General features: G+C 35.1%; 14 protein-coding genes and 1 pseudogene across 21 annotated transcripts; 7 read left to right on the top strand and 8 right to left on the bottom strand.

The window, feature by feature from the left end:
* Positions 1 to 2,008: 2,008 nt before the first annotated feature.
* Positions 2,009 to 4,140, bottom strand: LOC142543343 (vesicle-associated membrane protein 724-like). Of its 2 annotated transcripts, XM_075650549.1 has the most exons (6): positions 4,079 to 4,140; positions 3,638 to 3,829; positions 2,885 to 3,026; positions 2,693 to 2,813; positions 2,509 to 2,571; positions 2,009 to 2,410 (listed from the first exon to the last, which is right to left on the bottom strand). In XM_075650549.1, exons 2-6 carry the CDS (start codon positions 3,825 to 3,827, stop codon positions 2,261 to 2,263), a joined length of 666 nt encoding a protein of 221 aa, XP_075506664.1. In that variant the 5' UTR covers positions 3,828 to 3,829; positions 4,079 to 4,140; the 3' UTR covers positions 2,009 to 2,260. The 2 variants fall into 2 exon arrangements, with proteins under 2 accessions (XP_075506664.1, XP_075506663.1); XM_075650548.1 differs by lacking the exon at positions 4,079 to 4,140 and having other exon boundaries at positions 3,638 to 3,996.
* Positions 4,141 to 5,286: 1,146 nt separating this feature from the next.
* LOC142543342 (putative protein phosphatase 2C 40) lies at positions 5,287 to 9,214 on the bottom strand. The gene is made up of 4 exons (XM_075650547.1): positions 8,838 to 9,214; positions 6,579 to 7,600; positions 6,184 to 6,448; positions 5,287 to 5,611 (listed from the first exon to the last, which is right to left on the bottom strand). The coding sequence occupies exons 2-4, from the start codon at positions 7,590 to 7,592 to the stop codon at positions 5,484 to 5,486; spliced, it is 1,407 nt and encodes a 468-aa protein (XP_075506662.1). The 5' UTR covers positions 7,593 to 7,600; positions 8,838 to 9,214; the 3' UTR covers positions 5,287 to 5,483.
* A 32,931-nt stretch (positions 9,215 to 42,145) lies between these two features.
* LOC142543344 (heat shock factor-binding protein-like) lies at positions 42,146 to 44,141 on the bottom strand. The gene is made up of 5 exons (XM_075650551.1): positions 44,031 to 44,141; positions 43,210 to 43,263; positions 42,930 to 42,953; positions 42,801 to 42,843; positions 42,146 to 42,428 (listed from the first exon to the last, which is right to left on the bottom strand). Exons 1-5 carry the CDS (start codon positions 44,031 to 44,033, stop codon positions 42,292 to 42,294), a joined length of 261 nt encoding a protein of 86 aa, XP_075506666.1. The 5' UTR covers positions 44,034 to 44,141; the 3' UTR covers positions 42,146 to 42,291.
* A 12,124-nt stretch (positions 44,142 to 56,265) lies between these two features.
* Positions 56,266 to 58,126, top strand: LOC142543341 (xyloglucan 6-xylosyltransferase 1-like). The gene has a single exon (XM_075650546.1). It carries the CDS (start codon positions 56,557 to 56,559, stop codon positions 57,919 to 57,921), a length of 1,365 nt encoding a protein of 454 aa, XP_075506661.1. The 5' UTR covers positions 56,266 to 56,556; the 3' UTR covers positions 57,922 to 58,126.
* A 1,075-nt stretch (positions 58,127 to 59,201) lies between these two features.
* LOC142543340 (putative histone-arginine methyltransferase 1.3) lies at positions 59,202 to 65,882 on the top strand. Its single transcript, XM_075650545.1, has 15 exons — positions 59,202 to 59,568; positions 59,909 to 59,971; positions 60,271 to 60,373; positions 61,331 to 61,471; positions 61,698 to 61,801; positions 61,903 to 62,001; positions 62,087 to 62,156; positions 62,360 to 62,456; positions 63,210 to 63,264; positions 63,500 to 63,583; positions 63,870 to 63,947; positions 64,596 to 64,699; positions 64,781 to 64,953; positions 65,059 to 65,210; positions 65,589 to 65,882. Exons 1-15 carry the CDS (start codon positions 59,395 to 59,397, stop codon positions 65,637 to 65,639), a joined length of 1,548 nt encoding a protein of 515 aa, XP_075506660.1. The 5' UTR covers positions 59,202 to 59,394; the 3' UTR covers positions 65,640 to 65,882.
* A 667-nt stretch (positions 65,883 to 66,549) lies between these two features.
* LOC142542031 (translocase of chloroplast 159, chloroplastic-like) lies at positions 66,550 to 68,434 on the bottom strand (annotated as a pseudogene).
* Positions 68,431 to 70,053, bottom strand: LOC142543339 (uncharacterized). Its single transcript, XM_075650544.1, has one exon. The coding sequence runs from the start codon at positions 69,835 to 69,837 to the stop codon at positions 68,431 to 68,433; it is 1,407 nt and encodes a 468-aa protein (XP_075506659.1). The 5' UTR covers positions 69,838 to 70,053.
* A 2,291-nt stretch (positions 70,054 to 72,344) lies between these two features.
* LOC142543338 (GTP-binding protein At2g22870-like) lies at positions 72,345 to 75,314 on the top strand. The gene is made up of 4 exons (XM_075650543.1): positions 72,345 to 72,835; positions 72,923 to 72,992; positions 74,701 to 74,863; positions 74,957 to 75,314. The coding sequence occupies exons 1-4, from the start codon at positions 72,373 to 72,375 to the stop codon at positions 75,167 to 75,169; spliced, it is 909 nt and encodes a 302-aa protein (XP_075506658.1). The 5' UTR covers positions 72,345 to 72,372; the 3' UTR covers positions 75,170 to 75,314.
* Positions 75,315 to 75,739: 425 nt separating this feature from the next.
* On the bottom strand, positions 75,740 to 77,279 carry LOC142541668 (uncharacterized). The gene is made up of 5 exons (XM_075648142.1): positions 76,940 to 77,279; positions 76,756 to 76,862; positions 76,509 to 76,656; positions 76,221 to 76,415; positions 75,740 to 76,129 (listed from the first exon to the last, which is right to left on the bottom strand). The coding sequence occupies exons 1-5, from the start codon at positions 77,168 to 77,170 to the stop codon at positions 75,899 to 75,901; spliced, it is 912 nt and encodes a 303-aa protein (XP_075504257.1). The 5' UTR covers positions 77,171 to 77,279; the 3' UTR covers positions 75,740 to 75,898.
* A 7,332-nt stretch (positions 77,280 to 84,611) lies between these two features.
* Positions 84,612 to 89,632, bottom strand: LOC142543337 (uncharacterized). Its single transcript, XM_075650541.1, has 5 exons — positions 89,232 to 89,632; positions 88,680 to 88,817; positions 88,533 to 88,579; positions 85,343 to 88,323; positions 84,612 to 85,009 (listed from the first exon to the last, which is right to left on the bottom strand). Exons 3-4 carry the CDS (start codon positions 88,555 to 88,557, stop codon positions 85,592 to 85,594), a joined length of 2,757 nt encoding a protein of 918 aa, XP_075506656.1. The 5' UTR covers positions 88,558 to 88,579; positions 88,680 to 88,817; positions 89,232 to 89,632; the 3' UTR covers positions 84,612 to 85,009; positions 85,343 to 85,591.
* A 5,698-nt stretch (positions 89,633 to 95,330) lies between these two features.
* Positions 95,331 to 103,536, top strand: LOC142542029 (uncharacterized). The gene is made up of 7 exons (XM_075648478.1): positions 95,331 to 96,035; positions 101,130 to 101,576; positions 101,677 to 101,788; positions 102,810 to 102,926; positions 103,012 to 103,172; positions 103,245 to 103,365; positions 103,447 to 103,536. The coding sequence occupies exons 3-7, from the start codon at positions 101,774 to 101,776 to the stop codon at positions 103,534 to 103,536; spliced, it is 504 nt and encodes a 167-aa protein (XP_075504593.1). The 5' UTR covers positions 95,331 to 96,035; positions 101,130 to 101,576; positions 101,677 to 101,773.
* LOC142542030 (uncharacterized) lies at positions 99,703 to 100,770 on the top strand. The gene has a single exon (XM_075648479.1). The coding sequence runs from the start codon at positions 99,703 to 99,705 to the stop codon at positions 100,768 to 100,770; it is 1,068 nt and encodes a 355-aa protein (XP_075504594.1).
* Positions 103,537 to 106,915: 3,379 nt separating the features above from the next.
* Positions 106,916 to 116,433, top strand: LOC142543336 (ubiquitin-like-specific protease ESD4). Its single transcript, XM_075650540.1, has 9 exons — positions 106,916 to 108,041; positions 108,157 to 108,236; positions 108,316 to 108,409; positions 108,510 to 108,608; positions 109,480 to 109,572; positions 109,688 to 109,807; positions 113,688 to 113,791; positions 114,732 to 114,804; positions 115,930 to 116,433. Exons 1-9 carry the CDS (start codon positions 107,196 to 107,198, stop codon positions 115,990 to 115,992), a joined length of 1,572 nt encoding a protein of 523 aa, XP_075506655.1. The 5' UTR covers positions 106,916 to 107,195; the 3' UTR covers positions 115,993 to 116,433.
* Positions 116,434 to 116,672: 239 nt separating this feature from the next.
* On the bottom strand, positions 116,673 to 136,333 carry LOC142543335 (kinesin-like protein KIN-13A). Of its 7 annotated transcripts, none has more exons than XM_075650534.1 (14): positions 136,138 to 136,312; positions 135,921 to 136,042; positions 135,466 to 135,706; positions 134,888 to 135,109; positions 134,597 to 134,788; positions 134,377 to 134,481; positions 134,162 to 134,239; positions 133,737 to 133,818; positions 119,863 to 120,025; positions 119,255 to 119,584; positions 118,158 to 118,376; positions 117,455 to 118,052; positions 117,300 to 117,365; positions 116,673 to 117,123 (listed from the first exon to the last, which is right to left on the bottom strand). In XM_075650534.1, the coding sequence occupies exons 3-14, from the start codon at positions 135,673 to 135,675 to the stop codon at positions 116,941 to 116,943; spliced, it is 2,448 nt and encodes an 815-aa protein (XP_075506649.1). In that variant the 5' UTR covers positions 135,676 to 135,706; positions 135,921 to 136,042; positions 136,138 to 136,312; the 3' UTR covers positions 116,673 to 116,940. The 7 variants fall into 7 exon arrangements, with proteins under 7 accessions (XP_075506649.1, XP_075506651.1, XP_075506652.1 ...); XM_075650536.1 differs by having other exon boundaries at positions 135,976 to 136,042; XM_075650537.1 differs by having other exon boundaries at positions 135,466 to 135,720; positions 135,986 to 136,042.
* A 5,741-nt stretch (positions 136,334 to 142,074) lies between these two features.
* Positions 142,075 to 142,582, top strand: LOC142542028 (uncharacterized protein At2g29880-like). Its single transcript, XM_075648477.1, has 2 exons — positions 142,075 to 142,380; positions 142,493 to 142,582. The coding sequence occupies exons 1-2, from the start codon at positions 142,075 to 142,077 to the stop codon at positions 142,580 to 142,582; spliced, it is 396 nt and encodes a 131-aa protein (XP_075504592.1).
* The last annotated feature ends 935 nt before the right edge of the window (positions 142,583 to 143,517 follow it).

Here is a 143,517-nt window from a genome sequence, read left to right as displayed (position 1 = left end):
TTGGTTGTCCATAATTGAAGATTAGTACGCAGATTTTCAAAGGCAACTGGACTAGCACACTGAACTACGCTTACAATCAGTTACTACAATCAGTTGTGAGCTTATCAGCTACATCCTATAAGTTGATATTTCAGCAGTACACGTTATCAGTTAAGGAAAAGGACGTTCAACCGACAACTATACAAAAGCTGACTGCAACAAGTATTGGGATCACCACATTTCAGAAAAGCTGCAGTATACGACTGTCAGAAGAATGTTGACGTGGCAAACAACAGATAGAAAGTTTCAAATCGTATTCAATATTACCGTTGGAGGCAAAGCCTATAAATAACAGAGAAGAGCAGCTGAGAAACTATCTGAATCAACCTGATCGATATACTATTCTATCAACTGAGCTGTTACTCTGCTGAAATATTTGCAAATTTCAAACTTCACGCTTATTGTATACATTCATAGCATTCAAGGCTATACTTCGAGCTTACAAGTACAAACTGTTATTATTATAATATTTGATCTTGAAGAGATCAGTTGTGCTAAATTATTTCAGTCCAATTGAATACTGTAAACTGGTTCGTAATTAAGAGTTTCAGTTTGACATTGTTAAGTCCAAAACTGAAGTGGGTCTGTACAACTCTTTTATCGATCAAAGTGTTTTAGTGAATATCTTATCTTTGTGATAGAAGGGGTGACATACGAGTGTTTGAAATCTCCGAACATCCATAAAATCTTGTGTCTTCTTATTTCAGTTTTATTGTATCTATCAGTCAGTTATTTCCGCACTTCTATTGTTAACTGATTGATATCGACTTACAAGATTGCCGAGTATCAGTATATTACTAAACTGACTCATAAAAAGAGAAAAATGTTGTGAAAATTGTTAGTGTTTATTCAACCCCCTTCTAAACATTCTTTCACCTTTACCCGATCCTATCAGTCATATCCCTAACTGAGATAATATTATCCGTTAAGATCTGACGTCACTTTTTTACGACACATCTGGCCAACCAAATCAAGCAGAGCAACGTCAGTAGCTTGACATACGAGAACTTCTCAGGAGGTCACTCATCTCAATACTACTCTCACTCATACACACTTAATCCAACAAACCTAATTGTAATTTTTTTTTTATCTAAATAAACTATCCGAACACAATATTTGATGTTTTGTTTAGATAGTTATTATGTACTCCATTCTTGTCTTGCAGTGTCCATCACGTATAAAAAGGGACTTCGAATTTTAATTTTGGATTAATATTAAAATATTAAAAACAAAAATAAAGATAAAGAAAGATAAAAGAGGTATTCAGTAAGGAGAGTTTATATGACAATTATGAGTGACGTCGGGCATTGCTAGCGTTGTCTCGGACATTGCTAACGTGTCCGATATCACTTGAATATTCTGATGGACAATGATCAAAATTGAGAAAAATGTTCAAGTGAGTGGACTAAAACTATGAATTGACCGAAAAATGACCAAAAATAAAAATAAGTAAGTTACATAACAAAAATGTTGGTTTCCCATTTAGTAATTTAAAAATTTTGGAGAATAAATGAGATATAACATTTATAGGTGAACTTCAAATTCACAAGCTAAAATATGCTTTTATAATATTTTATTAATATAAATGAAGTATTTTTTACTTCCGTATTCTAAAATTTTCGTACAATATAATTAAATTAAATTATCTAATCTTCTCATATTTCATAATATAAAATAATATCGAAAGTATATAGAATAGAGAATATAGTATAATTTGTTCATTTTTCATTTTACTTCTAAAACTTCCCATTTATAGTTTTAGTTCAATATGTTGGTTCTTGCTTCACATTTAATCTTTTTCCGTTGGAGTCGATTTTTGTCAGCAATTATGATGCCACATTATCAATTTTCGGTTATACGTCGCCATTTTGGTGAAAAAACTAAAATAAAAACAATGACTCACTTGCTGTACTAAAACTGTAACATGAAAATAATTTGTACAAAAAATGTAAAATTCGACAAGTACAAGACTAAACTTGTAATTTCCTAATAGTACAGATATCCACGATAAAAACTAAACTCAAATCATTACAAGGAAATCATCTCTAAATGATGCAATATGATGATTCTCACGTCTCTAAACAATGTAGTTTCTATCAAATAACAAAAGAAACAACGAAGATTTTACACTGAAAAACCAACATATTTGACACATAAATGACTCATCTGTGTATTCAGAACCAAGTTTACATATATTGTTCAAATGGAAACAAGATCCATTCTAATTTGAGCAGTTAAAACCGCGACAAATAGAAAGCCAGATTATGAGTGCTAAGAGGATAAGGATTCCAAGGACAATTAACTTAATTTTCATATTCTGATACCACATCTTTCGTTTGATCTGTTCCCCCCTTTTCTTGAATTCTTTAGCCTGAAATCATGAAACATGGTGTTAAAAAGTGTATTTGAATCTGATTTCAAGATTTCAGAGCAAAGAAAAGTACGCATCATGCAGCATTAACATCTTACATTGTCACGTAAATCTTCAGCCTTGTTGCTAAGATCATCTATTGCTCCTCCTCTTTGAATTGTCTGTAAAAGTACATGATATGATCATACACATTTATGTCACCACTCGAGATCGAGAGATCAAAGAAAAAGTTGAAATGCAATCAAAAGCAACAAACAAGTGCAAATTGAGTATTATATATACCTTGTCTATATTCTCCCTCATAATATTTTGGACTTGGGTAACTTGAGCCTGTACTTTTGAAAGTTTATCGATCTCTTCGGTGTGCTCAGTTACATATTTCATTTGCTCTTTCATAAGCGGCCTGCATTTTACATGCTTTCAGTTTCTTGCATTTCATGCAGTGCTAACTAATGATTTATATTTGGTTTTTACCCGAATTCTTTGCTGAGGCTTTTGGCAACTGCAGTATCTGCTTTACCAGCACTATATTTTCTCAAGAAATCAGATCTTATACGTTCCAGAAGAGCAATTGAAATCGGTTGTCGAACAGATTCATTGGCAACTACGCAATAAGCTGTAAAAATTTTTAAACACAGCGTCAAGTTGATTGATGCAGAATTATACAAAAACAGGTCTACTTGACACAAAATGTTCTTTAAACATGACCCCATGAGTGCTGATATTATCTCGATAATTACGACAATTTTAGCTACTAATGCACATTTCTTATTCTTCTGCGATGAAAATATCAAGTGAGGACCAGAAGAACTCAACCATATCAAGGGACCATGAACTTTTGAAGTTGCTAGCAGATAATATTGGCATATATGATTTCATTCTAAATATAATTAAATTCTTACTTATGAAGTCGTCCTCGAGTTAAATGTTTATTAAAATTTTCATCCTGTAGGAGACCTAAAACTAGCCCAAAAATTAGAGAACCAAATTCAAGTATAGCTATAAACAGTCTTGAGAACTCTTTTCATTATGAAAAAGATTGGCAGATTGCTTCAACTGCTGGTCCGTGTAAAGAACTGATCAGGAAGTTAAAGACTCCAACTTTTCATCATCTAACCAAGATCCAGGAAAACCCATTTCAAAATCAACTCCGATTTCCCAACAAAATCAATCATGAAGATCAACAAACAAAAACATGGAGCCATAAAAATGAGAAGAAACAATTACCATAGCCATCTGCAACTAGGTAGTTAAACGTATGTTGATCATACTGGTAAATGAATTTGTTGCTTGATGAAGGCAACTTCTGCAAGCACTGCTCCGCCACCGCTGCAAAGTTCCCGGTGATCTCGGAGTACTCAGCCAATATCACCGTGCCGCGTGCCACGAAGCTGTATACAAACGATTCTTGACCCATGGCTGCTAAAAAAAATTTAGTCACGCACAGAACCTACCACCAAGTAAATAAAGATCGAGCTTCTCTGTTTAACGTTCAAGGATTTATGTTACTTGCTGTTTCTTGAAAATATTACAAATAATAAACCTCTATTCTCGGTTACATCTTACATGTTTCGTTTCTTTTTAATATAAAAAACAAGAACCCAGTATTTGAAACCAAAAATTCAAGTCAACGAGTTTGAAAAGTATAAGTTCTAGCGAGACGCGTACTTTTAAGAAGGGTTTAATTTCCGCATGGATGAGCTGCGAGTTCTTTTGCTTTGCAACTAAGGTTTCTAGTTTTCTTATTAATATTTTCAACTTTAATAGATGGGAAGTGTTGGAGACCGTCTTACGGCGTTGTTTGAAAATGAATGGGTCATAAAATCAAAATCGTCCTTAATTAAAATGCCACGTGTTCGTGTAATATTCTTGCAAGAGTTTGTGGACCAAATCTGATTTCGAGAGGTTGTGTACTTGTGACTCAACCTAAGACCAGCATACATTTGCTTGAATGGTATATGGAAAGTATTTGTGCCTTTCTCGCTTGTGTGAATGCATGCACTAATACATGAGATTTTTGTTTATTTCTATTGAATGAATTCATTGTAAATATGTAAAATCCTTGGAGGTTCATTGTAAATATGTAAAATCCTTGGAGGTTCAAGAACTTGGGATGTGTATTGGAGATTCAAGTGAAATAGTTTATACTGTACAAACTCGAGCTCGATTCTCTCAAATTCTTTAGCATGTGTAAGGTGTCTCTTGCCGCAGTTTGTCTGCTTTCGTAGATAGTTCCAAGTATGTTGATTGTGGATAATTGATGTATGACCCGTTTATTTTCATGCGCAAAAAGTTTATGCAGTAAGCATCGATGCAGAAACCTTGATCAAGAAACTGATGAGGTCTGGAAAATTAAAGCGTGCAAAAATTGTGCTCAGATAAGCCTACAAGTAGAAGCTTAGAGAACATAGTGAGAATGAGGATGAAGAAATTACAGCAGAGAATAGTGTTTATGGCAACAGAAAACTTCTAGCTAGTGTCATCTCTCCAAGTTTGTCCCTTCAGTCTCTTATTAGTGTGATTCAAAAAAGAAAAAAGAAACAACTGATTACCAGTATGCGAAATTGGATATCGACAACTTCCCAGCATAATAAGTTCATATTCATATTAAGAGTTTCACATGATGAGGTTCTGGAAGTAACTAAAGAGCCACACATTTGTTTAGCAGAGATTTTTACTGAAAGTGATTAGTTTATGTGGAACAGACCCATCTTTTGGGTATTATCCTGTTTTTATAAGGAAGAGTTTCCAGCAATCAATTGACTTCATCACCAAGCCTCATAACAAGAAACAAATTAAACGACCGCAGCGGAATGTTCTATACTTAATTTGAAGATGGCACACAAGATACTATAATCTGTGAATAGAGATATTAGTAACAGATAAAAAGATCGAATCTTTCGCTAAATATAACACGACATAACATATAATATGGTTTTAAGACAGTAAGCCAAAAACTTAATCTGTCTGAAGGAATTTAATGCTAACAGGCTGCAAAAACAATGCGGGTATTTAATATTTATACCCTTCAAGAATTGAGATTATTGTTTTAAAAAATATTTGACTCGGCTACTCATAGACATGTTGATGCCTTTGAAGTTCGTTTGTCCATGCCTAGAACGATTACAATAACTGTAACATCGTCGTGATATTTCCGCCTTCTGCCAGCAGGAATACTCATCAGCTCTTCCATACTAAAACCTGAAAATATGCATGAAACAAGATTGAATAAATATGCTGACCAGCCGCAAAAACTTGTATAAACTAATAATTCAAACTTATATTTTGTTATGTTCAAGTAGATTGTCTCTAATGGTGTGACGTATATTACTTATTTCCTCTTTAAATAATTCACTTAACAACAAATCATTGATGAGACAGAATGCAAGTGGACAATATGAAAAGTTAAACTACTACTACTATGATGAGTTATTTAATCTGGTCCACTCCGAAATTGTCCAAATGCAGCCAAAGATACCAACCGAAGAGCAGTAAATTATATAAAATTATCAAATTGTTAAATAAGCAATATTAACAGCACAAAAGAGAATCAGATTTTTCTTTTTAAGTCAAACTTAATATGATGCACAATGTAATAACTACGCAGCGTCTAAGATTTCAAACTTACAGATGATCTGGCATACTTCTTCTGATATTAAGTATTGTTCAAAGAAATCATCAAACATGATCATAATCTATAAAACGTAGGAAAACGACCTTCTACTGTTGCATTTCAGGACAGAAAATTAAAGACAAGAGAATTGGTGGTGTACCAGCTGACTCTGCTGCTCTTGCAGCAAGCTGTTCGACGAGAAATTTAGCTGGATCACCTGAAGGGTTCCTGAATATATATGAATTTACAAGCTTTACGACTTCATTGTTGCTGAAGAAGTCGAACAAGCCGTCACTCCCTAGTACGACAAAATGATCAGACTTTGAAACCTCATGTACCACTAGTGATGGTTCTGTGGATACATACGGGGGACTTATGAGATTACGGACACGAAGAATACCCATCAAAGCATCATTCATGTCTTTCTGCATAACAGAAGCGACATGATTAGATTTCGTATAAAGAGCAAAAGAATGCTTGTCACATATAAACACCAAATATGAACAAATGTTATGATTTCAGACCCTGCAAGAAAACTTCAAAACATTCTTGTACCTTCTTCAAGTAACCAACTCCAAAGGCCCTTGTAACCTTTAGCTTCCCCTTGACTTTACCGGCCACAATTGTTGAAGGGTCATCAAGATGATCATTCATAAGTCTGGTTCTTTCCACCACATTGTCGACGGTATGGCTATCAGTGAGCTGGATGGTTTGCAGCCTTGCTGTTCTGTTCATGTCACCTCCTTCGTCATATGAAGCCAACACGGCTCGACTATCACCCACGTTAAGTAGGTACAAATCCTTTCCATGTAGTAGCACTAGTAAAACACAAGATCCTATAGATACTAAATCGGGACGGTCTTCCATTTCTTGTTCGACCATGTGTAGGAATTCGTTCTCTGCCTGACTAAGTGCAAGGTGAAGGCTGTTAAGAACACTCTGCTTAAACGAAGAATCAGAAGACTCATGCACGATATCCCAGTCTAGTAAGCTCAGATGAAACACAACCGTTTCGTACAAAGTTCCAGCCAGGAAATCAGCCGCATCCCGTCCATTGAACCCATCATAGATAGCACAGAAAAGCCAGCCGTTCTCTTCGGAACAAACAGCTTGAACTCTATCTTCACCAGCGGCGCCTCCAGCCACTTGTACTTCCTCTGCATTGAGGAAACTCGATGAAAATGGATCATTATCGAGTGTCTCATTTGGTGAAGATGGACTTATACTCATATTCGATATGCTACTCTGCAGAGAAGATGATAAAAACTCCATTTTTCCCAGGGACGGCGAAGAAGGGATTCTGCGGAATGAATTAGGAGAGTCCATAGTTGGCAAAATTTCTGTCCCGATTATCCCATTACACATATTCGTATTAGCTAACGTAGCATTGCCACTCAATGCCGCACCGGAGAGACAAGAGAAGGAGCTGTTTGCTCTTCGGAGCTTCCCTGGAGATGGAATATCGATACCATGTGGGATACCCCAAGAATTATCATTCTTGGTGTCACATTGATAGCCAAAACTAACTTTGATCTCTCCAGCTGGATCCTTTATGATTTCCCTTTGCATCTTTGTAGCTTAGAAAAACAAGAAGAGTTTGGTCACTAACTAATCCTTTAGTATTTGTGTTGATTCCCAGATAATACCTCACGCCAAGACGTTCAAGAAATGAAATACGACACCTCTGGGACAACTATTAATTGCATTGGAGGTGATGGATTTGGAATCCATGGATTTCGATTATGATTTTATTGTTAACAACGAAACAATATATCAAATCTTGATTCTATATTGAGTGATCGGGTTAGACAAAATAGAATGTATTTCAAATGACACTTTTATTTAATTTAAAATAAATCCTGATTAACATGAAACACTATATAAACATGCAAAGAGTGAATTTGAAATTCATGATATTGCTTATCTAAAACAACAAAAGTACAATTGAATACTTTGAAATCCATACATTTGAAATCCATCAATCCAAATGGAACCTTAAATATTCAAGTGATGGATTTTCTTAGCCAACATACTGCCATTCACAATTTCTACAGCTCAAGTTGACAGGATTATAAGACAAATAAATAAGCTTTTCTTAGACATGATATAGGAAGAGTCAGAGACAAGGACATTTACACTCGATGACAATGCTTATCCAAATGCTCTATCCTGTGAGACGATTAAATTTTCTGCAAGACTACTAGCAGATAAAATTTAATGCACCAATTAGAATTGTATACCAGAGATCATGGGCACCATACTGCCAGCAGCACACCCTATCTACAAGAAAATAAATTTGGGCAGAGTCTCCTTTCTTTTTTCGTAAAAACATTCTTCTTTTTTAATAAACATATAAAATTAACGGAGTGATCTTTAGTGATTACTGTATATTTTCCCAGAGCAGTAACACTAAATTACATATTCTGAGGTTTTGCCAATGCATCGAGTAAACAAGATCCTACCTTTTTTCAAGAATTTCTTCACAAGTTCAAAAGAGGAGAAAGATCTAAATTGTAAGAAATACCAAAAAGTAAAACCATAGCATGGTCAATTATAGCAATACATGGTACCCAACACACCGATCGCATTTTAAGGTTCATAACTGGTTTTTCCAATCACGTATATCAGCACAAAATATCTCATTACAAAGATTACACCATTCAACAGTTCAAAACAAGAACTTTTTCAATACTGAACCGAAATCATTAAAAGATCATCTTTATTCGTGTACTGCTCCAAACCACAAAAAGAACAGAAACATGGCCAGAAACACCAAGAAAGATTGAAAATGGAACAACCCAACCTAATACTCACCTTCCTGACAACAACCAAGATCCCTTAAAACCTCGAATATGTATCATGCACAAATACACACCTGGGGGGAACAAAAACACAGAAAATGATAAGGGCAGGAATAATATGACAAGTGTGGGCAGCACACGCGCATACACACACAGATGCAAAACAAGCGTTGAAAGAAGAATCTTGAAACAGGAAAAGGAGAAGACGATGAGAAAAGACTTTGCTAATTATAGAGGAATTGAATTTAATGGGAACGAAGGGGGCCAAACTTGTCTTGAGATTCACCAATTTACCAGTTAAAATTTATTAAAATAATATATATATAATAAATATATATACATATATATATTCAAGTGCTCTTATGCAGAGGGAAGGGTCCTGATTGTTGGCTCTCTCTCTGTGCGTAGAGTTTTCTTGTATGGAATCTGACTATACTTTTCTTTTACGTAGATGAGAAATATTTTCCGCTCTTTTCTCTGTTTTATTTTTTTGTGCAATTTTTCTCACTTTACTTTTTTTGAAGAATAGGTGAGCCAGGAACATGGCTCTACCGGGATTAAAATTTTAAACTCTAAAATTTTTTAATATTTTAAATTGATCTATCCGGACTAATACCGTATTAATTCAAAATTATACAAAATTTACATATAAATTTTTTTTAAAAAAATTGGACCACCCGGGCTTTAACTGTGGATCCATCCGTGGGGTCAACCTTGCCGATACTCACAATAAAAAGTAATACTCTTAGCATAAAAAATAATATTTTTTCATGGATGATCCAAATAAGAGATCTGTCTCACAAAATACGACCGGTGAGACCGTCTCATACAAATTTTTGTCTTGTTTGAAATGTCCACATTTTTTCTCTTTGTTTTATTTTATAAATACTTCCCTCCCTTAAGTATATTTTATCATTTTATATTATAATTATAATATATCATATGTTATTGGCCTTTCATGTAAACTATTATATATATTTTAATCATATTAAATTAGTATATATTAAGTTAAAAGACATGGAGACTGAGGACACAAGTTTGCAAATTTTGTCGTTGTATTACAGCTTGCATCATTATATTTTAAATTTCGGGGTGGGGGAAGGTTGCATCATCATTTGCATGCTACAAATTTTGGTTTTTAGTTTTTCAATGCATTTTTTTATTTGATGTGGGGTTTATGATTTTGATTTTGATGTATATTAGTTTAATTAGTATTTTGTTTAATGATGCGACTTTGATTAATGTATATTAGTTTAATTAGTATTTTGTTTAATGATGTCATTTTGATAGTTGCATAGGTTGTTCATAAGTAATATATTTCGATGAGTCCGAATATCGTATTCATATGGAAGTTAAGTTAATTACAAATTCACTATAATGTTCTTTTGTTTTGTCTTTTTTATTTTAATTGATAATTTTTAATTGTTCAAATTTTAGTTCAAATAATTGAGATTAGAGAATTCACTCTTTGTATTTTAATAAAGTTAATATTAATTATTGAAATCCAATTAATAAAATAGTTTCAATATATTAAATAATCATATTTATATTATGTTATATATTATTATCTTATAAGTATTTAATATATACCAAAACTCATAAATGTTGTCAAGTATTTATTGTGTTATATATATATTTGTAAACACTAAATCAAGATTCTCACATTAAATGGTTGATAAAAACTATACAAACATTTAAATAGTATCAAAAAATTAATATTATGATATTTTCATATATAATAAATCAAGGGATCCACTTTAAATGATTGGTAATGTCAAACTAACATTTAAATGGTTTCAAGAATTTAGTGTAACATATAGCAACAATAAATCAAAATTCCTACTTATAAATAGGGAATAATAATGCTTAAAGAATTAAATATAACATAAACAATAAATAATGATTAAATAATATAAAACATATATTATTACATTTTAATAACCTTATTATCATACCAAGAGTTTCATATTTTAATCTCAACTTTGGAAAGCTAAATACTCATTATTCAAAGTATAAAACTTTGAATATGAAATTAACATGCTAATTATATTTAAATGAATAAATAAAAGAAAAACAAACAGAAAAATATTATGAACTCAAAGGTTTGTTCATAGAATGAGAGATATCTCAATACATTACAATACACCCTATTTATAGCCAAATTTGGGGAGACAACCACAAATAAAATATTATTTTTTACACATAAATCTTTATTAGTGTTCCAAGAAAATATGTCATCATACACATCACTTTTGAAAATCTTCACATCCGATTTTGCTTTTTCACATAAAACAAAACATATAAATAATTGAGTTGTTTAAATTTTAGTATTTTCTTGTTACCATTTGACAAAATAATTTGAGAGATATGGTCAAAATGCAAGCATGGTAAAACTGTCACTCATTTTTTAACTTTATTTTTTGCTTAATTTGATCTCAATTGTGAGAAGATTTTTATCTCATGCTTGCTACCAATATTGTAGATATTAAAATCAACTTTCTACATGTCCAAGAATCATCTTAATCTCATTTGCAAACCCAAGGTTATTCTTGTTTTATCGAACCTGTAAAAATAATAAAAACTTATAATTACACAACAACTTATATTTTATACAATTTATTATAAAACTTATAATATTTAAACAATTAATAAAACAAAAAATATAAATTTATATTATAAAACATTTCATTAATGTACAATTTTTATGTTTATCACACCCCCAACCAGCTTATTGCTAGTCTCTAGCAATTTAATCGTTAATAGCAATACAAACATATTGATTAATTTAAATAGAAAAGTAATCAAAATTATTCAAGTGTTTTGATGGATCGTTTCGGGCACCTTTGAAGGTGCTTCAAACACAATATTCTCACTTAGCTGCAATAGATCGTGTTCTAAGAATGTAAACACCGATGAATTAGATCGAGTTTGGTTTTAAATCAAAGGAAAATACTCGAAATAATCCTTCGTTAAGAAAGCTAATCAGTTTAAATATTTTAACTTGTGTAAACTGATTAACTGATATAACTGGTATCAGTTCTTGCATTTATCAGTTCAGTTATGGTAAGAACTGAACTGATAACAGCTCGAACTGATCAAATCAGTTTGAAAACAAATGTTAAACAGTTAAGTACACAATATATTTTTATGAATGTTCAGAGACTTCAACTGCTCCTACGTCACCCTTTCTACCATCTCGGGTAGGTTTCACTAGGAAGCTTTGATTTATACAATATCTTGTACAAACCCACTCAGCTTAGGACTTACCCTACTGCCTAACTGAACTCCTAACATAGACTGAAGGCATCACCTTCTAGCCAACACTTTTTAATGTCTATATGTCAAAGACTACATACACAAGTTTTACGTCTTTGTGCAAGACTCACTCAGCTATTCAATAAGCTCAACTCTCTGTATATGTGAGTGATTGTGTGTGTGTGTGTCAGAACTGAACTATAAATACAACACGAAAGTGTTCTCAAACACTGAGAATTTTGCTTCTAGGCTAAGCAATTGACATGTCTTTTTTCTCTTCTTTTCTGATCTTCACACACTTGTGTATTGATGATCTTGGTCTGGTATTTATAGAAGCAATGAGACTGTACACCAAGACTCATCAAATATGAATGTTGCAGTTTGAATTTGTTCCTCGATATTGTCTTGTACTTTCCGACTGCCATTCTGGAACGTTTTGGCTTTAAGTACTACTGCAACGTCTATTATTGCCCTTCCTAGAACAGTTAGCTCTGATACCAATTGATGGATCGAAGGTGCCCGAACCGATCTATCATGTTTAAATTAAAGTTGAAAACTGTCAAAGTTATATCAAGATCATCATAAATATAATTTATGAAATAATCTGAGATGATCAATTCAAAGTTTATTTTCAGGTAATTAAATGAACATGGCCTTCAAATTTTTTAAGTAAAATCTCAACTTCATATCTCACAGATTAATAAATGTTACAATTCATGGGAGCGATTTCTCTCATGGAGTTGGAATACATATAAATGCTCAAGAAAATGGTTTATAGAATGCAGACATACAAACGAGCTAAATTAATCAAAATATAGGAAATCCATTGATTAAAAATCTAGTTATTCTTATTATATATATATTTTTTCCTGATCTTCTTTTGAGAATTTTTTTCTTTCATAACATCATAGAAGCAGACTAAGTTTATGCTTCTTCATCACATATTTATTTATTTTGTATAATATATTTCTCTCTTTTTATTTTTTTTCTTTCTTTTTTTCTTTTTTATGAGAGATAAATTGGTCGTAGCATGTAACTTTAAAAATACATAGATCTTCAACATCTCTTTTTTTTCTTTTTTTTTTCAGGAAATATCAGATATTTTTTTCAAAATAAGAACTCAAGATCTAAACAATAGATAGCCTCTCTCATGATCTATAAATGCTCGAAAGTTATTTTTTCAATCCTCTCCACTCACTCACAAAATATGTATGCGTTTAAAATTTTAGGCACTCTTATCAGGTATATCTTGGACCATATACTTTTATAATTGATCTTATCACAATGGTTAATCACTCAAAAAGATTTCATAAATCATATTTTTATAGTGATCAGAATATTAAAATTGACATTTTTCAATTAAAAATTTAAATATCCTTAGATAGATTAATACATTTTCTAATTTAAACCTTTCAAACATGTAATGTATGATATTTTTGCAAAAATTACTAAGATACAAACAATAAACATGGTTATTGTAAGGCCCGAGAAATTTATCATGTTAATCTGAAATGATTTAGTTATTAATTGATGTGATTATAGACGGAATGAATCAGACCGGGAAAGACTAGAAAAGACGCGAAATATGTGCGAGGGAGATGCCATCCGCGCACATGCGCGATCTGGTGCGCACACATGCGCGGGTTTGGCAGAAGACCCCGCGCATATGCACGGCGTGAGGGCGCGCATATGTCGCGCATATGCGCGAGGTGTCCAGTAGCCAAGGAGCTATAACAGAACATTGCGCGCACATGCGCGACGTGAGCCGGGCACATGCGCGAGGTAGGCAGAGAGTTGGGCGCACATGCGCGGGGTGAAGTCACGCATATGCGCAAGTGGTAGAATGCCGAGATAGTAGGTCTCGCACATATGCGCGAGTATAGGACGCGCATATGCACGAGCTGATAAATATTCAGACAGAACTCTCGGTGCATATGCGCGGGACTTGGGCGCGCATATGCGCGAGTCATGCAGAATGAAAAATCGACACTTGGTTCATCAATGCAACGTGTATGTATATACATATATATATATATATATACATATGTATATATATATAAATCCTTCCTTCCTCAGCAACAAAGAGAAGGGAAACGAGGAAAGAAGAAGAAGCTTCAAGTCCCGTACGTAGAAGTGTGAGTTACGTGAAATCCAACCGTATGATTTTCAATCCGAGTACAGTGCCGAGTTCCTAGCGACGACAGCTACAGCAGGACGTAAGTTTTATTGAATTCAGATATCGTTTGAAATTATGATATTGGGGGAATTATGATTTGACTGATATATTGTGTTCTGGGTATACTAATAAGTATATAATTGAAGTCAGATTGAAGAACAGACTGTGTATGTATTTTTTATGATTTTCGGAGTTGATTTGATTGAGATTCGATATCAGAACTGTATTGTTATTGATTATGAGTCTGGTATTATATCTGTGATGTTGAGATTGACTGGGATATCGAGACTTAATTGTTATACCGTCGAAACCTCAGTAAATTGTTATTGATCAGATTCAGTAGTGATTTCGATTATATCGTGATATCGTCGATATGGATTAGATTGTATCTTGATTCGATATTGATCAGATTATGTTTGATTTGAGTATTGATCAGAATAGATTTTGAATTGAGTTGCATATTGAGATTGTGCCTATGCGATATTGTATTTCAGATTGATATGGACAGATTTGACTTCGAGACTTCGATTTCGTCGGACCGCGAAGACAAAGGTATAAATTTATGTTGATGTGGGATTGTACAACTCGAGTCCGATTGACTTGAGTTTCCCAAAATCACATACTTTACTTTATTGCATCGATATTTGCAATTGTATGAAGTTGATACATTTGATTTATTGATTTATGTACTGAGTCATTAAGCAGATACGCCTAATTGTGAATGAGTAATCTTGTGACAGTAGCGCCGGATAGTGATGGAATCGTCACCGGCACATTGCACATTGTCACAGGATAGGATATTGGTGAAAATGCCAAAGTCTGTGACGGTTAGGTCAAGACACCGGACGTTTGGCTATATCGGAGTGGATAGAATTGGAGTTTCTTCTATTACTGGTGTTCGATATGGAAAGAGCCAAAGTCCGTGAATAAGAACATACTACCACCCCGATCGGGAGTGTAGGTGGGTGTATGTTCTTATTCCGATCGGGATCCCTAGATTAGGACTGAATCGAGTCTGAGAATCACGGAGAGTGATTCATTGCTTGATATGAAATTATGTTCCTGATGATGATATATGTTTAGAATATAATTTATTCTTGATATTGATTCATGTTTAGAATTATAATACATGTGATGAATATTTGATTCATGTTCGGATTTTGATACATGTTATAAATGTTTATTTCATGCTTTTATATTGTTTATATGAAAGGCATGTATACATGATTTATACTGGGAATGTAATTCTCACCGGAGTTATCCGGCTGTTGTCTTGTTTGTATGTGTGCATGACAACATGTGGGACAGGATCAGGGTCAAGACAAGAAGAGAGAGAGATCATGATTAGAGTGGAGACTACGGACTTGGATTAAAGATAGGGTTGGACACTTGATAATTAGTTGTTAAACCTTAGTTTTTATTGAATGTAGATTATACAGGACTTGTACTTTATTTATACGAATCTGTATATTAGTTAGATTCCATTACGTTCCGCAATTAAAGAAATTTTTTTTATGACCCAAATTACTTGAATTAATAAATTTATCCTAATGATGATTAAGAATTGAATTAGCGTCCGGGTCCCCACAACAGGTGGTATCAGAGCATTAGGTTCCAGAACAGTAGGTTCTAGAACTGTAGGTTCTTGAGACTGAGATAGAAGCTAGTGAGCGGGGTAGAATGTGTTTTCTTTCCTTGCATGTGATTGCTAGCATGTGATTTATTATAATGTTGAATTACATTGTATATGTTAATATTGCAGTATGTTTTACTATTTTGGAAGATACATGTTACCTGAATATCTGAGTTGATTTGGTAATATGTATTATTTGAAAATGGATCAGAACCAATTCTTGATCAGAGGTAAGCTGATCAGAAAGGGGCTGAGATGGATTTATCTCATGTGATTGCTAACTCTTGTGATTATCAGATATACCTCCGAGAAGAATTCGAGAATTGGGTAGTACTTCGAGTAATCAGATGGATGTGTCAGAAACTCCGATGGAAACAGTGATGACGAGGTTTCAGTCGTTTCAACCGCCGATTCTAAAGGGTACTGAGACACCAGTCGATTGTGAGAATTGGTTAGAGGATATAGAAATGCTGTTTGAATTTCTGGGTTTCACAGATGATTGTAGAGTTAAACTGATTGGGCACCAGTTACGGGAAATCGCAAAGAGTTGGTGGCTGGTAACCAAAGAAGCTTTAGAACAGCGTGGTCCAGTGATTACGTGGAAAGTTTTTAAAGTTGAATTCTATCAAAGATTCTTCCCCGTATCATATAGACAGGATAAAAGTGCAGAGTTCGTAAATCTGAGACAGGGTCAGTTGAATGTTGATGAGTATTTGGCCCAGTTTTTCACCTTGCTACGCTTTGCCCCCACGTGGCTAGGAACGATGTAGTTGTATTTGATCAGTTCATCCAGGGATTGAATCCAGAGATACGTACATTGGTGAATGTGAAGCAACCGAATAATTTTGCTGACACTCTGAACAGAGTTAGAAGAGTAGAAACAGTTCTGATGAGACAAAAAGAAGCTTCGTATGTTATTTCAACCCCGAAACCACTTCAACTACCTCCTAGAATCGAGATTGGTGGCAGCAGTAGTGAAAAGAAAGAACAGTTGAAAGCTCGAAAGAAGCAGTTCAAGAAGTTAGGGAGCGGTTTATCTAGCTCCAGTAGTTCTAGCCCAAGTTATACAGGAGTTTATTGTAGTGGAGGAAGACATTCCACAGAGCAATGCCGAGGTGTGTCTGGAAATTGCCACATCTGTCGTCAGCCAGGACATTTTGCTAGAGTATGTCCACTGAGAGATTTCCGAAGATCTCAGGGAGCAGAATCATCTGGTTATGGTGACCGAGGAACAGACCCAGGATGCACTTGATGATATAATGACAGGTAATTGTTCTTTTGCGATTAGTTTGCATATGTATTGATAAATACTAAGGCATGCCCTACGATTATTTTTGAATGAATTGTATTGATAGATGCTTGATCTGTTGGGTCTGTATGTACTGTAGTATTGATTTCTTTATCTTTTGGGGGAAAGATTGACATCATTGAATTCTGTAAATATCGTATACTGCAGTGAAGTGAGAATGAGATTGAGTTATACTGTGTTGTACTTGTGTTGTCTGATTTTGACTGCATTATTGATATTGATGTGTTGACAAGTACAGAACTATTATAGATTATTACCAGGAGATGGTAAGATTCGGACCTGAAATGGTCGAAGAATGAATAATATACGGTAAGGATTTTCGATTTAAAATTCCTTTGATATATGTATTATTTATGACTCGATGATTATCGAAAGGAATGGAGTTATTCCTTATGCATTCAGTTGATTACTGAAATTGGGCATACCATGAGCTGAATTGCTAGTAGCAGGAGAATGTTAAAGTCTTTCCTGATAAGATTCCGGGTTTGCCTTATATCATAGAGAGTGAATTCCGCCTTGAATTGATACCAGGTATTGGTTTTATTTTAGAACTCCTTACAGAATGATACTGATTGAATTGAAGAGAATTGAAATATCAGTTAGAAGATTTACTGTCTGAGAGTTACATCTAAGTGAGTGTTTTTCTGTGAGATATTTCAGTTCAGTTATGGGTTGATGAATCCTGTATTCAGAGGTATTCTGACGATTTTATGCTCGTTGTATATATGATATTTTGATTACTCGCAGCATATGACTGAGTGAATCGCATATTTTGTATTGAATTCTCTGAGAACTGAGATTGTGGTATACAGAAATTGTTCAGATATGAGTTTTGACTGAAACAGATTGTATTTGTGGGATGTAATATCCGATTATAGTATACCGATTGATCTTGACACAGTTGAGGCCGTGATCAGTGACTGAGGACGACACCGATGGCAGAAAAGTTAGAAATTCATATTTGTCTGCGGTTAGCAAATTATGATATGTGACTGTTGTTGTGAAATTGCTTGAGAATTGTTATTGTTATAAAACAGTATTAAAGACAGATTATATTTTTTGGGGGACATTACATCCGAAGATGATATAGCAATTGATCTAAACAAAGTCGAAGATGTGATACAGATTATTGGGAACCGTTGAGAGTATATACAGTTCAAGCCGAATCAGAGCTAAACTCGCGAATTAAAGCAGTTCAGAAGTTTGATCAGAATGTTCAGAACTCGGTTTCGATAATCAGAACAGGGTATTGATCAGAATATCAGGTAGGTGATACTGTATTGTATGTGAATAACCGACTTGTTTGTGCCGAATATTTCGAATCTGAAACGACAGGTATGATCAGAAATGTGCCATCTTTAATTCAACATTTATTCTGATGATAGAAAAATGTAGACTGACTTGAACTGACTGATGTTAGGGAAACAGATGAAATCAGTTGTAGCAGAATTTGTACTGAAATTTCTAAATTGCAACAGGGGAAACCAGGAGGTTGGTTATATAGATTATCGATACTTGAATAGAAATGGGAGTACATTTCTATGGATTGTGTGACGACACTACTGAAATCTGGATAAGATTGTGCTATGATGTAATTATGATTGACAGATTGCTTGAATCTGCTTATATGATGTTGTACAGGATGACGTACAGATACGATCAGACGACTGAGATTTATGTCGGAAAAAGGGGTCAGATTGTACTGAATGCCAAAGTTGATTATATCAGAATGTGATTTTCGTTTGATTTTGTACTTTTGGCAGAGTATACAATAAACTCTTTCACTTATCGTCTATATATCAACAGATAGTTGGAGCAACTATCCTGGAACTGGAGGATATCCAGGAACTGTAGTGCTGGATGTTAGCACTGGTTGACATGATGTATTGTCACTTGTAAATTATTGTATAACGATAGTTATCAAATGAGTATGGAGATAAGCATCATTCGAGGCATTGTACAGTGAAAACTGCAGATTGTCTTCGTATGGGGATTATATCTCGGTGATACCTGAGATTGGATTTGATAGGATCACAGATATGAAAAAGAAATTGAAACTGATTCAGAAGAGAATAAAGACAGCTCAGAATAAATAGACTGAATATGTCAACGTCGGATGATGACTGTTGATATTTAAGGTTGAAGATTGAATATAACCCTGATTAAAATTACCAGATTTATAGGAGATGATAGTATTGATTTGTTATAAGTTGTTAATTGGTATATACGGATGTTGTATAGCCAGTATTGTAAGATTGATTCTATCATCAGTTATTCGAGTGGTATTATGAGATTATACTTCTTGAAGCATTATTCCAGATTGAAATCAGAATTAGCAGAAGAAAGATGATTCAGGATAAAACTATTCCGTTGTTGGAAGTTCAAAGGAATGGGTAGTGTAGGGAAGAAGCTATTTTCTGAGTGGAATCTGAAATGAGATAAAGATTCTGGAAGTAGTTCATTAAAGTGAGTTTTCTGATTAACTTCCGGTATACATTTCTTCCGGGTTGATATGATTACCTGTGATATGATCTGATTGCCTATGATTTCGAGGACGAAATCGAATCTTAGGGGGGGAGAAATGTAAGGCCCGAGAAATTTATCCTGTTAATCTGAAATGATTTAGTGATTAATTGATGTGATTATAGACGGAAGGAATCAGACCAGGAAAGACGAGAAAAGACGCGAAATATGTGCGAGGGAGATGCCATCCGCGCACATGCGCGATCTGGTGCGCACACATGCGCGGGTTTGGCAGAAGACCCCGCGCATATGCACGGCGTGAGGGCGCGCATATGCCGCGCATATGCGCGAGGTGTCCAGTAGCCAAGGAGCTATAACAGAACATTGCGCGACGTGAGCCGCGCACATGCGCGAGGTAGGCAGAGAGTTGGGCGCACATGCGCGGGGTGAAGTCACGCATATGCGCAAGTGGTAGAATGCCGAGATAGTAGGTCTCGCACATATGCGCGAGTATAGGACGCGCATATGCGCGAGCTGATAAATATTCGGACAGAACTCTCGGCGCATATGCGCGGGACTTGGGCGCGCATATGCGCGAGTCATGCAGAATGAAAAATCGACACTTGGTTCATCAATGCAACGTGTATGTATATACATATATATATATATATATATATATATATATATAAATCCTTCCTTCCTCAGCAACAAAGAGAAGGGAAATGAGGAAAGAAGAAGAAGCTTCAAGTCCCGTACGTAGAAGTGTGAGTTACGTGAAATCCAACCGTATGATTTTCAATCCGAGTACAGTGCCGAGTTCCTAGCGACGACAGCTACAGCAGGACGTAAGTTTTATTGAATTCAGATATCGTTTGAAATTATGATATTGGGGGAATTATGATTTGACTGATATATTGTGTTCTGGGTATACTAATAAGTATATAATTGAAGTCAGATTGAAGAACAGACTGTGTATGTATTTTTTATGATTTTCGGAGTTGATTTGATTGAGATTCGATATCAGAACTGTATTGTTATTGATTATGAGTGGTACCGATATTGATTATGAGTCTGGTATTATATCTGTGATGTTGAGATTGACGGGGATATCGAGACTGTATTGTTATACCGTCGAAACCTCAGTAAATTGTTATTGATCAGATTCAGTAGTGATTTCGATTATATCGTGATATCGTCGATATGGATTAGATTGTATCTTGATTCGATATTGATCAGATTATGTTTGATTTGAGTATTGATCAGAATAGATTTTGAATTGAGTTGCATATTGAGATTGTGCCTATGCGATATTGTATTTCAGATTGATATGGATAGATTTGACTTCGAGACTTCGATTTCGTCGGACCGCGAAGACAAAGGTATAAATTTATGTTGATGTGGGATTGTACAACTCGAGTCCGATTGACTTGAGTTTTCCAAAATCACATACTTTACTTTATTGCATCGATATTTGCAATTGTATGAAGTTGATACATTTGATTTATTGATTTATGTACTGAGTCATTAAGAGGATACGCCTAATTGTGAATGAGTAATCTTGTGACAGTAGCGCCGGATAGTGATGGAATCGTCACCGGCACATTGCACATTGTCACAGGATAGGATATTGGTGAAAATGCCAAAGTCTGTGACGGTTAGGTCAAGACACCGGACGTTTGGCTATATCGGAGTGGATAGAATTGGAGTTTCTTCTATTACTGGTGTTCGATATGGAAAGAGCCAAAGTCCGTGAATAAGAACATACTACCACCCCGATCAGGAGTGTAGGTGGGTGTATGTTCTTATTCCGATCGGGATCCCTAGATTAGGACTGAGTCGAGTCTGAGTCTGAGAATCACGGAGAGTGATTCATTGCTTGATATGGAATTATGTTCCTGATGATGGTATAAGTTTAGAATATAATTTATTCTTGATATTGATTCATGTTTAGAATTATAATACATGTGATGAATATTTGATTCATGTTCGGATTTTGATACATGTTATAAATGTTTATTTCATGCTTTTATATTGTTTATATGAAAGGCATGTATACATGATTTATACTGGGAATGTAATTCTCACCGGAGTTATCCGGCTGTTGTCTTGTTTGTATGTGTGCATGACAACATGTGGGACAGGATCAGGGTCAAGACAAGAAGAGAGAGAGATCATGATTAGAGTGGAGACTACGGACTTGGATTAAACATAGGGTTGAACACTTGATAATTAGTTGTTAAACCTTAGTTTTTATTGAATGTAGATTATACAGGACTTGTACTTTATTTATACGAATCTGTATATTAGTTAGATTCCATTACGTTCCGCAATTAAAGAAATTTTTTTTTATGCCCAAATTACTTGAATTAATAAATTGATCCTAATGATGATTAAGAATTGAATTAGCGTCCGGGTCTCCACAGTTATATTTTAAAATAATATTTTTTTAATATATTGTTTAAATTTTTTTAAAGTTTGTTTTATTTAAAAAAAAGTATGTTTTCCTTCCAATTAAAATATAACATTGTCCCTAATGTCAAAATAACTATTAATAAAGAGTACATAATGTAAGAAATATCACCTGGAATTTTATTGAAGATAATAAATTGAAACAAACACAAATCAATCCACGATTTTTGAATCAATGATCTAATTTTCTTTTCTTACTGCTTGATTGCGACCAATTGATCTTTGTTATCATCGGATCAGGCTTATGAACAAAAGCTTCCAAATCATCAATTAATTGGTCGGAAATCGAAGCAGAGATGAGCATCCGTCGTGAATTTTCTGAAATGAAATTAAGTTATACAGTTTTATCAAGAATTGTCAACAAACTGTCATAATAATTATTGATATTCAACAAGCCTACAGGTTTATTATAGATATTAAGTTGTACCCAAGAAATAGTGTGAAAAATTTCTTATAATGTACCAAAACCACCTGATAGTGCGATAAAAACATCAGGATTTTCAATCATTTTAGTTTTAATTTATCCACAATTGTAACACATGAAATATTTCCTTCAGCTAAAGTTGTAGGAATAATACACAAAATCTAACTATCTCCAAAATGAGCAAATGTTGAAACAGATCTCATTAACCTAATATTACATCCTCCATATACCAAGTGAATTTTTCTGTCATCCATTATATTTTCAAGATTATTAACTTCTTCCACAAACGTTTCATTTTTTCTAAGACTCGACCCACAAAATATACAAATATGTTTCAATGTTTGTGCAGAGAATCCAACCATGTTTTTACTTTTTTTTTATCTGCAAAAATAGAGAGAAAGATGAGAGATTTTATAGGGGTAATATGTTATCATGACAAAACTATGGGTCACAGCTGTAAGCAGAATAAACAGTAAAAACAATAATGAAACACATACATATAGACAATAGTGTGATTGTGGCTCGCAATTTTCCTCTGATTTTTACGTCCAGAAACGACTTCAACGCCTTCTATGAGTTGAAGATATGCTTTCAATCCAATTTTCTTATAAATTAGCAAACACAAGGTCTTTTTGGTCTGATTCCTAAGACTATTATGATGGCGCTCATCTTGCAATTGTTTCCATAAACAGAGAAGTTCAATATGCACGTGTCCACTAGAATGCATCTCAAGAGTCAATAAGATGTTATCTAAAGACTTTGTACTCAGCTCATTTTTAATAAAACCAATTTTATCTTCTGTGTTATTGGAAACACATCACAAAGATCTGCATCGTTTGTCACAAATCCATCTTGCACAATTATGACAAACCCCTAACCTTTTGGTCCTTAGTTTTTTCGCATAAATGTTTTTTCCCAATCCAGGCACATACCGAATGAGCAGTGACTGTGGAACATTTCCTCCTAATCGGACCTTAGCTTCTATTACAAGACGAATATGTTCTGGAATTCCTTTTTGTATTAGCAATCTCAATCTTTCACACCTACCTGCATAAATTTTTCTTTGAACATTTTTAGAATCAGAGAGAAAATATTTACAATTTTTTGAGAGAATTTCATCCATTTTGAAAAAAAAATTTTAATTTTTGTATCAGGAATTGTGGGAAACTGATTTAACCGACTATGAGAGCCACGAAATACCCTTATCCGCCATTTAACCGAGAAAATAAAAAGATTAAGGAAAACTCAAATAAAACAAACAAAATTAAATGCAACACAAAAAATCAAGGATCGAAAAGGGAAATAAACTCTTTTTTAATTGAAACGACCTCGAATTTTTGAATTTTTTTTACTAATAAACTCGAAAATTGATAAACATAATAACTTAACATAATCATAAATCATAATAAATTAACAACTAAAATCTCAAGAGCGTAAAATAAATCTCTAAATCGTGAACTATCCAAACATCCTAAATCGACCTTTAAAAAGATCAACTAAGAATAACATAAAGCGCAAAAATATCTCTAATAAAATCATTAATATAAATATTTGAAATCTTTCTATCTAACAAGCTAGTGCGGAAAACAAGGGTCCCTCGGGAGTGTACTGCCGCACTCGATCCACTCAATTGTCAGCGCCTCCCATAATATCATCAAATCATGCATCATACAAATCTAGTGAGTCTAATGACTCAGCACGTTCTAAACATGAGTAGCAAATAATACATATACAATCACATGCATTGAAAATCATATTTTTACTTAAAATAATCTTTTGAACATAAATAAACCGTTTAAAATAAGTTTAAGCTTAAATAAATTGTATATCATAAAATCATTTTAATTGTAAAGCTTTCAATCCTTTATCATTTTGGGTGAAGTTTGATCCTCGAAAGTGACTAGCTTTTATCTTTTGATCGACTGATCAGTCTTCAGCTCCACATGACCCATGGGGGCGGGCACTAGGCTCCGCCGTGAAAATACGATCGTCGGGGTCCCTCTAGGGCCTTTTCCCGTAACCGGGGTCCCTCTAGGGCCTTGTCCCTCACGATATCCCCACAAAATTGTAAGTTCACCGTTCCTTCTTAAAACGGATCTCTCACATATCATATATCATTTGTCACAGTCAATTCACATCCCTCAAAATATTTTTTTCCTTTTCTTTTAAAAGCATAAAATATCATAGATTTCCAAACATAGCATTTTAACAGTAAAATTGACAGCTTTACCATAAATCATAAAATATCATATTTTCATCAAAATAATCATTTTAAATCATTTAACATGCATTATGATCCTTCGGGACGCTGTCAAGCTTTTACGTATTACCCAAGTGTAAAATGACCATTTTGTCCCTAGACGTAAAAATTCTCGATTTTGGCTTTTTCTTACTTTTATTGACTCAAGCCTATACAAAATTATCATATAAGCTTAAATTTGACTTCTAATATTTTTTTCTTAGACGTAAACTCGAGCCTTTTGATTTAATAACTTAATGACTAAACCATGAAGCGTTTTAATCCCGCATAAATTCCAATCATAATATTTTCTTACCTAATTTTAAACATAGACTTTTTATTACCTAAAATACCCTTGTGAGCCATTAACCACCCCTGTGGACCCATGGTTCAAGACTTTGTTCTTTAACTCTCGTTTTTGACCCATTATCAAGACCACCGAGCCATCTCTCGATTCCACCGAGCCACAGTCAAGCCACCCCAATCCAAACCCTATCCAACCCACCTAGGCACCCTACTGACCAACCCTGACCCTTATAACCATGTCCTATCTTGCGCAAATCACCCTGGACTGAAGACACAAAGCTGCGGGAGTTGCCTTCCCTCACTAGGACTCATATTCGAACTAGGACTCCTCTTGCTCGAGCCACCACCAAGCACACCTGACCCTTACCAACCCTGGACCACGCCTAGACACAACCAATCCCAGCCCAAGCCCCTGAACCCACGCACGAAGCCCTGCAATTTAGAACAAGCTGCACAATTTGCTTCCTAGTCTTTCTAGGATTCTATTCGAACTAGGACCCTTCTACTCCGGTAACCACCGATCAAACCCTCTCCTAACAGTCCCTGGAAAGCCTCAGAACCATCCTGTCCCAGCCCCGAGCCCCTAATCCACGCTGTGAGCCTTGCCATCAGAACAAGGGCCGTGCGCACCACCTACGGCTGTTGCTGCCATCTTTGCGTGGAGGTTTCTACCCAGGCCACCACCGAGCCCAGCCCTTCCTAACACTCGTTGGACCATCCTAAGGCATCGTCTTGACCATCTAGCCCAGCCCCATACCGAGCCGTGATCCCCTTTGCCCGAGGCTTCCCTGAATGCGCATGGGGAAAAGTCCCAACTCTTGTGGACTCTTCCCTAGCGTTTCCCTCGAGTCCTAGCCATGCTAGGACTCTTCCTAAGACCTAACCATGACCAGAATGAACCCTCCACAAGACCTAGTCGAGCCCCAACACCCCATGCATCCTTGCCGAGCCTTCAATCACACTAGTGCACAAGGAAAAATTCTCAAAACCCCAGGACTCACCTCCTTAGCCTTCCCCTCGATTTCCAGCATTTATTTCCTTCAAATTTGTTCGTGTTTTATTCAAAAATCATCCCTAGTTGGCAACGTGTCTGTTGGATTCATAACGTTTTTTCATATAAGCGTAAAATCATCGTATTTTTGAAAATATTCGTTCTACCATAAAAATAATCGATCACCAATATTTTTCATGCATAAAGAATTAAAACATGCATAATATGATTTGAATGATGCGTAAAAAAGTTTAGAAAACGTGCATTTGCGTTTATAACGCTCGAATATTCAATCGTTGGCGAGGGTGCGAAGTTGGACGATCGGACGACGAAGAACCCTATCTTTGCTTCCCAACCTTTTTTCAAAAATTAGTGTGTGCAAGTGTGTGTTTTTCGGCTGCTATAAGGTGAATTATGGGGTGGAAGAAGCCCTAGGCACTTATTTATGATTTTAATCAACATGTTAAAGGGCTTGAGTTTTGGGCTTACAAGCTTAGGAGAAATTGGGCCTACTTTAAATAATTAAATTGGGCTCAATAACACTTATTTAATTAAAACATAAGATTTTATAAAATTTATTTTTCAAAAATAATAATTTTGATTTTTTAAAAACTCATTGTTTGCCCAAAACCGGCTTCCCGATAAAAACTGAGCTCGACTCGTAAAATAATTCGAACTCTACCATTTTTAGAAAAATTAAATCAATTTTAATCATATTAGGAAGCCTTGAAAATATTTAATGAAAAAAATATTCTTGTCTTGGTCGTCCTCGGTCTCCTTTCCCCTGCTATTATCGAATATTCGGGTAAAATCCTTCAATTTCATGAAATCATATCATACAACCATTTAATCATGCAAACATATCTTTAATTATTTAATAAATATCATGCAAGCATTTAAAATCAATTAAATAAAACAATTATGCAATTAAAATAATTTGCATGCATGTGGTTTACGTAGGTTTGATTTTTCGGAAGTTACATTGAAAGATTTCATTTTTAAAAATGGTTTAACCTTTTGTCCATTTACTTTAAAAACATCACCATTTTTAGGACTTTCAATGTCCACAGCTCCATAAGAATACACATATTTTACAACATATGGCCTTGTCCATACTTTAAAAACATCAGGATTTTCAATTATTTTAGTTTTAATTTATCCACAATTGTAACACATGAAATATTTCCTTCAGCTAAAGTTGTAGGAATAATACACAAAATCTAACTATCTCCAAAATGAGCAAATGTTGAAACAGATCTCATTAACCTAATATTACATCCTCCATATACCAAGTGAATTTTTCTGTCATCCATTATATTTTCAAGATTATTAACTTCTTCCACAAACGTTTCATTTTTTCTAAGACTCGACCCACAAAATATACAAATATGTTTCAATGTTTGTGCAGAGAATCCAACCATGTTTTTACTTTTTTTTTATCTGCAAAAATAGAGAGAAAGATGAGAGATTTTATAGGGGTAATATGTTATCATGACAAAACTATGGGTCACAGCTGTAAGCAGAATAAACAGTAAAAACAATAATGAAACACATACATATAGACAATAGTGTGATTGTGGCTCGCAATTTTCCTCTGATTTTTACGTCCAGAAACGACTTCAACGCCTTCTATGAGTTGAAGATATGCTTTCAATCCAATTTTCTTATAAATTAGCAAACACAAGGTCTTTTTGGTCTGATTCCTAAGACTATTATGATGGCGCTCATCTTGCAATTGTTTCCATAAACAGAGAAGTTCAATATGCACGTGTCCACTAGAATGCATCTCAAGAGTCAATAAGATGTTATCTAAAGACTTTGTACTCAGCTCATTTTTAATAAAACCAATTTTATCTTCTGTGTTATTGGAAACACATCACAAAGATCTGCATCGTTTGTCACAAATCCATCTTGCACAATTATGACAAACCCCTAACCTTTTGGTCCTTAGTTTTTTCGCATAAATGTTTTTTCCCAATCCAGGCACATACCGAATGAGCAGTGACTGTGGAACATTTCCTCCTAATCGGACCTTAGCTTCTATTACAAGACGAATATGTTCTGGAATTCCTTTTTGTATTAGCAATCTCAATCTTTCACACCTACCTGCATAAATTTTTCTTTGAACATTTTTAGAATCAGAGAGAAAATATTTACAATTTTTTGAGAGAATTTCATCCATTTTGAAAAAAAAATTTTAATTTTTGTATCAGGAATTGTGGGAAACTGATTTAACCGACTATGAGAGCCACGAAATACCCTTATCCGCCATTTAACCGAGAAAATAAAAAGATTAAGGAAAACTCAAATAAAAACAAACAAAATTAAATGCAACACAAAAAATCAAGGATCGAAAAGGGAAATAAACTCTTTTTTAATTGAAACGACCTCGAATTTTTGAATTTTTTTTACTAATAAACTCGAAAATTGATAAACATAATAACTTAACATAATCATAAATCATAATAAATTAACAACTAAAATCTCAAGAGCGTAAAATAAATCTCTAAATCGTGAACTATCCAAACATCCTAAATCGACCTTTAAAAAGATCAACTAAGAATAACATAAAGCGCAAAAATATCTCTAATAAAATCATTAATATAAATATTTGAAATCTTTCTATCTAACAAGCTAGTGCGGAAAACAAGGGTCCCTCGGGAGTGTACTGCCGCACTCGATCCACTCAATTGTCAGCGCCTCCCATAATATCATCAAATCATGCATCATACAAATCTAGTGAGTCTAATGACTCAGCACGTTCTAAACATGAGTAGCAAATAATACATATACAATCACATGCATTGAAAATCATATTTTTACTTAAAATAATCTTTTGAACATAAATAAACCGTTTAAAATAAGTTTAAGCTTAAATAAATTGTATATCATAAAATCATTTTAATTGTAAAGCTTTCAATCCTTTATCATTTTGGGTGAAGTTTGATCCTCGAAAGTGACTAGCTTTTATCTTTTGATCGACTGATCAGTCTTCAGCTCCACATGACCCATGGGGGCGGGCACTAGGCTCCGCCGTGAAAATACGATCGTCGGGGTCCCTCTAGGGCCTTTTCCCGTAACCGGGGTCCCTCTAGGGCCTTGTCCCTCACGATATCCCCACAAAATTGTAAGTTCACCGTTCCTTCTTAAAACGGATCTCTCACATATCATATATCATTTGTCACAGTCAATTCACATCCCTCAAAATATTTTTTTCCTTTTCTTTTAAAAGCATAAAATATCATAGATTTCCAAACATAGCATTTTAACAGTAAAATTGACAGCTTTACCATAAATCATAAAATATCATATTTTCATCAAAATAATCATTTTAAATCATTTAACATGCATTATGATCCTTCGGGACGCTGTCAAGCTTTTACGTATTACCCAAGTGTAAAATGACCATTTTGTCCCTAGACGTAAAAATTCTCGATTTTGGCTTTTTCTTACTTTTATTGACTCAAGCCTATACAAAATTATCATATAAGCTTAAATTTGACTTCTAATATTTTTTTCTTAGACGTAAACTCGAGCCTTTTGATTTAATAACTTAATGACTAAACCATGAAGCGTTTTAATCCCGCATAAATTCCAATCATAATATTTTCTTACCTAATTTTAAACATAGACTTTTTATTACCTAAAATACCCTTGTGAGCCATTAACCACCCCTGTGGACCCATGGTTCAAGACTTTGTTCTTTAACTCTCGTTTTTGACCCATTATCAAGACCACCGAGCCATCTCTCGATTCCACCGAGCCACAGTCAAGCCACCCCAATCCAAACCCTATCCAACCCACCTAGGCACCCTACTGACCAACCCTGACCCTTATAACCATGTCCTATCTTGCGCAAATCACCCTGGACTGAAGACACAAAGCTGCGGGAGTTGCCTTCCCTCACTAGGACTCATATTCGAACTAGGACTCCTCTTGCTCGAGCCACCACCAAGCACACCTGACCCTTACCAACCCTGGACCACGCCTAGACACAACCAATCCCAGCCCAAGCCCCTGAACCCACGCACGAAGCCCTGCAATTTAGAACAAGCTGCACAATTTGCTTCCTAGTCTTTCTAGGATTCTATTCGAACTAGGACCCTTCTACTCCGGTAACCACCGATCAAACCCTCTCCTAACAGTCCCTGGAAAGCCTCAGAACCATCCTGTCCCAGCCCCGAGCCCCTAATCCACGCTGTGAGCCTTGCCATCAGAACAAGGGCCGTGCGCACCACCTACGGCTGTTGCTGCCATCTTTGCGTGGAGGTTTCTACCCAGGCCACCACCGAGCCCAGCCCTTCCTAACACTCGTTGGACCATCCTAAGGCATCGTCTTGACCATCTAGCCCAGCCCCATACCGAGCCGTGATCCCCTTTGCCCGAGGCTTCCCTGAATGCGCATGGGGAAAAGTCCCAACTCTTGTGGACTCTTCCCTAGCGTTTCCCTCGAGTCCTAGCCATGCTAGGACTCTTCCTAAGACCTAACCATGACCAGAATGAACCCTCCACAAGACCTAGTCGAGCCCCAACACCCCATGCATCCTTGCCGAGCCTTCAATCACACTAGTGCACAAGGAAAAATTCTCAAAACCCCAGGACTCACCTCCTTAGCCTTCCCCTCGATTTCCAGCATTTATTTCCTTCAAATTTGTTCGTGTTTTATTCAAAAATCATCCCTAGTTGGCAACGTGTCTGTTGGATTCATAACGTTTTTTCATATAAGCGTAAAATCATCGTATTTTTGAAAATATTCGTTCTACCATAAAAATAATCGATCACCAATATTTTTCATGCATAAAGAATTAAAACATGCATAATATGATTTGAATGATGCGTAAAAAAGTTTAGAAAACGTGCATTTGCGTTTATAACGCTCGAATATTCAATCGTTGGCGAGGGTGCGAAGTTGGACGATCGGACGACGAAGAACCCTATCTTTGCTTCCCAACCTTTTTTCAAAAATTAGTGTGTGCAAGTGTGTGTTTTTCGGCTGCTATAAGGTGAATTATGGGGTGGAAGAAGCCCTAGGCACTTATTTATGATTTTAATCAACATGTTAAAGGGCTTGAGTTTTGGGCTTACAAGCTTAGGAGAAATTGGGCCTACTTTAAATAATTAAATTGGGCTCAATAACACTTATTTAATTAAAACATAAGATTTTATAAAATTTATTTTTCAAAAATAATAATTTTGATTTTTTAAAAACTCATTGTTTGCCCAAAACCGGCTTCCCGATAAAAACTGAGCTCGACTCGTAAAATAATTCGAACTCTACCATTTTTAGAAAAATTAAATCAATTTTAATCATATTAGGAAGCCTTGAAAATATTTAATGAAAAAATATTCTTGTCTTGGTCGTCCTCGGTCTCCTTTCCCCTGCTATTATCGAATATTCGGGTAAAATCCTTCAATTTCATGAAATCATATCATACAACCATTTAATCATGCAAACATATCTTTAATTATTTAATAAATATCATGCAAGCATTTAAAATCAATTAAATAAAACAATTATGCAATTAAAATAATTTGCATGCATGTGGTTTACGTAGGTTTGATTTTTCGGAAGTTACATTGAAAGATTTCATTTTTAAAAATGGTTTAACCTTTTGTCCATTTACTTTAAAAACATCACCATTTTTAGGACTTTCAATGTCCACAGCTCCATAAGAATACACATATTTTACAACATATGGCCTTGTCCATCTTGATTGTAATTTTCTTGGAAATATGTAAAGTCGAGAATTATAAAGCAAAACTTTTTATCAATCTCAAATGATTTTCTAATAATTATTCTATGATGAAATGATTTGATTTTTGCTTTATAAATCCTTGAATTCTCATACGCGTCATTTCTGAGTTCATCAAGTTCATTAAGTTGCAATTTGCGCAATTTTTTGGCATCATCCATGCTTGAATTAAAAGTTTTGATCGCCGAATATGCTTTATGTTTCAATTCCACATGCAAATGACAATATTTTCCGCAAACCAACCTATAGGGAGACATATTCAATGATGTTTTAAAAGATGTTCGATATGCTCAAAGTGTATCATTAAGTCGCAGAGACCAATCATTTCTAACTGGGTTAACAGATTTTTCCAAAATTTACTTTATCTCCCTACTAGCTAATTCAACTTGTTCATTTGTTTGATGATGATAAAGAGTACTTTGTGAGTAATACCATATTTTTTCATTAGTGAAGCAAATTGTTTATTAACAAAGTGAGTTCGCCCATCACTTATCATGGCTCGAGGAATTTCAAATCTACTAAAAATATTTTATTTCAAAAATTTGATGACAATTTTATGATCATTTGTTCGACATGGAATTGCCTCTATCCATTTGGAAACATAATCAGTTGCAACTAAAATATACAAGTACCTAAACGACAATGGAAAAGGTCTCATAAAATCGATTTTCCAACAGTCAAAGATTTCAATTTCAATGATAGGATTCAAAGGCATCATGTTTCTTTTTAAAACCGCACCCAATTTTTGAAAATTTTCACAAATCTTGCAGATTTCGTGGGTGTCTTTAAATAAAGTGGGCCAGTAAAATCTACACTGCAAGATTTTTGCAGTCATTTTTTTTGAAGAAAAATGTCATCCGCGTGCTTCTTAATGACAAAATTTAATGACACTACTTACCTCGTTGTCAGGTATGCAACGTTGAAAAATTTTATCTGGACAATACTTGAATAGATACGGATCATCCCAATAAAAGTTTTTTTACCTCGTTCAAAAATTTTCTTTTATCTTGAGAACTCCATTGCGATGACATTTTTCTTGTCACAGTAAAATTTACTATGTTAGTAAACCAAGGTGTGGTACTAACTGAAAATAGATATTCATCAGGAAAATTATCATCAGTTGGTATCATGTCACAACATGATCATGTTACTAGTCTCGATAAATGATCAGCTACTACATTCTCGGTTCTTTTTTATCTTTGATTACAATGTCAACTTCTTGGAGCAACAAAATCCATCGTATCAGTCGTGACTTTGCATCCTGTTTGGTCAATAAATATCTAATAACAGAATTATCAATTAACACAATAGTCGTTGATCCAATCAAATAAGAACGAAATTTATCTAATGCAAATATTATAGCAAGTAGTTCTTTTTCAGTTGTGGAGTAATTCATTTGAACATTGTTTAAAGTTCTACTTGCATAATATATCACATAAGGCTTACTGTTTCTTCTTTGACCCAATAAAACACCGACTGCATAGTCACTCGCGTCGCACTCAATTTCAAATGGTAAAGACCAATCAGAAGGTTGCATGATAGGAGCTGATGTTAAATGTCGAATTATTTTATCAAAAGCATTTTGACATTCTTGATTCTTTTCAAATGCAGTGTCTTTTGTTAAGATGTTACAAATGTGTTTAGAGATTAAACTAAAGTCCTTTATAAATCTCCTATAAAATCCAGCATGTCCCAAAAATGAGCGAATTTCTTTAATGGTTTTTGAACGGGGTAAATTGGCAATGACATCAACTTTTTCTTTATCAACTTCAATTCCATGAGATGACACAACATATCCCAAAACAATCCCAGAAGTGATCATGTAATGACATTTTTCGAAATTTAAAATAAGACATTTTTCCTCTCATCTTTTTAAAATTTTTTTCAAATTTTCAAGACAATTATCAAATGTATTCCCAAAAGCAATTAAATCATCCATGAAAATCTCCAAACAATTTTCAACCATGTCGCTAAAAATGCTTAGCATACATATTTGAAATTTACTGGGGCATTGTATAAACCAAATAGTATCCTTTTGAATGCAAATGTTCCAAAAGGACATGTGAATGTAGTTTTATCTTGATCTTCGAGTGCAATGAAAATTTGATAATAGCCTAAACATCCATCAAGAAAACAGTAATATGGATGACATGCTACTATTTCTAAAATTTGATCCAAAAAAGGTAATGGAAAATGATCTTTTCTAGTGACGTCATTTAATTTTCTGTAATCAATACACATCTGTCAACTATATGGAATTCGACTTGTTAACAATCCACTTTTTCATTTTTTATTATTGTGATGCCATATTTTTTTGGAATTGCTTGTGTTGGGTTTACCCACTTACTATTCGAAATAGGGTAGATAAATTCCAACATCAAGTAGTTTGCGAACTTCAGTTTTCACAACATCTTTCATGTGTGAATTTAATCTCTTTTGTGGTTGTTGAGATGTTTTAGCATTTTCTTCTAAGTGTATTTTGTGAGTGAAAATTAGTGGATTAATGACCTTGAGATCTTTTAGTGTCCAACTAATTGCATTTTTATGTCTTTTAAGCATATTAACTAATTTGCATTCTTGATCACTTGCTAGTTTGGAAGAAATTACTACCGGATATGTTTCATCTTCTACAATGAAGGCATACTTTAATTCTTCTGGCAAGGGTTTTAAATCCAATATGGGTGGTTCATCTTTGTTCTCATATTTTGTCTCAAATTATTTCTCTGATCCTAGTAATGAGTGATACCTGATAAAATCATCAAGATTAATTTCAATATTTTTTTTAACATTATCAATTGAACAAATATCTAATTGGTCACGAGTACTTCCTTCTTGAATATTTTCTTCCACAAGAGTTTCAATAAGATTTTCATCTTCACTTTCATCTCCTTTGTCATGTATTTGCTTATAAAGATTAAAAAATTAAGCTCCAAGGTCATGTTACCAAATGACAATTTCATTATTTTATTCCTGCAATTTATTAGAGCATTAGAAGTTGCTAAAAATGGACGACCCAAAATTACAGGAATTGCATTGCAAGCTTCGATAGGTTGTATATCTAAAACTATGAAAACGACAGGATATACAAAGTTATTAACTTGCACCAACACTTCTTCTACCATACCTCTTGACACTTTAACAAATCTATCGGCAAGTAAAAGTGTTACCGAAGTAGGTTTTAACTCGCCTAGATTGGGTTCTTGATAAACTGAATATGGGAAGTAAATTCACACTAGCTCCAAGATCAAGCAAGGCTTTTCTAATCTTTCTTTCTCCAATAATACATGAAATAGTAGGACAACCGGGGTCTTTGTATTTCAAAGTATTATTATTTTGATTGATTGCACTTACTTGTTCGGCTACAAATGCTTTCTTTTTCACATTCATTTTCTTTTTACAGTGCACAAGTCTTTCAAAAATTTGACATATGATGGTACCTGCTTTATTGTATCTAATAAAGGAATATTAACTTTTACTTGTTTAAAAATATCATATATATCAGAATTCAAATTTGATTTTTTTAAAAAAATTTCAATATATGATGGAATGGTGGTGACACTGTCTGTTGAAACTCCTCTTCGCAAGTTATGGGTTCCACTTCCTTACCCTTTGGAGTTGATTTATCATCATCTTTATAAGGTTCAAGAATGGATTTTTTCACAACCTTACTGCTGCGAAGGGTAATAACATATTTTACATGATCCATCGTTTAAGTTCTAGAAGTTCCAGTTTGTGAATGATGATCCTTGGGATTAGGTTGTAGTTGTGAAGTAAATTTATCTTTTTCATGAACATTAAGTGCATATGCAAATTTAGTAAGAGTATCTTTCAAATATGTCATGGTTTGAGCAGTTTGAGTATTGATAGACTATTGCTTTACAATGAAATTCAATATTTCTTCCAAATTCCTTTTAAGTGAAGGAACATAAAGTACATAATTTTGAAAATTTTGTTGATTTTGGAAATGTGGTTGTGAAAATTGTGCAGCATTATCATTCATCCAACTAAAATTTGGATGATTTCGCCAACCTGGATTGTAACTTTGAGAAAATTGTTCAAACTTCGGTCTTTTGAAATTTTAAAAGAGGGCAAAGTGGGAAAATCTTTTGTAGAATAATCACTTATTTCACAGATGTGACACGTAATTTCTTGAACATATTTTAATTGACCATTCTTTTTCAATTCGAATACCTCAACTTTTCTTGCCAAAAAGGTAAATCTGGCTCGTAGATCATGTTCATACTTGAGGGTGTACATACCTCCACAGATGTGGGAGATTGAATCTTGTTTTATGATTCGATTGTACCTGTAGTGTCCCAATTTTGATCATTTTCAGCTAATGAATCGAGATACTCAATTGCCTCGTTTGGATCTTGATCTTCAAATGTTCCATTACACATAAATTCAATCATTTTCCTATGTTCAGGTGTTAAGTCTTCATAAAATTGAGAAACAACTCTCCAAGTTTCAAAACCATGATGTGAACAAATATTAAGCAATTCTTTATATATATCTCAACACTGATAAAAAGTTTCTCCTTGTTTTTGAGTGAAAGTGGTGATTTGCCTTTTGAAAGAATTTGTTCTATGAGATGGAAAAAACTTTTTTAAAAAATTGTTGTTGCAATTTATGCCTAGCTCGAATGGATCCCGATCTAAGATTTTGTAGTCAAATTTTAGCTTTATCTTTTAAAGAAAAATGAAAAAGGTTAAGTCGAATGATGCTCATGCTATAATTTAGATCATTATATATGTTGCACACTTCTTCAAACTCTCGTAAATACATGTATGATTTTTCAGAATCTAAGCCATGAAAGTTGGGTAAAAGTAGGATAATATCAGGCTTAAAATTGAAATGAAATGCATCAGAGGGAAAAACTAGACATGAAAGTGCACTAGTACGTGTAAGATTCATGTGATCTCTAACTGTTCTTCATCAATCAAGATCATATTGAGATTGAATTTCATCTTCATTTTCTTGGATGGTATCTTCCGCCATGTTTTGTGAAAATAAATGGTTATTTCGAATGAGTCGACCACTAAGTGTACGTGACTAAATGCTCATGAAAATACAAAAGAAAAAGACGAAAAACACACAAAAGCAATAAAAATTCAAAGAAATAAAAATAAATTATAAACAAAAATAAATAGACTTAAAATTAAATTATACTTTCCGGCAATTGCGCAAAAAACTTGATGCGACTTTGATTGTTTCACTCCTAAGAGCAGGTTGTCCACAAGTAGTATAATTCGGTGAGTCCGAATATCATATTCACATGGAAGCTAAGGTAATTACAAGTCCACTACAATGTCCTTTTATTTTGTTTTTTTCTTTTAATTGTTTGATTCTTTAATTGGTAATTTTCAATTGTTTAATTTTAATTTAAATAGATGAGATTAGAGGATCCACTCTTGGTATTTTAATAAAGTTAATATTAATGAACATTATTGAAATCCACTTAATAAAATGGTTCCAATATATTAAATAATCATATTTATATTATGTTATATATTATTATCTTATAAGTATATAATATATACCAAAACTCATAAATGTTGTCAAGTATTTTTTGTGCTACATATATATTTGTAAACATTAAATCAAGGTTCCCACTTTAAATGGTTGGTAAAAACTAAACAAACATTTAAATGGTACTAAAAAATTAATATCATGATATATTCATATATAATAAATCAAGTGATCCACTTTAAATGGTTGGTAATGTCAAACTAACATTTAAAAGATTTCAATAATTTAGTGTAACATATAATAACAATAAATCAAAACTCATACTTATAACTAGAGTATATAATGCTTAAAGAAATAAATATAACATAAACAATAAATAATGATTAAATAATATAAAAAATAGATTATTATCTTTTAATAACCTTATAATCATACCAAAAGTTTCCTCTTTTAATCTCAACTTTGGAAAGTTACATATTCATTATTCAAAGTGTAAAACTTTAAATACGAAGTTAACATGTCAATTATAATTAAATGAAGAAATAAAGGAAAAACAAATAGAGAAATATTAGAAACTCAAAGGTTTGTTCATAGAATGAGGGATATCTCAATACATTATAATGCACTCTATTTATAGCCAAATTAGGGTTGAAAATCATAAATAAAATATTATTTTGTACATGTAAGTCTTCATTGGTGTTCCAAGAAATTATGTCATCATACACATCACTTTTGAAAATCTTCTCATCCGATTTTGCTTTTCCACATAAAACAAAACATGTAGAAAATTGAGTTGTTTGAACTATGGTATTTTTTGTTACCATTTGACGAATTAATTTGCGAAATATGGTCAAAATACTCTAGCACGGTGAAACTGTCACTCTTTTGGTAACTTTATTTATTGCTTGATTTGATCCCAATTGTGAGAAGATTTTTATCTCATGCTTGCCACCAATATTGTAGATATTAAAATCAACTTTCTACAGGTCCAAGAATCAGCTTAATCTCATTTGCAAAGTCAATGTTATTCTTGTTTTATCGAACCTGTAAAAATAGTAAAAACTTATAATTACACAACAACTTACATTTTATACCATTTATTATAAAATATATAATATTTAAATATTTAATAAAACAAAAACTATAATTTATATTATAAAACATTTAATTAATGTAAAAAAATTTATGTTTATCATTTAACATAATGATAGAGATTGTATGTATTAGATATAAATGTTGTCTCGGATGTTGTTACATCTTGTGACAACATGCGACGAACTAATATAACACACAAATAAATAACTTAATTAAAAATAACACAAAGATAATTATGAACAAGTGAACAATAAAAGAAATCATGTTTACAAATAGTGAAGAAACGAAAAATTATCTTTCTTAAGAAGTCAATGAAATAAATTGTGAAAGAAAAATTAGTCATGGTTCCAAGATATAATTTATTCCTTGAAATAATCTTTTCCTTAAATATAATTTACTTATTGATAAGATTGTGTGAAATATTGAATTAAGAGTTTTGTCTTTCTATATATAATATTTATGATAAGGATTTTATGACATTATATCATTATTTAAAAAGAGTTTATTTATAATCAAACTCTTGGTTTTCATAGCTTTTAAGATTTCTTTTGAAGATAAACCCTAGGAGAGAAGGAATTTATGAATAAGAGAACCAAGCTAAGGAAAAAGACTTTTGACTTTTGGCGTTTTGACTGAAGCTTGGACGATTGGTGACTGCTTACTTTTGCACTCGTACACGTCGTGGTTTTCAGAGAAAAATAATTCACAAGGACGTTGTTTTGAAGAGCGTTGTTTCACGTGTTGTCGTGATTGTTGGAGACATCTACAGACAACATGCGTGAAAGTGTTGGCTGAAGATCACGTTTTATTGCTCTAGTTTTTTACATCGTTTTTTACTTTCTTGATTACATTTTAGTTCTGTTATGTGATTTAGAAAGCGGTTTGTTGAGATTTTCGTTAAAATCACTAGTGTTGGTTTTCTAGTTATTATTTTGCCCTGAGGCATCACATAAGTATTTATACTTATGCATAATTAATCCTGAGTTATTTTGATTTAAGTTATTTATTTTTGTGTTATTTTATTCTGCTGCGTGTTGTCACTAGGTGTTATAACATTTGAGACACTATTTAAATATGATATACACAACCTTTTATATCTTTTACACACTTTACGTTAAACATAATATACCCTAGCTCATACCAACAAATTGTATTCCAAAATATCAATAACAAAAATAACCAAAACACAGGAATGCAAATTTATGTGGCCAATTCAGATCAACGAAACAATTTTTCAATCAACACTTTAATGAAACATCGATGCTTCGTCTTTACGAGTTCTTCAGAAATTCTCTCTTTGTTATCTGTATCTCGATAGTCTCGCTTTTTTTTGTGTAACAATTATTCTTTAATATATATATATATATATATATATAGACTTGTATTAATATTAATATGATTTCTTGAATAGATTCCTACAAGATATGAAAAGTAGTTTCATTAAGAAACAAATTATTTTAAATATTAAATATCAAAACTATAGTTTAAGAACTTTAATATTCTAGAAAGATAATACTACAAAATCTTATCAAAAAATAATAATTTTAAGGAATTGTGTGTCGTAATGCAAGTCACGTTTTCTTTCAATCTCCCATTTTTTTATTTTTTATTTTTGACAAAATAAGCATAAACAAGTCAATACATGTTGACACAACTCCAAGCAACTTTATTTAACTCTATTTGAATTTGACAGCATTCTTACAAAATAAGGAAAGAAGTCTTTCATTAGGAAACAAATTCTTTTAAATACTAAACATCAAATCTAAAGTTTAAGAAACATAATATTCTAGAAAGAAAAATTTTTTATACAAAAATCTTATCAAAAAAATAATAATTTTAACGAATTATGTCTTACGATACAAATCACGTTTCCTTTATCTCATTGTTTTTATCCGGCTCAAATTAACAAACTAGCAACAATGACAGTCATTACATGCTCTAAATTGGGTGAGATAAAAAAACAAAAACTTTTATATTTTGTTTATTTTGGTCATGTATTTTATGAAAATATTTCAAGAAAGAAGACTGCCTTTTTTCATTTTATTAACTACATAAAATAATTGAGATATTATTCAGAATCTTTCACTCATTTTAAAATAAATAAAAGTCTACATATCATTTGTGTAATCTATATTATGATGAATAATTGTCTCCCAATCAAAAGATTTCAAAATCATATAAAGAGAAATTTAAAATTTAATATAACGATAAAAACTGATTATAATAATTATATTAAATGGTATGAACTTCATCCGAGGAACTATGTATTTCTCAATGTCCAAAATTCATATCATCCAACATTTCGAAAAGCAGTTGACTATTCGATCATAATATGTTACATTCACATAATGAATAATGAGACGGTTTCGCGAATCTTTATCTGTGAGACGAGTTAATCCTACCGATATTCACAATAAAAAGTAATACTCTTATAATAAAAAGTAATACTTTTTCATACATGACCCAAATGAGAGATCTGTCTCACAAAATAGGACCCGTGAGACCGTCTCACGCAAGTTTTTGTCTGCATTATTAAACCTGATCTAAATTATAACTATTTCTATTTAAATCCCTTTATTACAAAATTTATATTTAAATAAAACCATATTTTAATCTAATTTTTGCCGCATAGCCCAAGCAACATTGATGGTGAAGAAAAGAGACTCGTACACTTGGTTATTGACTTGCTCAAGGCTCTCCTTCCCAGTGAGATATTTGTATCTCAATTCAGCTTTTGGAGTTTTGAAAAGCTAAAACTACGAATAGGGGACACATTCAAGAAAATGGAACCCCCAAACCAAAATCTTTTGTCGAATGGGTCCACGCACTTCAAATGTGGACAATAAATTAAGCAAAATTTCAACTATACTGTACAAGGGTTTGTAATTATATGCTTAGTTAAGATAAGAGGAATGAAGCTCAAGTAACTTGCCGTCCTTGGACCATTCATTTGTTCCAAAGAGAAGGAAAATTACACTTGTTGAATATGACATCTTTGGATAATTTGGTTTCATGAGATTCTACGAAAACGGCCTTATCCATTTGAGTAATCCATCATATTCAATGGTATCTGTTATAAATCTGGTATTGACTTCAAAGAAAATCATGAAAGAATGTTTGGTACTTTTTACTTGCCAAGATTTTTCTCGTTAAGTTTGTGTCCTAGGATCGATATCCTCCTGCAAACGACACAAATCGAGAGGGGAAAAAATTCTCCAAGAAGTTCTAGCAGTAAAAATGTATTGTTTTATCTATTTCCAAACAAGGAAAAATCCAACATAAAGGAAGAATTTCGCGTTTATTAAGTAAAATAAATTTGTGTATTTTGGCTAGCAAAATAACCCCGAATTAAAACCATGGGTTTCTCAAGACAGGGATAAGGAAATATTGGGTGCGTGAGTGTGATATATATTAAATAAAGAATAAATAACTTGTTCTCGATAGATAGTCTGTTTATACCATCAATGTAACAAATTATGGGTAGTAAAATTTAAACAAAAGTTTCCTTATCACCAGCTCAAGTAGTTTTTTTATGCCATAAACAGATGACAACCAACACGGAGCATGGATTTAGGCAAGTTGCAACTTCTGGGAAAACTGAACCAGATGTAGAAATAAAACTAGAACAGCAGAATGAAGGAGTTCTAAAATGAGCGATGAGCTTGTAGCATGAATAAGAAAAACGGCCATGCGAGTTTCCTTGGAAACACACACTTCGCAACAAATTTTTAAGACCTCATAGAGTGACTAAAGGCCAGCCATTGCATGTATTTTTGAGATATGAATATTGAAATAGAGAATGGAAATATAACAGTTCCCATGATTCCATAAACAAGCATAAACAAACATCCAACAACCCTTGTAAAATATAGTCGCATTTGACTATCATTCATCAGCAGACTTGGGTTCTTCTTTAGCCTTCAGTGGAGCTGAAGGAGAGGGAGAACCTTCTTGACCCATCTCGGTTCTAAGATCATTGATGCTCAGCTCCAACTCATCAATTCGGTTACCCATCTCATCAAGTACACAGAGTTAAGGAAACGAATCTTAATATATGTATATATGAATTATACAATAATGTTTAAATAGATCATTGTGGCGATTTACTCTTTTGGGAACATGAATTTGGTCCAAATTTGTTTCTTAAAGCATTGCACGTCAATGGAAAACAAAACAAAAGAAGTTATAGTCCCTGTAAATGGCTTCGACTATGATGAAATCAAAAATGTAACTCCATATGAAGGAAATATATAGAAACGATTTAGACACTATGTTGAAACAAAACAATAGCCATAATCAGTGGCAGGCATCCTTCCGTTTCATGCATAAAAAAAAATAGTGCATCCATATCCATGTATAAAAGAATGCATTTAATAGATTGTATTGAAGGATATTTTTAGAAATGATGGATTCCGACATTGTCTGAAACCTAGTTTGCTGCAAAGAAATAAAAACCTTATGTTAGTAAGGACACTAACTGTAAGCTATAGCGGATAACATTAGAGGAAATATTAGTAACTCACCATTTGCTGTAGGAGATTTTGCACCTAAATAATAATACAGACATGTTAGAACTACCAATACTGGCTATTTATAATGTCAAATAAAGTTTGAAACCCAAACCCACCTCCATCATAAAGAAAAGGAAGTTTTAAATTATGACAGAAAGTTGAAACAAAACTGAGACGAGAGGCGAAACCATGACCATAAATTTAAACCAGGTAACTATAAAATTATTTCCTTAATATAAGAAGATACAGAATACTACGGCACAGATGGATGAGTTGATAGGAAAGAACTTACAAATGCAGTCATGTCAGTAGTACTTTGTTTACTATTCTCCGGATCATGTCCATCCTGCAAAGCAGAAAAAGCGTGATCAACTACATAAATATTGCACAGAAACACCAGAAATACGCATGCAAAACAACTCATACAAGCATACACATCCAATGACAATCAATAAAACAAGAAAGCATCAACTCAAAAAAAACAATTGCAGACCACAAAGAATCATATTTCACCATGATTAAGTCATCATTACAACTGTATAATCATCCTTCATAATCTGTAAATACCATGACAAAATGAGCTAACTGAAACAATTTCACAGCACCATAGCTCAATAAGACAAGAAAAGAAAGGTAAGCCTTCATAATATGTATATGTGTGTGTATATATATAAATTCAATCGCACAACCCATCAAAAAAAGAATGAAACAGCTATTTATAAAAAGATACAAAATCATATGAATGCGGTAATTTTTTTACATATCTAGACACTCACTACTTAATAATGAATACAGTATAAACATTTCCATCTAAAATTACACAAATACATTGGATTATTTTTGAGTCATTGTATTACAAGACAAACGAAATTACTTGTTTTGGCATTCACAAATCTAAGGAAAAAACCAAAACCATACGATGCCCACAAAAATTGGAACCACAATAATCAAAATCGCATAAGCTGATACTCGGAAAACATCGAGAGAAAACGAAGATGGAACGCACAATCCCTAAAAACGGAACAGAATCACCCAGATTGGATTAAACCAGCTTCAAGAAGTCAATAATTTAAAAGAAGTTGTAGGATAAATCGATTTTACGAAGCAATTTACCATTTTTTACGCGTATTTGCTGAAGAATTGGCTAGAGAGACACTTGATGAGAACTTTTGGTGTGAGCTTTTTGAATACTTTTGAGTTCGAATTTTGAAATGTGAACCACTCTAGTAGAGAGATTCAGTTACTGACGAATTGGTCTGGGCCGGATTTTGTAATACATGGGCGTAGGCCCATATGCGATGAATTCTATTGGACCTACGTCCATCTGATGAAATCACTGAATAAAATAAAAACATCGGACCAAGGACCCGATCAACTTAATTGTTTTTACAATTATAATATTACAATCAGTAATATTTTTATAAATTAATATTCGTTAAATTAATAATTTCTTTAAAATAATATTTCTTTTGGATCTCGATTTGATCCATTATACTAAATTAATAATTTTTATAAATTAATAAGATAATAATTTTTAAAAAACTCTTGAATAATCATATCAATATTATAAATTAGAGTAGATCTCTTGTGAGACGGTCTCACGAATCTTTTTCTGTGAGACGGGTCAACCCTGCCAATATTCATAATAAAAATTAATATTTTTAGTCATGGATGACCTAAATAAGAGATTTGTCTCACAAAATACGATCCGTCAGACTGTCTCATGCAATTTTTTGCATATAAATTAATAGTTATCTAAAATTACAAACATAACCATAAAGTTTTAGTAAAATATGATTCTATTATTATTTATTTTTTATTAAATTCAGTTTTTTTTATACGGTTGGTTTTATTTGATTATTTAATATAATGAACAATATTTAATTATTAAAAATAATAAATATCGGCTTAATTTTCAATTCAAGAAAATTTAATCAAGATACTGACATGGTAGAAATTTTTTTATTAAATGACAATATTGGGGGGAGAATAATTGGTCACGTATTACCCTGATTATGCTAATTATAACACTGTAGAATTTTGTTGATAGACTTCGTCTCTGAATCCTTCGACGATTACTAATGATGAAATAATATATAGTGATCAACTTCGATTACAGAACCAACGAAGTAAAATACTATTTTAAATTTCATATGTTAAAAAAAGTCATAATATTTATTTGTATTTATTTGATGAAGTAATAAATTATAAAATAATATTTTAATTTTAAATGCAGACGTAATAGGGTGACCCGGTTAGAAAACGTTTCCTTCATATTTTTAACAATTTTCAATTAAAACTCGATATTTCATTTTTGTTCTCCCATGCCTCGTCTGTCTATCTCCCCCATTCACTGGATCTAAGGCTACCGAATGCGGTTCAATTTCCCGACCACCCTCGTCGGCGACGACTACTTTTCAGTCTAGTTTCACTCCTCTGACACCCAGCCTTGGTTTATCATAACCGGAACCCTAACTTAGAACTGAAGCATGTTAAATTCGTGATTTATAATAGGCAAATTTCGGAGTCAATTTTCTACCCTTCCTTGGTTATTTTTGTTAGAGTAGATGTCATGTAAGCTAATTGTTGGCTAGGAAATTTATTGATTCGGTTGTAATAAAAAATTTTTATTTTAATATAATCGTTATTTCATGGTTTGTTATCTCTTTATCTGTATACTCATGTGATCAACATAGATAAAGATCTTGATTATACTTTAATACAAATGAATTGTAATTCGATGTTGAAACTCATTTGTAAACACTGTATAATCTAAATTCGTTCATAGTCGATTCAGTCGCCTAAAATATGGATAAAGGTTGCTTGAGCTCGAGACTAACATATATGATATTGTGTACCGCATTTCTTGGTAAGGACATAGAGATGTCCAAACATGCAGTCTGCAGATGAGTTGTCATATGATGATTATACCGGACTACCCTCCCTAGGACTTTCCAATTGGTTATTATTTATCAAGATGATAACTCCATGGTTGTGATTTGTACAACATTATTCCTTACGACCATGGGAAAACACTGAGGCTCTATATGTTAGGAATATGCTTTGACTCATTTACCAACTCCAGGAGGGTCATCAGGTGGCGAGATTGGGTACAGTTGCAACACATGTAGAAGTTAGTGCATTGTAGTCGGGAATTAACCGCTCGCCTACGGGTATGGATATCCTGTGTGAACTGATGAAATAATAGTGCATGTAATCTCTGGCCAGAGTATGAGATGTACGTTAGAGAAGGAGTTCTCCAATTGTACATGTTATGCCACTATTTGTTCTCAAATATGTGTCATAGAGTTATCGAATACTTATGAAACTTTCGATGAACCAATTGTTGCAGATTCGATCAGGATATATGAGATGAAGAGACCGTACTGTATGTTAATCATAACCGACTAGTTTTTGCATGCACTATCAGTGATACCTAGGAAATCATGGGGCGATACTACTAGACGCTCTTACCATGATTCGATGGGTTTAATAAGAAATATTATATATGACATTCTCATGATCAATTGTTAATACATAGAATGAGGCAAATTAGGGTAAGCCCGAATAAAAGACTATGTCCTGAATCACAAAAAGTTGTGAACTCACAGCAAGCTATATCCCTGAACCATTGAGGGTCACACAAGTACTAGATTATTTTGTCCCCGTCAAGATAATAAATTCAAAGAGTTGAATTTATATAAAACATTGAGATAATAAATTCAAGGAGTTGAATTTATAGAAAACATTGAGAAATAAATTTCAGGAGTTGAATTTATGAATATTAAATTTTGGAGGTGATAAATTCAAGCAGTTAAATTTATAATTTAAATATTAAATTCAAATATTGAATTTATAAATGATTTAAATTAAATGTAATAAGTATATGTATAATTGGCTTGTAGGAGAATAAGACCAACATACATACTTCTTCTTTTACACACACCTTGATTCCATATAAAAATATAAATAGTTAGGATTTATTAAAAAAATATAGAATCCCCTCGTGGGGAGAAGTCCTTCCCGTATCAGGTACTAATCTATTTTTAGCGTCTAATTAGATCGGGAACTTATTCAAAGTCAGAACATAAGCTGGTTCCTTTTTCTTTCTGATAATTAATTGAAGCCATAGGGCCCTATCCCTTTATTCATTCAACCAAACTCGTTCCGTTCAAGAATTCAACAAGGTTTTGTACCGATCCGATAGGAATGAAATATCCTCAGAACTCTCCATTGATATGACATGCTTTTTTTTTCCATTCATTCCCTTTCAGGATTCTGGTCGTGGACCTGATTCAAAGATTGAAAAAATGAGATTTGAAGAACGTACATGAGATTTACAACAAGAACTACTTTCGCTTATACCGACGTAGTTGGAGCCAAGTGATAACTTACTAAGGTAAAAGTTTTAAACATCCTATGCATGTTTATTCGATTCAAACCATACGAGTGCTCAAATAAAAAATTTTGAATGTCAAAATAAAAATTTTCAAAACTTCCGCTACGTTTGGACATGAGAGAACGCGATTCACAACAATTTCCGCCTCCATTTTTTCCTCAGCACCATCCTTCATTGGTAAGTTGCAATTTCTACGCTTTATTGTAGCTCGTGCGCACACATTCAGTGTGTGTTTTACATGCTATTATGTTTCGATCACTGTGCGGAAATTGTTAAATGTTTAGTGTTTGATGCGTACTCTGTTCCACTTATTCTGTTTATCTTATCTCTCATCTACCCGTTATTCATCTTGCCGCTTAGTTTTCTTACATCCTATTACGATGGTGTGTGTCGCACTTCCATCAATTTTTGTTTTGTCACTCCATGCATTTTTTGAATTAATTTATGTTCAGATGGAACGAGTTTGTTTAGTGAACTTTTTGTTGTGATATAATAGTTCTAAGGAAGAAGTGACTCGAGACTATGAAAGAATAACGCTCCAGAAGGTAGTTTTTATTTTGATTGCCTTTTTTCATTCAGTTTGTAGTGTGTCTTTGTTAGCATACAATATGAAATATTATATGCTGTTTTACTCTGTTCGTGTCAATGTAAATAGATTATTTTTATTGTTTTACATGTGGAGTGCATATTTGTAAATTTATTCCATGACAAATGTACAAGAATTGATGTTTTCAATTAGTTATAAGGTTGTTCATTTAAGTTCATTCTTGTTGGTTGTGGGGTGGGGATGTTAGGTGGGGACATAGAGCATTTCTATGCTGCACTGATGACATCGTCGATGTATCAAAAATACAATTCTTGTTCATATAATGAAAAATGAAAATTTCGAAGATCAAAATTTTCCTTGTCAGTTTTGGTTAGTTTTATGAACTTCACCAAAACAGACAGTTTCACTATCCTTTTTCAATTAGTAGTTAGCTAACTTTCATTTCTTCTGTCTTATGGAACCGACTTGTAAACTCCTTTATAAGCATTCAGTTTGATCTCCATCGAACTACAGTCGCCAAATTCAACTTCTTAAACTTTGACTATCTCAATGGTGACAAAGGATCTGATACTTGTGTGACTCTCAATGATTCAGAGATACATCTAGCCGTGAGTTCACATCCATGTGATTCAGAATAAAATTTATTCTTATTCAGGTTTATCCTAATTAGACACATTTTTTTCATCAACACCTCGAACACAAATGTCAGAATTCATTTCTGATTGCACTCGTCGGATCATGGTAAGAACGTCTAGTAACATCGCCTCATGATTTCTCAAAAGTATCATTGACACTGCATGGAAGAACACTAAGTTATGGTTAGCGTACAGTACAGTCCATTCAACTCATGTATCACAATCAAATCTGCAACCATTGGTATATCGATAGTTGCATATGAATTCGATAACGATGTGATGTATTTTGTGTAAAAATAGTGACATGGTATGTTCAATTGAGGAAACACATTTCCAAAATACACATGTCTTACTCTATCAAGGTATGCTTTGCACTATTAACTCATCAGACCATATAAGATACCTTCACCCATAGGCAAACGATGAATCCCTAACTACAATGCATTTGTTATTACATATTTCGAAACTACACTTAACCTCGCCAACTGATAACACTCAATGGAGTTGGTAAATGGTTCAAATTGCATGCTAGTATATAGAGTTTTTACATTGTCCCGGGTCAAAGAACTGATGGTATACTACCATAACCGTGGATTATTCCACTTGATAAGTGAGAACCACTTTGGACAGTCCGATAGAGGGTTGTTCAGTGCATCATCATATGATCATTCATATGTATGAATACACATCTTCATACCCGAACCAATGAAACATGATGTTTTTCATCACATATGCTAGTCTCAAGCTCAAGCGACTTTTATCTTTATTTTAGGTTTTTTATTCGACTAGAAACCTGCTTAGAATATATGATACACTTCTTAATAAGTTTCATGATCTTATGTTGAGAGACAGACATCATGATAACTATTATACATCCACATATAAAGTTAAATGTCATAATTGGATAAAACCGTAAAATATTATTAAAATAAAGATAGTTTTTATATTAGAGTCGTTAAAACTCAAAACTAAAAATTGACTCGTTGGACACGACATACTCTCACAGATACAAGTAACCAGTCGATACATTACATCATGCAGCTGGGGATTTTGAGACTTTTGAGGAAGAGTCGAATCTTGCTGTCCTGGATGCCAACTAGGATTCAATCTTATATCTTGGGATTTGTGATTCGACATGGAATTTTGTGTTTTTTCTTGTAACTCAACAAGTTGAAGCTTGCTTTGTAAATGAGAATTTTGAGCCACAGGAAAAGGATGAGCTGCATGAGTCACAAGGTCAGCACTTCGAGCCAATGGATAATGTTAGGGTTCATTATAGTCTATTGATGGTTTTCTCTCGGTCTTTTTCATGGCCAGTGTACTAAATTAATGATTTCAAAGATAATAATTTTTTTAAAGACTCTTGTATAAAAGTATGATAATTAAATTAATAATTCTTTGAAATTACAAACATAACTTGTGAGAACCGAAAATCTTGCAATAATATAATTAAAATTTGGAAGGAAATTTTATTAGCATAAGATTCTTTTTATTGTATTAGAATAAGATGGTCATGTTGAAATCTTTATTGCCAAGCAAATTTCGAATTTTGGGGTAGGAAATATTACAAATTAGTATATCATACAAGATGCAAGGAAACAAGATAAAGAAAATCTCGGATATTCATATAAATCAAGGATTTATATCTCATGAATTAGGAAGAGAAATCATCAGCAATGGCAAGGATATTTGGAGTCAATATTAGGAGATTTGACATGAATTTTTGGTATGATTTTTAGTGCCAAATTTAGCTCCACCATCCTCCCCTATAAATAGTGCATCAACCCCACTCATTCAACACACATAATTTCGAACTCGAAAATTCAGCAACTCTCCCTAGCCAAAATACTGCACAAAAATCGTCCCGAAAATCGTCAAAGAAATCGAGCCGGAGCGCTACCCGGACGAGGAGCGCGAAGTGATCCAAACCAAGCCGTTCACTCCACGTTTTTTTAAGTACATCCAAACACTGTAAGTGGCCTGTTTTAAATTTTTTTTTATGCACATGAAAATTTCGGTTTTGTGGTTTAAAAATACGGTCGAGTACCGTCGTTTTGTCTATACGTTTTTACGAAAGTTATTACGTTTATGTTTGACACTATGAGGATTCCCTGAAAATGGGTGGAATTCCAACATATGGCCCTTAACAGTGGGATAGAACTGTTTTATGGCCTCGCCCCCTTAGAGGATCAAAACTTAGGGACTGACGTCAGTAAACCGTTAAAGGTGAAAAATCGCAGTGTTATTATGTTATGGAATTTACGTTACGTTTATGAAAAGCATGATGTACGTTTATGATATGTTTTGAAAATATTATTAAATTGGTTATGCTGTGTTCAAAGTCCTCCATTTACTGAGTATTCCCAAATACTCACCCCTCTTACAACCCTCCCCAGATAAGCCAGAAGAACAGATTGAAGAGGAAGAATCCGAGCAGTTTTGGGGATGGTGAATGCTCAAGGAAATCGATTATGTTTACGTTATTATTAATTAGATTTACGTTTCCGCATTAAAACTCTGTCGTCTTATTTATTTTGGGAATTGTAAAGACAATGATTATTTAATTTGAGATTATGATATATAAACTGGTTCGGTTTATACTGTGCTACAAGAGGCTTATTGTTGCGATTGTGTGATTGTTAAACAACGCCGGTGTCATTCCCGAGTTTCGGGGCGTGACAACTTTATTTTCAAAACACGATAACATAATCATTTTAAGCATGTATATTCATCTCTTTATTCATGATATACTGATTCGTTCCTAATTGTTACTCTTGTGAGGGGACGGTGCTATATATCGGTTATTATAATTCACCATATCAGGACTTTATTTTATCTTATCATGTTTCGGAAATTTCTTACTACTTTTAATTCGAATCCTAACATTGCATTTTCAGGATTTCATAGCATTGCAAAAGAATCATGAGGAATGAAACATATCTGAAGTAAAGAACATGAATCGCGTAGTGTACGATCAAATTTTCAAAACACGACAACATAATCATTTTAAGCATGTATATTAGCCTACTTACAATTATTGAAACAACAAATAAACGTGGAAAATTCTTGTTGGAATGCTCAAACACAGGGATGCTTCTTGCTGCCGAAACGTGGCTCGAATAAGGTGCTGCTTATGCTGGAAAAAAGGTGCTGCTTGGCTCGAGTCTTGGACAACTTTTTGATCAACTTTGCGAAATTCTTTTTGCTTGAAATTGGGCAAAACAAGGCTAAAAAATTCTGTTGCTCTTCTTGCTCGAAAATGTTATTTTTTGAGTGATATGTTGGTGTGATTTTTCCTCTCAATTCTTTGACGACTAGTTCAATTCAACACCCATATTAAATAAATTGAATCATTCCTTTTAAGTTTGATTTATACATGATAACCTTGTTACATCAAGGGAGCCACCAATTATTTTTCATTTGGCATGCGTGGCTCGGGGAAATTGAAAAATTTCAGAGATTTGAATTCTCATCCGCCGTATATGTTACTTAGTTTTAAAGTCTTCCTTCGATATTCTTATTCTTCATTATCTCTCACTCTAATAATTTTTAAATAACTAATATTTTACGTATGCGATTCACATATTGTTATTTTATATAATTTATTGCTAAAATTAGTAAATCATTTGAGGTAACATTTAAATGATGGTTAATTGATTTCTTTATCTTGATTGAGTAGAACAGCTATTAAGAAAAAAACAGAAAAATATATCTAAAAAAACATGTTATTTTGTCTATCTACATTTTAAATAATAAATAAATATTTTTCAAAAATTTAATTTTTTTTATCATTTATTAGATGAATAAATTTTGATTAAAAATTGTAATTATTTTTTAGAACATGTTAAAAAATATTTATATTGAAATTCTAATAATAATAGTAATAATAATTTACGGATAATCAATATACCAAAATTCACGACGATCTTCTTTTAAAAAGTTGGAAAATATAACATTTTATTAAAATTTATATTTTATTTAATATGGTAGAGAGCAGTGATACTAAATATATAAAAATAACACAAAATTAAAATCATAACCGAAATTAAATGAAATGATATAATAATTGAAGATGTTGGAATGTAGTTTATATTTTCAAAGAACATCACATTCAAATTTAAACTCAATATAAAATAAAGTACAAGTCCTGTACCGTCTACAAATCAGTAAAGACTAAGGTTCAACATCTAATTATCAAGTGTCAAAACCCTATATACATCAAAGTCTGAAGTCTCCACTCTATCACGATCTCTCCTCATCTCCTGGACCCTGATCCTATCCCACCTGTTATCATGTACACATACAAACAAGACAACAGTCGGATAATTCCGGTGAGAATATAATCCCAGTATAAATCAACGAAACATGCAATCATATGATAAACATAAAAGCATTGATAGATAACAGCAATATATATCAAAAGCTGAAACATAATCAATATCAAACTGTCGACAATGCTCGTGACTCCACGACTCAGACTAGACTCAATCCTAGTCTAGGGATCCCGGTTTCCAGATGTGGGTATTCCTATATCGACCAACAGTAATAGAAAAGATTCCAGTTCTATCCACGTCGATATAACCAAACATCCAGTGTCCTGACCTAACCGTCATGGACTGTGGTCCTATCACCAATACATTATCTTGTGACATCGTGCAATGTGCTCGTGGCTATCCCGCCACTATCAGGTACTTCTGTCACAAGATTACTCGTCTAATGCATGCTCCTATAATTCCATAGAACAAGCATTTAATCAAATCAATAATCACAATAATAGAACATAATAATAAGTATGTGATTTAGGGAAACTCAAGTACATCCTACTTGAGTCGATGTCCCAGTACCACATTGACTTATACCTTTCGTTTATTGCAGTTTTGATGACGTTCCTGTCCGGAATTCAAACTCTGTCAGTCCCTCAATCTGGCCACGGCAATATCAATAATGTCATATCAATATACTGCTCAAATCGATCCCAATCTGATCAATATTTCAAAATCAACGGCATAATCGCATAATCCCGATATCCCGGTCAATACAACATTACCAGATAATAATTCCCTCAACCAATAATCAATACTGATAAACTTTGATATCATATCTCAGTCAATTAACTTCAGAAAATCATAACAATTCCATAATCAGTCCGTTTCTTAATCTGACTTCGATTCTATGATGTCTAACATGTCAAGAACATCATATATGAATTCCATTCAATTCTGACAACATCATAATTTCAAAGCATGTCAAACGTAGTAAAACTTACGTCCAGTTGTAGCCTGCGTTGATAGGAACATAGTACTGAAGTCGGATTTAAAATCGGACGGACGGATTTCTCACAAAAGACGTAAGGATTTTTCACTCTTTTCCAGAAACCTTTTCTCGATTCCCTTGTTGCTGAATTGCGAAGGAACCGAATGGCTATATATATATATATTTATATATATATATATATATATATATATTGCATGTAATTGATACGTGTCTCCCTCAAAATTCATCCAAAGCCTCTCACGCATATGCGCGAGACTTAATCCTCAGCGCGTACATGCACAGCACCTCGCGCATATGCGCGCCCCTAGCCATTGTTCAATTTACCCAACTCTCGGGTACCCTCGCGCATATGCGCGAATCTAAGTCGCGCATGTGCGCCCAACTCTCTGGACCTCTCGCGCATGTGCGCGTATTGAGGTCGCGCATGTGCGCCCAATGCTCGGTCTCTCATTATGGCTTCCGCACAGCTCGCGCATATGCGTGCCTACTCTTCGCGCATATGCGCGAGACCTTCGGTCCTCGCACCAACAATTCCCACATAAAATCTTCTTTTGTGTCTCGGTTAGCCCCTCTCATAATCGTCTCGATTAAAATCAATAATCTTAATTTAACACGATATTAAATCTCGGGCATTACAGGGTTTGTATTGGCATGTGCTATATTACACAATTTTCTTTGAAAAAAGTGTCAATTTGATGAATTTCAAATTGAACTAGATAATGAAGCTCAATTGTCTTCATCAGGACAAGTTTATGAAGGTGACGACTTTGATCAGTTATTCAATACTCAAAAACAACAACGAGCAAATGCTAAAACATGGATGAATATCATAGCCAATGGAATGTAGAACGATGTTGATCAAATTGTCAGTAATGATTAGATTTTTTTTATAAAAGACTACTCATTATTTTGAGTGTTCTTTTAATAAAATTTTATTATGAGCTTATAAAAATATTATTCATTAATATGTTGAATTGACATAAAGAATTGAAATTTTGATTTCAATAAATTGGATAGTTCATTTGTCGTTTTTCACAAATTAAATTGATTTAACTTTTAAGTAAGTAAAATTCATTTACATTCATAAATAAAAAAAATAATTTAAAATTGAAGAGGTTATCTATGTCCAATAATTATTTTTAAAAAATTAATAAAAAATAAATCACAATTATAAACTACAAAATTCACATAATTCTATGAAAAAAAAAAGTCTATAAGAGTCTATGAAATTTGTTTTACAATTCTATGAGATTCCACAAAAGTCAATAAAAATCTATCAACTCCACAAAAGTCCATCATTTAAAAAAAATCATTAAAAATCTTTGAAAATATAGAATGAATACACCCCCATTTTCTATTTGTTTTCAACTATTTAATATTGTATGTGAATATATTGATACGAATATATATATCTTTTTATAGTAATTTTTTTGGGAGGAATTTTTAAATATGATAAAAAAAAACACACACACAACACACACACATATATAATTATTAAATATGGATAAAATTCATAGACCAATAGCTTGAAAAAAAGACTAAGTAATCAATGTATCTATTAATTAACTTTATTTTGAATAGATCTTTTTTATTAGCTACTAATGAATTGTTAAATTAATATGATCTATTACAAACAATTTGATATATCTAACAGTTAACTGTATTCAAAAGTATGTGTCTGTTGTGAGACGGTCTCACAAATCTTTGTCTATAAGACGAGTCAACCCTATCGATTTTCACAATAAAAAATAATACTCTTAGCATAAAAAATAATATTTTTTCATGGATAACCCAAATAAGAGATATATCTTACAAAATATGACCCGTGAGACCGTCTCATACAAGTTTATGTCTTTTTGAATAAATTTTGTTTTGGTTAGCTATCAATGTATTGTCAAATTAATATATGAATTATTGCAAATTTGATATGTGAAATCTACAAATTTAACTAAAACAATTATTTTACCCTCAAACTAAATTATTTTTTCCCAACTTTGTCTTCATAAAGTGTAAATAGTAGGTTGTCTGTGAGAATGTTTCGTAGATTTTTATCAGTGAAACACGTCAATTATGTCCATTTACAATAATATGTAATACTTTTGACATAAAAAATAATAATTTTTGATGAAAGTTTTAAATAAGAGATTCGTCTCACAAATTAATACGTAGGTTCATTTTACAAAAGTTTTTGTGAAATGTAAAATTGGTTGGTACTAGTATTACTGTGTGTTTAGTGATTTCTTTTAAAAAAAATATCGAATTGATATTTTGTGCACAAATTAAAATCCAAATAACCATAAAATTACGAAATGGGTCATATTTTGACATGAAATAATATATAATTTATTTCAAAACATTTTTTTAATTTATAATCAAACATAGCCATATTTTTGCTATTCGTTATATAATTGTTTGTGCTAAAATAAATTAATTTATATTAATTATTTTGATTTTGAAGGGCGAATCTCAAAACTATGTTTATTCGAGGGGGCTGACGGCAGTTTACCACATTTCCTGTCCGAATCCCATGTTCGCCACCACCTCTGTCCGTGTCCGCCTCTTTCTTTGTTTCTTTCCAACATCGGCGCTTAAAATTCTTCCTTTCCCTTCAAAAAGTGCATATCAAATTTGAAATTTTCATTCTCAGTGCTGCCATTTCGTGCAACAATCTTTGAAAAAACATTACCAGATTGAGGAAAATCATCTTTAAAAGTTCTGTTAATCCATCGAAAGAATTGGAATTTTGAGTGGGTTCGAGTTTTAACTCAAAGGAATTGAACAGCCATGTTAAATCGGCTAATCAGCCAGCGCCGGGCGCGCCAGTTCCGGCGACTTTTGCGCAATGGCAAGCTCACGCTTTTATGCCTCGTTCTTACCGTCGTAGTCTTGCGTGGGAATCTTGGCGCCGGAAGATTCGGCACGCCGGAGAAAGATCTTGACGAGATTCGAGAAACCTTCTCATACATACGCAAGCACGCCGAGCCTCGCCGCGCTTTGGTAGAGCCTTCAAAGGGGCAGCGGAAACCCAGTGATGGTACGGAAAATGGCATCAAGAATTATGCTGAATTTGATATGAAGAAGATTTTGAAAGACGAGGATGATGGGGTTGAGGAATTCAAGCGTGATTCGACGCAACCTTATAGTTTGGGTCCAAAGATTGAGAACTGGGATCAAATGAGAGACGAATGGCTGAAGAAGCATCCAAATGTCCCTAATTTCATTGCAGAAAAGAAGCCCAGGGTATTGCTGGTGACTGGGTCGTCGCCCAAGCCGTGCGAGAATCCGGTGGGGGATCATTACTTGTTGAAATCGATCAAGAATAAGATTGATTACTCTAGGCTTCATGGGATTGAGGTCTTTTACAATATGGCCTTGCTTGATGCAGAAATGGCGGGATTTTGGGCGAAACTGCCGTTGATCCGAAAGCTTTTGTTGTCCCATCCAGAGGTGGAGTTCTTGTGGTGGATGGACAGTGATGCAATGTTCACAGATATGGCCTTTGAGGTGCCGTGGGAGAGGTATAAGGATCATAACTTGGTGATGCACGGTTGGAACGAAATGGTGTATGATAAAAAAAACTGGATTGGTTTGAACACAGGGAGTTTCTTGTTGAGGAATTGTCAGTGGTCTTTAGATATTCTTGATACATTGGCACCAATGGGGCCGAAAGGGAAGGTTAGGGAAGAAGCAGGGAAGCTTTTAACTCGGGAGCTAAAGGATAGACCGGTTTTTGAGGCGGATGATCAGTCTGCAATGGTGTATATATTGGCAACACAGAAGGATAAGTGGAGTGATAAGGTTTATCTTGAGAACACTTACTATCTGCATGGTTATTGGGGCATTTTGGTGGATAAGTACGAGGAAATGATTAAGAAATATCATCCGGGTCTCGGTGATGACCGTTGGCCGCTTGTTACTCACTTCGTGGGTTGCAAGCCTTGTGCAAAGTTCGGGGATTATCCGGTTGAAAGATGCTTGAAACAGATGGATCGTGCATTCAACTTTGGAGATGACCAAATCCTTCAAATATATGGTTTCTCTCATAAATCACTAGCCAGTCGGTGGGTGAAGAGAACACGGAATGAAACTGGCAATCCTCTTGAAGTAAGAGCTCATCTGGGGTTGCTTCACTTGCATCCTAAGCTGTGAAAATGTCATTTTCTTGAATAGGCATGGAGATCCGATGAAAGGGACTGACTTGCCCTTTTCATATCAAGATTTTTGTTTCTAGGAATACATGTAAAAATTTCGAATTTTTATTGTTTTAGTGTAATTCGTTTGTATGGATTGTTCTGCTGCACGGATTATATTTTGAGCTGGTTAATCCAATCCGAACTCATCCCTTTTCTGTTTATTTGATTCTTTCGCTGAATTTCATGATCTTCGCAAATTGATGTTTGTTCTGCAATGCCACACAGCTGGTGGACCTGTAGTTTCATCAGTTATGATGGCCTACAACAAGTATAGGATTCTTGGTTTTGGCCGAGTAGCTCGTTTATGCCTCAATCGGCATCGAATTCTTCTCCATTTTTTCCACTCAAAGCACGCGATTTAGGCATGTCGGGATCGTGCCATGTTTTTTTTTTAAATGAAGTTACTTCCATTGATGTGCAAAAAGTGTTACAATACAAATACACCAAACATCCCCAAGAGATACAACACGAAATCAACAAATTTATGTCAGTACATGAAACATATCAGTCGAAGTCAGAATACTCCTGAAGACGTGAATCTGAATCTTCCTAGTTACTGTAACAACATTAGGCTTCTCATTTTCAAACATAAGCTTGTTCCTTGCATATAGTATATTGTAGCTGTAAGCACTGTACAACACATCTTAACTAGTGTGGATTTGCTCCTATAAATGCTTCGAAACGCCCTGAGTACTGCTGCCTGTTGTACCATGTTTCTCTTCATTCTCAGCCATTCTCTGATCGCATTCTATATGGTACTGGAGGTAGAACACCCGAAAAACAAGTGCTGGACTGATTTACTCCCATCATTACATAGTATACAAGATTTACCTGTCACATGAACAAGTCTGTCCTGAATAAGGAGTTTCTCATTTACTAGTTACCACAACGTAAATCGGTGCTATGGGAAAATGCATGGTTTCCTCAAGAGAGGTTGCCATGACCATCTTCCCTTTTTTGTTGACAAAGAAATCATATGCCACTAGATCATATCCTAAATTATCGTCTCGCTTTTTAAATTGATTTGCATCCATATCTATTATTTGAGAGTAGTTTGTTATATTGAATCTTGCATCGAAATTACTTTTTGTATATATACTATATTTTTCAGAGTCTACAAAGTTATTAACATTACATCACAAGAAAAGAACAATTCTTTAACCAAACATCAGGTCAAGTGATTTGTACCTTTTCCGGGCACCAAAATAGACAAAGTGTCGAAAAAGGAAAACAAAAGACAAAGTGTCCACTACATGTCCAATTGAAAACTGACACGTCGTTATATTCACCATCACTGTCGCACCAAATCAGCATTAACGCATTATTCATCTGCACTGCTAAAACCTCTCTTCTCCCCATTAAAAACCCTAACTTGTTATGTGTAAACTGTTCTTTTATTGACAATACTTAGTGTTAGATTCAATATTTCATGGAGAATAATAGGCTGGGTGAGCAAGATTTTTTGGTAGCTTCGATTTCACAGCTATCCATTTCGAGCAATTCTTCGCCGCCGGTGGTTGCCCGGTTTCGCCCCGACTGGCTCCAATTTGACCTGGACTCCGATTCAAATAACTCCGTCCGATTCGAGCTACGAAACTGCAGGGTGAGGTTTTTTTTTTAAAAAAAAAATTTCTTGTTGCATTTCGTTAACTTCACGTATTCAAGTTCGAGCTTTTTGTACCAATAGTGTTTGGTTGGAGGTTTAGCTTGGTTTCATATATTGAATCACATTTGAAAATCTTTGTATCCGTGCTAAAGAAGTTTGTAGTGCTAGGTTAATGAAATTTGTGCTACTGGAATTTAAGTATCAGGGAAGGATCGTTTTACATGAATCAGTTGATTATTATTTCGAACTGCTTTCACAAAAGTTCGTTTTTTTTAATATGTTTAGCATGTCATGTAGTGATGGTTTATTATAATGTTTGTTTCCTTCTACTTTCCAGCTTTTCAAGCTCGGACCATCTCAATCAGTATGTGTATCTGAGGCTTCTGAAGTAAATAAGGAGGTATTATACAATTTAACTTACTCATGCAACAATTTCATGTTCGCAAGGTTGTTTGTGCCACCCTTTTGGTTATTTCAGTTTGCACCACTACTACTTTGATTGCAATCATGATTGTTATATGTGTATGGAGTTCTCTATGATCTTCTGTATCTTATAAGTAATATGCTTTTTTTTGTGGTAATGGTGAAGATAAAAAATAAGGATTTTGTTTTCTTTTAAATTTTTTTGTAGAAAAAGAAGGATTTGTTTTTATGAATGGCGTGTAGTTAATAAGATGTAATGGTTATTCTGTGAATCAGAAGAAGTACTCAAGGGGCATCACCATACAGTTTATAAATGAGGAGGAAAGTTTGGCTTTCCATTGTGCATTTGAGCAATGGAAGAAAGACGCGACTGTTCAAGGTTAGTTTTTTGCATGTTGCAGGTGTCTCGTGAAAGATGTAATTGTGTGATTGTCATTTGTTGATTTGGTTTTAAATGATGGTGGTTGTAGAGTCCATCATCTTGTGTATGTAGACTATGATGTCATTTATTTGAGACTTACGCAATTCAAGTGTGATGTTACTAATTTCTAACTTTTATGCTGGACTTGCCATTTTCTTTGCTACCTCTAAACATTTCCTTTGTTTCAGTCAATGTTTACCCTTTATTTGGCATCATTAAGTTCTGACAACACCACTACAATGACTTTTTAAATGACAATTTGTCTATAAATGTGATTGCATTACGTGTCTGAAATCTTGTTAAGAATCTGTCTCTTGGTAACACTATAGCTTTTTGATTCCCCGTTGATATGGGTTTAAATTCATGCACATTTGGCTTTTATCCATTGCCTTGGTGTGAACCAAAAAATCGCGATTGCGTTATTCTAGACATGTACGCATGCAGATTTTTTTAATTATTCTTCTAAATATGCTCCATTATAATTGTTGTGATCTGATTTAAATTCAAACTTAAATCTAGATACACGCTGTAAATGTTATAAATCTGGACTCCAAAATATGGAGTATAGGCACTGGTCTGTAGTTTACAACCGTGGAACACTTTTTCTATGCAGTAGCAATAATAATTCATCATGCAAGTTTGCACATGCATTCTCATCAACAATGTCTGCAGTGGTTAAGTACTTGCAATTCTGAATTAGATTAAAAACTCTGATGTCAAAGTTTTGAGTGAGGATTCACTGTACTAATACTATAAAGTTAAAATATCCTTATAAAACTTTCATGTCATGCAGTCCAATCTTCTGTCATTCTGGCAGAATTTGATTTAGTTAAAGGATAATCCGACAGAAGTAAATAATACTGAGGGCAGAGGCGCATGGAAACTCATATGCAGTTCTTTTTCTTTTTTTTGCAGGATCATCTTTGCCAAATGGAACAATGTCATCTAAAAGTAAATTTGATGACAAAATAGAGGCGTCCTCTGCCAAAATGTACTTTCATTACTATGGACAGCTTCTACACCAGCAAAATATGATGCAAGATTATGTGAGGACAGGTTACATATCTTAGACATAAATTTATATTTCTTTGAAATTGATTTTGAACCCGGGCACTCACATCGGAGCTTTTCCTTTTACCTGCATTTTCATTGGCATGTGCTATTATTTTTCATTTAGAAAGATTTTAATTCAAGAGCCTTACGATTCCATGGCTTCTCTGGTTGCTGAACTAAAATCTCAAGTCTCATTAGATTGCTGATTTATTAGAAATTTGTGTTCCAGGAACTTATTATGCAGCAGTCATGGAGAATCGTGCGAATTTTGTTGATCGTGTGGTAGTTGATGTTGGTGCTGGTAGTGGCATCTTGTCATTGTTTGCTGCTCAGGTGCTGAATTACACATGATTCTTCGCACTCCCTCATTGAATAAACTGATTACTTTACCATCATTGATTATCGGTGGCTGATTTAGATATTCCTTTTCGCAGGCCGGTGCCAAACATGTGTATGCTATTGAAGCATCAGACATGGCAGAATATGCTCGTAAACTTGTAGCTGGGAATGCATTACTCATCCAAAAAATAACGGTGATATTTTTAACCATACTTTAATATTATTTTCAGATAAGTTGTTTGCACTGTTATCAATATAATGTCTCTGTTTATTATGTAGGTTGTAAAAGGTAAAGTTGAAGAGGTTGAATTACCTGAGAAGGCGGATATTTTAATTTCCGAGCCAATGGGTATGTTTGCTTATCTTTCTTTTGTCATCTGGCAGATATAACATTTTGATATTTTGGAAAGTCAATCTTGCTAAACCAAATGAAGAGAACTTTAGTATGCATGGATCCTTTTAAATTCATGGAAATGCTCTTCTGTCTTTCGATAGTTTGCAGTTCAAAGAAGACCTGAAGACATATAATGGCCACTAATTTTCCTGCTGCAGGCACTTTGCTAATAAATGAAAGAATGCTTGAGTCATACATAATCGCGAGAGATAGATTCCTTGTTCCAAATGGGAAAATGTTTCCAAGTTTAGGAAGGTATCTGTTATCCAAAATAATCTCCTTTCTGTGCTCAATTCTACATTTCTTCGAAGTGGGAAAAATTCTCCAACTTTTAACTTGGACAATGAATTGGAAGTTGATAACTCCATCCTTTTCTTATTTTTCTCGGTTTCATTGTCGCTGTATTTCGTCTGAAGTATGTACTTGTTTTTTACTTGTTTTGTTTATATCATACATCATGAACAGTTTCGTTTCTTAAGATAATAGGAATGTGTTTATGCCTCTGCTTCTCTTTTATAACCATTCTATAATTTCTAGGAGCTTTGAATTATAATAATGCTTCAATGATTTTGTTTGTCATGACAGAGTTATATGTAGCAAATTGAGCTGGTTTTTAAGGTATTCATTGTATGACATTCTTTGAAGGGCAATGATGTTCCTATTTCCATGTACTGGTATGAAAGATATTTTTAGTGTTTATACTCTGCCAAATTGTATTGATATTTCTATTCCGAGTTGTCTATATGACTAGAAAGCACCTCAAACTATCTGTAGCCAATCAAGTAACCTAATGGTAGAGACGTAGAGTTGTTGGTTTTCCAAGATTTAGGTCTTGTTATTGAGTCATACTGGGGGGGTGTGTGAATTTTTCTTGATAAAAGATGCATGACTGTGCATGTGCCTGTTTTTTCTATTTGCTGCTGTAGGGTAGGTTATTTTTCACATCAGTAAGAGCTTTACTTTGCGGTTTTCTTCTGGATATATATTTGTACTTGCTTGTTCTTGTAGGATACACATGGCACCATTCAGTGATGAGTATTTGTACACGGAAATTGCGAACAAGGTTGGCTACTACTATTGCAGCAGGTGTTGCTAATGTCCTACTGGGAAAACCAGGGACTGGTTAGCCATTGTTCATCAATTAATATTTTAGGTTCAACGAGGGAGAAATGTCCATTCATTTCATGGAATTTTAATTGTATAACCAAGTCAAGAATGTTATGGCGCTGTCGTAACATCTTCGCTTGACAATGAATGCTTTTCTATTGCGTTTAATTTTGTCTTTCATTTCCACCTAGGCTTTATTTTGGCAGCAACAAAATTATTATGGTGTAAATTTGACACCTTTACATGGTGCTGCATTTCAAGGATACTTCTCACAGGTTGGCTTCAATTCTTTCAATATGTTTTGTTTATTATATGTTCACAATAAGTTGCAAATCACTTTAAGACTATGTATTAAGTTTTCAATCCAAGATGCTTTTCATATAATGTGTCTTTTATAATTTCAAATAAATATAAGACAATTTAATTCTGGAGTGATAATTTTCTGGTGAGTCCCATTGTCGTGATCACATCTGGAACTTAAATGTGTGGATCAAATTTTGTTGAGACATTGTACTGCAAATATTCTTGGGCATGTCATAATCTACTTCGTATTCTTTGCAGCCAGTGGTAGATGCTTTTGATCCAAGATTATTGGTGGCTCTTGCAGTTTCCCACGAGATAAATTTCATGTCCTCCAAGGTAATGTTAACTTCAACCACGTATCTATTTTGTATGCGTGCAACTTCAAATTTCATTTATGGTTGATACCTGAATTTCAGAAATATTTTACTGAACTATCTCCTAGTCATTTTGTTGACTGTTTTGTTAGTACATTCACTCTAATTTGATCGGGGACTAAGATGGTTGGACACTTTTTTTCATCCAATGCTCCACTAAATAGATGGAAATCATTTTGTGGTTAGTAGAACCTCTTGGAAATGTGAAGCAAACTCATTCATTTTGCTAAGGGGATTGTTGGTATTGTGCTATACCAGAATTGTGATGATAGTGGTTTGATGAACATTTCTCTGAGAAAACAGTTCCAAAAGATTTGGTTTATTTTTAACCATCAATCACAGCATAATTTACAAATGAACTATGGCAAATAATTTTTTGGTTTTCGAAAAAATGGAGTCACTGGTGGACTCAACGTTTGTATATCTAATGGTCTCTTTACTTGTGATTCATCTCCAGAACTTTTACCACAAAAAAATTGCTGTGAAGGTCTCAGTTTTTTTAGTTCCTTGAAGAGTATGCGACCTTCAGAATTGCAGCATATTATCGGTTATCTTTTTTAAAGTTGTAAATATTGAATTGCATGCTAAAAAATTATTAAAATAATGACAGGAGGAAGAATTATATGAAATTGACATCCCATTGAGGTTTATAGCTTCCGTAGGAACCAGAATCCACGGGTTGGCTTGTTGGTTTGACGTGTTGTTTGATGGAAGGTAATTTTTATGACTTGTGTTTGCATTTTCTCTGTTTTGCCTTTGCACCCTGCTGACCGCATCAAATTGTTACAAAAATAGCACTGTACAAAGGTGGCTTACCACTGCTCCTGGTGCACCTACGACACACTGGTACCAGCTACGATGTGTATTGTCCCAGCCAATTTATGTGATGCCTGGCCAAGAGATAACAGGTCAACTACGAATGGTTGCTCATAAAGCACAGAGTTATACCCTTCACCTAACATTATCAGGTTGGTTTACGCAGTTCTTTTTGTAGTCATGCACGAATCTTTTTAAATGTGTTTGGTTCCTTCTATCTCGAACTTGATCAACACTATCATTTTCCAATAATATAGCTAAAATGTGGGGCCCTGGTGTTGAACAAGGAGGAATACTACAGACGTCATCTGGTAAATTTGACCTCAAAGAGCCCTATTACCGGATGTCTCAACCTCAGGCATATCCAGTGGCCCAAGAACAACCTCCTCAGCATCTACTACAAACACAGGTTTTGAGCATGCAGCTGTGTTACGTTTACCATATTCTCATCGAATGAAAGCAATAAATTTGAGTGTTTATGAAATTTGTTCCGTATTTCCCTCTTCCCACCGGAACACATCTTTGTTACACTTATTCGAGCTTTTAACCTACCTGGTAGTAATACTGAGTTTCTTCCCCAGAAACGACTTTTAGGTAGTTTGAAATTTCTTCCCAAACTTTCTGGCCATTTTTCAATCTTGTTACATTTACAGCTCAGCGTAAAATCCAGTCTCAACTTCATTTATTTTATATTCTTAAGCCCACGCACTTACATAATCATAAGCAGAAGCATCCTTCGATTGATGGTAATGCAGACTTTAAGTAATATACATGTTGCATTTTGCAGGATTTACAAACACTGTCCCAGGATGAAGAAGGTTCAGATTTATTGCAGTAATCTTTGTGATTCAGAGTCAGAGCTTCCATCACCACTTCAGTGACAAATATACCAATTGTTTCCTGATGCTCCCCTTTTTATTACTTTGATTTTCATTTCTTTGCTTTGAGACCATGAAGAGCATGTTTCTTTCTCTAATCTTATTACTTGTCTAGCTTGTGCGACTGCACTGATTATTCTAGGTGGCTTTCCGCCCCATCATAATTCATGGTTTTATTCAATTCAGATCAACTTTTTGGATCATGGCAAAAGCGACTTCCGGAATTCGTGTAATAATTTACCTATTCATTCATGATTAAGATGAGTATTTTTAGAAATATGGTAGTTTATTTTTTTCAATACATCGAACCCCAAGAGAGTTCCCAGTTTATTTTGAGACCTCTATGACACAAGAAAAATAATGATTGGCACCTCTACGAAAAGAAAGATCTTACAAATAAAATGAACGTTGGATTCTGGAACATTAGCGAAGAAAATAAAGTTATATTTCATTCACGCGGCTTCATTACATGCAAGTTAAGCCATATAAAATTTGAAGTATACAAGTAGTATCGGTTGAGCGTTACCTATGATCAAATGCAAAAGCATATGCTTAACAACAAAAAGAGAGAACTAAAATAGAGAAACAAAAAAAAAATGTGACATGGGTTTATTGACAGCACCTAGCTTGAGTTCTTGTTGGTATGAGGGAAAAAGCTCCCAAGCATCGCTTTGGCAATCGGAAGGAGAACTATAGTAGCGATTTGTAGCTGATCTGAACTGCTTGTCCTGATACAAACCTGCCAACTTGGCTTTTTGTTCCATCCAGCCCGAATCCGAACGTGCAATCTGGAATTCTTACCAGAAGAAAACTGAGATTGCAGGTTGCATGACCACATAACATCACCTCTCCATTTCCTCAAAGACAGACCTAATGAGCTGTGATTCTTGACAATAGTGTAATAATCTTTTCCCTTTGAACACCTTTCAGTGCTTCCCCTGAATGCTGCATTGGTTTGAGTTGACAAGAAGCTGCATTTCCAGTGTGAGATGGTAGTTCTCCAACTGTGATTTGATCCTCAAGAAAAGTGATGGGTACTCCAGTGGTCTGAACATTGAGTCCTGCCATGGTTGATCTTTTGTGTTTGTGCTTTGCCAAGACAGATGAACGTAACTGGATCTTAAACTCTTCTGTATCCTTGGTAAGTTGAACCAAAACTACTGCTGGAAATTCACCATCATAACCAAGATTATGATCCCATCCATGGGAGTCGAACGCCTGCTCACTGAGAAACTGAGATGAGGGTTCAAAACAACAGTCCCTAAAAGAGGGCCTATTTCCATCGAAGGAAGGTGGGAGAGCCACGTCTGTTAAAGGAACTGCTACAGTTTTTAAGCTTCCCGTTGGTTGTCTGCAGAAGTGTCGTCTTCTAGTTCAAACGGGGAACAAATTTTGAAACCAATAGATTCCCACTGTTCAAAGGATTCTGAATCCCGACCATGGAATTCACTTCTGATAAATTTTCATTGAATAAAACAAAAGCAGAAGACGTGATCTCCAACTTTCTTATATACATCGGTTTTTTCTCCATACTCGTTTTCTTCAGCAAAAGTGCTGTTTTCAACCAGAGCCACTGGAACCATCAAACCAGGATTCACTGCCAGAAACTCCCCACGAGCATGACCAATCATCTGTTGCACATCATATGATCGTTGAGAAACAAATACCTCATAATTTAGTGGATGTCCATTGGATCCATCTGGAGGTATTGAACTTGAATGCGTAAAAGAAATTACAGCTTTCTGCCATATTGATGATCCAAGATAAGTCGTAACTAACTTCAGTAAAGGTAATCATCAAAGTTACTGGTTTGCATGTCTAGGCGATCAATATATAGGACAACATCGGGTGGGGATTTCTGCATTATTTTTTTTATTGACGACAGAACTTTTCGGTTGTGAGATTGATCTACCAGAGAAGGTCTAAGACCAGGGGTATCAAAAATCTTAACTTTGACTTTATCGATCATACCTACGATTTCCTTCACATCAGTTGTGGCTGGCTCAAATGCGTCAATTACAGCCTTCCTTTCTCCGAAAATGGAATTTATTGTAGCACTCTTGCCAACTCCAGTTTTCCCAATAACCAGGATGCTCACAGAAAAATACATATCATTTTTAGATTGTACCTCGAGTTCCTTAGCTGCCTTTTTGTCTGAATCAAAATGGAATTCCTGAGAAGAGGATCTCGACTCAGCAACAGCAAGCTGGTATAAAACTTTTGCAGCTATGGAATTTTCAGGAAACATGCCCAATCTGCGGATAAGCTGCAAGTATTTTACTCTTATTTGCTGAATTACCTCCAGCTTGTGCTTCTGAGCTTCACTTAAAGTTTCCTCTATTTCACTGTTCATTCTGGGAGGAGCACAGCCATTTCTGGCTTCGACAGATGTAAATTGATTCATGTCACCATCTGACACAACACCTATGTCGTCCATAAAGCATCCAGCAAGGTCAGCAGAATCAATTATTTGTCTCACATCGCTAATTTTGTCATCTGAATTCACCCCCACAACCAAGCCTGTGGCCATCCGACCATCGATCTCTTGCAAAATCTCCCCACCAGAGAAAGGAGTAAAAACTCGTTCTTCCATGTCACCGAGCATTACATTAACATCAGCTGGGGAGGTTGGATTTTCTCCCTCACCATATAACTGTTCACTATTTTCTTCTTTATGTGTGGCTTCCTGGTTCACATGCTTGTCGTTTATGAAAGCTTCAGGCAAATCTGAATATCGGGGACACCCCTCACTTAGCCCCCCTTGTTTATCTGAACATCTCGATCAAGAATTACACTCTCAGTTTGGTCAATCTTTTGCCTGCATTCTTGTTCCTGATTCTCACCTTGAAAATCATCATCAGAGACCGAACTATCCACATACACTTCAACCATGCCACCGCTGCTGTCTAATTCAGGAATTTCGAGTTTCATTAATTTACCTATTTCACAAGGGCGTCTAGGTTCTGTAGCTGTAACATCACAAGGAAAATTTTCAGGCAGCATTGTGTTTTCAGCAAGGTCAGCTGGCAGTCCATGGTTATCCAACCCCACAAATTTTCTCTCATCCACCCCATCAATTTCTTTAAATTCCCGGTCAAGTGGCATCAAATTTCCATTCCACTCTGATTCAAATGGAGCCTTATGATCATCATGGGAAACCAAAGAACCAGCAGTAACTTCATAAGTGTCCTCAAGACCTTTATTTTGTATCATATCAGCTGACACGAGACCATCAATAGTTTGCTCTTCTTGTTTTGAGCTCAGACAATCGCTACCAACTACCAACTCCTCAACAAATTCGATACCAACCACGCTCTCAGCCAGTGATTCATGAACTTCCTTTTCCTCAACCTCTAAGATACTGACTTTTCGGTAACTATCAAGCCTCTGATGACTAATAATGCTCGGGACTCGAGCTACACCCGAGAATCCATCATCGTCCATAATTTCACTGGCCTGAGAATCATCATCACTGTCCCTTGATACCTGGGCGATGGGTATAATAGTGTTTGGCATCAATGAAATTTCAATATCCACGACTGAAGATGATTCATTTTCTGAAACATCCTCATTAGCTGCAACCACAACAGGTCTAAAATCACCATATCCCAAAACATATTCCCCATCTTCAAATATTTCTTCATCCGAGTCACTTGGAAATGAACTTGAACCGTCGTACTCGCCAACTTTCCTAAATCCCTTAAAATTCCAGTCGTTTGGGTTTCTGACTAGAGCTCTTCCAAATACATTTCCATTAATGCTTCCACTCTCTTCAACAATTTCTCTCCATGGTCTTTTCACAGAAGGCCTAAACGAAGCATCTTCATAGCTTCTACTACCTAGTTGAACCCTTTCACTATTTGGGTTCTTCCAGAAAGGCCTCGAAAATCCATATTCCTCAACATAGTGAGTATCCTCAAGAATTCCCTCATCTTCACCACGAGCAAAACCCTCAGATTCAGGCTCACTACCACTGTAATAACTACTGGTAGTACTGTTTCTACGACTTTTTGACGAAGCTGAATATTCAAAGTCGGATTCATCGACAGTGAGAGGAGCTCTAATACCTGAGGATGCTGAATCATAAAAAACTGCCGACTTTGGGGCCACTCCCACTCGTGTACTGGAAATGGAGACACCATTAAACCTTGAACCCATGAAAGAGTAGAACTTCAGAGCGCCTGACTGTTTGTGTATATATATTATATATATATCCAAAGTTTGTGGTTTATCACACGTAAAGTGAGAAATTTTGTTTCTGGGAATAAAGATGGGATCTTGGGGTGGTTTTTGGTTTTGTCTAGGTCTTGAATTTGTTTTGCTTTGTTGTTTTGTTTGAATGTTTGTGGCTTTCTTCGGTTTGGATGCATCGGGCAATGTAGTGGTGAGAAAAAGTACATGTGGAGAGCCCATTGTTGTCCTCGTAAATTAAGGTGGTCATAAATAAATTATAGCAACTTAAAACTCCCCACACATTTTTGTTTTCAAATTTTTTCGAAATTATAAAACATAAAATTTACGTGAAACGGTGTTACGGATCGTATTTTGTGAGACAGATCTCTTATTTAGATCATCCATGAAAAAATATTACTTTTTATTGTGAATATCGGTAGGATTGACCCGTCTCACAGATAAAGATTCGTGGGATCATATCACTAGAGACTTACTCATTATAAAATATATTCGTCTCATTTGAAATTTTTATATTTAAAAAATGAAAATTATCTAACAAATATACAACAAATTATTTAATGAATGTTACTCGTGGATCTAAAATTAAGTAAAGGAAAATGTCTTGTTTGGGTAAAGATACGTGTATGTGAGACTAAGCATCGGCATTTAATTACTTGTATATGAATATACACATTAATAAATGCAAAGGTTCCTATTTGACAATGCACATTTAATATTTTCAACAAATGTCCCATTAATATCTAATATTTTAGCTTAAAAGTAAAATTAGGCAAAATATTCAATTTCAATTATATTATTTGGAGTGTGTCCTTGTTCAAAACATATATTATGTTAAGAAATAAATATCACTAACAAGTTTCATGTTATAAAAGTAACTATGACACGTGTGCTTAGGGATGATCAAATTTTTTTATTAACCGTCCGAATCGAATTGTACTGCACCGTTTTTCATAATATTTTATAAAAACTGCGATTAAAAATACTAATCATAAACCGCACCGCATACGCGGTTCGATTTTTTTTTAATCAAGAACCGCACCGCCTAAACCGCTTGCCATAATATCGAACCTAAAATTATAATAATTTGTAAACATATTCAAATAAAGATGTCATCATTCATAATATTCAACTCTCTTCAAAATTATTATTCTTACAAATAAAACTTATCATTTTATTAATTATTTTTCATATTAGTTTTTTATTAAAATATTTATTTCTTTTGCGATAATATTTTGTTTGAAGTTTAAAAATAAAAAAAATGATAAAATATTGTAAATGTCATTTTTGTTGTGAATGTGTTGTGTTGTTAAATTATTAACTTATTTTTGAATCTTGATTATTGTTTTTTCTATTTTGATCTTTATATACTTTGAACTATATTTTATATTTGAAAATAATATATTATTATTGTTTTCAAATAAATTAGAATATGTTCTAATATTTTTCATTAAATAAACCGTAAACCGACCGCAACCGTGCAAAATTGTAAGGCTAATTTTTCATGTAAAACCGCGATTAATTTTTCAAAATACTAACCGACCGCATATGGCAATTCGGTTTGAATTTTTTAAAAAAAACCGCAAAACCGCACCGTGATCACCCATACAGTGATGTGCTATGTATAAAAAAAATTTAATTTATTATTTCAAGTCGTCTTAATTTGAATTTTAGTCATTTAATTTGTCAAAAAGATATTTTTTTTTAATTTTTAATCATTTTTTTCGTTTGAAGTCATTAAACCCACGTAGTATAACTTGTTTAATATAAATGTTCTCATACGTAGGAGAATAAAACTAATCATATAAACATTCAAATATATCTAAATAAAAATAAATGAAAAGAATAAAAAAAGCACGTGATATTTAAAAATGAGAGAAAAAACTTTTTTTCTTTTATTTTTGCTTATGGAGTTTTAATATGTATTATATAAGTTTTAATTTCGCCACGTAAGAGTGTTAATGTCAAATAAACAAAATTCGAAAGATTTAGTAGCTTCGGACGAAAAAATAATCAAAACAAAAAAATATAGACAAAAACTTGTGTGAGACGGTCTAACGCGTCGTATTTTGTGAGACGGATATCTTATTTGAGTCATCTATGAAAAATATTACTTTTTATGTTAATAATATTATTTTTTACCGTGAATATCGATAGGGTTGACCCATCTCACAGATAAAGATTCGTGACATCGTCTCATAAGAGTCCTACTCAAAAATGTAATTTGGTGGATCGAAACCAAATTTAATAAATTATAAGGGTAAAATCCATAACCAACCAATTTAAATATAAAAATTACAATTTTCGTCTATTCAAATTGAAAGTCTCGTAGAACACGGAGAATCTTAAATTGTATTTATTCTTACTAAATTATTTGGGCCGGGATCTGAAAACACTAAAATGGGCCATTTATTTTAATTTGATTCACCTGAGCCCAATATTAGCCCATTGTCTTCAAAGTCACGAAGCATCCTCCTTTCCTTTGTATCCAACAGCCAACTCATGCTGAAGCTAAGGCCTCCAAGGTTCCACACCCATTTCTCCTTGCTCTTCGATCTCCCATCTTCTCACCTCCATCGAAAGTTTTCCTTTTCTCGCTCGTTTAGCAGCTCCACATCACGAGCACCAAACCCCAGTCATGCCGCCGCGAAGGCCTCTAGTCGGGCGGAGCCCTCCGAATCATCCCGGTTCGTGCAGAAAGTACTGTTCGTGCCGCCGGGAATGAGACCGGATGAAGTTACCGACGACATGGTCCTACCTGGGTCGAATATTGTGATTGGACCCTATGCTGGCGATGCTAAGGTTAAGGAGGTGGATTTTGTTAAGAGCAGCAACCGGGCCAAGGATTGTCCCAAAGATGACCGACCCGAATTCGCCATGTTGGGTCGATCGAATGTTGGCAAGTCATCACTTATCAACTTTTTGGTTCGGAAAAAAGATGTTGCTCTCACTTCTAAAAAGCCAGGTTTTATTTATATCCTCCGTTTTAAGTTAGAACTGAATTTGCGTTTTGCCGTTAAGTTGATTTAAAAAATATATATATTTTTTGCAGGAAAGACTCAGATGATTAATCATTTCTTGATTAATAAAAGTTGGTACATTGTGGATTTACCCGGTTATGGGTAAGCTTTTGTAGTTAATTTGTATCTACTTTTATAACGAATTTGTGCATATTGATTTTTCTTGAATTTTAAATTTTCTGGGCTAGTTGTGTATACTTTGATTCTGTGCTTCAACATTTGGACTTACGAGTAGCTTTTGGCTTTTTTGGTCTTGGAAGTTTGCAGCCATTTTTCTGTTATGTGATTTGGGTATTGATCTAGTTTGGTCAAGTTAGTTTTGATAAGAGTTACTTGTTTCATTATTTATATGGTATCTGATTGAGCAAAAGATCCTCTGATGTATTTCAAAATGGCTGAAATTTATAGAGGTGCCAAAGTCGAATATGTTTTTTTCTTCTTTGTCATATAGCACAACTGAGAATTTCAATTATTTTTGTGGAGAGGTATGCTAAAAGAAGGAAAAAGATAATTATATATTTTTATTATGTTCAAAATAACATCTTCGAATTCCAAAATGTAAATCGGGATGATTTTATAATTTTATTCATAGTCGAAGGAAAAAAACTTGTGCTATAAACAAATTTATGGGGTGGGGTGGGTTCAGCCATCAACTTAAGTTCATTTAGTCTTCATCAAGATTTTAGTCCTTTTTGAAGTAATGGAGGGGAGTGTATAAATGATTTAAACATGGTATAGGACTCAAAGAATGTTCCTTGTGCAACCAATTAAGTTCTAATGATTGCAGGAGTGATGAGCATGCTGGTTCTACGTTAGCCATTTGCTTACTGCAACCATCCTATTTTGTCCAGGCTTTATACCCACAACCGAAAGTTACTCCATAGACATTATTTGTCTAGACCACTGTTCTAGGCGGTGGTCGACCTTCTAGAAAAAGTGCTAGTCGGCCAGCCTAGCCTAGGCGGAAAGGATGCCTAGGCAGTTCTAGATGATCCTAGGCGGTTAAGGATTTATTTTAAAATTAAAAATTCAATATAGGCCTTGAGGGAAAGTCTAACAAGAAATGTGATTTATCGACTTGCCCTACCACGTCAAACTTCATCTCCGTCTACGATCTAGAGCGAAGAAACTCCACGATGATGATTTTGTATATGAATAAGAGGCGGATCACAACGGACGATATTGAGTTAATTTAAATAATGATTTAATATCTTAAAATAAAAAACTTTATCTTATTTTTTCATTAGACATGCGCTTCCCACCTATATCAAACAATGATTTAATATCCTAAAATAAAAATATTTTAAAGATATTAATTTATAATGTTACTAAATATTATAAAAATCAATTGTAAAAAACCGTCTAGGCGCTGGGTGGTAGGTAACCGTTCGCCTACTGCCTACTGTTTTTTAGAATACTGGTTTAGACTTGAGATATTCAGTAAAATTTCCGAAGTTAATACAGGTATCATGCGACTGTGATCATCAAATGTGAGATTATGAACTCTCTCGATTTATTTTAGGGGAGCTGTTGGTTTCCCATGATTTGGTTTGAAGTTCAAGTAGCTCCTTGTTTGTGTGTTAGAGGGCCAAAAAAATTGTAAAATGAAAAACCCACATGGCAAATCTCTTACCTGGTTTCCTTCCTTGATAATTTTCTTAAAATGTGATGCTTTAGCATGGAAGTGTATTGTGATTCAGTTTGCACCTTCTATGTTGACAAATTTTTCTGGTGCCGTATTTATGAAAATGTGTGAGTGACTATTTTCCAGATTTGACTTCTTTCTCACGCTGTTTACATTTATCTACAGTTTTGCTAATGCGCCTGATTCTGCGAGAATGGATTGGTCCTCATTCACAAAAGGCTACTTTCTGAATCGAGAAACTTTGGTATCTGTCCTACTTCTAGTTGATGCAAGTGTTCCACCCCAGAAAATCGACCTTGATTGTGCAAATTGGCTTGGCCGAAACAACGTATATTAGTTTTTGTTCTTGCATCTTGTGTAGTTTAGAAAAACCAACTGCTCTTTTATCTCACATTTTTCGTTCATATTTGTTTATTTTTAGATCCCGATGACTTTTGTTTTCACCAAGTGTGACAAAATAAAAGGTGGTAAAGGGAGAAGGCCCGATGAGAACATAAGAGATTTTCAAGAACTGATTAGAGAAAATTATCGACTACATCCTCCATGGATAATGACTAGCAGCATAACAGGATTGGGCAGAGACGAACTTCTTTTGCACATGTCTCAGCTTAGGAACTATTGGGATAACGAGTAGTTCGGATAGATGACAATTTAGAGCAATATTAAAATCGAAGTTGATTTTGTAGCATGGGTTTAGTGTAGTGCATCTGCTGTATCCAGTATTGCTGCATCTACTGTATATGTTCTCAGCATCGATGTATTCAGATTACTGATACTGATTTAAACTGTTTTTCGTTGTGAGAAGTGGAGTAATAGTTGTGTGTTCTAACATGTCATTGATGATTGCTGCCGCCCTTCTTCTGCGGAAGATGGTGCCGGCTGAATTTTGTGCTAGTGGAAACCACTCACACACTGCCACACCATTTCCTGCAGCTGTTTTGGCCGGAATTCAAGCACACCAGTGTGCTAAGAATAAGATTCCACGATCAAAGTTGTTTCAGTTGAATTATTAAATTCTCTTCAATTATTATGTGAATTATGTATAATTATACAACAAAAACTTAGGATTAAGTCAACTCGAGAGGGAAGAATAAAGGGAATTCGCCATATTTTGGTGCACTACAGTATTATCACCTGTCGGCGCGGTTGGCCCTGGAAGGTGACAGTACAATGTTTCAGGATATATAATGTACTAACACATCCATCAAGTCAAATAAAACACTGCCGATCAAATTTCATTAGCAACACAAGAATATTAAACAAAATAATGGTTTCATGAAGCATATTAATTTCCCACAATGAGTTAAAAGTACGTCAATTACATGAATCACCCCCAAATGTTTATCAATCAAGCTAGTTCCAGTTAAGATGAAACATGTTTAACCAAAGCTTGTGCATGAATAGGTGGCAGATTAGACTGGCAAAAGCTTTGCCATTTCTCCTGCTTCTCTTCTTCATTCTCTGTAAATGCTTCAAACAATGAAGTTACAATACTTCTAGCTGCCTCCCTTGCTTCTGGGAGCTTATCATTTAGCAAATTTGCTGCGGTTTGAATCAACGCAACCAGGCCATATTCTTTCATACTTTCGAGATCCTGTGAAGCATTTGCACAGGTAAGATACAAAGATTGCACATAATGTTACATAATATGATATATACTTGGTACCAGTTTCTTGTTTTTGTACCATCTTAGAGACACAACTGGAGATGGAAATTGCGGCTTTTGCTCGGACTTTGAGGTTCGAGTGCCCCACATATGTGTCGAGCTTATGGAGAAGAGAAAGAGGGGGAATGAACTCCACCAATGTCTTTAGTCCCTTGTCTGCTTCCTCACATACAAATTTCTTATCTTGAGAGGCTTTCAGAAGTAGCTGCAGCAACTGTTTAAAAACAAGGAAATTTCTTTAGAATTGTAATTGCCATTAACATAACACTGAGCATCAAGAAAAACAGAACCAATCTATTAAACGTACCAAGTTGTTGAAGGAATCAGGAGTGGTGGATTCAAGTAACTTTTCACCAAAAGCCTTGAACATATCAGAAGAAGCCATGATTGAGGTCTTGCACAACGCACTTCTTGGATTCTTTATTGCTTTTACCATTACTAAAACCACATTTTCCCTGCATACCACATATCGATTCGAAGAAGATCCTATCACACCGACAAAAAAAATTTTAAATTGTAAAAAAAAAATTCAGAAAAAATAGCTTAAAACTTACAAAATTGGCAGCAATAGGGTGGAGTGAAAGAGTGCCAACCGCCTAACATCATTCAGTGACTCACAAACCTTCAACCAGTCTTTTGACTCGAACCCTCCAAGTAGACTCTGAAAATCCACTTCCATATAATTAACCAAGAACAAGCAAAACAGGAAAAGTGGGAATTTTACTATGTATAAAAAACCTGGATCTTCACTTCTGGGTCTTGAAACGCTTGAAGATTATCAGAAGGAATATAATCCACGGAAACTTCGGTAGAAGTCGGCAGCGATGAAGGGTGTTGGTTTTCGTTATTCACGCCAAATTCAGGATGCTGCTGCTTCTTCTCCTTGTGAATCTGCTCTGAGACTTTCGCTTGTTTTTTGGGTCTTTCTTGTGTGATTGGAAGCTTATTATCAAGAGATCTTAGCGCCATTTTCTTGAAAGCTTTTATTTAACACACACTTGGAAGAAAGAACGAGAGAATCTGCGAGCAAGAGTAAATTTGAGGATTGCTTTATGATAGTGTTAAGTCAAGAAAAAGGGAATCGAAAAGATTATGCAACGGTCATTTTGAGATTTGAAATATTGAGGATGAATAGGCAGAAACGAACTTTTTCACAACGGTCCTTTGTCAGAAGTTGATTCTCTATTTTTCCCTTTAATATTTGAAAAAATTAATTTACAGGTGGCGTAGTTTTTCTTTCTTTCTTGGGTTTTTTTTAAAAGTAATTTAAATTTAAATTTTTTTTCAAAAATAATTTTAGAAAAAAAAAACATTGCAGTTTTACGGCAATCCGCGCTTACCAAGCGCGGACGGTGCTCACGTGGAGTACCGTCCGCGCTTGGTAAGCGCGGACGCTGCTCCACGTAGGAGCGTCCGCGTGGACGCTAATATTTTTTTAAAATTTTTTTCTATTTTTATTGTCCGCTCATTTCGTTTACGTACACATTCGCTGCCTCAAAATTATTTTTACGTGAAAGCTGAGACTCTAAAAAGCTGAGACTCTGAAAAATCACGTGAAGACCAATAATTCAAATATGAATCTTTACATTTTTTCTCCTATATAATTGATGAAAAATTGAACCAATGAGTTATCAACTTTCTCCTAAATTTTCTCTCAATTTTCATTGACAAAATGTCTAACATCGACGTACTCTTATATTTTGATGGTCATATAGTTAGTGATAATGGATCGATTGAATATAGCATTCCATTTGTTAGACCGATACGAGTATTACGATCTATTAATTTGATGGATTTAGTTGAAGTTGTGCATAAAATGTTAGCAATCGATCAAGCGAATTTTTCTCTGAAGATGTCAACAAAGTATTCATTCATGGAGAGAGCGTCTTGGCATGAAATCAAATCAATCTCGTTGATGACGATGCTTTACAGTTTATAATGCAATGTGACAATATGCATGTTTTGCATCTGTACGTTTGAAGCAAATTCAATTGAGCATAATGTTGGATTTGATGAGCCTGAATCCTATGTTCCACATGCATCCGATTCAGGTTTTTATAACCAACCCGGTACGTCTACATATGGTGGTTTCCAAGAGCAAGAATCTTATGTTCCACAGGTTACTGAAGGACTCGGTAATATGAGTTTCGATGATGTAAGTGGGCCTTGGGACCAATATATAAATGTCTCGTCGGAACAAAATAATGCTCCATGTTGGCCGAATCCAACATTAGATACGAGTGCTCGTTGTCCGGATCAGGCCAATAATGATGATATTTGGAGGACTGATACTGAACCCGATATGTCATACAGCGAGTCTGAAGAAGAAGAAGTGAATGTCGATGATGAAGTGAATACTTTTACAAATCTTGATGAGAGGACATCATCTCGACAACCACCACGTGAGTCCGTGACACATTACAGAGGCAAACCGTATCATTTCTGTCAAACATTTCTGAAATGCCATCATTTTTCAATATTTTTTTTGGGGAAGAGCCTCTTGATTATGTCGATGTTCCTTGTGGAGTGCAATCAATCTATTACAATCCGGATAGAGGTGAATTATGCGTTAATATGTTATTTAAAGATAAGAATGATCTTATTGCATCTGTCAAGGATTATTCAGTCAGAGTTGTCAGGCGTGAGTACCGTGTCGTTGAAAGCACACGCAGTTTGTGGAAGTTAGGTTGTAAAAATAATTCTTCTACGGCCATTTGTCGATGGGGACTTCGCGCTTCTTTGAAGGCCAAGACTGGTTATTGGAAAATAATAAAATATGGCGGGCCTCACACATGTATATCTACCTCTGTTGATATAGACCATAAGAATTTGAATAGTGATATGGTGGCACATACGTTATTGGGAGTTGTTCGTTGTGATCCTTCGTACGAGATTAAGTATATCATCGAAAATGTGAAAGATAAATATGGATATCAAATCTCGTACACGAAGGCATGACAAAGTTTGAAACGTGCTATGGAAATTGCTTATGGTACATGGGAGAGCTCCGTTCAATTACTTCCAAAATACATGTATGCTCTTTCCAAATATAATCCGGGAACAGTTGTAGAGTGGAAGCATCTCAGAGACAACAATGAAATGAGTAAGACACTGAACTATGTTTTCTGGGCATTCAGGCCGTGTGTTGATGGGTTTCGACATTGTCGAAAAATAATTAGTGTTGATGGTACACACTTGTATACCAAATACAAGCACAAAATGTTGATCGGTGTCACTCTGGATGCGAACAATCAGGTTCTACTGCTAGCATTTGCTATTGTGGATGAAGAAACAACAAATTCTTGGAAATTGTTCTCGGAGAACCTAGGAAGACATGTTGTTTGTGGTGAAAGTGGCGTGTATCTTATTTCTGATAGACATAAGGGAATCGTGCGCGCAACTGCAGAGCTACCATATTTTCAACCTCCACACGGTGTGCATCGTTTTTGTTTGAGACACGTGTGTTCAAACTTTAACACTAAATTCAAAGACGTGCATCTGAAAGATTTATGCTGGGCGGCAGACACACAAAATAAAATTTGTAAGTTTGAATCAATAAATGAGACAATCAAGCATAAAAACATTTTGGCGCACCGATATTTGGCTGGAATTGAGAAAGAAAAATGGAGTTTGGCTCATGACGGTGGTTGGAGTCGTGGGGTGATGACAACCAATATGTCGGAGTGTTTAAATAGTGTGTTGAAGGGTGCTCGTAGACTTCCTATATCTGCCATAGTACACTTGACACTTCTGAGGTGCGTACAATATTTTATTTCACGTGTGAGTACAGGTGGTCGTATGGTTCAGGAAAATCAGCTGTGGTCAGATTATGCATGTCGGAAGTATGAAAAGTGGGCGAAAAAATCTACTGAACATCGTGTTGCCAAATATGATGTTCGTGAGCAAACTGCTTCGGTTGCAACTGTAGGAAGACCAAGTCGTGGCCAACATATGCAGGTGGTCAAGTTATCAACGATGGATTGTTCATGTGGTAAATGGACGATTTTTGGCATACCTCCCTTTCCCTTTCCTTTATATTTCCTCTTCCCCTTATCCTTATCTCCTTATCTCAAAACCATTACTCTCCAAATCTCTCTCATTTATCTTTCCTCTTCCCCTTTTCCTTATCTCATTTTCAAAACAAATTCTCAAATCATCATCTCATTCTCAAACCATGGCTCCCAAGAAAGTGAAAGAAAATCCCGGCTCTTCTTCTTCGTTTGATAAAAATCGATTTGTTAGTGATGCGGCGCAGGCTCGGTATGAACATGCCAAAATTAATAGAAACCCGATTACCGAGTGGGGATTTCGTAGACAAAAGGAGGATCGATACGTTGAGCCTCTTGTTGGGTTGGAGAGACGCAGATGGGAAAAATTTGGATCTCAACTGAAAGCGGCAGTGGTATCGGTGGTATGAGAATTTTATGCAAATGCGGGTGAGAGGACTGATGCTAAGGCCTTTTTCCGAGGTAAACTTGTGTCATTTGATTCGGGTATAATCAATGCTTTTTTAGAAACGCCCGAGGTCGATGATTCCGCCTTCCAAGCTTTGGTTGCTAACCCTGATTATACTGTGATAATCGACACCCTGTGTCATCTTGGGGCGATCTGGAAACCAGTTGGTGGGTCACCGAGTTGTTTTGATGAAAAATATCTGACGGCCGATAATGCTCTTTGGTATTTGTTTTTGGCAAGGAGAATGATGTCCGTCTCACACAAAAGTGAAGTACAAAAGGAGCGGGCCATGGTGCTATATTCTTTATCTCAGAGTTACCCAATCAATGTGGGAAAACTTATCAATTCTCAGATTTTGATGAGCGTTCATAATATACACATCGGGCTTTTCTTTCCCAATATCATATCAGAGTTGTGTGCGATGGCTGGGGTTGTGTTCCGTGATGATGAAGAGTGGTTGCAACCAATGAAACCCATTTGTGGACAGGACTTGCAGCGAAAATACGCTAAACGACAGCTAGACTTCATGACGGATGAGGGAGATACAGGTGGATCGAGCATCGCCGCCCCGCGTCGCCCACAACCCCACAGACGGACCCTAAATGACAAAGTAGATGAGACTCTTGCCTTCATGGCTCATCAAGAACAAGTTAACTTGAACAACAATGAATATTTCGCATATATCGAGTCCATACTGCAGACAACGATGGGCCACATGGGTGTTTACCCAGGGACAATCCCTCCAGCTCCGCCGTTCATTCCTCCGTTCAATTTTCAGTATGACTATCAGCCGCAAGGGAATGCATCGGGAGTGCCACCACCAGATAATGACGAGGATGACTCGTGATCAACTATTCATGATGCTAGCTGAATGAGGTATGTGATCTCATGATTTTATTGTTTTAATACTTCGCATTGGAGACATTGCATGTACTAAAGTTTGTGGTTCTTTAATTTTAATTTACTTATCGCAGATGAGCAGGCTAAAAAGAAGAACAACAAATTTGAGGACATGGACGTCAATTATGTCTTTTCATCTTATCTTCCGATTGTGTATATTTTTATGTTGAGATGCGGATATTTTTAATTTCAGCTTTGTCTATTTGTGTTTTTTGTCCTGCACTTTTATTCATCTTATCTTTCGCTTATTAACACTATACTGTAGAAATAATAAAATTTAGACGATGCAACAATGCAAAATATACAACAATAGAAATTTTATAGTTACAATTAATTAGAAGAATCATCGTCATAATTAAATGATACAAATGGCTACCTGTTCCACAATCAGGTGGATTGCATCTTCTTGTCCCACTACGCAATCCTACATTTTCAGGAATATCCTCATTTGAGTAACCTGGATAAGTGATAGGGGAGATAACATTCATCTGTGGTCGAGTGTCATGCACAATATGCTGAGGTCCAACGTTAAGCAAATTCGTGAAACTTTGTGTGTTCGACCAATAAGAAGTCTGAAAATCCGTCTGACCAAACGAACGAAAGTCACCAAACCCTGAATCACTGAAAAAACCAGGTTGAGTATTAGAGGTTCCTGCAATATTCATTTCAACTGACGCAATAATCGTAGAGTCTCCTGCAAACCCACTTGGTTGCCTAACCATGTCACTTCTCAATCCTAATGATGATTGATGCGAAAACGGATAAGGCGTACTAAAATTTTGTTGAACATTAATTTCTCCAACAAAAGTATTGTACGGATGTTGTTGAAAACCAATGACAGTAACTGCAGGTGATATGGTACGCACAGTTATTCGATTGTACCATTGGAAGTAGTCTTCGTCAGTTTGCATCGATCGCCCGTGTCGCACCCCTTTAAAAACATATCTCAGCCTATTATTCCACAACTCAATTGAATTCCTATGATAATCTCTCCAATCGGTGTTTCGATGTCCTATTCTCGTGATATTATGCATATCGTCATTGTCGACGGCAGACCCTGGAATTGATTGACGTCTTCGAAATTGTCGCATTACCCGATTAGGACGATGCATCTCCACGATGTCAAAGTATATAAGGGGACAAACACATCGCCATATTCTGTTGTCGTATGAATCAATAATCGTCTTCACATCTATGTCATTTTTCTGGTATACGCTCCAATTAAATTGAAAAAAAATAAATACCGTTTAATATTCATTTAATCAATCAAAACAAAATAGTCTTCGTATAATCACTATTACATATTAACATTCTATAATACCTCATTATTATTCATACGATCTAGAGAATCCCTTATAATTCTTACAGAATGTGTTGGCGAATGTGTGTAACTAAATCCATATATCCACCTACAATTATAAAAAAAATTACATATAAAAAAAGTATACAAGATATATACGATATTACCACCATAATTTTTAAATATTACCGTGCATCATATGAAGAAACTGGAATGAAACCATCCGGATCAACGGGAGGTAATGTTAACCCATCTCGATTGGAGTTAACACATTTAATCCTGCTCCATGCCCATAACTGCTTATAATTATAAAAAACAATTAACATTTACCAAAATATTGTGTTAAATAATCACATCACATTAATGATACCTGCAGGATATATAAAGGTTCAGCCATTGTAGTATTCTCTATACGTGACGCGTTACACAACTCACGGTATAGAAATGCTAAAACTGCACTACCCCAACTATAAGACTTCATGTTATCATCTCGTAGCAGTTGCAAAAATATTAGTCTACATGACCCTCCTTGATAGTCAGGGAACATTATTCCTCTAATAATCATTAACGCAACACAACGACTAAATTTCACAACATCTACTTCTAAAGTTTCATCATTAACAAGGTTAGATATACAATGATCATGTAGTGCAGTCATAGACAGATGACCACCTTTCAAATATTTTGATGCTGGGAAAAATCCCAACATATCCAAACATATGTGTTGTCATTCCTCAACTTTATGTGATACATCTACTCCAGTTAATGCTTCACCATCAATTGTTAGACCCCATATGATTGAAACATCTTGTAATGTCACTGATGCTTCACCACATGTAAAATGAAACGTGTGTGTCTCGCGTCGCCAACGTTCAACAAGTGCAGTAATCAAATGATTATCAAGAACTTGTGATCCACATTCTAAAACTCCATAAAAACCCATATGATTTAAATATGCTAGTACACGCCTGTGTAAGTAATTATCAGTATATAACTTCCAAATCAAATTGTCTGACCTCTTCACTTTGACAATATCATCAACGGTTAACGAAGACACTCTTGATGACATATGTATCGCTTGTAAATAGAGGACACTAGGATCTTCTGGATTTCGATTATATGTCATTCTGAATTATGCTGTAGATCTTCTCAATTTCGTGTAAAAAAAATTTCTGCGAGGAATTCAAAAACTGAGAAATGGGAGAATGAGAGGGCAAAGATAAGAGGAGGAAAGAAGAAGAGGAGGAAAAAAAAAAGGAATCAGACAGAGATAAGGATTGGACGAATGGAATAGTGACACGTGGGAGGTGGAGCAGCGTCCGCGCTTGGCTTACCAAGCGCGGACGGTGCTCTACCGTAGAACTGCAATGTTTTTTTTTCTTAAATTATTTTTGAAAAAAAAATTTAAATTTAAACTACTTTTAAAAAAAACCCTTCTTTCTTTAAAACAAAATTTGACAAGTAATTTACATAAAATTGATGTTAAAAGATGTCCGAAAGAGTAAATATTTCAGAACTAGGAGAGCCATGATTCATTTCCTTTTCCTATTATATATGTTACATAGAAAAATTAGAAAATAGAATAGTTTTTTTATAAAAAAAAATAAATGAAAGTTGTTAATTTTTTAAATAGAAATGATATGAAATAAAATCAAATATAAATAAAAAATGCGTATATATAATTGTAAAAAGAGAATAGTAACTAAAAAAAGTAACTTTAAAAATAGAGGATCATCATGAAAACTTGTATGTCAGATAATATTAATGAATGATAGATCAACTTTTCATTGTTTTAAAATTGAAATTTAGTTCGGTGATACACTAATGTTTGAGAGACATACAAAAGATATTCATGGTTACAAGACGAACAAGAATCGCATTTCAAATGCGACCCACTTGATCCTTCCACAATTATTTTCAATAATATTAAACAAACAACGTTGCATACACGCATTTGATCATCTGCGGATGCAACTTTCGTGTTTAATATTAGGAAATCATGTACAAAATTGATCAAAGAAAAAGTTCCCGGGAGCGTCTCTCGAGCATACCAGGTTCTGTCATATAACTTTGGCTGCATATCCTACACCGATTTTGGTCGAATATTGGCCTTCAGAACATCAGAGCAAAGAAAACATGGTGAGGCACCTGGACTACCACAGAACAGATTAACAAAGGTTACTAATCAATCCTTGAAATCAGAAGTGAAAATGAAAATCATGATAGAAAACAGAAGTAGAAGCTAAAAAAGATGCATGATTCATTTGTTTGATGTTCATGGATACATTTCAATGTGAAAGAAATCTTCAAGAATGTAATTGAACTAGCAGTAGCAGCATATATAAGTTCGAGCTTGAATGATGAAGGTTACGAAATAAACAACTAATTTCATTTCAAGAAAACGAGCAGTCGAATGGCTTCCTTTTTTGAGAATTGAAAATATGAAGTTTCAGCAGTAGTAAGTAATTCCAAATTGAAAATCCTACCTGAAAAGCCACGTGTTCCTTGGTCATCCATGTTGATGGGGGCATATATTTTTGAATTTGTGATCTCTGGTTCTAACTGGAATAAGAAATGCCTCCTTGCATGCCAACTTAAACAATTCTATTTATTGATGGTATAGAGAAACATTTACGAGCTAGTCGTCAATCTTTCATTGATAAGTTGTATTGGCGATGGCAACAAATGACCCAGAACAAATTCAATTTCCGAACAAATATCAAGTGCAATTAGTGTTACAAGGTTCTGAAAGCATGCTGCGACTTGGCTGTTTCTCGCAACACAGCACCCACAATTGCCGCCTGTTCAAGACATTCAGCTTTATGCAAAGCGTCCAAAAGAATCACACATGTTTTGGTATAAATTTTACAACCCTTCAACCTAGTTTCTTCAAATAGCTGATATGCTTCTGTCGCCCTATTCGATACACTTAAACCTTCTATCATTGTATTATAGCAGGCAGAATCAGGTATGCCTCCATTTGCTTTGAACCTTTCAAAGAGTTTATCAGCTTCCATGATATTCCCAGCCTTGGCAAGCCCGGATATCATGGTGAGATAGGTGATTATATTGGGTTTCAACCCTTGCTTCTGCATTTCCTGCCAAAAGACAAAAGCCTTGTTGAATTTTCGAACCCTACAGAGACCATTTATAAGGATGCTATAGGTTACAATATTAGGTGTCGCATTCAAGTCTTTCATTGAGTTCCAGCAAACAAGAGCTTCATCTATTTCCTCTGCCTTAACAAGAGCATCAAGTAAGCAATTCCACGTTTGCACATTTGGCATTAAATCTCTTTGCATCATTTCTTCTATTATGAGATATGCTTCGTCAATTCTACCCACCTTTCCAAACCCATCTACAAGACTGCTGTACACCACTACATTTAACTCAACACCAATTGATTTTGCTTCTTCAAAGAGCATGTAGGCTTCATCTAGCCGGTCAATCTTAGCAAGCCCATCAATGACAGAACCATAAGTAACTACAGTTGGTTGGTGGCCTTTAGCTTTCATTTCTTCCAAAAGTTGGTAACCTTTATTCACCTTTCCTGATTTGCAAAATCCGTTGATAATAGTGTTGTAAGCGAGTGTATCTAGCACACATCCCTTTTCCTTCATTGAGTAAAATAGTTCATACGTCTCACGAGCAAAGCCCGCCTTTATGAGACCATGAATTAGTATTGAATAGCTTCGCGCATCAGGTGTAAACTGAGCTTTAATCTCCTCAAATAGAGCCCTTCCCTTTTCAGTTTCACCAGCTTTGAAAACACAATCCATGTAGTTATTAAGGAGTGTAAGATCCGGAGAAACCCCTCTCCGAACCATTTCCTTGTAAATTTTGTGTCCATCTTCTTTTCTTCCAGACCTAAAAAAGTTTCGGATTAGGGACGTGTATACAATTGCATCTGGCATCTGATCAGAATCTAGCATCTGCTCATACAATCTATAGGCATCATCTATTCTGCCAGACTTTCCCAAGCCATCTATCAATGAACAAAATGTGACTTTGTTCGGGGTACAAAATTTATGATCCATGCTTTCAAATATCGAGCAAGCCTCATCGAGTTTATTAGCCTTACACAACCTGTCAATCATAATGTTAACAGTCATTATATTTGGAACCAAGCCTGTTGCCTTCATCTCATTTTGAATTTCTAAAGCTGCGTCAACTTTTCCGGCCTTGCAAAGCATGTCTACAAGAATATTATAGGTAGAGAGATTGGGCATGGCATCTTTCTTCATGTCATCAAAAATTTCCAAGGCCTTGTCTACTTTTCCCTTCTTCCCAAGGCAAGTAAGAAGACTGTTGTATGCAATCACACATGGAATGGACCCCTTCAGTCTCTGCCTCTCCAGCAAACCAAATGCTTCATCAAACCTCCCAGCAGACCCATAACCCATGATCATGGTGTTATAAGCATATGCACAAGGAACTTTCCTGTTCAGTTCCATCTGCTCAAACAACTCAACTGCTTCATCCAATCTATTAGCCTTGCAGAGGACTCCTATCATGCTGGTATACGATACTTCATCGGGCGTGAGACCATGGAATTTAATCTCATGAAAGAACTTCCATGCCATATCAACCTTACCAACCTTGCCAAAGCAGTCTATACACACATTGTAGAGAACGATGTCTGCATCAAAGGAATTGCTCTTCATCTCATCTAGTAAGGAAAGAGCAACATCAACTCGGCAATCCCGAGCAAATACACGAACCAAAGTTGTAAACAAATGCACATTAACTTCATATCCTAATTCCTGCATCTGATGAAAGAGCGCAAGCATGAGATCTGGGTAGTCAGGCTTATGGCCTGCAGCCAAAGCACCTATAACAGTTGTATAAGCAGAAAATGCTGGGCGGAATTTAAATTTCCTCATAGATTGGATAATATTGCATGCCTCTTTCAATTTCTGCTCCTTCACACAGCTGGAAACTAACTCCACACATGTTTCATACGATGGACCAAATCCAGCAAGACTCATCTCCTCCAAAACATGTTCAAACCTATCAAATTTCTTACATCTAGCCATTACCATGAGAAGTGAATAATAAGCTTCGGGAAAATTCACTTGATTGGTCATTCTCTCGACCCACCGAAAATAATTAACAGCTAACTCAACATCCTTCATTCTCCTCAACACTCCAATCACCACATCCACTTGAGGCTTATCATCAAAAGACGATAAAGCTTTCTCTAGGGCCGGTCCCCAAGATCCACTTTCTAGAATTCCACACACCTTCTCAACCACTTGTCTAACAGCTTCGTGTTTTCTAATGTTTTGACCTTCTGCAGCATTCAGAGAAAAACTATACTTCTGCTCGTTGGCAGATCTTTCACTTTCCTTATCAACAAGAGAAACAGAGCTTTTTCCATCATAAGAGGATCCATCACTTGAAAATGAAAATCTATTACAAACGTCACAGAGGAAGAAACATCTCATGTAAAGCTGATTTTTTATCCCTGCGCCAACACATATATACAATGAAAAACAATTGAAGGCTATATGAGATTCAACAAAGTCAGTCGATGACTCCAATAATTTCATAACAATATTAAACATTGAACTACCTTACAATACTCGATTGAAAAAGGAAAAAAGAGCCCCAAAAAAATACATGTTGATTGCCACACAAAAGGAACGGAAAAGGTAAGATTTTGCAAAAATTTACCTCTATTAATCGAAAGGGCCCTCATTCTTCTGTACTTGAGCTATAACCTGCAGATTCCTTTCACAATTAATCAAAAAAAAAAAGATCTCAAAAAAAAAAAAAACCCACACCCTAAGAAATGACCAGAAGACAGGCATCTATTCATACCTTTCTTGAAGGAACAAACACGGGGATTAAGGACTGCGAATGAGAAGCAAAAGATGAAGCTCGGAGCCCCTTTACTAGTAAGAGAAAACGCTAGCGCCTACTCCCTCTAATGCCTCTATTCCTACTGCTCCTGATACGCTATTTCTAATAATAATAAAAAATTGGTAGTGTTTGTGCTGGACGGCCACTGGTGGGCAGGATGGTTGGTTACAGAACGCTGGGAAAGTGTTCGACGAATCGCCGTAAAGAAGTGGAGTAAAAATGATGATATATATACTTAGTGATCGCTGCAAGTGCAAACACACAACTTTCAATTAATGCTAGTTTTAATATGTTTGTTAAAATATTAACTATGTCCATTTCTTTTGCTTAGATTTACTAAGTATATTTCTCTTGGACACTTTATCAAGCATGTGGAGAGCAGCATCAACTAATATTTGACGATGGAGCCATAAAGAAATAGTTTTTGTTAACTAATACAAAGCAAAGGTGGAATAGAAAATTCCAATATCGACTAATGTCTGTAGGATATTGTCAGACAAAATTACGTACCACTGCTTCTTCCAAATGCTTGTAATTTTGAGTGGATTTCTCCCAAATTCTTCTGGTATTTGGCTTCACAAATCTACAACGCGGGATTCATCATAACTTCAATTCCAGGAATTAAGCTTTGGTCCAATTTGTGTTGTGCCCGATTATTTTGTTTGGCTGCTAATTGGTATCAAACGATGGATGTGTTCATCGACAAAATTATCGTTTTTCCTCGATTCTTCTCTTCGTTCATCCAAAATTTTGAGAAAATGGCTCTCTATATGTTCGAAAATTGCATCTGATCTTCTGGAGAAAATTTTCACTTGGTGGAATTCAAAATTTCCGATTTCTCATAATCTCTCTTCCAATCGTACTCTGTAAGCTCACTTCCATTTTTAAGTTCTTCGCAGTTTAAAAGCTTATATTTTGTGTTCTATTTATATGTTTTTCACAGCTTAAATGCTCACATACAAAGAGATTATGGAATGAAAATTGACTATTACAAAAGCTTCATGAGACTGAAAAAAGGCCGTATGGTAATTCTGATCGTATTGTCATCCCACATAAATTTTGTTGTCATCCCACATAAATTTTGTTTTATTGTTATTAGGGTGATCAAATTTTTTTTATTAACAGTCCGAAAACCCGAACCAAATTGCATCGCACTGTTTCTCCTAATATTTTTATAAAAACCATGATTAAAATAGTAATTATAAAATGCACTGCATAAATGGTTCAGTTTTTTTTGTCAAGAACCACGTCAAACTGACCCGTCTAACCGCTTGCCATAATATTTGACATATGATTATAATAATTTGTGAACATCATATTCAACTTAAGAAGTCATCATTTAATATATCTTAAATCCCTTCAAAATTATTACCCATACAAAGAAAATTCATCTTCTTCTTAACTTCTTCATATTAGTTTCGTATTAGAGTATTTATTTCTTTTACTGCAAATAATTTGTTTGAAGTTTGAAAGTAAAAAAAAAAAGACAGAATAGGGTAAGTGTCATTTTTGTTGGGAGTGTCTTTTGTTATTCAATTAATAACTTAGTTTTGAATATTGATTATTATTTTATCTAGTTTTATCTCTGTATGATTTGAGTTATATTTTATGTTTCCAAAACATATATTTTATATTTGTAAAACATTATAATGTTGTTGTTTCCGAATAAATTTGAATATATATTCTAGCATTTTTCATTAAAAACCCGCAAAAAACTCCAACCGCCAGAAACTGCTCAAAACCTTCAAACTAATTATACATGCCAAGATTTTTTTAAAAATACTAACCTACCGCAAATGACAATTAGGTTCGATTTTTTTTAAAAAAAAAAAGAATAGCAAAACTGCACAATGATCATTCATAATTGTTATATAGTTCACATATTATTAATATTGTGTTTATGTATTTTTTAGAAATCGAGCAAAATGTGAACTATTTGGTTATTTTTTTTGGAAGGCCTAAGAGGTTGTTGGAGCTAGAGAATGAAGCAAGTGTCGGTGGGTTTATAATAAGGCGTACATGATTTGGTTGCATTATGTATTTATATTTCTACCGATTTTTTTTATAATGTCTTTTGTATCACTGTGTCATTGTGCAATGTGCGAGACTCTTTTTTTTTTTGTATGTATTTTGGTACATCGATTTAGAAGACTTTGGTTTGTTTTGTGGTTCATCGATTTAGAAGACTTTGGATGGTATTATGGTTCATTGACTGATGTTTTATGAATTGTGTGTGTGAATTGGTGCTTTCTTTTGAAAAGAACTCATGTCGAATTTTTTCTAGGAAGCAAGTATCAAATATAAGAAATTATGTATTAGGTCATACCGACAGCAACACTTAATGTTTTATAAGCGATTGAGAAACTGATAAAGGTATCGAGTAACGGTGTAAAATTACTTGATTGATCTTCAGCACGAAATTGATCATGGACCTATTCACTATTGAAGATAATTCTGGCCATGAGTTTGTGACAGTTAATGGACTAAATCGGAGAGAAATCGTGTGTGGGTGTGGGTGTCGGCGGGTGGGTCAGTGCTAGTTTATCATAATCAAAATATGAAGTCATGTTTTGAAGGACTACAGAAATTAAAATTTTGTTGCGGTAAAGTAAAAATTAGATGCGGAAAGTAAGATATAGTTGTTAAGTTAATTAAACTATATGTATTATTTAGAACAACAGAAAGAGCCACGCTATTGTCTAAATAAACATATAATTTATATATATATTCACTTATAAAAGTGGGGATTTAATAATTGTAGTATAATGATATAGTATTCATTGTATAATATTAAAACAACAAATCAAGATAATCACTTTTATAGCACCAAGTATTTGATAATAAATATTCAAAATTATACCTATAAATAAAAATTAATTAGCAAAATCATAATAAATAAAATACAAAAATACAAAATTGCAAACAATCGTATTTGACCAAGAATGCAATCTTTTCACCTTGACATCAATGGATTTAGCTTGCCATAAATGTTCTTGAATTTAATATAACACTCGTGAATGATAAAAAAAAAATATTATAACTTATAAATTTTATTGTCACGCTCAAAGTTTATTTGTTTGCAGTGTAATCTCCTCGTCTTTCAAGCTAATACAAGGCCTCTATTTATAGGCAAATATGGAGAGACAAGAAAAATAAAAATATTAATTTGTACATATAATTGGTGTAATTGGTCTTCGTGAATGACCCAAGCATTTATTGCATCTTGCATCCCCTCTTTAACAATACTGTCGACCGATTTGAGTCTTCCACATAAAACAAAAGTTGTAGATAATTGTGTTGACTAGTTTGTGTTAAAATTTCGTGACATTTTACCAAGTAGTTTGAGAGTTATGGTAAATACGTTCAAGCATGGTAAAACAGTAATTCTATTGATATCACTTTTATTTGTTGCTCCATTAATCCTCAATTGTGTGAAGAATTTTAGTCATAGTTGTCATCAATATTGTAGACATTGAAATCAACTTTCTATAGGTTCAAAAATCATATGCTTCTTATTTTTCAAGCAAAAGTTATTCTTGTTTTACCGAATCTGTAAAAATATAAAAAATATTAATATTATACAATACATATATTTAAATACAAATTATTATAAAACTTATAAAATATAGATATTTAATACAATTTAAACTATAAAATATTTTAGAAAACATTTAATAAATATATATATTTTTATATTTATCATACCACCGGTTATATCTTTTGTTAAATCGACAAGCACTCGGTTCTACAATTGGTATCAGAGCGAGGTCATTAGTTCAAGTCTCTCAAGAAGCATATTTATAGTAATTGGATGAGTGACTTCCTGAGAAGTTCTAGTGCGTCAAGTTACTGACGTTGTGCCACTTGACCTGGTTGGTTAGATGTGTAGCAATGACATCAGATCTTAACTCATAATATTGTCTCTGATGGGGACAAGAGCCTGCTGTAGGGAAATTGTAAGACTGATCTCCGAGATATATGAAACATAACCAGTAGATAGACACGTACCTACTGAACTCATGAGCCCAACAACTCGATCCATTAGCACCAAGTAGATGCACTCTGCACTGCCACGAGTACAAGAGACAAGGTCACGAATTTGGTTCTTATTGATCGCAATGAGTGAAATTATTGGAATGTAGATTGTCAAGTGCAATAATTGTCTCTGTTAGGTAGAACAATCGAAACGTGATGCTTGAGCTTCTGTACGATTTAAAAAATTTGAACTGCATCGTTACCACCAGCTATAGCTTTTGTTATAGCGGCAAGCGATCAGTCCTACATACACCTTCGTATTTTAGCAACTAAGATGATCCATAATTTCTTCAAGCAAGAATCTAAAAGCAGCATCTACAAAAGCATATTAAAATAAAGTGTCCAAATATGGGAAAATGAGCAACAGAAATGCATCATCTCCTCTAAAGCCAAAACAAAAACTCGACATAGCTATTTGAAATCTTCTGATGATAGAATCAACTCTACGTGTGCCGATGCGTAGTTTCGGCTTCTTCAAGCAAAGGGCAAATGGTGTAGCCTCGATTATCTTCAAGTGTCTTGCACCGAGTTTTGGAACTAATTCTTCTCACTTTTCTAAATATGGTGGGGAACAACGTGAGAATGCTTCTTCGCCAGTGGATCGCTACCATCACCTCTAACATTATTATTTTTACCATTTCTGGAAAACAAATAATAAAATATTCATCAACAATTCCAGCAAAATTGTTCTCAAATAAAGTTAATATAAACGACGAAAATTACAAAACTGCAGCAAAAACCCTAAAATTGGAGATTTTTTTCCACGACCATGAGAACTAATTCGAAATTTCTCAAATACAAACACACGAGAGAACCAAAAACATGAGGATCGCGAAATGATATCAACTACACATGTGAAGCAGTGAATAAAGTATACTATCATGCACTAAACAGTGAAATTTAGAGCTCAAACATTGAAAAACGGGTAAAATATTCGCAAATCAAAAAATTTATACCATAAATCACAAGTAATTTACGCTACAATGAAGCAAAATCATGAAAATGAAGAAAAAATACCTCAAAAAAAATTGATCCATGTATGTGTTGGTTCTAAAATCTCGAACCATCACGCGTAATATTCTTTCAATAAAGTTCAAGGAGAACTTACATGCTTACCATTAGGTCTATCTATTGGGTCCTTGGATGTTTTCGTTGAAGTGGAGAGTTGAAATTCTCCTTCGTCAATGTCGATTGTCGCAAATGGAGGGAAAATAAAAAATGGGTGATTCAAGAATTTTAAAGGGAGTGAGATAAAAATTTGTGTGAGACGGGGTCTTATGGGCCGTATTTTGTGAGACAGATTTTTTATTTGAGTCATCTATGAAAGAGTATTACTTTTTATACTAAGGCATAGTTTGGTACATATGATAGGATAAACATGGGATATATAATATAAGGATAAGTTAAGAATAAATAAGATGTATGATATTATATTTAATGTTTGGTATGATTTTAATAAGAGTGATTAAATTTATATATTAGATTGTAATGCCAAAATTAACCTTATCATAATAAATTTTATAATTTCAATGTTGTTGCTTGAGTTCATATTTTTAAAAATAAATAAAAATATTTATTTGATTTTAATTTCTACCTACTAGCATAAATTTATAAAAATCATTTATAAATTGAGGACAATTAAGTCATTTGTAGTGTATTTTATCATTAAATTAAAATTATCACGCCTAATAGGACATTTTATCCTTCTAAAAAATTATTTATCAAGGGCCCGTGATATTATCATGGGCTTTTTAAAAAGGTACCAAACATGGGATAAGGAGGATTATTTATCAATCATACCCTTATCCCATGTATCAAACTATGCCTAAGAGTATTACTTTTTATCATAAATATCGATAGAGTTGATCCGTTTCAAGGATAAAGATTCGTGAGACGTTCTTGTCACAAGAGACTTACTCGGAAGTAAAATGAGCTAAAATTAACGATTAACCCAAATGTAATTCTTATATACTTATATGAAAGTGGCAATAAGTTGTATTTGGCCAGTTTCCTCCCGGTTGCCGGTCCAGAGCCATAACACGTGTTGTTTTTTTCTTGCACCGATAATCGATAGTGTGTGCTGTCATTCCGAGATGCATCTCCCTACCACGCGTCGTGTGAGCTTCCTGCTTCCTCCCCGATTCCTTCCCGCTTTCATATTCTTCTCTGTTGGTTGTCTTTCTTGCTCGGTTTTCCCTAACTCTCCATCTTTTTGTGCTCCTTCCTCTTTCAAGTCTTCGCTTTTCGACCGATCCTCACGCCAACAGGCAGACAACGCCAACCCGGTGAGTTATCTCTTCCCTTCTCTTTTTTGGCCTTGGTTATTTTACATTCTGTTGCGCTGCTTAAGTTGTTAGCGCTGTTTTTTTTTGCCTTCTTTCACCATCGTGTGAGCATCCTCCTTCCTCCTCGATTTCTTACTGTTTTCCTTTTTCCTTCTGTTTGTTGCATTTGCTGTTCGGTTTTATCCAACTCTCCAGATTTTTGTGCTCTTTCCTCCTTTAGGGCTTCGTTTTCCGCCCGATCTTCACGACCAACGGGCAAAAAACGACAATCGGTGAGTTATCTATTTCCTCCTCTTTGGCCTTGATTATTTTATGTTGTCTTGCTCTGATGATGTTGTTCTCCCTTTTTTTTGCCTTCTTCCAGCTATATTGATCCCTTTGGTTCACTTCCGCTTACTTTATGCTCCTCCTCATGTTTTCCTTTCTTTCTGTAGCTATTTCAGACTACTTGGTACGTGTTAGTCGGTGACCCGTAATGCCTCATTTTGGCTTCGTTTCCACAGCTTCGCCCGCGCAAGCCCCTCCTTTACTATAGATCAGCTGTGTTGTCTTCTCGATTCTGTTCGTCTTCGTTATTTTTTCCTTTCCCTCTCTGTCTAAACTAAAATGATCGTTACTTGTTCGCTTTATCTTGGTGTATTTTACCTTGTGCCTTTTTAGTGGGTCTTTGTTTTCCCCTTGCTGTTAGTTTCTCCATGCTGCGGCCTTTGGTTTTTAATGTATCTACTAAAGAAAACAATTTGGTACATCTTCACCTGGGCACTTGAAGGTTGCTTTGAAATTCTTTTCAGATGCTTTGCTTGCTACTTCCTATTAAGGACGTTTTCCTTTTTTTGGGTTGTTCATCCCCGTATTGCCCTTTAAAGCATACCGTTCTTCTGCTCCTAAATAGATTTACGTTGTCTTCGCTGTATATATATAGGCAAACTGTTCCTACTACGAAACCTCCGCATCTTACTCTTATGGCAAGCTCGTCGTCTCGTGCTGTATACAGGTTTGCTATTTATTTGCAGTTTTATTAGTTTACCCTTTACTTCTCTTGGCTTATTGCCACACCAGTGGTTTTCCTCTCCCATCTTGATTAGTGTTGACATATTTTCCCTACTAGCTTTTGTGGTGTCAAACTATAGGTTATAGATCATTGTTGTGTGTTACTTTTTTTACAAAATTGTGCCGTATTTGCCTTTACTTAAGATTTCCATAAACCAGCGAATCGAGCAATATTAGGATCAAAAATTTTGAATTACTTGTTATAAAATAACAATGATGCTGCGTCATAAAGAAGATAATTCAACAGAAAGTAATAAGCCTAAAACCTCTCGTAAAAGAAAATATTCTTGTTTAGAAGACCGTAGGCTGCAAAAAAATATACGTCGATGACAAAAAAATAAATCATGTGTTTCACAGATATTTGATGGAAAAAACCCTAGGGTAGATCCATTGACGTATATAGTGAGAACTCCAGATGCACTACCTAATATAGTAGATTGTAAGTTTTGCGGTGCAACACGCGTATATGCTGAGCCACCTACATTTTGTTGTGCGCTAGGAGATATAAATCTTTCACCTTCATAAATGCCTTCTGAATTAGTGCAGCTCTATGTTGGTAACGCCGATGATGCTAAAGAGTTCAACACATGTATTCGTAGCTACAATAACATGTTTGTTTTCACATCAATGGGAGTACATTGTGATACATTTTATGCTAAAAGAAATGCTGGTATTTATACATTCCGTGTACAAGGTCAACTTTACCATTTTATTGACCAATTAATACCATCGTCCAACGAAGCCCCCCAAAAATCTGCAACTATATTTTTTTGACACTGAACATGAACTATCTAATCGTTTATCTATCAACTCAAAATTTAAGGAATCTCTTGTACAGAAATTAATTAATATCTTATCAAAAAACCCATATGGGAATTTTTTCCGTGGTCTAAATAGTGTCGAAAACTTAGACGAATATAAAATTGCTTTGCAAGCTGATCCTGTTACTGATCAACGAGTTTTTAATAGGCCTGATGTCTCTCAGGTTGCTGGCATATGGTTAGAATGTAGCTATGAAAATCAAAAAACAAGCCAATATATACAAGTATATCCAAAAAACAGCTGCCCCAAGATAATTAAGGAATATTTCGGTTGTTATGATCCCTTACAATACCCCCTTATATTTCCAAATGGGGAATCTGGTTGGCATCGAAACATTAAAATATTAGATCAAAAACATAAAAAAATGCAGCCTAGACCAACCTGTGACGGTGAAAACATCAACTGTATACAAAACTCTGCAAGTGCAGATTTTTTTATTATCGCTGAAACTCAAGGTAATTTTTACTTAAAAGGAAAGTTTTATTATACAATAATTATGATTTTTTACCATTAGAAATCTGTTTTTTTTTATGTAGCTTCGGAAAAAATGAGCACCCAAAGGTCTACGGTCTCATGTCGTGAATACTACTGTCACAAATTACAAATAAGGAAAAACGATAGATCTTTCTTACTACATATTGGTAGGCTTTTGCAACAATATATAGTAGACATGTATATTAAAATTAAAACATCAATATTAGAATTTTTTAGGACTCCGAGCATGCAAAACCGCTTGCGAAATGAGGCCTACAATGGGCTATTAGATAGCATTACACAGGGATGTGAGATAGGCTATGATGTTGGGAAACATGTAATATTACCTACGTCATTCATTGGAGGTCTTAGAGATATGCGTAAAAGATACATGGATGCTATTGCTTTAGTACAACGTTATGGGAAACCGGACATCTTTCTAACAATAACCTCGAATCCAAATTGGGCTGAAATAAAGTCTCTTTGCCTCCCATCCGATGAAATTCAAAATAAAACTGATTTGATCTCTAGGATTTTTCATGCAAAACTTCCAAGTTTTACGAGATGAACTATTCAAGAAGGATATTTTTGGGCACATTATCGCCTATACTAGCGTGATAGAATTCCAAAAAAGATGCTTACCCATGCCCATTTCCTGCTTATTTTAAATCAAGCCTCAAAAATGTTTCATCCTGAGGCATTCGACAGAATTGTTTGCGCAGAATTACCAGATGCACATGCTGAACTATATTTGTTTTCACTCGTGGTGAAACATATGATTCATGGTCCATGTGGTTTACTCAATCCAGCATGTCCTTGCATGAAAAAGTTTTTTTGTAAATATAACTATCCTAAAGACTACTCAGAGTTCACTAAATATGGAACAACTTCATACCCAATATATCGCCGGCGCGATGACAGACATGTTATTAATGTAAGGGGTTCACAACTTGATAACCGTTGGGTTGTTCCTTACAATCCAAATTTGCTTGCTAAATTTAATTGCCATATCAATGTCGAAATATGTTCAACCATTCAAGCTGTAAAATATATCTGCAAATATATATACAAGGGCCATGACAAGATTTTATATACATTACTTGGAGATGAACAAGATCACGTTGTTGACGAGGCAAAAAATTTCCAGGCTGCAAGATGGATTTCGCCTCCTAAAGCAATCTGGCGCATTTTCGGCTTTGATCTTAATCATGTACATCCAGCTGTAATATGCTTACCAGTTCATTTAGAGAATGAACATGTTGTGACATTTGCTGTCAATCAAGCGTTGTACAACATTGTCAACAACCCAACATTTAAAAAAACTATGTTAACACAATTTTTCTATATGAACAAATACAATAACTACGCTCAAAGTCAGAATTGTTTATATGTAATTTTTTACTTGGCACAATGATTGTAAAGAATGGGAACCACGTAAGAAAAAAGAGGTCATAGGCCGAATTTTTAGCTGTCGGCCTTCGGATTGTGAAAAATTTTATTTTAAATTGTTGTTAATGCATGTCAGAAAACCATCTTCTTTTAAAGATTTAAGAACGATAAACGAGGTTACTTTCACAACATTCAGAGAGGCAGCTCTAACCTTAGGATTAATAGAAAGTGATAATACTGCTGAAATGTGTATTGAGGAAGCTGTTTGTTATCTAATGCCTCATGCTTTGCGGCAATTATTTGCTACTGTCCTCGTTTTTTGTTGCCCAAAAAATCTCATTCATCTTTAGGCAAAATTTCAAGATTTCCTGTAAGAAGACTTTGCTCGGAATAAAGATTTTACCCCAAAAATGCTTAATCATAAGGTTTAGGCATAGTTGATAACTACCTTCGATCCATGGGTAAAAAATTAGAAGACTTCTTTCATACAAACCAAAACATGAGCTTAGATTTTACCGATAGGGAGGTAAAAGACTTACAAACTGAGCGTGATATTTATGTACCAGCTGAAGATCTATTAGCTGTTGAACAATTAAATGTAGAACAAAAAAATGCTTATAATCAAATCTTATATCATGTTTGTAATAACTTGTCAAATGCTTTCTTTATTGACGGCCCTGGAGATACTGGAAAAACTTTTTTATATAGAGCACTTCTTGCTACAATTCGATCAAATGGTGACATAGCAATTGCGACCGCAACTTCAGGAGTTGCGGCATCTTTGCTCCCAGGAGGTCGTACTTTACATTCGAGATTTAAAATCCCTTTAGAAGAAATTAATATCAAATCATGTAGCATTAGCAAGCAAAGCACATTAGCGACTTTATTAAAGCTAGCAAAAACTCATTATTTGGGATGAGGCTACGATGGCTAGGCGTGATGTCATTGAAAAGTTCAATGAAATGTTACAAGACATAATGGATTCAAATTTACTTTTTGGTGGTAAAATTGTTGTCTTTGGTGGAGACTTCCGCCAAACATTACCAGTCATTTTAAAAAGTACGAATGAAAACATCATTGATTCTTCGATTGTCATGTCACCTTTGTGGCCACATTTAAACAAAAAACTCCAAAAAAATATGCGTGCGCTGTCAGATTCTATCTTCTCATCTTGGCTGTTGAAAATCGGTGATGGAGTTGAAATTACTAATGAAAACAATGAAATCCAAATCCCATCTCACATTAACATGCCATTTGCAGATGACAATACTTCCTTAAACACGTTAATAGAGATGGTCTTCCCAAACATAAACGATCCAGATCTAGATTTCTCTTCATTTGTAAAACGCGCCATACTGACAACAAGAAACGAATTTGTCCACGAAATAAATGACGTTCTTATTAACAAATTCCCTGGCGAAGAAACAACGTACTATAGTTGCGATGAAAACACAAATGATTGTGTTATACCTGATCAGGAAGCTTTATTCTACTGTTTAACTCCTCAAGGTCTTCCCCCACATAAATTAACTTTGGAAATAAATTCACCAATTATTTTGTTAAGAGATATTAATCCAACTGAAGGGCTCTGTAATGGGACACCTTTACTTTGTAAAGGGTTTAATAAAAATGTTATTTACGCCGAAATTTCAGTAGGCACACACACAGGAAAACCTGTGTTCATTCCTCGGATAAGTTTAGAATCTCCACATGACGATTTTTCATCTATTCCATTTAAAAGAAAACAATTTTCAATCCGTTTATGTTATGCAATGACAATTAACAAAGCACAAGGGCAGACTTTAGATTTTGTTGGCATCTATTTAAAAGAACCAGTTTTTTCACATGGCCAACTTTATGTCGCATTATCAAGAGCTAAGAATATAGATCAAATAAAGGTGTTTATTAGACCATCGACATCATTAGCTCAAAGTACTAACTACACAAAATATATAGTATACCGTGAGGTTTTGGACGCTGCACATCCTTATTGAGAGATAAATTCTTATTTTGCTTATCTGGTTAATGTGAAAATATTGAACCTGAAAGTATATTAAATACTGATATATGCACATTGTAAGTTTTGTTAAAATAAAATCATTAGTTCTACTAAAACAAAATAAATGCTCCTAGCTACACGCTTTATTTTCAGATTTATTTCTTTACACAAATATATAGTTTACGCAACTGGTTTGTCAAAGTCTTACTTGCTGAAAAAACTCCAATTTGCTTTATGAAATGGGGAAGACAACAAAAACTTGTTTTTGTTGATAAAGAGGTAAAATACATTTTCTATTTTCAATAGTCATATAGTCTGGAATTGTTTTTTTACTTTACCCATTTATTTGTATAGAATGGAAGCATGCAAGGCATAATTTACGACCAAGATGTTGAGCAATTGGACAAATTATTACAGTTGTACAAGACATACTATATTGGGAATGCCAAAATCAAAGAAATAACTAGCAATGCATCAATTTTTGTATCAGCAAAATACCAAATGTTGCTTAATTGAAATACTTACATTAGGCTTGCAAGCGAGGAAGAGCAACTACCTATTAACCATGCTTACCAACTGGCGCCTTTTGCACAATGCCCTGCATTAGCTGACGTTTCTACAAAATAAATAAGCTAAGCTCTTCCTCCAGTTCTTTTTCCTAGAATACAATTATTTCATATACAGATTTATTTACACATTTTATTTTTCAGATTTGTTATGCAGTGTGATACATGTTTTTCCACCACGGTTTGTTGAAAAAACAAAAAGGAATTTACAGGAATTTGTTATCTTCAACGAAGAGTAAGATCATTTCATAAATTTTTCACAATATTGATTGCTTTTCTTCATTTTTCAACTAATTGTATGCCCCAGAACATAACAATTTTTTTTACCTTGCTAGGCACAAATCATTAATTCAAACCTTATGGAAAGAATTTCTCCAAACCGAAGCACCTTTTTTAACGTAAAATGTTCACACTTTTCCTGTTATCTTAGGAATGCGGCTCTTTACGGTATATATTCAGCTCTATTTAATGTCATTTCATAGTTAGAAAAATCAATTTCCTCTAGCTTATACATATTGTTTGATTTATTTTTGTGTTTTTTACTTGGCAAAGGCTAATGAGGTTGATAAAAAATTATTTCACTGTAGGGTTATCAATCGGTACAGTACCCAATAGCATCATTCTGTTTGACCCTCCAAAGTAACCTCCTAAAACGATGCTAATTCATACTCTTTCTATTAGTTATGTGGTCACATATTCTTAGAATAATCTTTGCTGAAGCAAAATAAATCTTCCCGCTCAAACGCCTCTGCTTCAATTTCTAAACTATACTAAATAATGCTATTTTTGGTTTACAACATATGTTTACATACAAGAATTAATTTTCGGCACTATACATTCCAAAAAAAAATTTGTAAATTACGAGTTTGTAGCTCTAGACGTATCTGCTGTAATCTTGAAATTAAATTTTATAGTTAAATGTTGGTCTTTGATTGGCACATGTTACATTTCTTGAATACACTAACGTAGCTGCAAAAAACTTGAATAAAAATTTTTTTGGCTTTCCGGTTAAATTTTATCGTGGGAAAAAATAGTTGCACCATCTCTTCTTTGTCAAGCGCATGTATGCAGTCAAAAAAAATTGTGTTTTTTATACTCTTGATCTTTTGTTTGATCACTGCGTGTCACGTGTAGCATCTCTCAAATTAGGATAACAAATATCTTGTACATCTCAAACCTATTTTCTCGCTATATTGTATGCTTCCGACCTATAAACTTCTTAAAGATATTTGTTATTTTGTATTATAAACGGGTTCCATATTAAAGCAAAGCATCAACGTACCATTGCATTGTTTTAGATGACCTTATATATATTTGCTAGAGAGCCAACTATCTGGATATCTTCAGTTGTTTTACTCATATTCTCATGTTTTTATGCAAACTTCTTTTTAATTTTTGACCTATTTCCCATCTTTCTAAAAATAAATAGCTAACATACTCCTTTTTTTTAAGGATGTAAACCAATCAGGAATATATAGAGGCTGTTGTGTCCCAAAAATTGTATGACAAAGCAAACCAGGAAATTGACCAACCGTTCAGCTCCCAGATTCAAAAAATCAGCCAGATTCTGACCCTGAACGAAGTAGTACGTTCAAATTTACTCGTATTTTGCCTTACCTAGATTTAGAATAAACAAGCATCTTAAAATGCTAACAAATTCTGATTTACAGGTAAAATCATTTTGGATAAAGGCTAAAATAAGAATAAAGAATTCCGAAGACTCTGTATATTTTCTAGCTTGCCCAGGATGTTCGAAGTCATGCGGAGCTGCATACAAATATGAGTTCACATGTTTTTATTGCAACCATGATTTTCCAAGCCCAAAACCGCTGTAAGTGATAAAAATTCTTTGAAAAGCTACGCTCATTAAAAACATGACATCTTAACTATGATATACATATAGTTTACGGTTCCAAGCAGAACTTTTTGACGGGACTGGAAATTTTACTGCTTACATTGAGAACAAAGAAGCAAGCATGTTGGTATGTGCGTCAGGAGAGGACATGATTGAGGCAGAAGAACATGTATGTTTATTTTTTGATTTTTTTTTTGTTAATCACAAATTTCATACAGCTTTTGAATATTAGTTATCTTGTTATTCACAGCAAACACCTTTTATTCCTGAAACATTGGAGCAAAACAAGAGGCAAGACTTTTCTTCGAAACACAGTGATAGCATGCCTACCCGCAGCTGATTCATCGTCAACATCGCATAGCTATGAACACAAAAGATCGGCCTCAAAAGTTCCTCGATTGACACAAGGTGATGGGGCTGCAGCTGAATCCCAAGAAAGCAGCTCCGCAATGCAGGAAACACACTTTGAAACAGATCTTAGAGCACAACAACCCAATCCACCAGGCAAGAGAAAATTGGAACCTGAAGAGGTATTACATGAGAGTAAAAAATATACGAAACAAGACTGAAGGGCAAATATGTATACAAAAGCCGAGTATGTGTTTTAATACCTGTGTTTTTTTAAACTGAAGTTACTGTTTTTTGTTTGTTATCCAAACACTATTATTCTGTTTGAAAACTAACCTATTAATTGTTGGTTGAAGTTCTGGCTACTTTCCAATTATGCATATACACAACTTTCTTAAAAGTTAGTTTTTTACCACCCTGCTTTAATTGCTAAAATAAATTGTTTATTTCCAGTAATTTTAAATATTTTTCTTTACTCTAATATATAATCTTCTATGTGGCATTTATACATAGCATTATTAGTTTTAAAAGAAATATACTAGAGTGATTTAAAAATAAAAAACGTCTTCTTTGTATCTTATGTGTTTGATTTAATATACTTACTATATATATATTGAATTATATATTTATTTATAAGGAGAACTTTTTCTCCTAAGCACCTTCAAATCTATATAGGTATACATTCTTAGCACTGCACAAATAAATATAATGTATAGTAAAAAAAACATACAATATCCAGTAAATATGTTCATGCAATAATAAATTATATCTAAGGCCTTTCTACTTATGTATACGATATCGTTTTTTTATAGCTAACTTACAACTAACAAGTGTTATGTTATTACTCTACTAAGCAAAATAAGGAAATTTGGTAATATTCATTCTAACACAGCTTGCTCAAGGAAATATGCATACTTATAAATACAAAATCTGGACTGAATAACGAAAAACAAGGTATATCTTTAAATAAGACAAATAATACAAGGGAAAAAACCTAAAAGAGGCTTTAGACTATAATATAATTACCAAGTCGTATATTACAAAAAAATCATTTCTGCCCTTACACTTGTCAATATTTTAAAACATCTATGTTGCTTACAATGAGGTGGGCAAAAATAATCAAACCAAATGTCATAACCCATCTATAACTCACCTTTCTCCACATGATATATATGAATTTATCTACCAACAACTAGCTTGCAAGTACTTACCTTAACATTGCAATACTTTCATTTCTGTAGCAAAGCATACGTCCTCTAAATCAACTCCAATGGAAAACACCTCATGCTGTGATTGTATCGACTGCACTCAATGTTACTACAATTCTCTATTTCAGAAAGAAGTTGAAGAACTAATAAAAAGATTTTACTCAAATCCAGTATGGGACATCATCTTATGAAGAGCGCTGAATATGGAATCAAAGCTTTCTCTTCTACTAGACTACGCAGCCGATATTGAAAAAGAGCTAGATGTCAACGTTATTCGTCAACCACAGTATGTATCTACAAAATTTGCATTAACTTTATTTTTTCCACTTAGTAATCTTTCCCTCTTATAATTCATAAATAGATTTATGTAATGTTATTTGCATAACATTTTCTCGTACTTAATTTATCTGTTCTCAATAATTTTAAGCTCTAACTTACCAAATTATTAATGACCTAACTAATAACTGATGTATTTAGAGGATTTCTATGCTTAACCAATAAATCATATATATGACATTTGCATTACAGATAGGCTCAGGAAAAACCAATATATAAGATAGCTTATTAAACCGTATTATTGCTTACATTCACCTACGCCTTATATTTGGCCTCCGTATTTTTAAAAAAAAACAACTTTGATAAAATATACATATTTTAGCTAATTGTTTTGTTTTAATAAGATAAAATGATATGGTGAGATTTTATACATTTTTTATTTATCATACGTTACATTTATATATTTCAATACCAGTAAATATACTAAAATTTAACACATCTTATTATGGTCGTTTATTTTTTTCAGGTTCGGCTCCGCAGGTTGAAACAAGGAATGAGATAATCTTGTGAATAGTGTGAACATAAATAAAAGTTTTGTGCTTCTTAGGTATGTATTGTTTGATAACATCAGATATAAAATATGTAATTTATCAATCTCTTACTACAATTATACTTTATTAGTATTTTCATACCATAGTTTAGCCAACCTCTAGCTTCTTTCTTAGTTTTATCAAAAATTCCAATATTCACAAAACCGAGAATGCTTTAATTTTGATTTATATATACATTTAAAAAAATTTAAATTTCTACAATTTTTTTCTCACAAATCATTATCTAAACAACTTAAAAAAAATTTCACTTTTTCAAAAAAAAAATATATATATGTAAAGTATACTTATTACTAACCTCTTAATTTTTTTTGTAAAATTAAAAAAATTGTAGGCACACAGATATATATAAAACATTCATTCCTCATTATATTTAATATGCTAACTTATATCTGTCATATTTAATCACCTACAACCTAAATGAACCCAAGTTTAGCAATAGATATGATTTTTGATATTTCTTTTTTTAAACATATTTTATACCTTATTTTCTACAAAATATCAATAGGCAAACAATGTAATTCATTAATGTCTCTGAAAAAAACAACATTCTAATACAAATTTAGATTGCGTATATGTATAAACCATGCCGCTTAAAAAAAATTAAAAAAAAACTGTTAACAACTTCAAACGTATATGACATATATATTTTTCCCCCTTAACCAATACTTAAACAAAAAAATTCACTCATGCTTTACTCACGCTTTCACCACAAAACTTTTAGTTGTCTCTCTAATATAGATAAAATTAAAATACATTATTTTTTAGCCAAAAGATTGTATAGCTTTTGATCTCTTGCTTATAAAATAACCAAAAAACCTAAAAAATTTGATCATTATTATTCATCTTCTCCCTTTAAAAAAAACGTTTAAATATTAACACACATACTTAGCTGCTAAATCTGTGTTCATTCCTATTATTTAGTTATGTCCAAACTGATTATTCTCATTATTTTTATAAAAAGCTTAAACAAAGCCTTCAAACTTGATAACAAGTATTCACAACTGTTATCCAATTAAAGAATACAATTTTATACATTTTCAAAAACACAAACACACATTTATATATATATATATATATATATATACACATATGTTCCTACATCTAATTTGTCAGTTTACACTTATATATAATTAGTATATATAACATATTGTAATGCACTAAAATAAAAACTCATACATTTAAATATATACAAATATAAACATTTATTTGTTGGCTTTAAAATACGAATAAAATTTAGCATTTAATTAATAATAATAAAAAAAAAAAACATTTACGTTTATACGAACAAACTTACCGGATTCACAATTGACAGGCAAATTCTCTTGAGCAAAATCATACGTCCAAATCGTGGGGAGCTAGTTTCAAATCTCTGTGTTGATATTGGAATACTTTCAGAACCCTAGAATTGCGTTTTTCTACAACGCTCGGAAATATTGCCGGTTTAATTTAATCGAAAGCAAGCCCTATTGTATGAGAATTTTTCACACATTGTTTTGAATGAGTCGACGTTTTTCTCTCTGAGTGTTCTTTTTTGTTGGTTTGTTTATTCTTTGATTATGGGGGCTTATACTAGCAATCGAAAGCGCGGCCAGGATTTTAACAAATCACTTTCGTCAAATTCCCCATTATACGATCAATCACGCGCTCACATTGCAAAAAAGCTCAGGCTTTCGGTTTCTACTAGTAAAAATATCCAGGAAAATGATCCGCCCGCATCACTGAATTCTGTTGTTTCGAGAATTGCTTCGTACCCTGATCCAAAATCAAGGGGCTCCAGAGAAGTTCATGCGCCAGTTAGGAGATCAAGAAGACGGACGTTTTTTGGGGCAAAGAAACTTTGGATTGGTGCTAGTTCCAAGAAAAGTACTGCTGAAAAAATTGGTAGTTTTTTTGTAGCTGAATTTAAGGCGAAATTTAGTTCGACAAGGTTCTTTAATGGACAAAATGTCGTGTTTGTGCCGAGAGAGAAGGAAAAGGAGGTGATTCGAATTAAGGATGATGAGGAGGAGGACAACCTAATAGATGTATCAGATGATTCCGGCGTTGAGGAGGTGGATGTTGTGGATGATTTGAACGGCAAGTGGAAGGAGCATAGGACTCCGGAGCAATCACCTAACTATGAGATTAAATCGGTGGAGAAAGAACCGAAGTCTTTGGATTCTTCTATAGCAAGTGATGTAAGCAAAGTGAACGCCAAGATAGATGTTGCGGAGAAAAGGGACTTAATTCTGTTGGATCAAGAACCAGATTCTTCGGAGTTTCCTGTTCATAAAAAGTTATATGATGAATCGAAGCAGAGAGATTGCAAGCTGCAAAGCTTAAGTTTTTTAATTGTGTTTTATGAAATGTGTGTTTCAAGGTTTTCTTTTTTGAGGTCTCACAAGAAAGAAAAGCAATTTAAGGTGACATTTCAGATTGATTTGCAGTGGAAATGTCTTGTTTGTGTAATTCGTTGTTTAGTCTTGTATCTCATAGTGTGATGGTATTTTCTGACAGTGGAATTGAATTCAATTGCAGGACGTGCCCAGTGAATGTTTTATTCCTCTTACCAAGGAGGAAGAGGATGACATCGATCGTGCATTGTCCAATTTCTCTAGGTACTTAATCTTCAATTGAACTAGATATTGATGTTTCACTTTTTTTTTAATACATTTTGAGTCTGTTTAAATTTTACAGGAGAAAGGTTTTGGTGAGTCATAAAAATTCTAATATCGATATTACTGGAGAAATATTGCGGTGTTTGAGTCCAGAGGCATGGCTTAATGATGAGGTGACCTTGTTTCTTATTTTCAAGGAAAGAAATTGGAACGATTCCAGTTAGTGCAAGGAAGCTAGTTTTGGAAGTGTATGACTTGCTTCTTACTTTGCAGGTCATTAATGTCTATCTTGAATTGTTGAAGGAAAGGGAAAGCAAGGACCCACAAAAGTTCTTGAAATGCCATTTTTTTAACACTTTCTTTTATAAGAAGGTCTTCTCACTGGTTTTACTCTCTTACTTTAATGACCACATATTATAGAATTTTATGCTCAAAAAGTCGTGTGCCATTTTGGTTAAAGTGGACCACGTCGATTTCGTGCACACTGCATTTACTTCCTTCACTTTTTATAAATACACTCATGCACCCTTAAAATTAGTAAGTGCTATTTCATGGTGTTGCTTAATATGCTTGGGATCGTTATGTGACAATTCCTCTTCTCCGAATAAACTTAGCGACTTATTAACGAAGCTGACATATTCTGAAAACATATTGTTAAACAATATTGTCTGTAGTTACTGCGGATACTTATTGTGGAGGTGCCAAAATATGAATATCATGATAATACGATAAAACCAGGAAAATGGACGCCTTAGTGCATCAGAATAGAAAATATGTGAATGAAAAAGTAAAATTGGTTGATCACATAAGACTCAGAAGCCATTGAATGGGTTGAGAGGCGTGCAGTGATTAGTTATATTCCAATATATTGCATTTATTCGATCAAGATGTATGCAATTCATTTAGAAATTTGACATCTTTATTCTGCAATAGTCTGGACCTGTTAGTGAGGTTCTGGTCTTTTTATTCGTGTGGCAGTGCGGTGAATCTGTATCTTGTGCAAATGGAAAGTGATCATTCCTTATATCAATTATTCCCAATAAAAATCAGTTTGTTGAATGGCGAATTATCAACTCATAAATATATCTTACAATATTAGTTACTTTCTTTAAACCTGACTGTGACAGATCGCTTTATCGAAGAACCCTAAATTGAAAATCCACTAATTATTAGACTTTCATAGCCTCTGCAACAGTTTCATTTTTCCATCGAGAACAGTATTATTTACGCACTTTTTTTTCAGCTGATTAGTGGCAGAGGTGGCTACAATTTTCAATCAGTTCGAAGATGGACTACACACAAAAAGCTAGGATATAACCTTTTAGAATGTGATAAAGTAATTTTTTTTTGCATATGCATCATTACAAATTTTATTGTTGTCTATCAGATCAACTCCATTTTTTCTAACTTTTATTTACTCAATTATCTTATATGGTTCTCGTTTTTATTAGATTTTTGTGCCTATCCACCAAGAAATCCATTGGTGTTTAGCAGTTATTAATAAAAAGGATGAAAAGTTTCAGTATCTTGATTCGCTCAGAGGAGTTGATTCTCAAGTTCTTAATGTACTGGTATGATTGCTATTTTTTAAGGCATCTTAACGTTCTGAATGTACTGGTATGATTGCTGTCTTCTAAAGCATCTTAAGATTTGTTTTTTGTTCTCAAGCTATGTTTTAATATAGTACCATATATTTTTATTTGGATTTTCTCTATGTTGTTCTTTGAATTTGAGTAAGTTAGAGAAATGCAAGGCACGTGTGTTTGGATAAATTCCTCGAAGTAGGGGACAAAGGAGGGACAGAAGATGCAGTAGCAACAGGGAAGACACAGAGGAGGAAGGATATAAGGAATGTGAAGAAGAAGCCGGAGAAGAGATGATAGGAGCATTATAGGAAAGAGAATTTCTGGAAGATATAAATTAGATAAGGGATCAGTGGTGGAAGGAGATAGAGCAGGAGACTTTTTACACAGGGAAATGAGTGCTCATCAAAATTGACCTGGCATGAAATATAGACATGACCATCGGAACTTGGGTATTTGTAGCCTTTGTGAGTGCTACTGTAACCAGGATAAGTGCACAGTTTGGTGCGAAAATCAAATTGTGTGAATTGTAGGGTCGGAGATAGGGAAAACAAAGGCAACCAAGCACTCTAAGAAACAAGTAATCAAGAGCTAGTGAAAAAGTTGAGTTAGAGGAATTTCCCCTTCAGTGCTTGAAGATGGTAAATGATTTATAAGAAAGACAACTGTAGATTAGCATCTTCCTAAAACTTGAGAGGCATATGAGCATGAGCTAAGACTGAAAGACTCATATCAACTATATGTCGATACTCATGTTCGACGACACCGTTTTGTTTTGAGGTGTGTGGGCAAGAGACTCAATGTGTGATGCCATGCTCTTGGAACCCAAAAAGAAAAACTAAGCTACAATACTTCCAACCCCAATAAGTTTGAATGGCTTTGATTTTAGTCTTACATTGGAGTTCAACGTTAGCTTTAAAAGTGACAAAAGCTTGAAGCAACTAATATTTGACTTTTAAGAAGAAAATCCAAGTTTGACGAATGCATCAACAGGCTACCGTAAATATTTAGACCCATTGGTCGAGACTGTACTAGGAGGCTCCCAAACGTTCGAAAAGATTAATTGAAGAGGCGATGAGTAACAGGTGTTGGTAATTTTTGTCTAACTCGCAAGAAGAACAAAAACTAAATGTTTCATTTCTGGAATAAGGAAGTTTACAACTGATTAACACTTTCATCACAGTAGAATTCATAAAATGCCCTGATTGACAGTTCCATTGATGTAATGTGGAAGAAACCACTTGGGATGGCTGAGATGGACTCTCTTGATCGGAAGGAAATGACGCAGTGAAACAGGTGTTAGAAGAGGAAGGAGATCCCACCAGATTGCCAAGTCGAAACTTATATAAGCCATTATGTCAAAGACCTTTGAGAAGAGGGACCTGCATCTTGAGATCCTTCACATGACAAAATGAAGGATGAAATTCAAAGAAAGCACCATTGTTCCGAGCAAATTTACTAACACTGACTAAGTTTTTAGTAATGTTCGGAACACGTAGAAGGTTGTATAAATGAAAGGAACGAGATGAGGAGGAAATAAATTATGGGGAAACCTAAAGCGCTAGGGTACCCTGGAACCTCAAGGCGAAGCGCACGCTTTATCGAAGAAAAACGTATTAAACATAAATTTTAAAATTCAATTTATAAAGTGATTTATACTAATCTATAATATTATATAAATTAAATATTTTTCACAAAGATAACAAACATTATAAATAAAAATTCATTATTAAATAATGTATCGTAAATCATACTCAGAAAAAAATTTTAATCATCTGAAATTCATTAGTAACTCATCAATTCATAGTATATTAAGAAAAAAACTTCAAATATTTAAATCATCAAATTCAACTTCATTCATCTCAACTATATCATTATCATCATCTTCCAAAACCATTGAGTCACGAGTGTTGAAGAAATTAGACTAAAAATTTGCATATATGATTACAGTATCATCTAAATCATCAAATTTTTCTTTGTCTTCCCCAATTATATAATCATCACAGAGGGAAAATGAGAGTAAAAGTTTGCACAGATGACTTCTGAACTTTCTGATAAAAAAAGTCTTGCATAAATGAGTGACAATAGGGTTTTTTTATCATTAAATAGTCGTGAGCTTTGCTAATTGGCTTCAAAATTGGTTGGGTTCGAGTTAATTTTTATTTACTTACAAAATATCAGCTTACTTCTTTAAAGCACACGTTTCTGCGCCTCTCGGATGCCTCATGCCTAGGCAGAAGCGCACGCTTTAAGCGTGCTTGTTTCAAGTTATGTACCTGGGTAATAACCCAGGCGCACCTAGGCTCGACGCTTTTAATAACTATGGTCACGTCCACGATGAGAGGATCTGGAGCGTCGTTGACCGTGATCCTTGGGTTGAGAGAACTGAGCAACATTGGCCAAGGGAATGGTGTCGTCAATGTTGATATTATAGAGTGAATTGTCCCTTCATGAGATAAAAAGAAAGCACCCACTTCAGCGGGAGACATAGTGTCAACTCGGGACGTCACATGGAAGATTACCAAGTCGTGTTCTAAAGCAACCCCCGCCAGTAGATAGAGGATGTGATCTTCATCAGAGATAGGATGACCACATGCCGCAAGAGTATCAACATAATTTTTCATTTTGGTCAGGTAATCCTTCATGAACCACTTTTCTTCAATGTTTGTAATTGAAGTTTGTAATACATCACACGGGCCTTCAATTGAGTAGCAAAGAGGCAAAAAACTCTAGACCAGATTTGAGCAGATGTGTGACAGCTGATCATCTGGTCTCAGAGAGGCTAAAAGAAAAGAGAAGAGTAACTGATCTTGACAAGTCCACATAATAAAAGGAGGATTGATAACCACTGTCGCTTCATCAGTAGAGATGGTCTTGGGTGGCACGGGCAAGGTTTCATTAATGAACATTTCCAGTCCTAAACCATGAATTCCGGCCAACACCTGGAGTTGCCAGAGCAGAAAGTTATCGTCACTGAGCTTGAAAAAATTTATTCGATTCGCGGGATTAACAAGCATAAATCTGGCAGTCGGATTTGGAGCAGCGGCGGAACTGATCTCGGCGTGGAAGGTGGCTTCCGCCATGGGTCGAGATACCGTTAGAGAAATGCAAGGCACTTGTATTTGGATAAGTTCCTCTTGTGTTACTCAAACAATTTACATCCCTTATATACAATTACAAAAATAAAGAAAATAAGAACAACAAACGAATCAATGAAGGCACTACACTCTTCTAGAAGATAGTAATATTCCTTAAGCATGCAAATGATGTACATTTGAGATAGCCACGTATCCAACTGCTGATATTTCACTTGACTGCATATGGGCAGGCTGCAAGCACACGACTATTTCTTTCTTTTTCACTGTGTGTGTGGTGGATAGGAAGTGTTTCAGCATATGTGAATTGGATGGTTCTAAAAGCGAAAACCGACAAGTTAACATTTAAAAAGCATAGTCTGCATACTTTCAATATCAAAATTGCACTCAAAGGAGAATGGTTAGAATTATCTGTTAGCTTCAAGATTCCTCTTTTAGCCTCCTCCCGTAACTTTATTCTTTACTATTGGCTTTCATTATTCTATATCCGCACATTCATTGCTTAATTAAATTTTGAACTGTTGCAATCTTGGAGTTACATTTAAGTAATGAAACTTGTGCATACTATCAGACTGTGGAATGATTTGTTTCGTTTTGTTTTGATGAGGTGTATACACCCTCATTCTTCTCCCTTTTTTATATACACAGGTACTGCCTTTATTCTATGTTCGTGTATTAGCCTATTGGGTACTCAAATACCTATTATCAACTTGAACTTTTTGGAGATGTAATTTGTTTGTAGTTCTCTGTGGAATGACTTCATATAAATGCAGGCTAGGTACTATGTTGATGAGGTGAAGGAGAAGTGCGGGAAGGACTTAAATGTTAGTTCATGGGAGCGAGAATATGTCACGGATCTTCCAAAGCAGGAAAATGGGTAAGTGGAACTTTTCAGTATTCGCTTGTCTATTGAAAGTGTAAGATATCTCAATACCATAAAAATACTTTTGTAGCAAAAACGCGAATTGAACATGCTGTGTCGTTGTGCACTGATGATTCGTTTGGTGGCTGGTTGCATAACATGTCCTTATTTTTAGCATCATCTTGTGGAACTAAGTCGTTGAAAGACTCTGCATTCTGATATGTGAACCACTCAGACAGATTTGGTAGTTAAGGATTCTGGATTTGATCATACCTTCTGGCCTACTCATTGAAGGGTGGAAAATCCTTGTATCTGGCTTCAACAGAATAGAGAAAATATTTTTAATTTTTATCTTGAAAATAATATCGCGGTTCTTGAATTCAAAGCTTGTCTAGTTTAGTTCAAGTTCCTGCTTTTAGATGTTAAGAAGTTGTGGGTTGGTGAGATCTCATCATTTTTTTCTGTTTAATTTCCTTTTTTGACTGTCCTCCTTCCAACTTTTCTGTAGTCCTTCCCTCTTTACAACGGCGTTAAAATATCATGCTTCTCCCTTTCTCTTCAGTCGTGTTAGGAGACAAGATAATTTTTATTAGATTAGCTGGCACCCTTTTCGTTGCATTATGATTTTAATAAACCTTTGTATTTGGACAGAAATTAATTGTACAGATTAAATGATGACAAAAACAATTATTTTACTTGGGCATGAGTCGTAATTACTAATTAGTGTTCTAGCAATCAAAACTGAATAGTACTAATTCTAGGTTATATTATCTTTGGTTTATTTTCTCCATCGATCTTTATCAAGATCCATTTTGTTGTGAAGATTCAAACCAGTTTGTGGTTGCATAGTATCTTTAGTATCCTACTGGAAAGACAAAAGATGATTTCCCTTTAGCATTAGTAAAATCATGTGAAAGTAAGCTGACTTTCTTTGTGTTGCTGCTGTTTGGAGTAGGTTTGACTGTGGAGTTTTCATGATCAAATATGCTGATTTCTTTAGCAGGGATATAGGACTTTGTTTCAACCAGGTAATCCTTGCGCTGGGTGCTTGTTTATATGTTTGCTCATCTCCCCCTCTATCCTTGCTGCACACTAAAACTCGTCCGTTTTGGATCCGTAGTTGTAAAAGGCGAGCCACCAGGCGAGACCGTTGCGCCTGAGTGCCGGGAACCTTTTCTTAGGCGCACTAAGAGTCATATATTTTCCCTCTTTAAAAAAAATATATTTGAGGCTTTATTTCCTAAAATATTCGAAAAATGCTTGTATAGATACATAGCAGCTATAAACTAGGATCTAAATTGTCAATCGGCCTTAAGCTAATTCTAAATTGATTGATCGGACAAATTAGTGGAGAAACACTTTCTACGGTAAGAAAGAAAATAAAAGTAAAGAAAAAAAATCTTCTATAATAGCAGATTACTTTACTACACAACATACTTGAACAAAATCTCGAAAATCTAACTCAAGAAAATAGAACCAACGCATAAATCTGTCAATAATTCAATATTTCCTTACTAGATTCTAAATGTACATATTTTGCCACAAAATAGCAGTATGATAATATATTTTTCTAAAACATTAATAATAACATTTTTTACAGAAAAATATATTTTTGTGATACATATTTTTTCTCAGCTTAATTATTTCAATAATAGTGTTTTGTGTCTCGTCTTGCGTTCAAACTCCAGGACTTTTTTGTGCCTTAGTGCGCCTTTAAGGATCTAAACTGTGTTTAGAATGAAAAAAAAATGTGTCTTGACTTGCCAAAGCAAGCTTTTAATTTCACATTGATTTCAAATGAGTTGCAAATATGATGTAATTATCTTATACGTGAATACATATTTTGCTGTTGCTTTGGCAGTAATTCAACAGTTACTCCATTAGTGTGAGCAACTTTTTGCTCTCAACTGTTGCTCCATTAGTGTGAGCAATTTACTGGCACCCATTGATTGTTGGTTCAGTAATATGTTTATACACAGTATACGAAGATTATAAATACTCCGTGAGCCCTGCTTAATGTGTGAAGACTTTTTCTTATGCAACGCATGAGATTTACCTGCAACTGAGTATTAGATAATATTGATTGATATTTGGAACGGAACTTGGTTTGCTTGTCATGAGCAATTTCTGACTGAATTTTCTGTGTTCTGCAGCAACACATGCCATATTTTAGGCGAAGGATAGCAAAGGAAATTTTGAAGCTGAGAGCTGAATGATGAGTAAAAAACTGTACTGATTGTTTAGGTCAGAGTAATTGATAACGTATCTGCGCCTGTGGATGATTTTGTATTTTTACCAAATATAGAAAATCAGGCCTATAGAAGCACATTGACATACATATCATGCAACAGCCAATCCATAAATATCTGATAATTACAAGATTAAGTCTGTTGAAACTTCGGTGAAATCGAAAAAATCAGGAGATTTGGACTGCATTTTATTTCAAATACATCTCTGTGATAAATTTCCTGAGTGCCTTTGGCTTTTGTGTTGGTGGAAAAGTTACACGTGAAGAATGATTTTGGATTTTCGTTTGTTATTTTGTAATTCATTAGTAATGTAATCATATGCACTTTGTGATCTTTGTATTACTTTGTTCGGTGAGGAGTTGTTTCTCGGTTATAATTCGTAAAAACATTTTATTTAGAGCAATCATTCCCTTGTCCAAATGCCTCTGATCAAAATTTTCTGGCCTTGCCACAATTGAAGGTTCTTTTAGATAAGTAAAAAGAGAAGGCAAATGCAAAGCTTACATCTAAACTAAATGGTACTACAAAGCATCATGACAATTTCAGTACACATCTTGAACACATGCATGGTTTGAGCCAAAACAACTCCAAACCAAGCATCAAGCATACAAGAACAAGCCTTCTGTTTCATGGTAGCAGTACGGTAATTCATATTACACATGAAATGAATTAACGAAAGATCGGTTGATCCTTGGTATACAGACAATTCTTCAACCTTTCTTATATTCTCCTTTGCATTCTGCTCTATAAATGAAATAAATTCACCAGGTCATTTTGTTTACATATTTGACAGTTAGAAGTGAGCTGTACTTTGGTAAAAAAAAAAAAAAAAAGCCAAGGATCAAAGACCAGGTCATTTTGTTTACATATTTTCTTATACCTTGACGTTGGTATTGGCTAGTGAAAATATTTGCCTTACCGCAACACTCTCTTTCTACTAAGTATTTCCTGCTCTTTCAATCGATGCTGGAACCTTGCTAGGCGAGCTTGAAGGCTGACAAGACTAGCTGCTTTGCGTGAGAGCACAAAATTCAACTGAGTTACATAATTGTCAACATGGCTTCCTGGTTGGTCCACTTCTGCCAATAGTTTCATTTCCTGGAAATCAAATCAAAACGAGTTAATTCTCACCATTCATCTTCAATGTTCTCGAATGAGATTATTTACTTGACGTTAAATGAGTTTTCCAGCCATAACGCAATAGCCCAATCCGACTGTTCATTCAAATGAAATTCATTTTCCAGGAAAAAAAATCTTAACAATTGTTTGCTTACTTCACGAACGATCTCCATTGTATCTTCAATCTCTTTTCTGTGAGCTGAAATGAGGGCCTCTTCCTCCTACACACGACAAAATATTAAATGCATGGTCTATGTTCTAATAAGACTTACGACACAAAAGAATCAGAATAACTGAGTACACACTGAACCTCAAGTATCTCGTTGATGCTTTCGTGAGAAGGTGGCTCAGATTCATTCTGTTTATCGACGGTGCTGGTTACATTAGAACTGTTTATATATTGCCGCTGCTTATAGCTGCTAGTTGGCACATCAGAATTGTTGCCCTCTTTTCTCGGTCCATGTCCTGGCCTTTCATCCCTGTAAGGTTTTTGCCGTGGTGGAGACACTTTCTGCACCTTATCTTCTATATCATCAGAATTCTGTGAGTAGAAAACTGAGTGGGCCCTTTGACTCGTAGAACCCTTGAAAGTGTTTTTAACATCAGGACGTTCGGTTTTCAAACTACCAGCAGTATCCCCACTTTCCTCATGGCCATTTAAGGTAAATTTGGAAGAAAAACTAGATGGTAGTTTCTCATCATCAGCAGAAAAATTGTAAGGTAAACTTTCCTTCTCTAAAACCCGTCCACTTGTACCCACTGCTCTAGATTCTTGACGTTGCTCATAAATATCCTCTGTCTCAGCAGAAAGAGACAAAGTTGGTGCTGATGAAGATTCTTTGACACTAGGTGGCAATGAACTAGCCTGATCCTTCCTGGGATTCCCACCTTTTGATAGACTTTTGACCCTGTCAAACCATAGCTTACTTCAGTTTAAGCTGCGTAAAATTTATACGCAAGGAGTGAAATAGAGTACACACGAGAAATCAATTAAAGAAATAAAATAAACAGACCTATCAGCATATCTCAAAGTATTGAGAGTATGCTCGCACGAACCAGCATTTGGAGAAATGCAAGAGATCATAACAGTCCTTGAATTTCCGACAAAGGAGTCACGAAGGACCTCAGTTAGTTTGCTACCACGGAATGGTATGTGAATCTGGTCATTGTCAAGAGCACGAATACACTCCTTAAGGGCCAGAAGACTCTTGTTGATTTCTGCTCCTTCAATCCTGGATACAAACAATAATATGCCCAAATATAATCCCCAACCATTCATAAACAAAACAATTATGAGGATAACTTAAAGCACGTGTTAAACAGATCACTTTATAAAGATCTAATAAGGCTTGGTCACAAAATTATTATTGCAAAAAAGACCTAACAAGTGACCTTTACTAGATTCCGAATATCAGTTACCAAAATGTCCCATTTGACAACAAAAGAAAAACAAAAAACTCATTTGAGAAACTTCAGTACTTGATTAAATAAATGCTTCCATTTAGAGGTGTCAAAGACATCATTCAATCAACTCTAGAGTCATTATTAAGGTGGACAGTCGCTAAAAAATTAAAGAGGAAAAAAAAAGAAGAAACAAACCCCAGGTAAGAATAATGCAAGACCAGCAGAAAATCAAAAATGGCCATTCCATTCTATAGGTCTGTTCTCCAGAAAGGCACCAAATTTAACAGTTGAACACCAAACACATACAAAGTCTTGTTTCTGGAATCAGAAAAACCACATTCTAGAGCACCCTCTAACCAAACCCGAACCAAAAAGAATATGAAATAATCATGTAATATATTCATCACAAACTTCAAGATCAGTAAAGACAAAATTAAACAGGTTCTACACAATAAATAATCAAAGATCATAAAGGTGTTTCTTATTTCAGATAGCGAAATCAATCAGAAAGAGGTAAATACCAGAAAAATAGGTAACACCTTGAAAATATACAAGACAAAAATATGAACTTTCCATGTGTACTGAAAAGTTTGTTTGTGGAAGAAGCAACAGAGGACATATTAAAATCTTTAATTTTTCTAATTCAAAAAAAATGGTTAAACACAAACAACTACCAATTTCTACTGAATTTCTTCAGAAATAATACCGAGTTTGCCGGTCATTATCTGTAGTGTCGGCCCCTCTCTCACTACCAGCAAGATCAATGAAAGAAATCTTGCCAACAACCTTCGCATTCCTGGCATCATTTCCATCAATATTTCGTTTAGATTCCTTCACCTCATTGTGCTTCTTCACAGCCAGTTGCAATATTGCATGAGATCTGGAAGACTCTTCGTTAGCACCAGTAGAACCTGTGCTTCTCGCTGCATTTCCCTTCTCAATGTATTCTTTCACAATCTGTACATCCAGGACTTCAAACTCCTGCAGTCCAACAATGCAAACTTGTTGTCTTCCATCCTCTCTCATACAGAGTTTCCTACATAAGAAAAAGTCAGAAACATTAGCCTAGATAACAAAAGTTTTTTTAAAAAAGAAAAAGGAAAACAGAATTTAATGGTCACCCCTCACAAATCTGGAGGTTACAATTCAGAATTTAAGGAAGTAAAAAATCATAGCTTGTCATTTTATTACAGCATAATAAATACTGCATTTACACATTTAGTTGCTTTAATTTAATAATGTAATTATCTGCATCATATAGAAACGAGTAAGATTTCCAATACAAAATAAAGGAGACCAAGTTAGAATACTAACTTCCTATCACTAAGAAGATCAAAAAGTTTTCCACCATATATCTCAAAATAGCTAAGCCACAACTTGAATCTTTGAGTACGATAAATTGGCTGATGCAGGTATCTAACAAGGTCTTCCGCAGCTCTAAGAGGTAGCGGCTGCATGGTGTATGTCTTACCACTTCCTGGAGAAAGAGAAGACGTAAATTCAGTAATCCTACAGAATCCATAGGATCTTAAACCATTAGTTGAAAACAAGAATAAATAGACAGATAAAATTTCAGAACTTCAGTTCACACCACACTAAACTGCAGCAGCACACAAGGACGGACCCAGGAATTTTGTTTAGGGGGCACAGTTCATATAAAATCACAAAAGCATCATTTATATCAACTAAAGGACGAGCATAAATGTTTGTTGTGTTCCTTTCAAGAGCTAACGGAAGAGAGAGAGATTTTTAGAATAGGTCGATGATGCGATCCGGGTAAAATAGATTAGCCGGGTCGGATGCTCTACCGGATCTGTTATCGATATGATGTAGGGAATAAGAGTGAAATATATGGATCAAAAGCTTTTCTCCTCAAACAGCTGGAAAGATCTTCAACAAAGAAAACCACGTGAATAGGCTCCGGAGGGGTGTCCGGCGTGGCCACTCCGATGCTTAAGTCAGTGAAGGACTCAAGCAATGAACCAATATAACCAGATAATGGTTCTGAGATTGGTGTAGAGGATGAGTAGTAAATGAGCAATAATTGTGTATTCAATATCTCAATAGAGAGTAAATGCAAAAAGAAAACCTGGTATTTATAGTAGGGGACGTAATGATAACCTCTTGGATTGGTGTCAGAGATAGGTCGGCCGCCCACACCCTACTTTGTCGGCATAATTAAATGCGGTACTTATATCGAAGTGGCCTGGGAAGAAAGCCTTCCGATAACTTGCATGAGAGCCCGGACATCCAATAGCCCGGGGAGAAGACGTCCGGGACGTTTGCTGGCCCGGGCTTCTGGTGAACCTTTTCCCTAGACCTTCCCTGTCCTGAGCTACTCCTTCAATGTCCCGGGTCCCCCGGGATCTCGCTGTCCCGGCTGGTCCTGTGTGCCCGGTGGTCAGGGAAGATAATTTGTCGTTTAGTATCCTTGAGTCACTAGGGCTGACGTCATAACATTAGGGCGACGTAAGCCCTGCAATTAAAACCTGTCAGACACTTTTCGTATTCCGAGAAAAGAACATCATTGTGACGCCTCGAATTTCGAGCCCGTCTTTTCGAATATCCCGCGCAATTTCCCATGTAAATCTTGTCCGTTTATATGTTTTGCGATCGACGGCTCAGATCATTCCCCCTTCCTCTATCTATATTTTCACCCTCAAATCATTTTCACTTTTTACTTCTTTCGTTCTGATTTCCCTCCCCGGCGAAGCATTCTCCCATCTCCGGCGATCTCCTCATTTCACCAGTCACCCGTTCTTACTCAGTAAGTTCCTCTTCCTTTTTTATTCTCTTCTTTTTCAGCATGTCGAACTCCACTTCTTCTACTTCTGGTCAAAACGTCAGGGGTCTGTCGGAGGATAACTCCCCGACCCCTTTTGAAACTTCTGCCCACATTCCTATAGCCATACCCATTCCTGTTTTCCGACCTATTTCAAAAAAACAAAAAACCACTACTTCCCGGGGCAAAGAGGACAAGGTAGCAGGGCCTTGGGGTTTTCCACAGTGATCTCTACGCTTCGTCCCGGGACTTCCGAGGATATTAGGTCTATAGGGTCCATTCCTTCCAATTACAAAATCGTGATACCTGGGCCCAGTGACCACCCAGACACCCCACCCCTGGGCTTCTAAACTTTCTTCGTGGAACAGCTCAAGAGTGGGCTCCGGTTCCCGATTCACCATTTCTTCGAAGGGGTTGCCCGGTTCTTTGGGCTCCCGATTAACCATCTCCATCTTAACGCCTTCAGGATCATGGCACCCACCTTCATTTTGTTTCGTATGAAAAATCTACAATTAATTCTCCTATCTTCCACTTTTTTTATTCATGTCGTTTTAATGAAGGGGTCTTTTCTTTCATGGCCCGTATGAAATACCATTTTTGACAGACATCCCTTCCTCTTTGAAGGGGTGGAAAAACAAATTTTTCTTTTTACAACTCCCAAATCTCCCGACATGTGCCACGGGTTTTCTATCCTCACTTTCCGAGCAAACTGAACTCCCCTGAGACTACAAACTCCATCCCCCTTTCACCCAGGCTTTGGCTGCTATAGAGGGCCAATCCTTCCTGTCCTCAGTGTTGATTGGGGGGATAATCTGGTGTACTATGGGATCGGGCCTCGGCCTGAAAACCCCGTGGACCAGATGATCGATGAATTTAGCCAGGCTGGGTCACAGGCCGGTAAATTACTTTTCCCTTGGTCATTTTAAACTCGCGTTTTATTTTTCTAACTCCCCTCTTTGATGCAACAAAGGAAGAAATGATCAAGGTCAGCCTTCTTGAAGTAGCTGCCAAAAATAAGGCTGAACAAAGGCAAGCCCAGGCAGAGAAGAGGGCCTGGGAGGCTCAAGAGCAAGAAGAGCGACGGGTCAGGGCAGAGGCCGAAGCCCGGGAAGAGACTGCCCCCACCAAAGACGAGACAGCTCCTCCGGTCAGTGAAGAGGATCCGGCCCCTCTGAATCATCGAAAAAGGAAAGCTGCGATGGAACCAGTCTTTGAGACAATGACCATGGAGGAGGAACTTGAGATAATAGTCCGATCACACCCTCCTCCTGGTTCATCTACCGGCCTTACTCCACAAGGCGAAGTGCCCCTGGTCTTGCCCAACATATTTGGCGATGACATAAGCACGGATTTAACCAAGGTGGCGCGAGGTCTCTTTCGTCCTGAAGAGGTCGAACACCTCAAAGGCCTCCACCCCAATCAAAAACTGTACGAGGGGGTTGCCCGGTCCTTCTCGGTAAGCTCTTCACTTTCTTTTTTTTTTTTTTTACCAATATGACATTTCCTTTGGTTGCAGGGCCTGCAGATGCTCATATCTGCTTATGAACAGGTAGCTGGGGCAGCCAAGAAGGCGAATCAACAGGTCTCCTCTACCCGGGAGATGCATAACAAGCTTCAAGAAGAATTGGACCGAATGACGGGGATCCATGAGCATGTTTTGGCCAGGGAAAGAGCCGGCTGGAAGCAGCAAGTGGACCTGATTCAAGCAGAACTGGTCAGAGGCTCGGTCAGAATCGGAGTTAACCCGAAAAGCCCTTGCTGACCACTCGGCCACTGGTAAGCCAGAGGTGCAGGCGGCCAAGGAAGAAACAGAATCCTCCCGGACCCGAGTTGAAGAGCACAGGCTGCTCTGGATCTCTTGAAGACCTCCTAGGAAGAAAAAATAGCTCAATTCTTGAAGTCCCGGGAGTTCAAGAAGATGGTGGCTGATAAAGCTTTTGTCTACTTTGACCTGGGCTTCAATAAATGCTTGGAGCAGTTTCAAGAAACAGGCCTCGTTCCCCCCGAACAAAAAGACTTACCAGATTTGATGAAGGCTCCTGCCTCTCTCCCGGAAGACGAGAAGCAGGAGGAAAATAAACTAGACCCCAAGATAGATTAGGATTTTATTTTCTTCCCAGGCTTCCGGGCACCTTGTAAATTCTCATTGTTTAATGAAATATGTTTTTCCTTCATCATTTTCTCGCATTTCATAAGTAGTTAAAAATATTCCCATGTAAAAATGGCTCACATTTTTTCGAATATTTTCACAATTCATAACTTACTAAAAATCTTTTTAACATGTAATAAGATTACAAGTTCCTGAGCTTATGCGGTGACTGGGGTATGGGTCCTCTGGCCAAGGTACGGGTCCCTAGACTTTGGCAGATAACCGGGGTACGGGTCCCCGGGCCAGGGTACGGGTCCCTGGACTTGGCAGATAACCGGGGTACGGGTCCCTGGGCCAGGGAACGGGTCCCTGGACTTGGCAAATAACCGGGGTACGGGTCCCCGGGCCAGGGAACGGGTCCCTGGACTTGGCAGATAACCGGGGTACGGTCCGCGGGCAAGGGTACGGGTCCCTGAACTTTGCAGATAACCGGGGTACGGGTCCCTAGACTTTGCAGATAACCGGGGTACGGGTCCCTGGACTTGGCATATAACCAGGGTACGGGTCCCTGGACTTAATAGATTGTTGTCTGAATAATTCCTTTATTTGATGTACAAATAACATACACAAGGACCGGACTTTAAGTAAAATATTTCTTCAAATGAAATGCATTCCATGGTCTCTTAAGGGCGTGTCCCTAAGAATCTTCTAAATAATAAGCTGCCCCCGAACTAACTCTCAGAATCACTTTGAAAGGTCCCTCCCATCGTGCTTTTAACTTCCCCACATCACCTGTTGGCTTCAACTTTTTCATAAATAGGTCTCCGACCTGGAAATCTCGTGCTCGAACATGTTTGTTATAAGATTTTATAATCCGGCTTCGATAAGCTTCCATTCGAATGGCTGCCCGATCTCTTTTTTCTTCAATCAAGTCAAGCTCAATGGCCCGGGTCTGATCATTGTTATTCGGATAAGATTCCACCCGGGCAGAAGATTGTCCGATCTCCACAAGTAAGACTGCTTCTGAACTGTAGATTAAAAACTGTAAGAAGTTTCCCGGGTAGCTGTTCGGGGTGTAGTATGATACGCCCACAATATACTCGACAATTCTTCCACCCAGTCTTTACTTTTTCCATGAAGTCGGGCCTTTAATGCTTGCACAATGATCCTATTAGTCACTTATGTTTGGCCATTGGCTTGTGGGTAGGCCACCGAGATGAAAGACTGAGTTATCTTCATTCTTGGCACCAGTCTTTACCCTGGAACTGCCTCTCATTGTCTGAAATCAATCTTCTTGGGATACCAAATTTGCAAACAATATTTTTCCAGAGAAATCTCATCACCTCTTCCTCAGTAATTTTAGCCAAAGGTTTAGCCTCCACCCATTTAGAAAAATAATCCACAGCCACAAGGAGGAATTTTTTCTGTGCCCGGGCTACAGGAAATGGACCAACGATATCCAACCCCCATTGATCAAAGGAACATGATGTTGAGAGAGGTTGCATGCCGGTAGTTGGATTATGTTGAAAGTTAGAATGATACTGGCAACCTTTACATGCCTGGACAAGTTGATCAGCATCTTGATTCATTCGGGCCACCAAAATCCGGCTAATATTGCTTTCCGAGCCAGGGTGGTTCAACCGAGATGTTCGCCACAGCACCCCTCATGTATTTCTCGGAGAACGTATTCTACTTCATTTTCCGTTAAACACTTGAGCAAAGGGCCCTGATATGATTTCCTGTACAAAATATCATTCAAAAGGACAAACCTGGGTGCTTGATTTTTGATTTTTAAAGCTTAAGCCCGGTCTTCCAGGAGCTTGGTATGAACTATATACTCGATTAAAGGAGTCATCCATGAATCCTTTTGCGTCAATGGCACGTTTTCATCAATAGAGAGAACTAGCCGGGTAAAACACAGGACTTCCCGGGTGCTTATGTCTGACATAGAAGGGGCTAATTTGGCTAAGGTATCAGCTTCCCCATTCTCTTCCCTGGGAATTTGTTCGATGCTCCAATCAGCTAGAGATGCTGCCCGGGCTGTGATAAGCCCCAGATATTTGAGCATTTTTTCATTTTTGGCCTCGTATGTTCCTTTTATCTGCTGGGCGACCAATTGAGAGTCGGAGTAAATAATGACCCGGAGTAAATAATGACCCGGGAAGCTCCGACTTCCCGGGCGGATTGTAGTCCTGCCAGAACGGCTTCATATTCAGCTTCATTATTGGTGACCCCGGAGTCGATTCTTAGAGCCAATTCAATCTTCTCTCCTGATGGAGCAATCAAAACTACTCCGACTCCACATCTTGACAAATTCGATGCACCATCAACAAAAACACTCCATATTTCTTCTTCTCTTGGTTGAATCATCTCTATCAAGAAATCTGTAAATGTCTGGGCTTTTATAGCAACTCGAGGTTTATATTCAATATCATATTCCCCGAGCTCTATTGTCCACTTATCCATCTTGCCCGATACTTCAGCATGTGTCATGATTCTTCCAAGCGGGGAGTGAGAACCACGATAGGATGTGAGAGAAAATAAGGTCTTAGCTTCCGGGCAGTCACCACCAGGGCCAGGGCTATTTTCTCTACTTCACTGTAATTCAACTCTGCTCCTCTGAGGGCATGGCTGACATAATACACTGGCTTTTGGTCGGTCCCTTCCTCTCGGATAAGTACAGAGCTAACAACATATTCTGTGGTGGACAAATAAACCCATAGCTTTTCCCCGGGCTCAGGTTTTACCAGGACGGGTAGCTCGGACAAATGCTTTTTTAAATCTTGAAAAGCCTGCTCACACTTTTCATCCCATCCAAACTTTTGTGCCTTCCTCGGGACTTGAAAAAATGGGTAGCTTCTATGGGCAGACCAGGAAATGAATCGAGGCAGGGCGGCGATTCTCCCAGTTAACTTCTGCACTTCCCGAACTGATTGGGGGGAAGGCATGTCAAGTATTTCTTCAATCTTCTCTGGGTTCACTTCAATTCCCCGATCTGTTACCAGAATACCCAAGAATTTCCACTTTTGACCCCGAACACACATTTGGCCGGGTTGAGCTTTATCCCATATTGCTTCAGGGTGGCAAAGGTCTCGGCCAGATCAGCAACAAAACAAGAGACTTCCCGGGTCTTGATCAGAATGTCATCCACATAGACTTCCACATTCATGCCTATCTGCTTCTGAAAAACATGATTCATCAGACGCTGTTATGTGGCTCCGGCATTCTTCAATCCAAAGGGCAAAATCACATAGCAGAAAGTGCCTCCAGAAGTGATAAAACTAGCATTATCTTTGATATGAATCTAGCCAGCCACTATGTGTTCCAAGAACCAATCCCGAGAGGACGATTGAAGAAAATGCATAATCACATAGCAGAAAATGCCTCCAGAAGTGATAAAACTAGCATTATCTTTGATATGAATCTAGCCAGCCACTATGGGTTCCAAGAACCAATCCCGAGAGGACGATCGAAGATGTTGAATGTTGCCCTTCATTCAACCAATGAAAGCTTGGAAATAAGGCTCGAGGGGTTCGGGTTGCATCACCATCAAGTAGATGATGAATTGGAAGCTTGCGCCTTAGCGCGTTGCGGGAAGTTTGAGCCGTCAGAAGACTATTTTATTAACCTAGTTTTCTTAGTTTAATTAATTCTTAATTAAGTATTGATTTGTTATCTTTAAATATGCAATTTTCTATATTTAGGTTTTCGTTACGTATATTTAAGAGAATACCATGTAAACAAAAAAAAAACTTTGGTTCATTATTGATTTGATATCAAATTGTGAGATTTTCTCTCAAACACACTTCGGTGTTTTCAAAATCGAACTTTCAAAGGTGGATTCTTTTGTTCGTTCGTCTATCGATTTTCGCAAGTATTGCCAAAGACGGGTCCTTTGGAGGTTCTTATGAGATTGGTCGCCTATCGCTGATTTCTTGTTGCTAGACCACGTGATCTAGAGGCGAGGATCACACAAATCCATCATTCGTTTCAATCACATCGGGGCCACACATAGATTCCTTCGCCGAGTGTTCTTCGCACCCGTTCAATTTTCGGATTTACAATTCACGTGAGTACGATTCACGAAAAATACTGTTTACGAGTACTGTTCACCAGAAATACTGTTCACGATTTTTCACTGTTCACGAGTATTGTACACGAAAAATACTGTACACGAGTTACTGTTCACCCGAAATACTGTTCACGATTTTTCAATGTTCAAGAGTACTGTTCGTGAAACACTGTTCACGATCTTTCACTGTTCACGAGTACTGTACACGAAAAATACTGTTCACGATTTTTCACTGTTCATGAGTACTGTTCGCGAAAATACTGTTCACGGATTTTACTATTCATCGAATTTACTGTTCATGAATTTTCGAAAATCCTGCACTTCTTCTGAATTGTTCTTGGTGGATCTAGTTTAGTCGTTGATAGATCTGATCTCGAAAAAAAAAGAAAAAAGAGGAGAATCTCGAAAAAAAAAAGATACAATATGCTTGATAGTCAATTTCAGTCGTTGTTGGTAGAATTTGGGAAAAAGATGGAGGAAGAATTTAAACATTTGCGTGAAAGGTATGTGCGAGTGGATGGGAGTGGAAGGATGAGTAAAGAGGATAGAAGCATGGCGACACCAGCGAGGATTTCAAAACGTGGATATCAAGGTACATCGCAATTCTCACATAATTGTATTTCCGATATTCGATGTTTGTGGTGTCTAGAGGTAGGACATGATTTTCACCATTGTCCAAATGAGGATGTGAAGGTAGTGGATTCCATTTCCAACCTTGAAGCCAAACTTGTGGATGATTTGAATGTTGATACTCCAATTGTGTCTCATGCGAGTATTGAGTGTTGTGTTGTGGAGGGTGAGTTAGATGATGTGCAAGTTGTTTCTTTTGCTCCACTGTCTACGAATGTAATATGTATTGGTGAATCAATTTATTATGAGTTGAGAGAAAAAGAAAATGAGATGAGCGAAAAAGAGAGTGATAAAAAAGGCGGGATGGCCATCGATGAACAAAAAGAATTGTGTGAAAAAGAGGTCAAACAAACAAAAAAAGAAATTATATGTATGGCCCAAAAGAGTGAGGATGAGCGACTCTTTATTTTGAATAAACCACTTCATGTACATATGTGCAAAGTTGGTTTATTTTAATGAAGTAGCCGGTTCGATCCCGAGCATTGTTAAACTCTACTTGCAGGATTGTGGAAAAGGCATGAAATGTATTGATCTCCCTAGCTATCAAGAAAGACAAGATTTGAGGACAAATCTTTTTGAAGAAGGGGAGTATCATATGAATCTAGTCAGCCACTATGTGTTCCAAGAACCAATCCCGAGAGGACGATTGAAGATGTTGAATGTTGCCATTCATTCAACCAATGAAACCTTGGAAATAAGAGAATACCATGTAAACAAAAAAAAAACTTTGGTTCATTATTGATTTGATATCAAATTGTGAGATTTTCTCTCAAATACACTTCGGTGTTTTCAAAATCGAACTTTCAAAAGGTGGATTCTTTTGTTCGTTCGTCTATCGATTTTCGCAAGTATTGCCAAAGACGGGTCCTTTGGAGGTTCTTACGGGATTGGTCGCCTATCGCTGATTTCTTGTTGATCTCACAATTTGATATCAAATCAATAATGAACCAAAGTTTTTTTTTTGTTTACATGGTATTCTCTTAAATATAAGGTAACGAAAACCTAAATATAGAAAATTGCATATTTAAAGATAACAAATCAATACTTAATTTAGAATTAATTAAACTAAGGAAACTAGGTTAAGAAAATAGTCTTCTGGCGGCTCAAACTTCCCGCAACGTGCTAAAGCACAAGCTTCCAATTCATCCTCTACTTGATGATGATGCGACCCGAACTCCTCGAGCCTTATTTCCAAGCTTTCATTGGTTGAATGAAGGGCAACATTCAACATCTTCAATCGTCCTCTCGGGATTGGTTCTTGGAACACACAGTGGCTGGCTAGATTCATATGATACTCCCCTTCTTCAAAAAGATTTGTCCTCAAATCTTGTCTTTCTTGATAGCTAGGGAGATCAATACATTTCATGCCTTTTCCACAATCCTGCAAGTAGAGTTTAACAATGCTCGGGATCGAACCGGCTACTTCATTGAAATAAAATAAACCAACTTTGCACAGATGTACATGAAGTGGTTTATTCAAAATAAAGAGTCGCTCATCCTCACTTTTTTGGGCCATACATATAATTTCTTTTTTTGTTTGTTTGGCCTCTTTTTCTCACAACTCTTTTTGTTCATCGATGGTCATCCCGACTTTTTTATCACTCTCTTTTTCGTCCATCTCATTTTCTTTTTTTTTTCAATATCAGATCTATCAACGACTAAACTAGATCCACCAAGAACAATTCAGAAGAAGTGCAGGAATTTCGAAAATTCATGAACAGTAAATTCGATGAATAGTAAACTTCGTGAACAGTATTTTCGGGTGAACAGCAACTCATGTACAGTATTTTTCGTGTACAGTACTCGTGAACAGTGAAAAATCGTGAACAGTATTTCGCAAACAGTACTCGTGAACAGTGAAAATCGTGAACAGTTTTTCGGGTGAACATTACTCGTGAACAGTATTTTTCGTGAATCGTACTCGCGTGAATAGTAAATCCGAAAATTGAACGGGTGCGAATAACACTCACTCGAATCAAGCAAAACTGGCTCTGATACCAAATGATGCGATTCCTGAGGGTCAATAATTTTTTCATATTGACGTCGGCGAAGGAATCTGTGTGTGGCCCCGATGTGATTGAAACGAATGATGGATTTGTGCGATCCTCGCCTCTAGATCACGTGGTCTAGCAACAAGAAATCAGCGATAGGCAACCAATCCCGTAAGAACCTCCAAAGGACCCGTCTTTGGCAATACTTGCGAAAATCGATAGACGAACGAACAAAAGAATCCACCTTTGAAAGTTCGATTTTGAAAACACCGAAGTGTATTTGAGAGAAAATCTCACAATTTGATATCAAATCAATAATTAATCAAAGTTTTTTTTTTGTTTACATGGTGTTCTCTTAAACATAGGTAACGAAAACCTAAATATAGAAAATTGTATATTTAAAGATAACAAATCAATATTTAATTTAATATTAATTAAACTAAGGAAACTAGGTTAAGAAAATAGTCTTCTGGCGGCTCAAACTTCCCGCAACGCGCTAAGGCGCAAGCTTCCAATTCATCCTCTACTTGATGGTGATGCAACCCGAACCCCTCGAGCCTTATTTCCAAGCTTTCAACATTTTCAATCGTCATCTCGGAATTGATTCTTGGAACACACAGTGGCTGGCTAGATTCATATCAATCTTGATCTTCCCGGGCTAAGGGGATTTGATGGTACCCCTGATAATCATCCATAAAGCTCAATAATTCGAACCCGGATGTTGAGTCCACCAATTGATCAATCCGAGGAAGTGGATAACAATCTTTGGGACAAGCTTTATTTAGATCTTGGAAGTCTACGCACATTCTCCATTTCCTGGTAACTTTAGGAACAAGGACCACATTCGAGAGCCAAGTGGGAAATTGTACCTCCCGAATGTGGCCGGCCCACAACAATTCTTCCACCTGTTCATCAATGACTCTGTCCTTCTCGGGACCAAAATGCCTTTTTTTCTGCTTCACAGGCCGGGATCCCGGGATAATATTCAGTTTATGCTCAGCCACGAGGGAGGAGATCCCGACTAATTCCTGTTGAGACCAAGCGAAAACATTGATGTTAGCTTTTAAACAATTTAAGATACTTACCCGGGTGGGAACATTAAGGTTTCGGGCCACCCGGATATGTTTCCCCAGCTCAACTTCCACCGCTTCTTGTTCTTCCTCCGCAACAAAATGCACCTCCTTTTCCCCGGCCACTTCCTCGGCTCGACTCACTCTCTTCCCCTTGTCTTCCTTCCTTGCCCTCTTTTGATCCACCCGGACAGTTTCCCCATAACACCTCCGGGAGGAAGGCTGATCTCCCCTGACTTCCTCGACTCGTCCTCGTACCGGAAATTTGATTTTCTGATGGTAAGTGGAGGCCACAGCTCTCATCTCGTTCATAGCTGGCCTCCCAAGGATAATGTTGTATGAAGATGGGGCATCCACCACTGTAAAAACCGTCATGACTATCTTTCGCACATCTCCAGTTCCCAGGGTTAATGTCAATGTTATTTTCCCGTCTGGATATACAGCGTGACCCGCGAAGCTAAGGCAGTCTCAACCGCCTCCAACTGGTACTCATGTAAATCCATTTGAATCAAGGCCTCTTTGAAGATGACATTGACAGAGATGTCATTGTCAACGAAAATTCTTAATACATCATAATTGGCCACTCGGGCTTGAATAACCAGAGCATCATTATGGGGTAGACTGACTTCCCTTGAGGTCTTCTGGGCCAAAACTTATGACTGGCTCATTACTCCCCTTCCCATCAATTTCCAGACTCTCTTCTACTTCTTGTTTTCCGGGCCCGATTGGAATCGCCATCTATGGACCCTCCCAAAATCATTTTTATTACTCCTCGAATCGGGGAAAAGTCTTTCTTTTCTATTTGCTTATGCTTCTTTTCCCGGGAACTTCCCTCTTCTCTTCCGCTCCCACTTGAGACAGCTGCTGATCTCCCAGAAGTATTAGGTCCGGGGCGCCAGGCTAACCAGGGTGGTTGCCTTGGCTCACTATGTGTGTTAGATCTTGGCGCAGAACGCTGATTGGATTCTCTTTTTAAAGTTCGACACTCACTAGTGTCATGGGAACATTCTTTGTGGAGGGTGCAATACCCTTTCTTCTCTGGTCTCGACAATGGTGCCTTTGAACCCGGGCGCTGGGTCAAGTCTGAGCTACATTCTTGAACTTCCCGGTCCCGGGCGATTCTCAAGGGAATATGAGAAAAATGCTCTCTCCTCGGGCCTGACAACCCGATCTCCCCGGGCTCTTTTCAAAGCCTCTCTTTTTTGGTTCTGGGCTTCTTCCATATTGATATATTTTTCCGCCCGGGATAAGAGATCTTCAAAATCTCCGGTCAACTTCTTTGTTAGAGATCGAAAGAAATCTCCTTCCCACAACCCCTGCATGAACGCAGTGGTTTTTTTCTCGGGGGCGCAGGCAGGGACATCCAAAGCTACTCGATTGAATCTTTTGATGTATGCTCTTAAAGTTTCATCATGTCCATGCTTCACTTCAAACAGACTAAAAGCAGTCTTCTTATATTTCTTGCTGCTGCTAAACTGGTGCAAGAATATTTTTTGAAAATCTTCAAAAGATTGGATAATTTGAGGCGCCAATCCTTCGAACCACCTCTGCGCGGAGTCCACCAAAGTAGTCAGGAACACTATGCATTTAATTTGATCCCCGTAACAATGTAGCATGGCCATGTTTTCGAATCTGGCAAGATGCTCTTCAGGGTCAGAACTCCCATCATAGTCCTTAAACCTGGCTGATTTGAAGTGCCCGGGAAGTGGTTCCCGGACGATGATGTCAGAGAATGGGCAACCCTTAATAACAACTTGAATAGAGCCGACTTGTCCCTCTAACACTTTCACCTTCCCTGTCCTGAGCTACTCCTTCAATGTCTCGGGTCCCCCGGTATCCGGGCTCAAATCTTTCCATTGCCTCAGGTCATCCATGACCCAGGAATAGACCATATCCCTGACCCGGACATTATCCATGACCCGGGTCATCCCAGGGCATCAGTCGAGAAGGAATATTAGGGAAAAAGGTTTTGTAGCTTTATACAGTCGTTGTTTGGTGATGGTCATGTTCTTTGTAAAATAACTATTTTATTAATTAATAAGGGTATATTAGTAACTTCACAAGAAAAAAATGAGGGTGGGCCGCCCATGATCCCCCTCGTCCCTGTACGAGTCCGCCCCAGGCAAAACAACACCAACTAATACAGTCTAGAACCAAAGTGGTTCCATCCAAAGAACCTCAGGCATTCTCGTATAAAGTTGTTGAAGCAGCAAGAAACTTCTTGGTGTATTTTTTTTATATGAATAAAAAGTTCCATCACCAAATATCCATAGAGGTACTTTGATTCAATAGTAAATAAGCCTTGTGCACCTTTCTTCATATGGATTTGACAATTAAAAATGAATTGGATCAAGATACAAGGAAGTGTAAGACTGTGTTGATGCAAATGAATAGCAAAATTATTCAGCACGGAACCTCATAAAGGTTTTTGACAAACAGAATCTAGTACGTTTACACTATGGAGTTGCACCTGAACTTTACATGCAGGCCACATAATACAAGGCCATCAGCAGTAGGAGACTCAATAAAAAGAGAAAGAGAAAGAGAAACCCACCTGTCTGACCGTATGCAAAACATGTTGCTTTGGTACGTTGAAAAATGGTAGGTATGATTGGCTCCACAGTGTTACGGTATACCTAATTAGACAAATCATAAGACCAAACGTGAGAACGTCCAAACAGAAATACGAACATCCCCACTCATTTCCAAACTTGTACATACGAATCCCACCCAGAGAAGAAAAAGTAAGGAATTTTTTTTTCAGCATAAACCCTCGATCAAATCCACCCAACCCAAAGAAAAGAGAAAGAGAAACTAAACAAAGTACATTCCAGCATATTTCTTTTTTTTATCATTATTACCTAGTGTGGAGGGGAGACTCGAACTCGAACTCGAACTCGAATCGTTATAAGGGGGAGAGGGTGAGACACCAATTGGGCTAGGAGCCCGGTCTCGCATATTTCTTAATGAAGGTATTACCTCATCATTCGTTACATACTCATCCAGAACCGCATCAAAATAGAACTCATGTTTCTCCACATAAGCTGTCAGGTCCACCTTCATTATGATTCTAAATTGTTAGCCCTGAATACCAAAAAGACTAATGGAAAATTATTTACTCAGTTCTATATTGATTTCTACACCACATTATCAAATGAAAAATACTGTTTCATGACGCTAAAACTGTTTCATACCTTTAATTTTGGTTCATGAACTGATAAATAAACATCATCAGACACAGTGACAACATCATCCTCTTTCCGAGCAATTTCCTTCCTATTTAAAGGTCTCTTACGCACCTGAATTCAGAGGAAAGATGTGCTTATATTTCTCACTCAACACACTCAAAGTAGCAATAAGAACTGCATTGATAGGTAATCCAGTTTCAAACACTTCCGTAAGTATGCAACATACCACAACTTTAATCTTGGCCACATTGTTTTCCCTTGAATTGTTCTCCTTCTCATTTGCCAACGATTCTGCAGCAGCTTCTACATCTGTCTGCACTCTTTGTTGTCTGCTGGCTATCTCTTCATGGTCAGTTTCAAAAGTTGTAGTAACAGTAGGCATGAAAGGTGATGGCTCGAACGGCTCCAAGATAACATGCTGAAAACAAATTAAATGAACTTACATCAGGACTGGACTTTACTTAGTCGCTACAAGGAAAAATTTTGTTTAACCAAGTCAATATTTAAGCATGCTTACATCAGATAATAGCTCTGTATCATCCATAGAATGTAGATCCAAAAGCCCAGCTCCAAAATCACCCCTAAACTCAGGGGAATAATATCCGTCTGACAAAGCAAATGCACCTGAACTATGGGTACTCGGAACATAAGGATCAGAAACAGATTCACCATTAAAATTGAGATTCCTCATCAGTTTGAAGAGCCTCTGCTTCTCTTCCGCGGACTGTGGTCCATAACCCTTCGCACACAACCACAAAATCCTCTATCAATCAGAAGATTAAGATGCAAGAACTAAAAGATTATTCACTCATACACTCCCCTCACCACCACAACCGGCAAAAAAAAAAAGAAGAAACAGAAGAAGAAAGCATGTACGCAGTAACAGAAATGCTCAGAAAAACAGGATGGTCTTCCTTAGTTTTTGTCACTTATGATAAAAGTTCTAATTTTCACAATACATTTTCCTAAGTGAAAGAGAATAACAATGCACCTGAAAATGTTGTCCCAAAAACAACTTAAATGAAACGCGCTAAAGAAAGAGGAGAACAAATCATAAAAGAAGTGGGCGTACATACAAGGAAATACTATTATTACCTGCATTAAAAGGTTCGGCAGCACGCGATGATCAACCGCATTGGATGCAATAGGAGAGGCCAGATGCTGCAATCCAGCAGACTGGAGCCATCGCGCCATTACAGCGGCGTCGCCCGCATCACCACCGGACATACTAGGTCCAGTATTGTCATACAAGACGGTGGCCGCCGCCGCACCGCTCGGCTGCACCTGGCCGCCGACGTGGCGCATCGATCTCTTAAGGGGAGCCAATTTTCAAGATCTGTTAAACAAAAACTTCCAAGAATCAACAGTTGATGGTTTCAGCAAACAACAACAATAATGATGATGACAAGTATCGTTCACGTTAAAAATAACAATACCTTAAAATTCAAAACGGGACGATTTTAATAAAATACTTAGATGGGAAATTCGAAACAAAATCAAAACTTCAAACGCGATCCCCACACGCACCCGCAATGCAATATAATTAACACCTAGATGGGAAATCCGAAACAAAATCAAAACATCAAACGCGATCCCATGCAATACCTAAAAAAACAGCTCGGTTCCCCAGAAAATGTCTACAATGCCGATTGCATCACCAAAAATGAAAACCCTGATAAGATCAACCCAAAGACAACACATTTCAATCGAAAAAACAAATAATCAAAAGCGGGCCAAGATTAAATACATAAACAAATATATCCACACCCATATACGGGAATCAACACCGATTCATCAAGAAACGGTACAGATCTGCAAATTCAAAAATATAGAATCAATAATAAAGAATTGAGTTGGCGAGATCTTCACAAAAATATTAAGAGATTACTTTGAGAATAGTGAACAGAAAGCATCAAGCGATCATGAAAAAGAACCTGAATATACATACACACACATACAGAAGCTTTGGTGTTTTTACTTAGCTTTAGAGTTTGTAAGAAGAAATTGTATATATAAACGGCTAATTTGAAAATCGTAGGCATGAACATTTTTGCCCTTTCAACCAACCTATTAATTTAACACACGGATCTAAGTACATAAAATAGGTGGATTCAATCTATAATTATAATTAAAAATAAGAAAAAAATTGTGTAAGACAATAAGTAGTATTGTGTGAGACGAATCTCTTGTTTGCATCATTCATGAAAAAATATTACTTTTTATTCTAAGAGTATTACTTTTTATTGTGAATATCTGTGAGATTGACCCGTCTAACAGATCAGATTCGTGAGACCGTCTCACAAAATATTTACTTTTAAAAATAATTTTTGTTTATGATCCATTCAAATCGGAATCTTACTACAAATTGTTCCGTTAAACCGTCTTCTAACAATCAATTGAAGTTTGTCTGATACGATCTTGCTGTGCTGATTTGGTAAAAAAAGTAGAAATTATCCGAAACCACCACAAATTTAGAGAGTTATTAAGTTACCCCACCTAAACATAAATTCCAGTGTTCTTTTAAAACTCTTGATTTAATATAGTTTCTATTTGTTTACCACATAATTATGTACATCCATAAAATATACAATTAGATTTTTTGTGAGACGGTCTCACAAATCTTTATCTGTAAGACGGGTCAACCATTCCGATATTCACAATAAAAAATAATACTCTTAGCATAAAAAATAATATTTTTTCATGAATGACCCAAATAAGATATATGTCTCACAAAATACGACTCGTGAGATCGTCTCACGCAAATTTTTGCATATACATTAAGGTAGATCCAAATAATTATTAAATAGGGTGGAGTCGGATAGGTCATAGGAAGTAAAGGAGATGATTTTTTGTATTTAATAACATCTATAGATATTTTTTAAAAAATATAATATACAAACATAGAACAACCCGGTTCATTTTTAGATGTGAACTTTTTACGTTATTCGATGCAAGACTTCACGTTAAAAATTAAGATATTGTCAATTGTATTTCATTATGTTATGTCATGGATGTAAATGAATCAAATTGAGTCGAATAATAGTTAAAATATAATGTTCGAACTAGGCTCGAATTAACAGCTAGATTCAAAGCTCGAAAGTTTTAAATTTTTTTGCTCGAGTTCCGCTATAAATATTTGAATATATTTGTGAGCTATTCGAACTATTGTTCGGACAGTAATGTTCGACAAAGAAGGTTCAAAAGTTCGAAATGTATATATATTTAATATATAATTATATTATTAAAATATTAAGGCTCCGGACAGTAATGTTCGACAAAGAAGGTTCAAAAGTTCGAAATGTATATATATTTAATATATAATTATATTATTAAAATATTAAGGCTCGCGAACTATCGAATAAAATAATTTTGGCTCGAGTTCAGCTCGAAAAAAATTTAGAATTTGGCTCAAGTTCCATAGATTCGTATACAAATCAAATATTTATCGAGTTAATTCGAAAAATTCGCGAATCAACTTGATTCATTTACAGTACTGCACTAGATCAAAGTTCATAACAATGTCCACATCGAATTTACTCATTGATTCAACTAGGCGTTTGTTCACTCCTTTTTCTCATGGGTAGCCAAAGTGGACACAATTAAGTTGATGAAGATTAGATGCATTGTGGTTAGCGGCCAAAAAACACAAAGTAATTGCAAGGGAAAAAAATGACAGGAAATAAAAAAAACAAAGTGAGGTGGCAAAATTAATTAATCTAATATTTTTTGTAGACAAATTTTCTTTTTTAATTATTAAATATGTTAGAAAATATTAACCAAATTAGTCCTCGATCGATTAAATTACGATTATACCCTTGATGGCAGCTGACTTGCTGAATTTGATGGTACAAAAGCAATTTATGGTTTCTGACACCTTTGCCTCCCAATTTCAATCCAACCATGTCAAACCCTACTTGTCATTTAAATAAATAAATAATACATGTATATATATATATATATATATAACTTTAATATAATGTTCAATGATAGATATGTATTATAAAATTACTATTATATCATAAAATTTTATTGTAACGTCCCAGATTCGAGGACTCTGCTCACTGTATCAAGACGAGTCTTTCCAGCGTGCTTATGTTCTCTCACTCACACGCACCCCGGGAAACTTCCCAGGAGGTCACTCATCCCAAAATTACCCCAAGTCAAACACGCTTAACTTTGGAGTTCTTGTGTGATGAGCTACCGAAAAGAAGATGCACATTCGTGATATGAATAGTACCAATCAAATCTTTTAAGCCTTCTTCAACTGTACAGTCCATTACATTGAACAGTCTCGGAATCCCTCTCATTCTCATGTGTGATCGGTTCATTCATGTTCCCTCCACCTAGAAACCTGCCAGGTGCCGCTCATTGTCGTGCAACCTCATGGCACCGACGATCACCCCCCGCCCTCTTCGGCCCCGGGCCTCACATGTATATATAATAGATAATGAAATTTGAAAAATAAAATTTTTATAGGGAAATTTTTTTTGATTTAAAAACTGTTGTTCGAATTTGATCGTATATGCATCATTATTCTAAAATACATTCAGCTCACACAATTCTTAACAAACAATCGTAGTAACATTTCGAGCATAATATAAATCATACGTATCAGATAAATATGTGTAAGGCCACATACATGATCAAGAAAATTTTTTATAGAATTCGACTTCAAGTTTCACATAATCAATTCAACATCTGACGTTAACTCAATAAAATTAAATGTTGGATTTAATATTGCAGTCCCAACTTATTATGGCGTCAAGTGAGATTTGGGTCCCTACCACATAAAATAAATCCCATTGTTTTCACACTTTATTATTGGAGAAATTTACATAAACGTGGATTGTTAATTACACTCTTCTAATCATCGTAAGTGCATGTGTTTAAATTAATGTTCTTGGAAATCCCTTTTTCTATTTAAAAAAAAATTAATGATTAGTAAGACATTTTTATTATAGAAAAAATAGCGTATTGCGCCATATACAAATTTAAAAGAGTAAGTTTCTTGTGAGACGGTCTCACGAATCTTTATATGTGAGACGAGTCAACCATACCGGATATTCACAATAAAAAATAATACTCTTAGAATAAAAATTAATAATTTTTCATGGATGACTCAAATAAGAGATCTGTCTCACAAAATAAAACCCGTGAGACTGTCTCACGTAAGTTTTTGTCAATTTAAAATATGCAAATGCATGCTATTTCAATTGCTTATAGTTCAATAATTTCATGAAATTTCAAGATCTTGTCATATTTCTGAACAAGGAAATTGTAATAAATGATGTTGATCTTGACAATGATGAATTATCTTCCATTAATAATAATCCTAAGGTTTGCTCAAACGGCAGCGTAGTCGAAATCAAGCAATTGTGATGGAATAAAGATACCAAATTGGGAATCAAAGGTAATATGTATATACTTTTTAGAATGTTAGAAATAATAATATTGATAAAAACAGAAACACGCATATGTTTGGGGTAATAAGACTAAAAAAATTGTTTATATTTATTTTAATTTTTTTTAAAAAATATTAACTTTTAATATCTATAGTAAAAAAAAAAATTTTAAAATGATGGAGAATAAATAAAGTATGCATATGAGATGAAACTTTGCTAAAATATTTAGGGTAAAAAGTTCTTAATATGTATATAAAAAAAATTACTTAACAGATGGAAAATAATAATAAAAATTTTGAGCAATGGAAAATAATAAACATAAACATCACAAAAGGGAAAAAAAAGGAATCTAATATTTATTAGGCTTTTTAAAATTATTTTCCCTGGAATATGACTTTTAATATAATTATTTATCTATTTATTATTTTGGGGAGGCAGAAAAATATAAATATACTATTTTACACTTTTCAAATAATAAGGAATAATATATTTACGCACAATAATTAATTCAAGGGGGGGAAAAAAGCTTGTAAAATATTTCACGTGTATTCAATTCATTCACCCACTCTTGATGCAGCCTAACATATCATGCCTTGCACTGCACTTTTTTTTTTTTACGACTTTTTTGCTTTAGCTTGAAAAATGGACATTGAATATATATATAAGTTCATCATTATGTTTGGATTAATATATTTAAATTAATTGAAAAGATTAATTTATATATACATATTTAAATTAATCCAGCAAACAACCAGTGATTAAAATTATATATTTCAAATGCACTTTAAGATACAAATTTTTTTTTTAACAATATAAAGATTTGTTCTTTGAATTTGTTTCAAGATCCTGAAATTTGTATTAAAAAAATTCTCATTTCCTAAATTTCAATGAAAATAATCATACAATAGAGAATTTGCATACTTTACAATTTACTTGCCTATGCTATACATTTATGGGCTGTATTCAATCTAAACTTTTAATGACTTTTATGGAATTTTAAAATCTAGAGGTATTCAATTTAAACTTTTATATACTCTATATATGTTTAGTGGTATTCAACATGGATTTTGGTAGAGTTTTAAAAAGTCATGTTGTATTCAAACTAGACTTTTTAAAACTCTTCATAAGTCAAGAGGTATCCAAAAAATTCATAGATTTTCAAGGATTCTTATTTTATTATTCATGTACAAACCTTGAAGCATTATGTACAATTACAGAAAATCTAAAATATTCTTCCACCTATACCAAAGATTTTGATGGACTTTCTTTTTTGTAAAATACGCTATCTCTCTTCTGTCTCAAGCCATCGCTAGGGTTCTTCACTCTCTCAAAAAATTTCTTATATTCAAAGGTATGATTGATCATTCTTGAATTTATTATATTGCCAATATTTATGTGTAAAAATAGATGAATTGTTGTTTTTTTCTTGAATCATTATGATTATTGTATTTCATAAATTTTCGTTCATCTCATAAAAACGATGAATGATCCGACATGTGATGAATTGTGTTTTTTTTTTTGAATCATTATGATTATTGTATACCAAAGGAGTGTCGATTTGAAATTCATCACATCGACATGATTATTTGACGTAAATGAACCTTTAGTAGTTGTTCGGTAACACAATTCAAAGCATCATGTTTGATGGTTGGACCGTTCAAGCTTTAAGATTAGACCTACCAATTCCAACTAAATTTTTTTCAACGAAAATTGGCTTTACCATATTACACGAGAATTGGCTTTACCATATTACCTACCAATTCCATATTCCTCACGCTCGCATAAACATTGTATTGATTTATTCAAGGAAAAAAAATATTTTTTTTATTTCATAATCAGTGTACTGGATTCTCAAGCCATATCCAATGGCAGATGAAGCATCCAAGGGGCGAGAACCTCGCCGAGGTCCTAATAGCAGTGGAAAAAAAATGATTATGATTATTGAACAAGCCATCTCATCACATCGACACTCCTTTGAATGGTGTTACCACATATTATACCGTGTTTCTTTGTTTGCTTCAATGAGTGTGGGAAGATAACGCCATTTTTCAGCTGTTAGGAAAATAGAAGAGTTAAGAGCATATTAATTTTTCCTTCTCGGCTGTGAACCCTTTTATTTTCTTGCAAGTATTCATTTTTATTTCAATATATATACTATGAAGGTATGATGCATTTTTACACGTGTAGGCTGATGCATATTTAATGTTCTAACATGTTTGATAAAAAATTTAAGAACTCCATGCTTATATTTTAATATACTTATTGAGATATTTAACTTGTACCTTTTCTTAAGAAATTATAAATGGGCGATTCACAAACAAAATATAATTTGTGGACGACTGAGGAGATCAATGAATTATTAAAACTCATGGTCGATGCTGCCACGAGAGGATGGCGTGATAAGAATGAGATGCTGAACAAAAGAACAGTGGAAATAAATATACTTCCTACTCTTAACGGAAAACTGGGGTGTGAAAAGACTTTCGCACAATATCAAAGTCGTTTGAAATGGTTCAAACAACAATACAATAATTATTCTAAGCTTACGCGTCATAGTTCTGGGTTTGGATGGGATCCTGAGACAAAGAAATTCACGGCTAATGATGAAGTATGTAATGAATATTTTAAGGTGAGAATCTCAAATTAGAATAATAAAATTTACATTTTTCAATTAAAATTAGAATTATTTTTAACACTTGTTGCTTTTTGTTCTTTGACAGTCTCATCCTAAACATGAACATTATCGGACAAGCACTTTTGAAGATTATGAAGATTTGAGAATTGCAGTTGGGAATGGAACAACCACATGAAAGTGTTCAGTTGGATTAGGAGATGACACTGATGTGAGAACATTTGAGACTGAACAAAATAAAAGTACTAGCTTAATAGATGATTACATGTTTGATTACGATAGTGGTGAATTCATTCAAAGTGAAAGGCAAGAATCTTCATATCAGCCTCCACTTCATGATGACTTTACTTCTCCATTACCTTCTCAACCAATGAGTTCAGAGGTTCCACCTAGGGGTGGGTATCGGTATGAAATTTTTTTCTATCGATACTGATACCGAAAATTCGGTATACCGCACATTCGGTATGAAAAAAGTTCATACCGATACCGTACCGACACCGAAAATTTTGTCGGTATACCGAAAAAAATGTCGGTATACCGAAATGTTTTCGGTATACCGACATTTTTTCGGTATGCCGAACTTAAATTTAAAAAAATAATAATAAAAAACTATTTTCGGTATTTCGGTATATACCGAAATACCGAAAAAAAAAATATTCTGTACCGATATCGATACCGAAAATTTCGGTACGGTATGAAATTTTCGATATACCGATTTTTTCGGTATTTTTTCGGTACGATTTTTCGGTATTTCGGTATTTTTTCCCACCCCTAGTTCCACCAGCCACTAGATAACGAGATAGGATAGAGTTTGAAACAAAATCGAGCACATCAAAGAATCTTGACCAAGATATTATGCATAAGCTCTCTTACAACCTTGAGAATGTAGCTTCTAAGATTGAATCAATTGGTGATGTAGATGATAATTGTTGGGATGCTATTAAGGAAGTCCCAAACTTGGAGAATAGTACTCGGTACAAGGTGCTTGACTTACTTAATACTAGATCAAAGAAGATGGCTTTCCTGAAAATGATAATCGAAGAGCGCTTGGAATGGATAGACTATAAGTTAAATGAATGCTTGATTTTTGGTGGCATAAATGAGTGATAAACA

The sequence above is a fragment of the Primulina tabacum genome, chromosome 4, assembly GCF_025594145.1.
Source record: "Primulina tabacum isolate GXHZ01 chromosome 4, ASM2559414v2, whole genome shotgun sequence".
NCBI lineage: Eukaryota > Viridiplantae > Streptophyta > Magnoliopsida > Lamiales > Gesneriaceae > Primulina > Primulina tabacum.
The sequence above is the reverse complement of the archived record's forward strand: the minus strand, read 5'-3'. Positions and strand labels throughout refer to the sequence as shown.

What these genes read in the sequence shown, in the direction of transcription:
- LOC142541668 (XM_075648142.1), bottom strand. Translation starts at nt 77,170, where the DNA reads ATGGCGCTAAGATCTCTTGATAATAAGCTTCCAATCACACAAGAAAGA. An exon ending in ACCCTATTGCTGCCAATTTT is followed by an intron (nt 76,657 to 76,755) that starts GTAAGTTTTAAG and finishes TGTGGTATGCAG; the next exon opens with GGAAAATGTGGTTTTAGTAA. An exon ending in CCAGTTGTGTCTCTAAGATG is followed by an intron (nt 76,130 to 76,220) that starts GTACAAAAACAA and finishes AATGCTTCACAG; the next exon opens with GATCTCGAAAGTATGAAAGA.
- LOC142543340 (XM_075650545.1), top strand. Translation starts at nt 59,395, where the DNA reads ATGGAGAATAATAGGCTGGGTGAGCAAGATTTTTTGGTAGCTTCGATT. An exon ending in TCGAGCTACGAAACTGCAGG is followed by an intron (nt 59,569 to 59,908) that starts GTGAGGTTTTTT and finishes TCTACTTTCCAG; the next exon opens with CTTTTCAAGCTCGGACCATC. An exon ending in AGCATCTACTACAAACACAG is followed by an intron (nt 65,211 to 65,588) that starts GTTTTGAGCATG and finishes TGCATTTTGCAG; the next exon opens with GATTTACAAACACTGTCCCA.
- LOC142543342 (XM_075650547.1), bottom strand. Translation starts at nt 7,592, where the DNA reads ATGCAAAGGGAAATCATAAAGGATCCAGCTGGAGAGATCAAAGTTAGT. An exon ending in GAGTTGGTTACTTGAAGAAG is followed by an intron (nt 6,449 to 6,578) that starts GTACAAGAATGT and finishes TCTGTTATGCAG; the next exon opens with AAAGACATGAATGATGCTTT. An exon ending in AAGAGCAGCAGAGTCAGCTG is followed by an intron (nt 5,612 to 6,183) that starts GTACACCACCAA and finishes GCATATTTTCAG; the next exon opens with GTTTTAGTATGGAAGAGCTG.
- LOC142543339 (XM_075650544.1), bottom strand. Translation starts at nt 69,837, where the DNA reads ATGGGTTCAAGGTTTAATGGTGTCTCCATTTCCAGTACACGAGTGGGA.
- LOC142542028 (XM_075648477.1), top strand. Translation starts at nt 142,075, where the DNA reads ATGGGCGATTCACAAACAAAATATAATTTGTGGACGACTGAGGAGATC. An exon ending in AATTCACGGCTAATGATGAA is followed by an intron (nt 142,381 to 142,492) that starts GTATGTAATGAA and finishes GTTCTTTGACAG; the next exon opens with TCTCATCCTAAACATGAACA.
- LOC142543338 (XM_075650543.1), top strand. Translation starts at nt 72,373, where the DNA reads ATGCTGAAGCTAAGGCCTCCAAGGTTCCACACCCATTTCTCCTTGCTC. An exon ending in TCTCACTTCTAAAAAGCCAG is followed by an intron (nt 72,836 to 72,922) that starts GTTTTATTTATA and finishes TATTTTTTGCAG; the next exon opens with GAAAGACTCAGATGATTAAT. An exon ending in GTGGATTTACCCGGTTATGG is followed by an intron (nt 72,993 to 74,700) that starts GTAAGCTTTTGT and finishes ATTTATCTACAG; the next exon opens with TTTTGCTAATGCGCCTGATT.
- LOC142542029 (XM_075648478.1), top strand. An exon ending in TTCTGACCCTGAACGAAGTA is followed by an intron (nt 102,927 to 103,011) that starts GTACGTTCAAAT and finishes TCTGATTTACAG; the next exon opens with GTAAAATCATTTTGGATAAA. An exon ending in TGATTGAGGCAGAAGAACAT is followed by an intron (nt 103,366 to 103,446) that starts GTATGTTTATTT and finishes TGTTATTCACAG; the next exon opens with CAAACACCTTTTATTCCTGA.
- LOC142543343 (XM_075650549.1), bottom strand. Translation starts at nt 3,827, where the DNA reads ATGGGTCAAGAATCGTTTGTATACAGCTTCGTGGCACGCGGCACGGTG. An exon ending in CCTAGTTGCAGATGGCTATG is followed by an intron (nt 3,027 to 3,637) that starts GTAATTGTTTCT and finishes AAATTTTTACAG; the next exon opens with CTTATTGCGTAGTTGCCAAT. An exon ending in TGAGGGAGAATATAGACAAG is followed by an intron (nt 2,572 to 2,692) that starts GTATATATAATA and finishes GTACTTTTACAG; the next exon opens with ACAATTCAAAGAGGAGGAGC.
- LOC142543341 (XM_075650546.1), top strand. Translation starts at nt 56,557, where the DNA reads ATGTTAAATCGGCTAATCAGCCAGCGCCGGGCGCGCCAGTTCCGGCGA.
- LOC142543337 (XM_075650541.1), bottom strand. Translation starts at nt 88,557, where the DNA reads ATGAGGGCCCTTTCGATTAATAGAG. An exon ending in GGCCCTTTCGATTAATAGAG is followed by an intron (nt 88,324 to 88,532) that starts GTAAATTTTTGC and finishes GTGTTGGCGCAG; the next exon opens with GGATAAAAAATCAGCTTTAC.
- LOC142543336 (XM_075650540.1), top strand. Translation starts at nt 107,196, where the DNA reads ATGGGGGCTTATACTAGCAATCGAAAGCGCGGCCAGGATTTTAACAAA. An exon ending in GCATTGTCCAATTTCTCTAG is followed by an intron (nt 108,237 to 108,315) that starts GTACTTAATCTT and finishes TAAATTTTACAG; the next exon opens with GAGAAAGGTTTTGGTGAGTC. An exon ending in TAGGACTTTGTTTCAACCAG is followed by an intron (nt 114,805 to 115,929) that starts GTAATCCTTGCG and finishes TGTGTTCTGCAG; the next exon opens with CAACACATGCCATATTTTAG.
- LOC142542030 (XM_075648479.1), top strand. Translation starts at nt 99,703, where the DNA reads ATGGCTAGGCGTGATGTCATTGAAAAGTTCAATGAAATGTTACAAGAC.
- LOC142543344 (XM_075650551.1), bottom strand. An exon ending in AAAATCTCCTACAGCAAATG is followed by an intron (nt 42,844 to 42,929) that starts GTGAGTTACTAA and finishes ATTTCTTTGCAG; the next exon opens with CAAACTAGGTTTCAGACAAT. An exon ending in GGAATCCATCATTTCTAAAA is followed by an intron (nt 42,429 to 42,800) that starts ATATCCTTCAAT and finishes AACTCTGTGTAC; the next exon opens with TTGATGAGATGGGTAACCGA.
- LOC142543335 (XM_075650538.1), bottom strand. Translation starts at nt 135,675, where the DNA reads ATGCGCCACGTCGGCGGCCAGGTGCAGCCGAGCGGTGCGGCGGCGGCC. An exon ending in TTTTGCATACGGTCAGACAG is followed by an intron (nt 120,026 to 133,736) that starts GTGGGTTTCTCT and finishes CTCTTTCTCCAG; the next exon opens with GAAGTGGTAAGACATACACC. An exon ending in GCATCAACGAGATACTTGAG is followed by an intron (nt 117,366 to 117,454) that starts GTTCAGTGTGTA and finishes TGTCGTGTGTAG; the next exon opens with GAGGAAGAGGCCCTCATTTC.